Source organism: Tubulanus polymorphus, chromosome 10, assembly GCF_964204645.1.
Source record: "Tubulanus polymorphus chromosome 10, tnTubPoly1.2, whole genome shotgun sequence".
Taxonomy (NCBI): Eukaryota; Metazoa; Nemertea; class Palaeonemertea; order Tubulaniformes; family Tubulanidae; genus Tubulanus; species Tubulanus polymorphus.
The window spans coordinates 11,135,792-11,277,960 of record NC_134034.1 but is presented as its reverse complement, the minus strand read 5'-3'; the positions used below and the strand labels follow the sequence as shown (position 1 = coordinate 11,277,960).

Below are 142,169 nucleotides of genomic sequence, written 5' to 3'. Positions count from 1 at the left end.
CTTAAATCAAGATAGTGATAATGTTAGAACCTTCATTACAGCGAGAATCATGAGAAAACTGACAGAACTTTTCCAAACAATTTTCTCCAGGTAAAATGAATGCGTTCGATACATGCGCGCTTAAAACCTCTGAATCGTGATATGACTATTAGTTATCTGTACAGTGTTCTATTATTAATGGGAAGTTGAGGTTTGAGCAGGCTCCGGGGCGGAGATTGAACTGTGAAACAGACGCGTTAATCTTTAAAACGCCGTCGCTGCCGCGAAAATAAAGTTAATCACCTGCCATTAGACTATAGAGGTAAAACCGTTATTTTCAAATATTTAAACCACAGCGCACAATCGTATGCGATTAATACGAACAAGGCCGGTAGAACTCGGTGGTTTCAAATTCTCACGGGAAATTAGTTATTTTTTCTTTCAAACAAGACGTTTCTAGCCAGTAGAAGGCTGAACTTTGCTATATTCGCCATATTTTTCCACTAATTCCTATCGATTTGAACTGGATGGAGATGGAGAGAAAATGCATTTTATTAAGTGCCCGCACAGACTGTGTCTGGTATACTTGAGATTGAGTTTATACCGAACCATCCCTTTTGATTTGTTTACTGCGTCTGAAAACCGATCTGCGAGTTGGTTTTTTTTTTAAACTTATGATTTCAACACTTGAAATCAGGGGCTGCAGTTGCTCAAAAGTTGGTTAAAGTCAACCAGTGGATAGTCGACAAAGTGACAATTAAAAGTTCATCGGTACTAAATCCTTTTTTACCTGCTGGTTATCTTTAACCAACTTTTGAGCAACAGGTCCGAATCTCTGGCTTTGTTAGACTAGCGGAAATTTCAAATTCGAAATGTTTTGTGAGGCAAGCAAAAGTTTGAACTTTTCGATCGAACTGATTGCGAACTTTCAATGTTTTCTATACGTCACTGCGACGAACATTTTTAACGTTTCTTTTTCTAATATTGACTCGCGCACAATTCAAACGAGCCGTTTAAATAAAGGAGGCCGTTTATTTTCGAATATCGATCGGTTATTTGGAGAGCGGTTTTATTTGATTGGCGAATTAGTATCAGCTGCAGTTTCCCACAAAGCGTCCTCCCCAGCGAAATTTAAAAAGACCACGAGCACATTCCGACGAACGTTTCTCGTATAAACGCCCACGTCACAGGGAAACGCTCGTAAAACATCTTTCTGTTTCACGTTTCCGTGTTTCCTAGCGTTTCATGTCTGTTGAGCTTTAGTTGACCGCGTTCTGTTTCAAGTCCGACCAGTGACCCTTATGAATAGAATATAAACGGGTTGACCTACCTGCGCCGGGATACGGTGTCGAATAGAACCGTTTCAAACACTCCAACGCCCGGTCTCCTTCCATCGAATCGGTGTACTTGTAACGTGTCACGTGACTGCGCGCCGTCTGCAATTCGAATTTCACAGTAAAATCCCCGTATGTCCCATCGTTCACTGCGGCAGTGCCGTGGTGATCGTGCACCTGTCAACAAACAAGAAAATAATCTGACTTACAAACATTCTTAAAATTTGTCTAACCCTCTAGATCCTTAACTGTAAAAGCTTACAATACTACGATTAAAAAAACCGCCATTTTGTTTTGTTCAGGTACTACTTCCGGTATCCGGTAAAATCGTATACCTTTCAAAATACACCTCGGCCATCTCGGATTTTGCCAATATGACCGCAATAGAGTGCGAATTAACAAACTTTTGTCCATCCCCCACCACGAAATCCCTATTTCATTTCAATCTTACAAACTTAGATATAATATGGGTTATAATCTTTGGTGGATGAAATAACAAAAATGTGCCCCCCCCCCCCTCCACAGCCCCAACTGCCCCCGCCCTGCCCCAATCGCTCCCGCCCCCGCTCGGTGGGATTCGAAGCCGACGTCAATAGTTTCCAAGAATCGAACAAAAAAAGTCCGGTTGCGTAAGAACCTAATTCTGACGACTTCCGTGCGCGCAGCGTGGAGGACACTCGTCTCTGCGTGCTGTTATACTTATGTTTCAAGCCGCGCTCGGGGGCTCGAGAACATTGACGCTATTAGAAAAAAAGAACACTCGTTCTATATCTAAAACGTATCAACGGACGGAGTCGGACGAGACTATGATAGCTGCGGGACACAGCGCGTTACGCGGAAGCTTTTCTTAATGACACGGGGCGAAAAAGAGTTCAAAGATAATAATACCAGCGTCCAGTAACGTAAAACTCATGTTGAAGCGTGTTTTTGCTAAAAGCGCCATCGATCAAGTCTGGCTTTAGTAGGGATTTGGTTGCTTCGGGCACTTTGTATAATGTCACGGTCACCATTTCTTCCTCGAGATTTCAGTACATATCTCTTGAGCGAAGCTCCGTCAATTCAAATCATCTACATTTCTTTTCTTTGTAAGCGGGATAAGTTCCGGGGTCATTTTTGCTCGATGTTGGTTTAGGTTATAGTAAACTCTTAGAAAAATGGGGCTCTTCGGTTTTCCCGCTGAGGGAGGACCCAGGTTCTTCGAAGAACCGTTTTAGCCTGGTTCTACACCCTTACGATTGTTCCTTGAGGAACCTTTCGACTAATGAAAAGGAACCATCTCGTGAGGTTCTTAGGAGAAGCTTTATGGAGAACTCTTACACCTGATAAAGTTCTTCGGAGAACCGACCTCTCGGAAGGTTTGGAGAACCTTTACACCTAATAAAGTTTTTGGAGAACCATTTTTCGCCATGAATGGTTCCTGATCAAAGAAGTGGATAACTGACTGTAATAACTGTATCGTTTCAGTGTTAATAACCCGATGTTATACTTTACCCACGCAGAAAGCGCAACCCGGCCTAACGGAGACTACGAAGACCAGGACCCAGTTCCACAGTCGTGAGTAAGAGTTAACTCTGAGTTAAAGTTAGTTCATTTTCAATGAGTTAACTCTGAGACAAATCTTAACTCACGACTGTGGAACTGGACCCAGAAAATTATCTCGGTATGCATTTTTTTCGTCATCACTTTCTATCGCAAGTGTCGAAAGTTTGAAATAGAATCGAATTAACCTACACGAAATGACTACCTTTCTTCGTGTGTACGCTCCTTTCTGAAATGTACGCCCTCTAACGGCCGTTGTTCATTGTCCTGAATGCGTTAATGATGTATTTTTTTCGCCACAAATTCGTTTACACACGAAAACAAGAGAAAACAAGCGATGAAAAGCGCGAACAGGGCGTTAGGAACCGAAACTATCAATGTTTAATTTACTTACCGACGAAAATTCGATTAAATAAATATTAGATGTTGAATGAAGAAAAGCAAAAAGGCTGATTGCCGTGACACAGCAATCGGGCTGTTGTGCATATTAGATAGAGAGGGAGGGAGAGACGGAGGGGGAGAGGAAAAGGGGAAAGCGAAACAGATAGAGAAGGAGACAGGGAGCGAGAGATGGAGAAAAGATGGAGGGTAGGAGAAAGGGGATTGAGGGGATGAGCGAGAGATGGAGAGAGGATGGGAGGGGAGAGAGGAGATGGAGAGGGGAGAGACTGGAAGGAAGGGAAAGAAGAAAGAGGAGAGAGGTAGAGAGAGAGAGAGGGGAAGAGGATGTAGGAGGTAGAGAGGAGAGAGGTATGCATTAAGAGAAGTAGTAGAGACAGAGAGTGAGACGGGAAGGGTGGGGGAGGAGAAAGGTAGAGGTTAAGAGAGTGAGACGGGAAGGGTGGGATAGGAAGAGGTAGAGGAGAGACGGGAAGGGTGGGGGAGGAGAAAGGTAGAGGTTAAGAGAGAGAGACGGGAAGGGTGGGATAGGAAGAGGTAGAGGAGAGACGGGAAGGGTGGGGGAGGAGAAAGGTAGAGGTTAAGAGAGAGAGAGAGAGACGGGAAGGGAGGGAGAGGCGGGAAGGGAGGGAGAGGCGGGAAGGGAGGGAGAGACGGGAAGGGAGGGAGAGGCGGGAAGGGAGGGAGAGGCGGGAAGGGAGGGAGAGACGGGAAGGGAGGGAGAGACGGGAAGGGAGGGAGAGGCGGGAAGGGAGGGAGAGGCGGGAAGGGAGGGAGAGGCGGGAAGGGAGGGAGAGACGGGAAGGGAGGGAGAGGCGGGAAGGGAGGGAGAGACGGGAAGGGAGGGAGAGGCGGGAAGGGAGGGAGAGGCGGGAAGGGAGGGAGAGACGGGAAGGGAGGGAGAGACGGGAAGGGAGGGAGAGGCGGGAAGGGAGGGAGAGGCGGGAAGGGAGGGAGAGGCGGGAAGGGAGGGAGAGACGGGAAGGGAGGGAGAGGCGGGAAGGGAGGGAGAGGCGGGAAGGGAGGGAGAGACGGGAAGGGAGGGAGAGACGGGAAGGGAGGGAGAGGCGGGAAGGGAGGGAGAGGCGGGAAGGGAGGGAGAGACGGGAAGGGAGGGAGAGGCGGGAAGGGAGGGAGAGACGGGAAGGGAGGGAGAGGCGGGAAGGGAGGGAGAGGCGGGAAGGGAGGGAGAGACGGGAAGGGAGGGAGAGACGGGAAGGGAGGGAGAGGCGGGAAGGGAGGGAGAGGCGGGAAGGGAGGGAGAGACGGGAAGGGAGGGAGAGGCGGGAAGGGAGGGAGAGACGGGAAGGGAGGGAGAGGCGGGAAGGGAGGGAGAGGCGGGAAGGGAGGGAGAGACGGGAAGGGAGGGAGAGACGGGAAGGGAGGGAGAGGCGGGAAGGGAGGGAGAGGCGGGAAGGGAGGGAGAGGCGGGAAGGGAGGGAGAGACGGGAAGGGAGGGAGAGGCGGGAAGGGAGGGAGAGACGGGAAGGGAGGGAGAGGCGGGAAGGGAGGGAGAGGCGGGAAGGGAGGGAGAGACGGGAAGGGAGGGAGAGGCGGGAAGGGAGGGAGAGACGGGAAGGGAGGGAGAGGCGGGAAGGGAGGGAGAGGCGGGAAGGGAGGGAGAGGAGAGAGCGCCGGATCGACAAAGTATTCCAAACACAATCGTGAAAGAGAGAACATACACGCACACACGTCAAACTGAGGGAGAATTCAAATAGAATACAACCGACACAAGTCGTTGAAATCCGATCTTAAGCTAACATCAAATAAATGTAAATTACACACGCGAGGCACACGAAGAAAAAATCAATGTCACCAAGCAGGGAGGGAGAGGGAGATAGAAAGAGGGGAGGAAACACGGCATCTCCTGCGTTTTTGAATCCAGTTACAAGTAAAATAAGCCGATAATTTCAAAACAAATGAGATATTACAAAGCAACGTTTCGTACAAAATGGCAACAGTTGCCGCGCAAAAGGTGAACATTATTTAACCAAAATGCCCCCTGCTGAATACTAACCCTATCCTTACACTATGCGGACTCGAACCCAGGATCGACAGCACGCCAGGTAAGCATACTAACCATTACAGTACGGCCGAGCTGTCAGTAACGGATCTAGTTTGGAAGTTTGCGTGGTCAACGTGGCCAGTTCTGTGGTGATCAGTCGTGAGTAGGAATCGGTTGTTACTATGCAGAGGAGAGGGCGGGAGAGAGATGGAGAAACGTTTGGAAGTTTGTCCGGTCAACGTCGTGATCAACGGTCACTGGTTGTTACTAATCACTTAACTACCCGCATTCTTTGGCCACGACTTTTTTAAACATCCAAAAGACTTAACGTTAGTTCTCCCTGCATTCAAGATAGAGAAACAGGTCGCGATGAAAAGAGGCGAAATATCGTGTAATCTCATTAAAAACTGCATAGAGACGATGAACGCCGTTTGAAGAATCTCACTTCAAACGACTAAAGGTCAAAACATCGTTAGGCAATTTATAAATATAGACAACAAAAATGTACAAGGAACAACAACAAACAGAGAATCACAGATATCCAGCTCAAAGCGACTTCATATAGATCGGCTGTGGCTGCAAACTAATCACAAAAGCTTTTTTATTTGGACTGACTTTAGACCCCCGAGACCACGGATTAATTATCTAAACTATCTTCCATAAAAAGAATGCCTCCCTTTCATAAAATCCCCATATGACATCACTATTCGATAGCTCATCAGGATAAGGCGTGATGTGCTATTGCATTCATCAGTGCTGAGTGAGATTTTTCAAACATTTTTCCAGTAAAGCATGGCTGCCTCGATAGATCCCCTTATGACGTCGGTCACCATTTTGTAGAATTAGCAAATTTAACATTCTCATCGTTCATAGTTGGTTTCATCGAGTCTTTTTACGTTATGACGTCATTATAGGTGATTAACGGAAATGGCCATATCGCATACCTCCCTAACTGCGTGTATATACAAATAGGAAACTTGTCATTAAGTAAGATGGCCGACACCATCAGTATTTACAGGAAATTGACTTAATTCTATTTCCCTTCGCTTTTATCCAATTAGTTAAGACAAACTGAGTTACAGTACGGTAGTTGTTTTTTCAAGGCTCGTTGATTGCTCCGAGGCACACACTATTGAATGAGTACTGGTTGTATACGCGCGAACTGAAATTACATTCCGAAATAGTTCGTAGAAGTTTAATTCGATATAGATTTTCGGATATCAGCAGGCGCGAGGTTTGTCGCGATGGTTGACGTTTAAAAAAAGTGAAAGTTTTATTGCAGTTATTTTGCCGAACATCAACGACATATCTCTATATTTAAACTCTTATAATTGTTTTCCAAAAACAACTAATTGTGTCCGTGTACATCTCGTATTTAAGTTTAGAAAATGTGAATTTCGGATTACAAACTCTCTACCTATTCTGGTAGAAACAAGCACGCAAGAAGAGAATTCCAGAATTTGACGTTGAATTCGATTCAAGCAGAATCCAGTTCCACAGTTCCGAGTTAGTTCAAACCAGTTCATTTCCAGTGAATTGACTCAGAGTCTCTGAAATGTAACTCTGGATTCAGCAGGGGCAGATTTCCTAAAACTGAAGCCCGCAATATGCGTTTTAGACGCATCTTGAAGTCGTGATCCTTAATAAACAACCGTCCACTCTCTCGGGCAAAACAGCAGAAGACCAATTTTCAAAATCTGAAATAGTTTCAAATAACTGGATCTTTCGATAATTACATATCTACATTTGCACCAAAAAATAAAAACATCAGCTAGCCGAAATCAATGTTCCTAGAATTTTGGGTGTTTGTCGCATTCTCACGGCTCACTCAAAATAGTTTTGGGGAGTACTGAATTCTATGTCAAAACATTAATTTTCAATGGAGATCAAAAAAGATAATTCAAGACACAATGCGCCGAAAGGTTGGTCCAAGATTTATCCGGACACTTTTTGGGGGCTAGCAAGTGGCCCATTGCCCTCACCCAAATGCGCCACTGTCCAGTTCATCTAAGTCCAGCGTCGTGAGTCAGAATATAGACCGTGCACGTGGCCTCATAGTTTGCCGGTTTGCCGGATTGCCGGTTTGCCCGTCAGTTTTGGAGACTTACCGTACATGACAACCAAAGTTAATATGATCTTACAAATTTCGGGGATCTGTCATGTCAATCTCACAATCTCACAATCTACAGAACTCACAATCACGAATCTTTTATCTCACGATCTATAAAGCTGTGTCGCAAAAGTTAAAAGGTAAAATTGATGATTTCAAAAGATTTATCTAGAGACAAACCACGTGACCTCGTTTATCACTTACCGTTTTGTCGCCGAAGCCGACTCACCGCCGACTAATCGTTCACACCTTCCGCGACGAGAGATTACTACACTCGACACGCGACAAATTAATCCCGATAAACGTGTTAGTTTGAAAGAGAGGAATGAGAGAGGGCTTTATTCCTGAGAAGTATTCACCGTCCGCCAGTAACTGGTGCGGATTGTGGCGCTCCAGTACACCGGGGAATAATCCAAACAACCGTCCGCGGGAACAACCACGAAGAAGAGGAGCGCGCACACTGGTACACTGGCACACTGACTGACTGACTGACTAAAGACGCGTTACCGGTGCTATAATCCGCGATAGGCTCCTCTCCGCCCGATACATAAGCGCATTACCGGCGGGAACGATATAAAATTGACCCGACAGCCGATCTACGCGGTTATAAGCCAATTACAACAACCGCACAAGAAACGCTTAGTACATAATCCGTATAATCCAAAGAACCATCGGTTAAGAGGTGTTTGATGTATATGTATCTATTGCAATGCGCTGAATCGGCAAAAATTGAGCTAAAAGATCCCGAAGTAGGCTACATAGTGTCTGAAGCATGGGAGGGGTGAGTTCGTAGCGTCGAACCCCGAGCTCTACTCACAAACCCGCAGCCTCTATAACCGTCCAGCAGCTGGTCGCCAGTTTATCCTAACTCGCAGAGCCGACACGCTTCTAAACGATCCACGCAAAGATAATCCGTGTTAATCTTTGATAAACCAGGATTATCCCTCGCAAAGCGCGACGGTGACTGCGTGTTCACGCGCTAATCCTTAGAAAGAACTTGAAGTAGAAAAAAACACGATCCTATATCAACCGATCAAGGATATTATAAGGTCATACAGTTTATCTGATGATCCGGTTATCACTCAGTAGCCTGTTGTGAAGTAGATAAACTCTGTTTCGGTGAAGAGTCAGAGAGATAGGGAGAGTAAGGGGGGTATAGATGATGACGCTGTGTCGCGGGATGATGATAATCCTAGATGACAATAATCCTCTAATTTAGTGCGTCATACACGTGTGGAAATTAACAGAGATGGCAACTTCCTGGTGCTGTCTGATCGGTGTCAGTTGGTGCTGTCTGATCCGTACCGAAGCTGTCTGATCGGTACTTATGCTGCCTGATCGGACCTAGGCAGCCGAATGTGACAGAGATGTGGTCTATTCAGACACAAGCGCCGGTGAAATAAGCGCAGGTGTTCCCGGTATTCGAGTTTCGTCTGGTTCGATATTGCGCACGCCACGCGTCGCGCTTGGATTTCATTCGAATGAAAAAGCCTTCAGCGAAAATCAAATTACACACAATATGCTGTATTAATATCCTATAGAGCTTTAGCCTTTTTTTGTTCTACCAGTACCACATCTAATACTTGTCTAGAAACAGACGCCCGTTGAATAGAAAACCACGCGCGCCGCAAGTCCTGAATTATAGCTGCCGTGAAATAGTATTAACCGGATAAGTGCGAGCAACGTTCGATCTTTTAGATCTCCACAGCCCGACCCACAAATTTAAATCGATTCTAATCGGCGAATTTAAGACAATAGCTGCTGAATTAAAAGTCTTTTGTGATTCTGTACATTAACATAGATGTATATTTTGAATATCGGAATACAGTGGCTAAAAATCGAAGCCTCCGGATCTGACACGAGGGTAACTGATAAGCTTATACTGTTTTGGGTTTATTTTCACGGCTTGGACTGTGGCCAGGATCCCAGATGGAGTAAATTAGCGGTAAAACATTTGATATTGATTATTTGAGTCAACTATCTTTGAACTGTTGAATTGGGTCCACATTTTTTTTTCAAATATCAAATCAAACCTTTATCAGATAAGAAAGATTACAAACATATAGGGCTAAACATGACATACCAAGTGCAGCATGGCGCAAATTATCGCTAAGCAGCCTGCTATGATGATGATGATGATATCGTTTTGACGTGCAATTAGAAAACCTTTTTTAATGATGTTGAAATGAAAACAATGCTCTTCTAAAGTTCACTAACCGGCTATACCCTGACATCGTTACTAAACCCAGATCTAGAACGGCGAGGATGCGTTTTTCTGAGAAGCTTCAACAACTTATTTTCAGCCTCGGCGTGAACGGAATTAGATCCACAACAATCTGAAATAGTTTCGCGCGAGTCTGCCTTTTACAAAATACTTTCGATCGTTTATATCTACAGCAGCTGATGTACACCGCTACATAATCCGTCCGTACAGATGCAGCTGCCGTTAAGAGTTTCGGAAATTTTTCCATCAATTCGCTAGAAAAACCGACAAAACATTTTTCTAGCTTCGTTTCACTAACTTAAGTTTGTTCGATTGTCTTATTCGGCCGAGGAAAAATCTTTGAAATATGCATGCCTTAAAACCTACAGGAAACATTTGGGAAATTTCGGATGTACGAACAAAGATATCGAATAAGGTTTTCAAAGAATTAGAATGTCGAAAAATTGAATTAGGATTCGACAAAAAAGATTTCCGAAAAAAAACATGCTTTGAATATGTCACGAAAAACTATGGTTTCACCAGGGATTCGAAGCGGCAAAGTCAAAACCAAACCACGAGACAGAAAGGGCCAATAAAACCCCGTGCGAATTACTTTCCTTAAAAGTACAAGGCTCGAGGTTTATGCTCGTTGTTTTTTCTATGCTGTAAACTGTCAAAAGAACCTAAGAATGGGATACCCACAAAACCAGCTTTTCCGTTAGATGGCGTGACGAGCAGTAGGTTGCTCGTTTTCAAAATTAGTTCATTTTCAATGAACTTTGAGCTGGATTTTTAGACTCCAGGGACCGGTTGCATAGTCATGGCTTAGACTTAAGACCAGTCTAAGACCAACTTAGTTCTATAGCCAATCTTACAACTTAAGACCAGTCTACGACCAACTTAGTTCTATAGCCAATCTAACAACTTAAGACCAGTCTTAAGATTTGAGACCACTTTTGGACTTAAGTCACGACTGTGCAACGGGGCCCTGATTCCATATAGGCCTACTATCACAGGACTCACCAACAAATACTTTCATTCTTCTAATCAGATATCGATATATTTTTCATAGATAATTGATTCATTTAAGAGAAAAGTTCGTTCAGATCTAATTGAAATGTCGAAGGAAATCGAACGCGGTCGACCAACTATCTACTAGCGAACCTGGCGGATCCTCGACTGCCATGAGTCGAATCCTCGATTGCCACGGTAGCACTGCGGGTACCCCATTAGATATGATATTGTAAATTTAAACCTAGACTTTTAAACCTTTAGAATTTTCTTTAAAATCGCGATATATTACATTTATATATCACGTGCTTGTAAATATATCTCTCTTCGCTTGATTGTTTTAGTCCCGCTTTCTATTTTTTTGTTTTTTTGTTTTTGATTTTGTTTTTACCTTTTTCTCCATTCACAATCATGAACCTTGATTTATGAGGAATAAATGAATTTGATTTCTTTTTTGTGTGTAATGTACAGCAGAATTATTCATGATTATCACGTTCAAATATTTGTTCCATAAACTACTTCATAGATACAAAAGCGAAATGACAGAAAAACGACAGTTAGGCAACCAGCCGCCGCCCCACCTCTATACAAACCTCTTGTGCTGCAATTACATGTATCATACATCTACATGTATGGCCTATTACTAATGCGAGCTAGAAAGCTTGTTTCTAAAATTGACGTTCAGTCACTCAAAAAAAAGGAAAAGAAATCAAATTCCCTTTCGCTGCCAGAAGCGAATAGAATATACGCATTGATGATGTGTTTTACGAGTAATTTGCACATTATATACGGCACGTACAACGAGATGACACGACCGTAACAAAATGTCGCCACGGGGAAATCAGATGATATTCGGGTATATATAGATATTCATGCAGAAAACGACGACTCCATCAATATCTCATATAATAATAATAATAATAATGATAATGATAATGATAATGATAATGATAATGATAATGATAATGATAATGATAATGATAATGATAATGATAATGATAATGATAATGATAATGATAATGATAATGATAATGATAATGATAATGATAATGATAATGATAATGATAATGATAATGATAATGATAATGATAATGATAATGATAATGATAATGATAATGATAATAATAATAATAATAAAATAATAATAATAATAATAATAATAATAATAATAATAATAATAATAATAATAATAATAATAATAATAATAATAATAATAATAATAATAATAATAATAATAATAATAATAATAATAATATTAATAATAATAATGATAATAATAATTATAATTATAATAATAATAATATTGTAATTAATGTGTACAAGGCTAGAGTAAAAAAAATTGATACCTCGTTTCTCAAATCTGCCGAGCTTAGAAATTTGACCCGGTCAGCCACCCTATAATTTACATTACTTTTTCTTTGAAATGATGATCAAGCTAGCCACATTACAGACCGAGGCAGCTAGTGAGATATGAACTGAATACGAATTGTTTCGGAGTTAACACAGATGCGACCCGGCCTAATAGGCACAAACAAGGTATCATTTTTAGCCTAAAGATCCGACTCATCGTAAAGCGCTAAATCGATGAAAATCAACACACGAAACGACGACGCAGTTTATTATATATGTACGATATACCCGCGGATGATGTAACTCCCGAGGGTGTGGCGCACGGTCGTCTATTACTACATTTCATTTTCTCGAACTAAATTAACTTATCACATACCATCGTTATTTGTTTTTCTTCTTGGCGCACGTTATGATTTCGGTATGAAGTCATGTTGATCAGGCCTACGAGCAATTATCTCAACTATATTAACTATATCAACAATATTATATCAGCAATCATCTTGAGATGATTGCTCGTAGATCAGGCTGAACCCAATAAACAACGCATACTTTAAGGTATCGATGTATATAAACATTATTTCAACCGTTTTCACGCCGTCAAAAATTTAAAGGCGGCCTTTTCCCATCACAACAAGTTTATAACCGATATCGTTGAACGCGAGCGAGTAGAAATACGCCGTTATTTCTCAGATCCTCTAACTCAAACGAAATTCGACTCTTAAACAACATGTCTTCGAGCGTGTTCTATCCAATCGAGGGCGCGTCATTTTTATGATGATATTTACAGATCTTTGATTCTAGCAATTCCTAGTGAACTATTCAACCAAATGAAATGTCAGTGTTTATCAGCGCGTCCTGTCGCCGCCTCAATTGCATAACGATATTGTTTACTGGTTATCTCTATTTTCTTCAAGCGTATAACAATTTTCATATGTTTTTTTAAACTGTGCTTTGTGTGGGAGACAGACTGTCGCCTTGTGAAACACCAGAGCCAACACGAAGGTGGTGGGCTTTTTCAAAACGTTCAGGCTGATGCAGAGGCGGATCCAGGGACACACTTCGACGATTATTAGTTGGAAAACGTTTCTTGCAGTTGATGACTTATCAATATTGCCAGCATTTCGGGAATTTACAGGTGGGAAACAGATATATTTACTCTTTCAACCAGCCAGTCAGTCACTAGTCAGTCAGCCAGCCAGTCAGTCAGTCAGTCAGTCAGTCAGTCAGTCAGTCAGTCAGTCAGACGGACAGACAGACAGTCAGTCAGTCAGTCAGTCAGTCAGTCAGTCAGTCAGACAGACAGACAGACAGTCAGTCAGTCAACCAGCCAGTCCATCGGGGGATCGAATGGAGCTAACGATGTTTACAAAAAAAACGTCTAGCAATAAATCCAATTATTCAGACAATTATTGCAAACAGATACTAGAAATGCTTATTTTGTAAGCTGAAACTAATTCATTAATATGTGAGCGCTTAAGAGAGAGCTGAGAGAGCGAGAGAGAGAGAGAGGGGGGATTGAGTTTCAGAGATTGAGCGAGAAAATGATGGGGCCAAATAGATTACGAACCTTACGCGAACGCTCGAGTTTACTACGATCATCGCTCGGTTTATACATCTTTGCCTCTGGATAATGAATGATGATATAATCATCTTTTCGTGGTTCACATTCCACCGACAGCGACCGTGGCGTTTATTGATCCTAACTACTTTCAACCGCACTCACTTCACTTCGGGGCAGGTTTACATGTTATACGATAGATACAGATAGATAAATGATGACCTATCAGATTGCCTCGCAAGATACGTCACGACGGACGGGAGTGTATACTGTTCTGACAATAGACAAGGCAGGGAATGTCAACGTAAAAACGTCCATCATCTATCTGCCTGAGTGACTGTACTGCTATCGGTATGAATTCCTCTGACCAAATCGTACCGAAAAATGTGTGCCGTATCCGAAAACTGGGTCGCGCTGTATTTTCCAGAACCATGTATTTAATTTGACTCTGCAACCGGCTTCACAGTGGGGTTTCATTTGACTCTGGATCCAGTTCCACAGTTGTGTGGGTTTAATTTGACGATAAATCCAATTCCACAGTAAAGTGGGTTTGATTTGACTCTGGATCCAGTTCCACAGTTGTGTCGTTTTAATTTGACTATGAACCCAATTCCACATTGTGGGCTTAATCTAGCTCCGGATCCACTTCCACAGTTGTGTGGGTTTAATTTGACTCTGAACCAAGTTCCACAGGTGTGTGGGTTTTAATTTGACAATGAACCCAATTCCACATTGTGGGCTTAGTCTAGCTCCGGATCCACTTCCACGGTTGTGTGGGTTTAATTTGACTCTGGATTCAGTTCCACAGTTGCGTGAGTTTAATTTGACTCTGAACACAGATCCACAATTGAATTCTAACCCGTTCCGAGCTAAATTTGAAAACTGTTAATTTTTCTCAATCCAAATGCATTCCCCAATTACCGACGAAACACTTATACTCAGTTCCCAAAAGACGGCATCAGTCATATCACGCTACACTTCCATTAGCCAACGTAATTTCAAGTGTAGCACTTTTGAGTTCCGAATGTACTTTTTGCTGTTTAAGAATAAATCTACCGCAAAAAAAAAACGATTAGTTTTTTTTTGCGGTTGATTGATTCTTAAACAGAAAAAAGTACATTCGGCTAAATAAAATGTATAACTTGTTTCTCCTAATCGGCGCTGGGTTACATTTGTAAATTGCTATGAAATTTGTTATCAGTCCATTTCTATAATGCTGGGTCTGTTATTGTTAGCCTGATCATGGTTTGAAAAAAGTAATGTACAGGGTAGATAGGCGGCCGGCCGGGGTCTACTTTACAGCTCATCAGAAAAGAGACCAAGGTATCAATTTGTTAGCCTTGTTTCTAAGCGATGTTTAACAAAGAGGCAGTCAGTGCAGGAGTCGTAGAATCTTGTGTATCTAGTTTCTCGGATCGAATCTGTCGCTAACTTCTGATCGTCCTCGGATGAAAAGAATCATTTCAATTTCATCTTTTTAATTTTCTAAATCGAAAAATTATTCAATTGAAGAATTTGAATTTCATGAGGTTTTTTTTTAAATCTAATGTTCGCTGATAGCGCGCGACTGTGTGAGTGTGTAATTGGTCTCTGATAACATCAATGAACCATCGCCAGATATCGGCTGGTAATTATTCTAATTGGGTTCATTTTAATTTAATTGACATCAGAGACTCGATCTGACACGTGAACACGCGAAATATCATAGGGCGAGTCACGTGTCTTCAAAATATCAAACATCGCAATTCACAAAACGCGATCTCAGCCCCAAGGACCCGAGGACCAGTCATCGCCTACATTCAAGCTCATTTGGCTCTATAACCAATCTGGCAACTCAAAACCAGGTCTAAGCTTTCTAGGTTTTAAAGCCAATCTAACAACTTAAGACCAGTCTAAACTCATTTTGGTTCTATAGCCAATCTAACAACTTAAGACCAGTCTTAGTTCATTATGGTCCTATAACTAATCTTACAACTTGAGACCAGTCCTTAATAATTTTTTGTTTGTCCAATCGTGGAGTAATCAGTCTGATTACTCTAAGGTCCGAGTAAGGTAAACGTCCGCGTAAGGCGAAGTTTACTGTATTTATCGAGTCCAGCTTATTCCACTGCGAGTGAAGAGTTCGATCGAGCTGTTCGTCTGCCATCTATGAGAAACACGTCACACTGCAGCTGCAGCTGTTCGTTTTCAGAAAAGAACTCCCGCTCCTGCTCCTGCTCCTGCTCCTGCTCCTGCTCCTGCTCCTGCTCCTGTTCCTGCTCCTGTTCCTGCTCCTGTTCCTGCTCCTGCTCCTGAGTGGATCTTTATAGGAGCGTAAGGAGCATAATGTGCTCTAATCGCAATTTTTCCGATTTTGATAAACAAATAAATTGTCATAGTTTTAGAAACAATTTATTTAGCTATTAATTTAGTTCTCTTTATTCTCCAATCTAGTGGCTGTAAATTGCATTAAGATGTACCGAAATTTGCAAACTGTCTAGACTCCGTTGCCCGTTTTAACAGTTTGCCCTTTTATATTCCTTTGCGCCGCTGTCAAAGCAGTCTACATCCTGGATCCGCCGAACCGATCTTCGTTCGATCGATTTTCATTTTTTTCTCATTCGAAAAAAAATTGACGCCTTTTTTAAACGAGAAACTAAGAATGATAGATGGCAACGGATTACGAACAGACTATCGGTAATGATGGCGCGGTATAAGGGATGACATCACCTTCATTTTCTCGTTGAAATATATACGGGTTGGTTGTCGTGTTTCTACAAACCGCTGAAGGGGGTTTTATCTGTTGACTTGATAGTTGACCCCGGGGGTAAAGTATATATCAGTTTATGAAAACAAGTCCTGGATTACTACGGGCTACATTTGACATTTGCCATTTCGTATGGTGATTAATGACTCGTATGATATACGAGATCTCGCTAGTTCTCGCGAGAACGAACTTCGGCACAATTTAATTCTTGTTCATCCCTCCGTTATTAGATAGTGTCACAGTTGTCATATTTTGATCCGCAAACGAACCTGTCAGGCATTCGACATCTCTCATCTGATGCCGTTCCAATTCTAGAAATTTGAATATTTTAAGCAATGCTAGACCTGAAAAAAATATGAAGAAAATACCCACAGGATATGCGACGCGAGTAGTGGCTCAATTCTGAGCCATTTTCAAAACTTAGAGAGTAGTGACGTTTAGACTCAATTCTATGAGACATTTTCAAAACAAAGAGAGTTGTGACGTTTAGACTCAATTCTATGAGCCATTTTCAAAACAAAGAGAGTTGTGACGTTTAGACTCAATTCTATGAGCCGTTCTCAAAACTAAGAGAGTAGTGACGTTTAGACTCAATTCTATGAGCCGTTCTCAAAACTAAGAGAGTAGTGACGTTTAGACTCAATTCTATGAGCTATTTTCAAAACTAAGAGAGTAGTGACGTTTAGACTCAATTCTATGAGCCGTTCTCAAAACTAAGAGAGTAGTGACGTTTAGACTCAATTCTATGAGCTATTTTCAAAACTAAGAGAGTAGTGGCGTTTAGACTCAATTCTATGAGCCGTTTTCAAAACTTAGAGAGTAGTGACGTTTAGACTCAATTCTATGAGCCGTTCTCAAAAACTTAGAGAGTCGTGACGTTTAGACTCAATTCTATGAGCCATTTTTAAAACTGAGACAGTAGTGATGTTTAGACTCAATTCTATGAGCCGTTCTCAAAACTAAGAGAGTAGTGACGTTTAGGCTCAATTAATCTGAGCCATTTTCAAAACTAAGAGGGTAGTGACGTTTAGACTCAATTCTATGAGACATTAACAAAAACTAAGTGACGTTTAGACTCAATTCTATGAGCCATTTTCAAAACTAAGAGAGTAGTGACGTTTAGACTCAATTCTATGAGCCGTTCTCAAAAACTTAGAGAGTCGTGACGTTTAGACTCAATTCTATGAGCCATTTTTAAAACAAAGAGAGTTGTGACGTTTAGACTCAATTCTATGAGCCATTTTCAAAACAAAGAGAGTTGTGACGTTTAGACTCAATACTATGAGCCGTTCTCAAAACTAAGAGAGTTGTGACGTTTAGACTCAATTCTATGAACGGTTCTCAAAAACTTAGAGAGTCGTGACGTTTAGACTCAATTCTATGAGCCTTTTTCAAAAACTAAGAGAGTAGTGACGTTTAGACTCAATTCTATGAGCCGTTCTCAAAAACTTAGAGAGTCGTGACGTTTAGACTCAATTCTATGAGCCATTTTTAAAACTGAGACAGTAGTGATGTTTAGACTCAATTCTATGAGCCATTTTCAAAACTTAGAGAGTAGTGACGTTTAGACTCAATTCTATGAGCCGTTCTCAAAAACTTAGAGAGTCGTGACGTTTAGACTCAATTCTATGAGCCATTTTTAAAACTAAGACAGTAGTGATGTTTAGACTCAATTCTATGAGCCATTTTCAAAACTAAGAGAGTAGTGACGTTTAGACTCAATTCTATGAGCCGTTCTCAAAAACTTAGAGAGTCGTGACGTTTAGACTCAATTCTATGAGCCATTTTTAAAACTGAGACAGTAGTGATGTTTAGACTCAATTCTATGAGCCGTTCTCAAAACTAAGAGAGTAATGACGTTTAGGCTCAATTAATCTGAGCCATTTTCAGAACTAAGAGGGTAGTGACGTTTAGACTCAATTCTATGAGACATTTACAAAAACTAAGTGACGTTTAGACTCAATTCTATCGAAGAGTCGAAACGTTTTTCTTCAACGTATACTGTTTGTATATGAAAACCTACCATATTCCATATACACCCCATTCAGAAATGATATGAATCATTGATTAGCTTATTTTCACACCAGATATGTTAATATATTTGCGATCCTCGGAAAAACATCTTCGCAACGTTCCTTGCTGATTCGCAGAATCGTCAAATGTCACCGACACAAGATAACTATGAGTTTGCATCAAGTAGGCCATAATGAGATACGATATATACATGTGTGTTTAAGATGGCGGTCGAAATGATTCGGTTTTGTTGGTCGTAATAACCTCGATGACCGAGGAAGTATGCCCGTCACGCTGCCAGATATCAATTTGGTAGAGAGTGGCGTGAGAGAGTAGGGGACTGGTAGCGTGCATGACAACAGCAATCTTAATCAGACGCCGATCTCGAGCAACTACGTACAGTAAGCACTTCGGTCAAAATTGCTGGTCAGAATGATGAAAGTGGCCGCATATAGATATCTACGCGCGCGCACGGATGTGACGCGCCATATCGGTAAAATGACCGATCACGTGGTGTTGCAGTGGTATAGCTAACTACGCGCGCACGACTGGTTCGTGACTACACCGGCTTGATTGAGGTCGGGGTCGTGCAAAACAGCAAATCGCAGGTTCCACCACGATATCACAGACAAAAACACGAACATCATTTTTTCGATACTTTAAATATTGTGACTTAAAAGTCACGCAAATTTGGATACTCAAGTCTGTCTGTCTGGGTGGGAACACAAGGGCCGTAGAGCGACGGAGATCTGACGGCGGATGTACCATACTTAGGGGCCTAGAGGTGTGGTTTTCTTTTCACACAGACCCCCTGTGTCACCCCCCCCCCTCCTAAATCCGCCACTGACAGTATCCGCGGTGACGACTGTTTGATTCTGCCGCCGCCATTCGGACACCACGTGGACCTCGTGACAGTGAGTGGTGTTAAGTACTAAGTCTGCGGTACTGAATAATTAACCAGTGTCTCGATTAGTTTATCTGGCATTCAATCTCTCGATAATGACGCGCAGCTCAGCCAGAAGCCGATGCTATAATGGACTAGTCTTCTGGCTGCTAGAAACAGTCTCTCTGTCCTCGAAAACTGCGGCAACTGATTACGGCCCACGGATGTTTACCTCAGCTGTATTTGTCGAAACTGCGTCTGGCAATGGCGAATCCAAATCCGATTACTTTTTCCAGATTCGTTTTAAAAAGATTTTGAAATGGAGTGAAAAATTGTAGGCCTCAATAATGACTTATTTTTATTTTGCGGGTCCCCCGCAGTTTCACGGAAGGTTTATTAAATCGATAAATGCCATCTGTTATCATAAGATCTATTGGTTCTTTATGGTTCATTCTTTCTTTTGGCGCCTTAAAAACCGTTAAAAATGTTCGATCGATACCTAGTATGTTGTGTGTGAGTCGATGTGCACCACGTCATCGATATTGGCGTTAACAAAATAACAATTTGAATTTTGGCGTTTATTTTGTGATTGAATATATTTCATAACCCTTAATTCATTTTTGAGAGGATGTGCACTACGTCATCAAATTTTGGCTGGACTGGTTGCCGGTCAATTCAATTCAATTATCGATATATTCAAATCCATATGTTTCGTTTTCAAGGCGTCAATAAGATTTCAAGTTAGTTTTCTTATTCCACGGCGTTCTCCGATTTTATTCGACTCTGACTCAGCCTTACTCATCGAAAACGAACTGATTTTAAGAACGATATATTGGAACAATGCTCTTGTTGTCAGAGAGAGTCACCGGGGAGCGGTTGGCTCTCGCGCAGGGGGCGGGTGGTTCTCGATCACGCTGTTTTCAGGCGGAAGGTCGTGAAATGCCGGAAATCGTTCGATCATTCTCCGGTGCTGTATCATTCGTTCAGGTGCCGTTTCAGCTGCGTTCAGTCAGGACTCTAGTAATTATGATAACTCGATTACAGTTTGAAATACCCGAGGCGCGCGTCGATTTCTAAACGGCGCTGAATTCAGTTTTCAACGATTTCAGATTCCGAAGACGAGTTGCCAGAAACATTTACGCGAAGTGTCACGTGACAGACCGAAATAAATTCAATTCAAATTAACGAATATTGAACGATATTGTGTCTTTTATCCATGTTATGTTCCAACACCATTTCCACGACTTCCAATCGCGAAATGAGACACCGATCAGGCCAGGACTCGAGGTACAGTAGCTTGCAATTCGATCGAACGGCGGTTCTATTAAGGATTACGGTAGTCAAACAGTGCCGGAGACAAAAGAGGATTTTTACCGCCTTCGAGATGTCATTTTGTGTAAATCCTCTTAAATCCTCGGGGACACGCGGAAATCACGGCAACCAGAAGGGGGCTCAATCAATTCTCTGAAATCTTGAAAATTGCTTTTTACCGACGATATAAACGCTCGGCGAAAATTAGCTGGCCCCGAATTCCTGGTATCGCCGGTATTCTTTCGTCCAATTCTTTAACAATTGAGGCTTTAGTATGGTGAAACAAGGCGTGAAATCTATCGAAATATACAAGCCCACAGAATCATCTCAAGACTGAATTTCGTGATCTAAGCTCGGCATCATTTCTCAGTCGTGTATTTTTTCTCTTTAATATCGGGATCCGATTTTGCCAGTATCCCGGTGGATAACTGTCACTATGCCGTTATCCATGAGGGTTTGTCGGGATACTAGGAACAAAATGAAACTATCCCGAGAGTATTCCAGAAATTTCCGCATTTCAATAAATCGATTTTTAATCTACATACTTTCTAGATTTCTAGATTAGAAAATTGAATCTTGGATACTTTAGACGTATTTTGACGAATTAAACTTGGTGTCGCTTAAAGTCTTGTCACGCTGTTCGATATTTCGGCTGTCAGTCACAATATCCCTAGTGAACTATAGATTTTGTTGTTGGGACACTAGAAACGAGTAGAAACTGATCCCGACAGAAATTTCACCATTTAGAATTGAAAATATTTCCTGCGTTTTCCTCTTGATTAGGAACTTGAATCAAAGACAAACTGTGGGATACAGTTAGCACCGCCAAACTTTGACGTGACGGAATGATACTGAATATGGAAATTCTCGTGTCTCGAGAAGATGCTTATGTCGATATATTGCAAATCGAATGAGCCGTTATCGAGAAAATAGCGCCCCGTTACAATAAAATGGTCTGATCTTAAGTCTTATATCTTATGTCTTCTTAGATCTTAGATCTTATATCGCACATCTAATGGTTATAAGTTGGCCTATGAAAACTAACATGAAATTTCATCGACGCCTTGAAAAATAACACAGATATTGTTTCGAATTGTCGACAATAAATGATCTGATGTAAATTATATAATATTAGAGATCAATGAAGTCATTTTGGATTTGAATACATCGATGATTGAATTGAATCGACCGGCAACCAGTCTAGTTTCATGTCTTGATGACGTAGTGCACATCCTCTCAAAATGATTATCGAAAGTCATCAAATATTAAGTGAGGGTTATGAAATATAGGCTATTCAACTACGTACAAATTAAACTGCAAAATTCACTTTTGTATATAATTATCGTTATTTTAAAACGCAAGTATTGATGACGTAGTGCACATCGACTTACGTAGAACCCGATGCACTTACGCGTACTAGATATCAATAAAAATAAACATTATTGTAACGGTTTTTACGGCGTCAAAATAGCACTATATAAAAAACTTGTGAAGTAAAAATAAGCTGTACTGATCTCAAGTCTTATGTCGCATCGAAATTATGTGTCGAAGAAGAATAGCATCATCATGTAATAGGTGAACTAACTTGAACTTGTCTTATATCTTATCTCTTATGTCGCAGGTCTCATATCGATTCATAACGCGTGAAATGAGCCGTTTATAACGTATGAAATCTAACATCATTTAGTAACGGTGTGTGTTTCTGCTTGATTTCCTGTCCGCTGGTAATTCCAATTTTCCGCCGAATCGCTCGTCGAGTCCGCACAGGCGTGAAAGGGAAACGAATCCGACGAGGTTTTTTTTGAAAGCTCGCCCGTGCCGCCGAGTCGTCCCCATTTCAATGTTCGATTTAATTGAAGTGTCTAATGCGCGATCTTCAACATCAAATAAACTGAAACCGTTTAATTTCAATACGTAGTTAATTCTAACCCGGCGGCCCTGTAGCTCTGTTGTGACATCACTCACCCTGTTACGTTCGAAGAAGCAGCAAGAGAGTAGTGACGTTTAGACTCAATTCTTATGAGCCATTTTCAAAACTAAGAGAGTAGTGACGTTTAGACTCAATACTATGAGCCATCTTTAAAACTAAGAGAGTAGTGACGTTTATACTCAATTCTATGAGCCATCTTTAAAACTAAGAGAGTAGTGACGTTTAGACTCAATTCTTATGAGCCATTTTCAAAACTAAGAGAGTAGTGACGTTTAGACTCAATTCTACGAGTCATTTTCAAAACTAAGAGAGTAGTGACGTTTAGACTCAATTCTACGAGTCATTTTCAAAACTAAGAGAGTAGTGACGTTTAGACTCAATTCTATGAGCCATCTTTAAAACTATGAGAGTCGTGACGTTTAGACTCAATTCTATGAGCCAATTTCCTAAACTAAACTATCTCCATCCTAGTTACGTGATATCTAATCACTCTTAATTAACTGTTTAGAATTTTGGAGTTTCGACGATACCCCTAGTTGTTTTTATTTTTATTGCTTGTTCTATTGACCTTCAGTTCTGACAAATTTCTGATAAATTTCATCATCCAGAAATCATATTATCATGAGACCATTTCATTCGCGAGAATAAAAGTTTCGAAGCGATAAGAAATAGAAAACGATAAGTAGACTTACCTTACTTCTGATAACAGATACCATCTTATCTTTCCGTTGAAGCTTCGCAACCGAAACTGATGAAATTATGGAGCCGCAACTGGCGCTGTTACGAAGTATCTTCAATCAAAGTATCTTCTATTGTCATAGGCAGCCGATGAAATCCACTTTAAACAGAATTTTCCTAATTAACAATTAATTACTAATTAAACCAACAAGTTTTTATCCTAATCGATGACAGCTATCGTTACCCGCTGACCCGGTTACAACGCATACGCTCGCGTATCCGCACTCAGCGACACCTAACCGACTGTGGAGCCTGTCGAGCGATGCCGTCGTCGATGTCTAAATGCTATTTCTCGATTTCGCTTCACGCAGGAAATTGTAACTTATCGAAACAGCGCGCGCGCGTCGTTAGCACACGGGGCGCTAATTTACGTTCGAAATGCAAATCGACAATCTCTGAACACTGATCACTGGCCGCGAACGAGAACACGGCGCCTAAAATTCTGACGGGCGCGCGCGGTACCGAAACAAGAATCCAGCCGCGTTTCTTGCACCGAGATTCGTCAGCGAATCTATATGACGTATTTCATATATAAACTAATGAATTTATTTGCACCCTAGATTTTCCAGGCGTCGCCGACGAAGTCAACATTTCGATGTATTCCGCACATCACGTTAATTCGCGTCGCGTGCGTTCGTCGTTTCGATAATCCTCTCGTTCGATCGTAATCGTTACGTGTTACTATATATTGTTTCGATCGTATCAACGCCGGTTACTTTTTACGGTGTAGTTTACGTCACGACGTTACGTTTGCGGTACACTCGCCTCAAGCGTCAAACGCACGCGAAAATGACGTCATTACTTACCGTGCGATTCGATTTTCTCATCATAAACGGTCGCGATATTAAACGGCTATATTGATGAAATGACAAATCATTCCATTTTACAATTGATTTTCGAGTGAATCTGTTTGTTGCTGTTGCTGTTGAATAAACGCTAAAAAGAGAAAAGAAACAACCATATTGAAGGGGTCCAGGATGGTTTCTATAGACACAGTGACTATCTGTGATTCAATTTTGAAGAAAACTAAGAGAGTAGTGACGTTTAGAATCAATTCTATGAGCCATTTTAAAAACTAAGAGAGTAGTGACGTTTAGACTTAATTCTATGAGCCATTTTCAAAAACCAAGACAGTAGTGACGTTTAGACTCAATTCTATGAGACATTTTCAAAAACTAAGAGAGTAGTGACCTTTAGACTCAATTCTATGAGCTTTTTTCAAAACTAAGAGAGTAGTGACGTTTAGACTCAATTCTTATGAGCCATTTTTAAAACTAAGAGAGTAGTGACGTTTAGACACAATTCTATGAGCTTTTTTCAAAACTTAGAGAGTAGTGACGTTTAGACTGAATTCTATGAGCTTTTTTCAAAACTAAGAGAGTAGTGACGTTTAGACTCAATTCTATGAGACATTTTCAAAAACTAAGAGAGTAGTGACCTTTAGACTCAATTCTATGAGCTTTTTTCAAAACTAAGAGAGTAGTGACGTTTAGACTCAATTCTTATGAGCCATTTTTAAAACTAAGAGAGTAGTGACGTTTAGACACAATTCTATGAGCTTTTTTCAAAACTTAGAGAGTAGTGACGTTTAGACTCAATTCTATGAGCCATTTACAAATCTAAGGGAGTAGTGACGTTTAGACTCAATTCTAAGAGCCATTTTCAAAACTAAGAGAGTAGTGACGTTTAGACTCGATTCTATGAGACATTTTCAAATCTAAGGGAGTAGTGACGTTTAGACTCAATTCTATGAGACATTTTCAAAACTAAGAGAGTTGTGACGTTTAGACTCAATTCTATGAGCCATTTTTAAAACTAAGAGATTAGTGACGTTTAGACTCAATTCTATGAGCCATTTTTAAAACTAAGAGAGTAGTGACGTTTAGACTCGATTCTATGAGACATTTTCAAATCTAAGGGAGTAGTGACGTTTAGACTCAATTCTATGAGACATTTTCAAAACTAAGAGAGTTGTGACGTTTAGACTCAATTCTATGAGCCATTTTTAAAACTAAGAGATTAGTGACGTTTAGACTCAATTCTATGAGCCATTTTTAAAACTAAGAGAGTAGTGACGTTTAGACTCGATTCTATGAGACATTTTCAAATCTAAGGGAGTAGTGACGTTTAGACTCAATTCTATGAGACATTTTCAAAACTAAGAGAGTTGTGACGTTTAGACTCAATTCTATGAGCCATTTTTAAAACTAAGAGAGTAGTGACGTTTAGACTCAATTCTATGAGCCATTTTTAAAACTAAGAGATTAGTGACGTTTAGACTCAATTCTATGAGCCATTTTTAAAACTAAGAGAGTAGTGACGTTTAGACTCGATTCTATGAGACATTTTCAAATCTAAGGGAGTAGTGACGTTTAGACTCAATTCTATGAGACATTTTCAAAATCTAAGGGAGTAGTGACGTTTCGATTCACCACTTTCAATACTGGATCTAGGATATCCAGATTATCGGTAAATGTTTCTAAGAAACCTGAGCCGAGAAGTGTGTGGAACCACCGAGTGTAAATAGTTCCAGTCCTGATGAATATCATTGTAATAAACTCACAATATCAATTTAAACAACTGTTATTGTTTTTTTTTTCGTACGTTCCAGGTGGAAATCTTCCACCATCTTCAGACCGTATTCGAAAATATAAACAGTTGAGACTTTTTCCATCGAGAGAAACCCACAACATCAATTTGAACAACTATCTTCGTCCCTTTTCTTGCGTTTCGGGTGGAATCCTTCATAGTTTATTTCAAAATGACGGATATAGTTCAGTAGGGGGTCGTTTTAGAAGCCCCATCAGGACTGAACGACATATCCTGAAATAATAGTTGCTTGAACGGATATCGTATAAGTTTCTCTTGGTAATAACCACCACCGGTCTAGTCAACGTCACGTATCACGTGTTTATAAACGCATGTTTTTGTATGAATGTCATGTGATGTTTTTTTTACATGAAGTTACCGTTCACATACTAAAGGGCGCGGTTTCGCAATGAAAGATTATCATTTTGCAGGAGCATGTTGCCAATAACGACGATCTCATCCGTCTGTTTTAATAGTTAAACGGCTTCGTCTGCTGCAGAATGAAAACAGGATATGAATCGGGTGATGTATGTCGTTTTCTGAGCGAATAAGATCGGATTGTACGACCTACGTCAATCAAAAAATCAAACGAAATTTACCAACCAAATAAATAACATGGACAATCCCTATTTTAAGATTAAAAAAAAATCCCCATAACGTCTACACGTTAGGCGCCATCATCTATATCAATTATATTCTATCCATTTTTGGTTTTGTAATAAGAGCCGTCGTTTTGTAGTGAGACCCGTGCCACCAGCGGATATCCCGCCAGATGGCGTGCACAACAATTGGCCAATTCGATCAAATTTTTCTTCATTTTCAATGGAAATTCATCACATAGTGAATGGTGCATGTCACTTTGATGAACTCAGATTGATCTTCTCAGTTCATATAATGGGGGCAATCCGTATTCATCATTCATCATAGCATTTGAACAAATGAAGGATAGATTTCAATCGACTTTGTGGCGCATCAATGCCCTACTGCACACTAGCACACCTGGCGGCTTCTCGCTTGCCACAAGTGGAAACTCCTTGGCCGCACTAGTCGATGTCGTACTGCGCACTAGCACACCTGGTGGATCCTCGCTTGCCACAAGTGGAATACTCTTTTTCCGCAGTCGTCGATGCCCTACTGCAAACTAGTGCCACCTGGTAGATCTCCATTTGCCACAAATGGAATCCTGTTGGTCTAGTGCACACAAGCGACGCCTGTTGATGCTCACTTGCCACAAGTAATTTATGTATCCTCTATCGCCACTGTGGAGTCCTCTGGGATGCGACGATGTTGTTCTCGATCTAATATTTGCCGGTGCAATTATCCGTCGTGTTCCGCGAACAAGACATCGAAAAAAAAACTTATACGTCGCGTACAGGATCGCTTCTCAATCTTTCATAACGTCAATAATATTTCATCGTAAACAACCAAAAAAAAGAACATCCGTGAAGTCCTCATTTCGTTTCGTATCTATTTTCTGAATCGATTGTGCGAAATCGGATCATTTGACAAATCTGTCCGCACGCACGATTCGGTCTCGCCGGGAAGTGTGGGGGCAAAATATAGAAAATGACATTTTAATGACGTTTTCCTGACATTGAATTATTTATCAGACTCCTGTCGTGTCTGGACTTTTTTATAGTATAGATAACGACGATACGCAAGTACGACTTTGACAAATTGACTGACCGCTCTCTCCATTTCTCCTCTCTCTCTCCTCTCACTCACTCTGTCTCTCCTCTCTCTTCTCTCACTCTATCTTATCTCACTCCTCTCTCACCCTCTCTTTATCACCCTCTCTCTCTCTCTCTCTGCCCCTCTCTCTCTTTCCTCTCTCTTCCTCTCTCACTCAATTCTTCCCTCTACCTCTTTTACTCCCCTCCCTCTGCCATCTCTCCCCTCTCTCTAACACTCCCTCTCCATCTCCCCTATCTCTTCCCTCTCCCTCTGCCGCCCATCTCTCTCTACCCCTCCCTCTCTCCTCTCTCTTCCTCCCTCACTCCACTCTTTCCTCTACCTCTTTTACTCCCCTTCCTCCGCCATCTCTCCCCTCTCTCTAACACTCTCTCTCCATCTCCTCTATCTCTTCCCTCTCCCTCTGCCGCCCATCTCTCTCTACCCCTCCCTCTCTCCTCTCTCTTCCTCTCTCACTCAACTCTTCCCTCTACCTCTTTTACTCCCCTCCCTCTGCCATCTCTCCCCTCTCTCTAACACTCCCTCTCCATCTCCCCTATCTCTTCCCTCTCCCTCTGCCGCCCATCTCTCTCTACCCCTCCCTCTCTCCTCTCTCTTCCTCCCTCACTCCACTCTTCCATCTACCTCTTTTACTCCCCTTCCTCTGCCATCTCTCCCCTCTCTCTAACACTCCCTCTCCATCTCCTCTATCTCTTCCCTCTCCCTCTGCCGCCCATCTCCCCGCTCGTGCCAGATGACACAACCGCAGCTTATCCGTGATTGTGAGGCGAGTTCCGTCGCGCTGATAAGCCTTTAGTTGTCCGTTGAACCGTGCGAAATCGGATTTGTAATTTACGCAGAGGGTTAGAGTGTAGTGATGTATCGAGGGTCATCAGTAATATAGTGCTGTCCATTGTCGTATTTACCGCAGACGCGCCATTACTCAACGATCAAAATGTCACAAAATGAAAGAGTCGACCCTGACCACAGTTGATATGTTATACACCACTTAAGCCAGGGCAAATGACCGCATGGAACCAAGTTGATAAGAGACTTATCACATCGGTCATCGCGTCCGGTATTTGAAATTAATCCGCCGATATTGGACTGATTAAATCTTACCGTTTGTCAGTCTGTCGGTCTGTCGTTCTGTCGGTCTGTCGGTCCGTCGTTCTGTCGGTCCGTCGGTCCGTCGGTCTGTCGGTCTGTCGGTAGGAAAACTAATTGTGCGTACCCGAATAGCTCCACATGTAACTTTGAGCGGGGCGCTATTCCGCGCTTTGGACCACCAAGTTCCGCAACTATATCATCCTCGCTTGCCAGGGGTCCGGTATCACACCCGAACTCGCTTCCACCAGCCCCCTGGCCTCACGAAGCGTGATTTCATTACTGGTGCTGTTGCGCATGAGGCGCATATATCGATTTGCGAAATACTTCCTTGTTCGGTAAAACGTTCGCTGATTGGTCAATTTAACGGGAAAGCCAACAAAAGTCTACTGACGGTTTGTTACAAGCGCTGTGATTGGTACGACCGGATTATGGTCGGCTAGTAACGACTCCAACGACTGTCGATTTCAAAGGCCTACGATTTGTTAACATATCGGGGCTAGACTGGTTGCCGGTCAATTCAATTCAATCATTCAACATTTATCGACCATTACTATTGTATAGTTGCATTCTATATCATTCCTTGTCGGCAATATCAAGCAATATGTGCGTTATTTATCAAGGCGTCGAGAAACTTTCTGGTTAGTTTACTTGTTACGTTTCCCTCGGGCCAGAAAAACCTGTCCAATCAGGGCCTTATTTACGAGCCAAAAAACCGTTAAGAACAGGAATGTTCGGCGCATTAACCGACGCATTATTACATGTTTGTTTATGAACGCTATGGCTCTATATGACCAGCAGTCTATTACGTCTAGACCGATACGCGTGTGTGTATCTTTTATTAACGGGCGCCAAATAAATAAAGACGGCGTTTGATTTGTGTGACTCTCATTGGTGGTCAATAGCTATGATTAGGTACGCATTAGGTTCGCCAGTTTTTACGGTCGTTTTCAACTGGTTATGGGCTCTCGTTATCGCGCCGAGCCGTTATATAGTCTCCACCGATGAACAGTAATTCAAGGGTGCTTGTCTTTTACACAACATGCTGGTGGTACTGGTCTTGAGTTTGTTATAGTGTAGTCGCAAATGAATCGCGTTATGGTAGTGTACGGGTCTCTGTGCCATCAGTCCCGACAGCGGGGTCTGGTGGAACTGGACTCAGAATCGAACTGTGGAACTGGATCCAGGGACTGATTAAACCCACACAACTGTGGAACTGCGGATACAAAAACGGATTAAACCCACACAACTGTGGAACTGGGTCCAGTCCAACCCACACATTTGTGGAACTGAGTTCAGAGTCAAAACCCACAATGTGGAACTGGATCCACCGTCAAATTAAACGGTTTCACAAAAAAGGTTAACTCAAATTTTTGGTTTAATTTCCATTGGTTACTTCATGTTTTCAATGAGGACAATAATTCAACCTTAACCGTTTTAGGCTTAAACTGGGCCCATGGCGTACTCTTTTATCAGATCGGAGAATCCGTTTGCCTCCAATCGTGCTCTATTATTGGTCACGTGACTTTTTGGAGTCCCCGAAACCTCCTTTCTGTCAAGGTGCTGTGATTCTCGGATTTTGTGTGGAGCAAGCCGGAGATTTCGGACGGAGACTTCGGAGGTCATAAAAGAGTACGCCCCCAGGAGATGCACTCGAGTGTTGTATGCCGAGTGACATTTTAAAGTTGAATTAAAATGTAATGTCGCATTTTCCAATTTCAATCTCTTTCTCGATAACGTTCATCAATAATCGAAATTCGATCACGAAATCTCATCGTCGAAATCTATCATTTTCATCGATTTAAAATGATATGTCGAATATCGAATAATGAACGTCGAATGTCGTGATCCCCGCACAGACGTCAAATCGCTATTCTATCGCAATAAAGCTATTCATTTTCCGCCGAGGAAGCAATAAGTTCTAAATAATTGCCGATTCGCTGTTTCAAGAAGTTCGATGAAGTGATCGGGTGCAAAGTTCGTACCGCTGTACCACCGTGCACACGTCTGCGCGCGCACTAGAATCGCGAGAATAAAAATAACATCCTCGCATGCCAGGGTATGGTCAAGACTGGTTGCCGATCTACGTTAAGTTAGATTCTGACTATTCTGACCGCGATGCAGGTGGCGCAGACTTGGACAGGCAACCAGTCTCGGGTTTGGTCAAAACAACGCATCTGATTGGCTAGATATATTGACTGGTGGTCGCTGAGCGGCTACCTGTCCACCCAGAAAACCTACGGCGATGTAATAGGCCAATGAATGGGTTTAGGGCCAGGGTTTGTGTCGGCGTGGGTTTCGGCGAGCGGCAACAAACCCAGGCAAGCGAGGATGAAAAAATGACGGCTTTATCCGTCGGTTTCAAGCTCGCAAATAATTCCAGGGATGCGGTGTGAAGACAAAACATGAATTCGAGCTTCCTTCGAAATTAAACACAATAGATCTCGATTCGATTCAGGAATTGAATCTGGAGTTAGGAAACATTTTCAATATTTTTGTTGTACTATTCGTCAGATTAATAGTTAATTTTCCAGATCGTATTTCGAATTGGCGACAACAGGAAAATGAGACGTGAGATGATATCTTATTCCTTTCAGACGCGAGTTCATCCCTTGCGAAACAAAAAAAATCTTTACAGTCGGTTTTTAGAAGAGAGCGCTTGATTTTTATCGATCGACTCCTCGAGTTCTATGGAAATTATCGGATTTTGTTCCAATTTCAATTTTAAGCCCCCCAAAAACCGGGAGTCAGAGCACGAATTTGCCGACGGTTACAATTTTTGAATTAACGTTTTGGGCTGAACTGATAAGTGGTGTGTTCGAGTGTTCCCGCTGATAGAGAGAGTTTCAAATGGCACGGGGGTGGGGGGATGGGACGAGGCCGGTGGTGGAGGAGGTGCCCGTGATCGTCCGATCAACCCCTAGAATTTGAGGTCCCTCAAAACTTCTATCCTCAAAAAATGCCGGACTGAATATTTTCTGAAGAATAGTTGACGTTGAACAACTAATTAATATCAACAGAATCGAAAAAGGTCCTACTTTTTTGAAGTGGGCACCTCCTTTCCGGTATCCCTGGATACGCCTCTGGAGACGAAGGTACAACCCAGGACGCTCCTTACTGCTGGAGCCAAAGTTGGCCCACTGGTCGCAGGTGTTGCGTGTGCCTGACCCCAGATGACCGCTTGAATACATATATTCCTCGATAAATTTAAGTCGTTTGTTAAGCAGTATGTAATATATTTAAATCAGAGGGATAAAGTGGCCTGGTCGTGAATATTTAGACTACTAAATCAGGCAGACGTCGCGCGCATCTGCACGGCACCTTGTGCGGCGGTGCGTCCGGTTCGTCGTTTCGTATCGGTTCCGTTCCGAGCGCCTAAATTAGCAATTTATATCGCGTCGCCCGGTTTGTTCCGCAATAAATAAACATGAGATTCTGAGACTGCTGCATAACCATTCAACACAGAGACAAATATTAGGAGTGGAGAGTGGACGGACTGGGAGCAGTGGAGAGTGGACGGACTGGAGAGTGGACGGACTGGGAGGAGTGGAGAGTGGACGGACTGGGAGGAGTGGAGAGTGGACGGACTGGGAGGAGTGGAGAGTGGACGGACTGGGAGATGGGGCGTGAGGGGAGAATCCTTGAAAATTTAGGAGATCATTCCCTGTTGAATATGGCAAGTATGAGGACGAGGGGGAGAAAAGAAGAGGGTAGGGATGCGAGAGAACACTAAAGAGAGGAGGGGGAGAGAAGACAGGTGGAGTGGGGAGGCATGGAGATGAGGTCGAATGGAGCGAGGAGAGAAAAAGGGTAACGCTTGCAACGACTTCAAACGACAATCAGTACAGCTTATACGTAGCTGAAATAAAGCTGAGGTATTTAATATCGCACTGTTGATGACACCTCGAAACAAACGATTTTCGTTCCCGCGACGACACACGCACACGGCGACAGCGGGGGAGGGGAGGAGGGCGCCGCGGCGGTGGGGGTTAAACGCTGTGCTTCATCGACGGAAAATTAATTACTGACGCTTATGAACACAACTCATCATAGTCTCTACAGAAAACAGAGAGACAGATAGTGGGAGAGAGAGAGAGAGCGAGGAATGAGATTTAAATCGATCCATTTTCAGAAACCGTAACTACGGCTCCGTATTGTCGCGACGAAGCATGAGTTGTTATTATTAATATCATTAATATTTTTTTTTCATTCAGATGAATTCCTTTATCCTCCACAGCGGCAGCTGTCGTCTGTTCTTTCATTCGATGTCATTTTGCGCAGTAGAGATTGAATTAGAACTGTTTCTTAATAATTTTGACGCAGGATCGAGGTAACCGTTTCGCTGGATGGGTCGGACCTATATATAAACGTTGTACTTTATCGTTAAGCATACACCGACACAAATCGACTACACTATCGATCGAGAAAATATTGTTCCCGTGTCTGTGTCCCATGGTAACATCTGTGAACCGCATACCCCCGAACAAGTTAAGAAAAACGCCCGCGTGTTTCCAACTCTTTCGATAGGATTTTTATCTTAATATTCGTACATCGCCTCATTTTGTGTTCCTCCTTTGTAGCGATCGATTTGTCTCTGGGAAAATTGACACGAAAATTGCCGCCTCTCTCTGACGATCGCAGCGCCAGCCTATCTATCTGCGTGACTGACGAGTGAAAGAAGGCACTGCGTGACTGACGAGTGAAAGAAAGCACTGCTATAAATCTCAACAATACGACGGGTTTTTATCAGTTTTCGTTTATTTCAAAAATCCCAGTATCGACATCATTTTTTCGCCCCGCGGGGAGAAGGCAATTTCTGCGAAATGAGCAATTTCTTTTCTATCATTTGAGATATCACCCGTCTAAATGACAAGGTATATAATATGTGATGTACATGAACTCTGTTTCAGAAAATACATGTTCCTTATACAAGAAAATATATAAATTCGCTGTCGGAATGTCTTTTGATTTCGTTATATATTAGGCCTATCTATTCGAAGTACTAAATTTCGATGAACTTGTATCAAGAATATATGCCGAAATCGAATTTCTTTATATCTATTTTCTTAGTTCCATAACCCGGTTTTTCTGCCAACGTTTTTGTCCACCAGTACAGCAGGATTAAGCGAGAAATGTAAATATGGCAAATCCAGATATTTTTGTTTCTTTTCAATTGAAAATATCCGAGATTTCATAACACTCTTGCTATTTCGGTCGAATATCAAAATATCAATATATATATATATATATATATATATATATATATATATATATATATATATATATATATATATATATATATATATATATATATATATATATATATATATATATATATATATATATATATATATATATATATATATATATATATATATATATATATATATATATATATATATATATATATATATATATATATATATATATATATATATATATATATAAATTGAACTGGAAATACTAGAACTAGACGAAATAGAACTTCGGTAATGTGACGACTTATATCTGATGACGGTTTCAACTGTAAATCTACGGTTTTCGTCATCTATTGTCAAGTGCAAATGTCTCTTCCTAGGCACCAAGACGAGTACATAATTGATATACAGATAAACGAATCGTAATGCGCGTGCGCGCGAGCCGCGTATATAGTCAGTATTTCGTCTTTATTTCTCATATTTATCGATTGAACTTCACTAATACTAAAAACACGTTTAAAGGTTATCGTATGACAGTAATGACAGTAATATTGTATATATGTACGGGTACGCCGTGTACGCACATGTATGATGTATACGACGTACGATGTATTCCACACGGTTATATAAAACGACAACTATTTTCAGTATTTTGCCGTCGGCAATACGGCGATGGGCGCCATTTCTTTTGAAATCGAGACCCTTGTTGTTTTTACTGATGGTTTTATGCGCTTTGATTATCAAAGACGTACAAATTCGATTTATATGAGTTTTATATATACATCACGTAAAATCGCTGCCGGGCCGGCATGCGCATTGAGACGCGCGCGTGGGATTTTCCCTTTATTTCGCGACTGGCCTCGTGTGATTTCTACTAAACACGACTTCATGATCGTGTTTAGATATATTAAAAGTCCATCGTATAAGGGAGCATCTCAAAACTTGTATAGTTCCGTCAATTAGAATAACTGTCTAATTGGTTTCAACCACAGCATCAAGAAGAGAGACGGTTAAATCTACTGCTTGTAATATATATATTTGAAACTGCAATTCAATTCAATGTTATTTTGCACCGCAATAAATCGATAGTTCGGCAGTCGATCGTGATGAATCCGCGGGAGCCCTACACCCCCTCCCCTCACCCCCTTCCGCGAATTATTCTAATTGAAGAAACTATCGAAATTTTGAGATGCTCCCTAAGAGTTTGTTGATTTTCAACGAGTTAATTCTGAGTCAACTCTCACGCAACTGGCCGTGGAACTGCATCCGGATGGTACCGGTTTATACTTCAAAACGTTTCGTAATATCGGTTTCTTGTCGTACGCAAAAAATTCAAATTTCTTTGATAAAAACTACGTAATTACGTCGTGTACTCGTGATATTCCGGGATGGGCTCGCCGATATCTACGCGCGTGCCGGTGCATTCGACACGGTGAGATGACGTTCATGAGTAGCAGCAAGTTCTGTAAAATCTGACATGTATAATTTCCAGTCATTTCGTACGAACGCGCACTCCCCTAACGAGTGAACTTATTCAACTGTGGTTAAAACGCTGTACGCCGTAATTAGGTACCGTCTGTTCCGGCGGTGTGTCGGAGTGAGAGAGGTATTCTAATATATTTCTCGTCACGCGGGAGGAAATAGGTATATATATATATAGATATAATGTGAATCTGTCTTTACCCCGAGCACTGGAGCGGCCATTATCGTAACCTTTATCAGCGGAATCGAGTAAATATTGCTCGTGGACATTCTAGCTAATTTAGCAGCAAATGATGATCGTACCCGTACGGATTGTACCCGTATGCCACCAGATGGCGCGACTAGCACCACGGCGAATAGAACAGATTCTCCGTGACCAAAACCTTCCAAATAATGTTTCCACAAATAGATGCTAATCCGAGTTATATACATTGAATATGGGGCAATACAAAAAAGAAATGTTTCTAAAGTTTTAAAGGCAGCTCAAAAAATTTAGGGTGGGACTAGTCCTTGGACCCACTTCAGCAGTTCTGAGTTAGAGCATGGACTCTAAAACGAATAGAGTCCATGGTTACAGTAAACTCTTGAGTTAGTTAGTTCATTTTCAATGAGTTTACTCAGAGTTAAATCTCAACTCGGAACTGTGGAACTGGACCCCGGTCGCCCCAGACCGCTCTTGCTTGTGTGCTGTATAAATGATACTGAATTGTAGATAAAACATGTTTGTTAATAACGTGAATTGTTATGTTTCAAAATGCTTTTATTTTTTGTTTCTTTTTTCGTAATTGACTGCAAATTCTCTATTTTGCTCTGAAATGGACGGAACGTTGATAATATCTGTTGAATTCGTTTCAATTCGATGGAATATGCGAACAAAATTGGTCCGTTATAATATCGATCAGAAAATTGATTATTCTAAGCTCCGCGTATGATTGATCCTTAGCGATCGAGATCGCGCTTTCATTCTCTTACGTTAGGTTATCGACGGTGATTGAAAAATCTACGGGGCGCCTACCGAACTACAAGCGCAGCCTGGCGGACGAACGAACCTCATTCATTGTCCGCGATCGGAAATCAATAAAACTATTAACCCAAAGACGACCGCTCTGTCGTACATCAAAACATTTCCGTTTCCGGTCCGCCGTAGCTGGCACACCGAGCTACGAGTGCGTGTTTTATTTGAGTATATTCAAGGAAGGAAAAGATTGTGATGAAAGAGGGGCGAGGGTGAGAGGGGGCGTAAACGACTTAGAGATAATGGGATGAAGGGGAGAGTGGAGAAGGGAGGAGGGAAGGGAGAGAAAAGACGAGGGGAGGGGAGGTGGGAGGCGGAATAGAAAAGATGGGAAACTAGATGAGAAGAGGAAGAGGGGAGAAAAAAGGAGAGAGATGGAGAGAGGGGTGAGGAGAGAGGAAGGGGAGGAGAGAGGGGGATGGTGTAGGCGTTTAGAATCGAAAGAGATTTTATGTCCGCTTTCGGGACAATATTGGACATCGACGTGTTCCCTACATGCCGCAGTGGACCCCAAAACATCGTCATTGTATGAATTAAATGTCAATGACGACCATAAAATTGAAGAAGCAAGCGTTTTTAATTACTGTGGGCGAAACAATCCTCGATTCAGATAGTAAACCCTAAACCCAGCCAGTGGGTTGAAGCGTAGACGTCGTCTTCCTAAAACCAGCGCTCAAAACGGGGGCCAGTTTTTCAGGATATTTCACTTGAAACCGGGTCAAAATTCCATCGAACTATCATCGATATATTGTACTCAACGTCATTTTAAAGCCTATATGACAATGAAACGGGTTTCCCTGGTCTACAGAATGAGTATAAATAGTTCATTTTAAAAGTGAATAAATTCTGGTGCGGAGTCGTGTCGGGTCGTCAAGATTACTCAATAGGAACCTTGATTTATGTATTCGAATAAAAGAATAAAAAACCGATGAATACAAATACCACGGCTATTAGAATACGCGCAAGAATTCCGATTTAATTTCAGGGAAGGTAACAATAAGGAGGAATGTTTGAAGAAAAAGTGAGCATTTAAAGAGGAGGTTTACCTAGAAATGTGTACAGTAGGCCAATCTACGATACTTAGAGTACTAAGACATCTTGAAACATGAGTTCAAACAAATCGACTCACCTTGTCTGTAATCTCTGACGAGGACAGTTCTATCCTCGCTTAGAAGACACTCTGTCTCCTCTCTTTTTTTCTCTCTCTCTCGCCACTTATCACGAGTTTGCGTTGATCCTCTTACTATTTTTCTTACTGCTGTCTCTGTCCCTCTCTTGTCGAATGCATCCGTCGTAATTTTCGCGTATCAAATGTTAGATCACGAGAGAGCGCCGTATCGTTCGCGCTATCCGCTGCCGTCGGCACCTGCATCAACTACCACTGCGATCCGCTGCCGCAGCTACCATTAGAATAAACCTACCAACAATGACTGTTTTGTTTCCTTTGTATATTGTACTATGTTATTTTACTCATTGGTCGCTACTCTATACCAATCGCGACGTCCACCATCCTTCGTTCCGCATCGCTTGGGGTGTTTATCAGATCAATTAAAAAACTGTCAATCATCGCGACACGCCACGCGCACGTGATCACGTGGGGCGCGATATCGTCGTTTAACGGATTTTAAATGTATTGAAATGTCAAATTTGCAACGATTTTATTTTGCTTGAAGCGATGCTTACGATGATATTACATGTTTTCGGTATTTGCGTAACATGATGTAGTATTGTTAAAAGTGGAGGGATCGGCATAAAATGAATCGGCATCGGCTACGGAAAATATTGGAATTTTCTGACTGAGGAGGCACGGTGGAACCTTAAAATGCGACCGCCCGTAGTCCCGGGGGGAGGTCATCCCCGTCCCCCTCAGAGCCCCTTAAAGTCGTAATTCGAAATTAAATCGAATTGAAATATTTATTTATTTCTAAAAAATCATTGCACTTTCAGGCGATGTTGAATTAAAAAAGGCAGTTTGCATTGCAAATACACTTAATTCGTAGTATCATCAGTAGAAAATCCGGTAGAGCAAAGTGTCTCTAATCTCTTTAAAGGCGTCACACGAAATTCATCAATTTCACATTCATCACGTTTCCTTCCCTGGCGATGATGTAACGACTATAACTGCTGAATCGGTAAAATAGAAGATAGCGTTCTCGGCCCCGGTCCGATTTATGCAATGTGAATTTGCTAGAACTCTACTATAAAGATCCACTTGTGAGGGTGTTAGTAGTGAATAGTCACCACACCTATATGACTGCCGGTCACCACACTGACCAGACAAACTCCGTCTGTCGCTATCTCGGTATCCGAGTGGTTTGGGCGCTCTGATCGGCTTGAATACTCATGGGTCGAGAACGGGACTGCAGTTGCTGAAAGCTTGGTTACGCGGATGATTACCATAGTTACAATGAAATTCTAATTGTCACTATATCAACTATCCACTTGTATGAACCAACTTTTCAGCAACTGCAACCCCGGGTTCAGGCAATTTAAAAAGAAATGAATTTTTTTGGTAGAAAAGCACATATTCAACGACTCAACAGGAGATTGGTTCAGATATTTTGTAAAAAAATGTGTTTTTTCTCCAGAAATTTCTCTGAGGCCGGTTGCTCAAAGGTTGGTTAAGATAATCGGTAAGGTAACCAACTTATCCACCGGTTAGTTAACCACTATAGTCAATTAGATTTTCGAGCAACCCAGCCTAACGAACGGCTAAGAGTCTAAACAACCTTTGAGCAACCATTCCCTGCATTGTCAGTTAGGTGAAATATCAACGGTGAAATATCAACCCGTTTTCTCCACGAAACAACGAGTTCTCGGAGATCTGAGACAATAAGATCTTGGTTTTGATGGACGGTCGGAAATTCACCGACGCCGCCGACGCCGAGTCACACACTGTGACAGTTCAAATCCAAATCGATCAATCACAAGAAAAGTCTTCAGATAAGAAAATATCAATCCATCACTAAAACCCCGACTCACATATTTACATATGTTAGTTTTCTACTCCATCAAACTTCGGATTCTACTAAAATAGACTAAAAAGTTGTATCTTTCGCGACGCTTATAAAGGCAGCGGTAACTTTCTGTCCCACCTTTTGCTCATGTATCTTAAATAGTTAGTCTATAGACTGATCACCTGATAGTTCTTGTCCAAATCTTTAGAAAGAGGCAAAATATGTATACGCAGTTTAAGATAAGGCACAAAAGTACATGTAATATATATCGGTTCCATGGTGTAGTGGTTATCACATCTGCTTAACACGCAGAAGGTCTCGGGTTCGAAACCCGATGGAACCTTGTTTTATTTTATTCTTTTATGAAACTGATGATGAATAAACTTGCAAATGCCCTTTTGCCACGGTACTCCTGGGCGAAATTTTGTTATCGCCAGTTTGTGATTATAGTCGAACTTTAAGCGACCATGGATTTGAGCGCGGTCGCTGTAGTTCGGACCCATTTCCGTGATGGCCGAGACTGTGAAATACGTTATTAGTTAACGTATAGTATACTTTATTGTAAGTTATTAGCTCCGAGGCTCTAACCACGAAACCGAAGTCGCCCTGGGCCAAATTCGGTTTTCGTATCTAGTCGACTAGTGGTCGGAACTAATAACCGAATGCGCTTGATTTTCGAACTATTTCCGGAAAATAGTTCCGACTATCGGATATTCGGTTTCGTTTAGTTCGACTATACTCGACTAACTCAGATAACCGAAGGTAGCCCTGGCTGTTGCACTATTCGATCACGTGTCCGTCCACCTGAGGTGGCTATACTGTCTGATACATTATGTCTGTCCGGTTGGCCACTGGGAGTATTAGCTTCAATAACTTTTGTGACTGTCATTTCTGGATGTGGGACAAATCATTACTAGCATAAAAAAACCTCGTAGGCCAGCGGAGATGTGGAATAGATTTAAGCTGATTGGAGTAAATTTCTACATATATCAATCATTTTTATCTTCATTGTCGAAATTTCAGCCGTCGATATCTTATCATCGGGCTAAATAAATGGAGGTTCGAATCTCAATTCCGATATAGATCCGTCCACGACCTGCTGTGCTGTTCACAAACTTACCGCGTAACAAACCGAGTTGAACACTTTAGATTGAACGATGTTCGTGAAATCGTTGATTTTCGTTTGCTCCGTCGCTGCTCTGTTCGGCGCTGGTGCAGAGGGGTTGTTTTTCGGCAAGTTTGGAATGCCATTGCACGCGTCTTGTAAAATAGCCTGGTAAGCAGCAGAATTTTTTATGAACATTTTGAAAGAAAAAGCAGGAATTCATCAATATTCGCCTTGTCTCCATCGTTCAGGGCTTCCACAGTTCTGAGTATAAAAAAGTATATTTGTAAATATTTGGTTTTTTTTCACCTATGATAATCTGTATTGGTGACAGGGAACTGCAGAACACGGGTTCCTTGCTCAGTTAAAACTCACGAGTTTGAATGAGTTTATTTCACGCTATATCAGTAACTAACGGGACATGGACGCGTCACTAAGAATGGACTATTGATATTTCCATTATTATTCAATTATTCCATACTTTATTATCAATATAATTATTACTAAAACTAGCATTATATTTTTGTAATTATCGTGTTATTTTCGTGTTCAGTGCAATGTTATCATAACTTCGGAGTAAATAATCTAAACTGAAACTGAGTTCAGAGGAGTTTACAAGATCAATAACTCAGATCTGCGGGACGTTGGTTCCGTAGTCAGTAAAACTTATGAGTTTAAATGAGTTTATAATCAGGCTACTGATCACTCGGAACGCAGACTCATCTGTACCTCTATATCATATTTGAAATTTTCCACTTATCTGTTTTGTAGGACGTTCGGTGAAAATTGCGGCGTTATTCACGGCAAAATTCTCGCTCAAATCGACGCGTGGAAAACGGCCGATAACTGCGCTAATGGTGGAGAAAAGTGCTTATATATCGTAAATATTTCACGCGACCCGTCACACCATCTCCTCCAATTGCCTCGAAGAAAAAAAAACTCAATGAAGAACAACTTAACCGAATAAAATTAAGAAAAACTTTACTAGTGACATTCCGACTCGATATGACGCCATTTTCAAACCTATTTTGCCATATACAAGCTTAGTATTTCTTCGGACATATTATACTAGCTATTTCTTAAGACCATTCCTATGAATCAAGACCAACTGGACCCAGTTCCGCAATAATGTCCCTGAGTAACTGGGCCTGCAGTTTTAGTTTTTTATTACATTCCCTCCCCCTGATCCCCGCCATCCATTCTGTTCCGCGAGATACGTCCAATTTGGTCGTACATTTCCAGTTTAAGCGCTCATTGACATCGCAACAACATCCATTTGAAATCGCTATAATTCTTGCATTGAAATTACTATCATTTCTTTCAGTTGAAAATTGCGTCGGACTCTGAAATTAAAGCCAGCCATTTGACCCCGGTAGCGAAATATTCCGACAGTTTATCTTTCAAATTTCAAGCAAGCGAGGACGGAAAATCGTGCTCGGTCGAGGTAGGTGTTTGTCATATGGTCGTCAAACGCACGAACCGTGTATGAACGTCGCAGTTGACGGCCAATTGACGGCCAATATAGCGCGAGTGAACCTTCCCGTATAAAAGGACCTTCAGGGTAGGAAAAACCCTCACTTATAAACATTAAATCATTGAATACAATAAACCTCACATAACTCGGGCATTGTCAACTCAAAATTCTGATTAACTCGGACAAAACAAAATCAATTTCTTATTTTTCTTTTAACTCGGAGACTTTTTGTGACACTGATTTTACCTGCGACGCGTCACTGTACTCTTGCACGAGTAACTGGACCTACACAGACCCGAGGACGCCTTTCACCTGAACAAAATATCTTATATATTCACTTTCTAAAAGTGCATTTGTTTCCTAAGATTCACCCTGTAGGAAATTTGAATTAGAAAAGGGGTAGATTTTGCGTCGCCGTTCACATAAAAAAAGGTCAAGGCTTTGATGAATGCATATAGACCACTCCATTGTTAATATAGCGTAAATGTGGTATGAAATGTATTGTTAATAACTTTGTTATCAAGACGGGTTTATATTTTCTGTTGTTTTGTAAATATTGTTTATAATATATTCTTTAGTCTACCTCCATACCGTGGAAATGGTTGGAGTGTAAATACTTTCTTGGAAATTGAAATATTTCTAAAAGAATTTCCCAATGCCCTAAAAAAAACCTAGATTCCAAAGTAAGTAATTCAGGCAATTTCTAGCCAACTCGGATGTACGGGGTAATCTCTGGGGTCTGAAACCCTGCCTTCCCAATGGGGTTGACCTTTTCGTCAAGACAGAGATCAAATCTCATTTCCTGCTACAGAGATAATCACTTTTGCAACGATCCAACCTTTTATAATTGCAGAAATACGCAATAAATATAGCATATCTTTCAATCCATTTTCATCTCATGGGTGCTCGCTTCAGCGGCATTCTATAAAGGCTTTGCTTGGAAATGTAACGTAACCCAATGATCTTTGTACAGCACATTTTCCATACATTCATTAAAACATCAAACTTTTCTCAATCCTATAATTGTAAATATTACGATGTATCGATGTACATGTTCTTTTCTATGAAATGAATGAAAATGAACGTGAACCGGTTGAATTCATCTTTCAGGCTTACTCGTCGTCAGATGTGTGGTACGCCGTCTTGGACAAAGGGACGAATTACTGTAACCTACGTAACTTAATCGATGGTAAATATCATAATCTATCATCGGTAACCTAAGCCCACGAGGGACAAGGGCCTATATCTAAAATCATTTGTAAGACCAACTGATTGCTAAAAGCCAATCCAACAACTTAAGACCAATAAAACCATTTCGGCTCGTTAACCGATCTAAAAACTGAAGACCAGTCAAGACCATTTGGTTGTATTTGAGTTGTAACAAATTAAGACCAGTCTAAGTTCATTTTGGTTCTATAATCCATCTAACAGCTTAAAACAATTTCAATTCATAGCCAAATTTAATTTAAGACCAGTCTAAGACCATGGATTTCAGTATAGCCAATCTAACAACTTAAGGCCGGTCTGAGCCCATTTTGGTACTAAAACCAATCTAAAACCTTACGACCAGTATTTGAGTTTAAAGCCACATTTGGAAGTAAGTCACGACACTTCAACTGGGTCAAGGACCCGGTTCCACTGTAAAGTTTGAGTCTAAAGGCAATTCTTTGATTTCTCGAATCAATTTTTCAGGTGCCGGATTGGATAAAACTAATGGCTTCAAAGAAGAGACCAGCAACAGTAAATGCACCCAGTTCACGTCCGCTAATTGCGAAAAATACTAATTCAGACTAAACTATCATTTATAAATTCATGTTTGATATCAGTTGAATAAATAGTAGCTTTCATCTGGAAATTTCTTTTTCAAAAACATTCGCTACTACATGAGGTATGCGTAGACACCACTAATACTACTAGCAAGAAGGAAAAGTAGACTCCTCTCAAGTCTGATCTTTTGACTTGAGAGTGATATCTGAGTTGGATAGTACAGTAGACGCCGCTCAAGTCGGATCTTTTGACTTGACAGTGATAATATGAGTTGGATGGTACAGTAGACTCCGCTCAAGTCCGATCTTTTGACTTGAGAGTGATATCTGCGTTGGATAGTACAGTAGACGCCGCTCAAGTCGGATCTTTTGACTTGAGAGTGATATCTGAGTTGGATAGTACAGTAGACGCCGCTCAAGTCGGATCTTTTGACTTGACAGTGATAATATGAGTTGGATGATACAGTAGACTCCGCTCAAGTCAGATCTTTTGACTTGAGAGTGATATCTGAGTTGGATAGTACAGTAGACTCCTCTCAAGTCTGATCTTTTGACTTGAGAGTGATATCTGAGTTGGATGATACAGTAGACGCCGCTCAAGTCGGATCTTTTGACTTGAGAATGAGAAGGGGTATAACTATCGGAGTTCCCCAAGGTTCTATTCTCGGTCCTCTTTTATATCTATTATTCATAAATGATTGTGTCAATGCTTCAAAAATTCTTGACTTCACCCTTTTTGCAGATGACACAACATGCTTCGCTTATTCAAAAGATCATAAGAAGATATTCCAACTGATAAACAATGAACTCATCAAACTTCGAATGTGGTTTCAAGTTAATAAATTGTCTCTTAACCTTGAAAAATGTTATTTTATGATTTTCGGTAATTTCAAGGGTACCCCTTGTGCCATAAAAATTGGAAATGTCCCAATAAAGCAAGTTCATTCCACAAAATTTCTTGGTTTATATATTGATAGTAAACTGACGTGGTCTGACCACATATCATTTGTCTGTAAAAAGATCTCTCGTAGTATTGGTGTTTTGAATAGAGTTAAAAGACGATTGCCAGTTTTAGTGATGAAAACGCTATACTATAGTTTTGTTTACCCGTATCTCCAATACTGCAATTTTATCTGGGGCAATAACTACGAATCGAGAATCAGGCCAATAATCCTACTTCAAAAGCGTGCGATCAGGGTAATATCGAAGGTTACCTTCTTTGACCATACAGCCCCCATCTTCAAAAACTTAGGTATCCTTACTTTTCGAGCAATGACGAAATTTCAATTGTGCTTTTTCATATTTAAATATAAGAATTCACTACTGCCTAACTCGTTTTCAGATTATTTTTCATTAAATTCCGACTTTCACCATCATCATACTCGAAACCGTCATGCATTCAAAGTAGAACAATTTAGAACCAATCGAAAGAAATTTTCATTAAAAGTATCAGCCCCTTTAACTTGGAATAACTTACCTTACTCACTGAAGATCATTGGATCAGTATCCCCTCCAGTTTTTAAACGTGCTCTCAAACAGTATCTTCTCAATTAATGTTTCGATAACCTTGCCAGTCTCTGCCATCTGGCACTTAGATATTTTCAGTGTGAATGTAGTGTGAAAGAGAGTGTGATTGGGTGTACGAGGGTGGCATGAATATCATATAAACCTTAACAGGTTTCTTCATGTTTCCCTCCATCTTGAATTTTTGTATTTGTATTACTTTGTACGATTATTATAATTCAAAATGGAAAAATAAATAATAATAATAATAATGATATCTGAGTTGGATAGTACAGTAGACGCCGCTCAAGTCGGATCTTTTGACTTGACAGTGATATCTGAGTTGGATGGTACAGTAGACTCCTCTCAAGTCTGATCTTTTGACTTGAGAGTGATATCTGAGTTGGATGATACAGTAGACTCCGCTCAAGTCGGATCTTTTGACTTGACAGTGATAATATGAGTTGGATGGTACAGTAGACTCCGCTCAAGTCGGATCTTTTGACTTGACAGTGATGTATGTATTAACGAAGTTTATGCCGTTAATGGAGTGGGGAACTATCGATGGTAGAACCTTAAAAAGATGAGTTAAATACAAATATAGTTTCGACGTAGAGAGTTGTTTATTTGCTGACGTCCTGAGTCAGAATCTTTGATTAGATATTTAGTACACTTAATTTTAGATATATATATACGTAATAGTTTTGAATAATAGATATAAGGGTAACCGCTAAGATTCAAGACCATTAAGCATTTAGGCCTAAGTATGAAATTACGAGACAGATGAACTTACCTTAAAAAGATGAGTTAAATACAAATATAGTTTTGACGTAGAGAGTTGTTTATTTGCTGACGTCCTGAGTCAGAATGTTTGATTTTCCTTCTCAAGATACTCAGCTGGCCCATCACCAAGGGGCGGGTCAACAAACAAACAAAACTCGTTGATTTGGTCAAAACTAAGTCCAACTTCTCAAAACAATAGATTGATCTGCTAATTGTACATAGTAACCGTCTAGGCAGAAACAGATTGAGCATGCTCAACAGGTGCAAACAAAGCTGGTAGACCTGTGAGATACTAACAATTAGTTGAATAACATGATTTTACTAATTAATGGTGACTGGAGACAGAGCGTTTAAACAAAGGTTTAATTCTCAAACAGGTTGATATGTGAGTTGGATGAAACATTAGACTACGCTCATGTCAGATCTTTGCAAAATTTAAAAAGAGTTTCATTACAAACCCGGGGAATAATCGTGATATATATATATATATATATATATATATATATATATATATATATATATATATATATATATATATATATATATATATATATATATATATATATATATATACAATCATCAGCTGTCACGAACGTCTGTTACCAGAAAGGAAACAGGTTTTTCTTATTGCCAGCGTAAAGTGAGCATCGACGGATTCTTATTGGACATTACATTCAAAAGCGGATTTTTCTCTTTGTTGGTTCGTTTTCATTTCTGCGAAAAATATGCACGCGATATATTATAGAAAGGGGAATTATTTATATCTATTCCTTCGAATTCGTATATTAATTCTAGCGGTTTATATATGCACCACGTGACCGTGTGAAGGCCGCACCGGAAATTCGCCTACATGCAGAAATAAAATCATCGATGCGCAATTGGGCCACGTGCTCTGTCGTTCATTTGGCATTGTGTCCGTCGTACTGTATACACGACACCCGGAGCAGACCAGAAACTCAAGCATGTTACTGGACAATAAAATATCGATCGTAGGCGTTCCGTTGAAGGATGGGCAGGTAAGGATTCGTATTCGGAATAAGGAAAAGATGACATCGAATCGTTTAGAAAAAAAACCGGTATCTTTTCTTTCGACATAAAAAGTGTATATATCAATTTCTTTGATTTTCGATTTTTATTTATAAGTCGATCTTTTTGTTAAGCATAAACAATTTGTAATAAGATGGCTTTAAAGATATGTTAAAATCTTTGGATCTCCTCTCCCTATCTCCTCTCTTTTTCTTACCCTCTTCTTTCTTTCCCCTCTCTCTCTTCCTACTAATATATACTTATCATTTCGATGGACTTTTTCACCAACGCATTTCGCCTTACGTTCGGTCAACACGTTTCGCTTCAGAGTAAAGATGGCGTTGACCAGGGTCCAGCGGCTATCAGGCAGGCCGGCCTTATTGATGAACTGAAGAAAATGAAATTATCCGTTTTCGACTACGGAGATGTGGAGGTGTCAGTGACGAATGACGACGATAGTAAACCACACGGTATAAACAGAGTGAAATCAGTGGGAGCCACGTTAAATAAGGTAACAAAAAACAAATATATATATATATATATATATATATATATATATATATATATATATATATATATATATATATATATATATATATATATATATATATATATATATATATATATATATATATATATATATATATATATATATATATATATATATATATACATATATATATATATATATATATATATATATATATATATATATATAGAGGACCGTACATAGCCGTACAAAATGTTTCCTTATAAGTCACATATAAGTCACAAGCTCAAGGAATCATTTTCGGACTTTATACCAGTTTTTCGTGATTATTGTTGGATTCTCTATATGGCTAAGATTATATCGCCACAACACGGACGTTTTAACGATATCGTGATCCGTGAAGTTTTACGCATGGAATATATATAAATTCATAGGTAGTTCTACTGTTGATGCGTTCATTTCAAATAAATCTCTGAAGATCTGAAGATGAATTCGGGGAATTTCATCCAAAACGTCATTTAAACTAATTTTTTCGATTTCTAATTATCAACATTGTTGGTATTTGTATCGACGGCATGTGTGCGTACAATATGTTTCGCCGTTATCGTCTAATATACACATTGTCATTAACAATAGGGGTTTGAAGTCAATGCGTGGTCAGCTAGACCAGCTGCTGCAGCTGCACAGGGTTCACCGGCAAACCATGGATTAGTTTCGCCTTAATCTCTTCGAATCCTACCGCAGCTTGGGTTACAAAGTTCACCGTCATATTTTAATTCGCAATTAGAATAACATTCGAATTATCATTGTGTGAATAATATTTAAAAGTCACTGTATGTATATATATATGAAAGTTATTGTACGTTATAATGATATTTTGATAGTGTTACCATTAGCGATTAGATACCACGATAACATCAGTAAAAGCAAAAATACATGTATTTTTGGTAAAAGCGAAAACGACAACTAGTACCTCGTAGGTTAACTAGATTTTATTATAAGTACGAGCTTCCGCTATTAGCGTATTAAGGCATCTTCATTAGATGAACGATGACTTTCTAACTAATACTTTTTATAAAATCCAGCTAACCTACAAAGTACTATTTGACTTGATGTTTACTGATTTGACAGCATAACCGGCCGGTCCCACAGTTGGGAGTTTAGTTTGACTCGATATGATAACTCTAATTCAGGGATTACATCTGTTGGGCCTGTGACAGGTTATTAACGCAGTTCCTCCACGACTTCCTACCAGATGATATCCCATTTATGTACTGCATTCAGTGAAATCAACCTAGCCTCAATACTTAAGTCTTTTTTCGATTTTAAGGGATATTTTGAAGGGATTTTAAGTTTATTGGTCCATGGTAAAGATGTACAATATGCATTTGTATATAATAGCATATCAAGCCTACTGATGATTTTAAAAGTTACAGGCCTGTGAGAAACAATTTTTTATTGTCGTGGCTAAATGCCGATTTTTGATAGGTTCTAATATTGCCGCGGCGATTACCGAGATTTCGAAAATTGGCCTCTGCCCAAATTATGTAAATCATGATAGTACATCATGTTACTGTCGCATGTTACAAAGGCGTGCTCACAAATAGTCCCAAAACTAGAATTAAAGAAAAAGAAAATCATCGTTGCCTTCATTTGAAGTTCTCGATGAATAGTAACGAATACGACATGTTTTTTTTCCACAGCTTTCTGACGTCGTCAACAAATTGTCCGCGGAAAGCGATTTGACGGTTGTTTTGGGAGGTACGTTATCGGGCGGTTCCGCTAAATAGCTCTTAAATTGAAATTTTTATTCTAACCGAAGATGAATTTGGGAATAAGGGAATTTGGACCATTTATCCTTGCTATTTGTTTCGTCCACACTTGTGCTCAGTGCTTTACCTGAGACATTTTTAATTGAAAAAGAACTACAAACACCAGACATTAGACATTTTATCAGCACACTTTCAAAAACTGATCGTCCACACTTCACATGTGTTCAGTGCTTCTGAGACATTTCTAATTGAAAAAGAACTACAAACACCAGGCAAGCTCACCACTACTGGTGAATGTCCAATATCAAAAAGGTCTGGTTCCAGGCTGCAGATTTATAACTAAAATATGCTTGTTTTTGCGCAGGAGACCACAGTATGGCTTTAGGATCGATGCACGGTCACTTACTGACGTCATCAGACATGTGTGTTATCTGGATCGACGCACACAGCGATATAAACACGCCGGAAACGTCACCCAGCGGAAACCTACACGGAATGCCGGTGGCTTTCTTCCTTCGCGAACTGCAACGACACGTACCGGACATCCCAGAATTGAAATGGCGTAAATCCTCGTAAGCCAATACGTAGCTAGAACCTTCGTAAAAATAAACACCCAAATCTCCTTAAAGCCCATATGACGTCATCAAATTATCTTCTAGTTATCGGATGTTGTCAGAAAGAAAGCTTTGATCCAATTTCGAGTATATGTAGGTAAATTTGATGATGTCATAGGGGGAACAAAGTTCCATGTTCTTTCATTTATCTATTTTACTTTCGTTTATTTCATGTTTCCAAATCAAACTTAACCGAAACTGCACCGAAGCGTTTAACTAGTATTTTTTGACGTATCATCTTTACTCCATATTCTTGTTCTACTATTTTTTTTTGGTTTTATTCTATTATCTATAGTTTACAAGCGAAGAATTTGGTATATATCGGTTTGAGGGAAGTTGACCCTGGCGAGCGAAGTTTCATTGACAATCTCGGAATTCCGAATTTCGGCATGGACGACATCGACAAATACGGAATCAATAACGTGCTAGAAATGGCGCTGAAAGCCGTGAATCCAAAGTGAGTTGTTTCACTATGAAATCGAGAGTCCGTTCACTGATAATGTGACCGCTTCAATAAGAATAAAAAAGAAATTCCATTCAAAGAAAACATTTTCAAAACTGAAAAAAGGGAGTAGGCTAGTGACGTTTCGATTCAATTCTATAAGCAATTTTCAAAACTAAGAGAGTAGTGATGTTTAGACTCAATTCTATCAGCCATTTTCAAAACTAAGAGAGTAGTGACGTTGAGACTCGATTCTATCAGCCATTTTCAAAAACTAAGAGAGTAGTGACGTTTAGACTCAATTTTTAATTTATGAGCCATTTTCAAAACTAAACGTCTCTACTCCCTCAGTTTTTTTTTCATAATTGTGGTTTTTTTATTTAATTGTATCGTAGACAGTCACGTGTCTGTGGAATCCAATGAATTTCTATATTTTTCAATTCTATGAGCCATTTTCAAAACTAAGAGAGTAGTGACGTTTAGACTCAATTCTAAGAGCCATTTTTAAAACTAAGAGAGTAGTGACGTTTAGATTCAATTCTATCAGCCATTTTCAAAACTAAGAGAGTAGTGACGTTTAGACTCAATTCTATGAGCTATTTTCAAAACTAAGAGAGTAGTGACGTTTAGACTCAATTCTAAGAGCCATTTTTAAAACTAAGAGAGTAGTGACGTTTAGACTCAATTCTATGAGCCATTTTCAAAACTAAGAGAGTAGTGACGTTTAGACTCAATTCTATGAGACATTTTCAAAACTAAGAGAGTAGCGACGTTTCGATTCAATTTTATGAGCCATTTTCAAAATCTAAGATCGTAGTGACGTTTAGATTCAATTAAGCCATTTTCAAAAACTAAGAGAGTAATGACGTTTAAACTCAATTGTTAATTTATGAGCCATTTTCAAACGTAAACGTCTCTACTCCCTTAGTTTTTTTTTTCATAATATTGTGGTTTTTTATGTAATTGTATCGTAGACAGTCACGTGTCTGTGGAAACGAATGAATTTCTATATTTTTATTCTCGCAGTAATGATCGCGCAATTCACTTGAGTTTCGACATCGACGCTTTGGACCCGCTGGAGACCCCGAGCACTGGTACCCCCGCACTCGGAGGTCTATCATATCGCGAAGCACTATGCATAGCCGAACGTCTATCAAAAACAGGTATATATATATATTTAAAAAAAAAAAACACGCTCGAACGAGCTGCGCTATATGGAGCTTTATCCAAAAACCCGAATTGTTTTTTTAAATCTGTGTCAACGAGCCTTAAAGCGAACTACGGGTTACGATGATTTATCGTACGAATCTAACTTAGGTTGTCACAGTAGAGCATATCCGTAACCCAACACACCGCTACTGTGGCAAGCGAGTGGCAACCTATAGTACTAACTCGAAGTTTATGGGCATAATAATAATGATAATTCTATTTTCCTTGCGTGTCATACAAGATTAGTATTTACATTATAAGAACTCGCGCAGTTTGTACACTTACATAGGATGAGGGACACAGGGTGAGTCTATAAGGGCTGTACTTATAATTATTAAGGCACTGTGCCCCACGTGCATTCTGGCATTTGGGAAGATAATCACCATCGAATTGGTTTTGAGTGAATGTTGAATCCGATGTTTTGATTCTCATTGTACAGGTCAAGTGAAAGTAATGGATATCGCGGAAGTGAATCCGAAAATCGGCTCGTCACAAGACCGTGAAAAAACTGTTAACATCGCCGTCGAGTTGGTGAAATCCGTCTGCGGGATGCTCAGAACTGAACACTAAAACCAGCAACGAAAAGAAAGTCCAGTTTTTATAGGAACATAAAATTAATGTCGGTTTTTAGGCATTTTCTCGGGTGAAGCATGAACCATCCGGTGACGTCCGGCGTTTGGAACTCAAAACTAACTTCAACTTGACTGTGATTGGTTCTTACTTTAAACAAAATACGTTACGATCCGTTGTGTGATAGGGGCTACACCTAGATATTGTCTGTAATGGAAATGAGTTTGACAGGATAAATTTCACCTACGTATTTTTTTCGTTTTATCTATTTACTCATTTTCCATCGTTTATTCATGTATTTACTTTGTCTATTTTTAACTCATTTCTCAATGTGCGACTTTCAAATCTCATTTTAACCCAAATGCACTAGGCTAATGTCGTTTTAACAGGCGAATGTTGAGTATTTCAGAAGGGGACGCGTCGGTACTCCTCAAATTTTACTTTTATGGAAATTAAAAAAGAATATATTTCGTTGAATTCATATCTGATTGTTCTTCGATTTAGGAGGAAAACGCGATCTACGCAGTTAGGGGCGGATCTAGGGGCGAACTATAAGACAGGAGCGCGGAAAAATCGTATCCTGATGTATCCTGAAAAGGGCCAGTGAAGTGTCCAAGCGGCCAAATTCAAGGAATTTTGGAAGATTTGAAATTTCAGCACATTTTCATACAATTTCTCGGACACTTGAAGCGCTAAATCAGCAAAAAGCTGTTCTTTAAGTTACGAGTGGAAAAGCAGCCCTGAAGAGATGCCATTGTATCTCAGTACAGGCGAGCACGAGAAAATAGCGACGGGAACGTGCGCTCCCTGTGCACCAGTCAGGGTCGGCCCTTGACGGTTTCGTGCTTCCAACCTCCCGATGACGTGATCACTATACAGCTAGCCCCACTAGATTCGAGCTCCAATCTCCTCATACGGCTACCATTCGAATAGAGATTACCACGACGCTCAGCCTGGGAAAACACGTCATTCTTGCGCTCCTAGCGACCGGTTAGCGAACTAGACGATGACGTTGTCTGATAGTCGATGTTTATTTAGCGACAGGTCCGACTTAAAAAAGAAGCGACAGGTTTCGAAATAAGGTCCGTGCACAATAACGGTTGGGCCTGCTTGTAGTTTAATCGGAATGCAAGTATCACATCTTTTGATATTGTCCGCCTCCGCCTCGGATTTTTCCGATGACCCATTTGCACCCATCCTTAAAAAGAGAAAAAAATGAATTGACTCTTTAAGATTCATTAGGATTCTCTGTTTTCTTCTTAATTATTGTATTTAGATACGTACAATAATGAGACCAGGAATCGCCATCCAGAACGTTCTGTTGGGCACCATTTCCGCTCCAGTGGCGCCACGTGCGGTGTGGAGAAACACTACACCGCCGACTACGTACACGACTAACACGACCAGTAATCTAAAATGTTTTAAATCATGTCTTCATTTATTACGTACGCATTAGGGGTGGGGGGGGGGCTAAGTGAAATTGCGTACTGTAATGCTAAATGTTTATATGTAAAATGGCCGATTGTTACGTACAGGGAGCAGGGTCAAAAGAAGTCAAATTCTATGCGTACGTAATAAATGAATGATCCCTAATTCTAATCGTCGTTGGGGAAAAAATACTGGTTTTCCGAAATCATCGGCTGATAGTCCAACTGTGAAAGAGATATTCAAATTCAACGGTTGCGGTAAGACTAAAATACGTACATGATACACATCACTGATCCAGGACTGAGTCCGCCATCACTGGTTCCACCACCACCACTACTAGATGGACACGCTTTATCACTTGTCAATGTATATGCCTGACAGAACACAAGATGTCTTACAATTAATGAAACGTAACGTTAGATAAGATAACACTGCTGATTTTTTACAAGCCCAGTTCCACGTTTAGGAAATGAACCGTGCGACTTTACTTAAGAAACAATTAAATTCATGATGTTTTTTCACAAATTACATCTTTTGCGAATGTATTTCTTCGAGAATTTCTTACGCGGATATCAGGATCCGCTACTTCCTGTAGTGCGACTACTTCATCCAAGAAATGTCCAACAAGACTTGATGGACCTTCCTCGACACGCGCCTGGCATTTGGCTCGTTGCCAGAAGTTCGAACTATGTCCTGCGAGCACCTGTGAAACGTTTTTACTTACGTATGCGTCTTGGCCCGTCATTCCTAGTATCTCCAACCGAGGAGTCGTCGCCGACGCGTCGCATTTCAGTGAAACTATAGTCTTACTGGAATTTCAGAGAATATCGAGCATAAAGTAAACAAAGCTTATATACAACGGCACAACTGGAATAAGGTAATGGACAATCCCGGTTAAGTGTCGCTAGTGTGAAGTTGGTCTTTTTACGGGGTTCGTCAAGTAGGTAAGTAAAGTTTATTGTGACCGTGAATTGGTACAAGAATGCTATAAAGATACGTTCATGCAGCATACACACTTTTTACATAGTAATTTCTACAGTGAAGTGGCGCCGGGAATTGCTGCAACTTGCAACTTCGATTGTTGGTAACATACTTACTAAAAACTATCTGTGTAGGTGATGGTTACCATATTACTGGTGGAATCGTAACCCCAAACCGCAGGGTCACGGCCTAAACTGTAAAAATAGTTATCGTTGCCAACTATAGTTTCACACGACTGAAATTGAATACGTGCATATTTATGACATAATTCATATTTACAGCGGCCATCTTTGATTTGCCGAGGAAATGCAAATTTATGGTAAAATCCAAACTCAAGCCATTCTACGTCCAATATTACGTCAGGTACGTGTGACGATGGCCGTGCAGTGATTATCTAACATTCGAAAACTGATAAATACAAACCGCTACTCCTTGACAGGAACCTACAGTTCCTCCTAGTGTGAATGGCGCGCATGGGTTGTAGTTGTATCTATACCAAGCTGAAGGAGGGTTCTCTGCCATATCTTTGAATCTGTAATTCGAAGACATTTTCGAAAATAGAATCCAGTTAAGCAGCTTTTGTGACCCTTAAACCAATTTTTCAATCTCGTTCACTTCAGTGGTGATCCGTGAACTGAATTCAAACGACTTTGTCACTACAGAGGCATGGAATTACAGCGTTTTGTGAATCGTATTATTATCATCATCATCATTGAGAATTGCTATCATTATTTATTATTTATTATTCTTATCATTTTCATCATTTATATTATTATTATAGTTATTATTAATATTGTTAATATCATTACGATTTGAGTGTTTTGAAAGGGGAGTTTCCGATACGCGAATATTTTCGACCTATTTTCTTTCAATGCTTACCGGGGTACTCCGTCTGTTCGTCCTATCGATGTGATATCGATCCGTCCGCTGCCATCGTCCATGTCACAGATACAACTACTAACACCGATACAATTCTTCATCGTAACACGTGGTATAAAAACCATCGCTAAAAACAACCACCGGCAAAAACTTGTTTGCGTCACCGTCATCGTTAGCATTGTTTGAGTTTTATCGTGAACGCGCGCAATAAACAAAACGTCTTATTTGATTGACGCGGTCTTCGGGAAACTCCTGAAATACGATTTCGTACCGAAAATTATAAATACGAGACGAGAGCTTCCCCGTAAAGGACCTGCCCGATAGACTGGGGCCAATTACACAGTCCAGACTTAAAGACTTCAAACCAGTCTTAAGATCTGATACCACTTGTTGATTTACGTGTATATACAAGTTAATTGTTCTACTTTTTGCTCATAGATTCGGCGGTCATTGTTCAAAAAAAATTGTATCTAATATCAAAGCAAGACATTGTTAGCCTTCATGATAAACGAAGGCATCACGATCTGTTTACGATTTTTTGCTGACGATTCAGTTCTTTTTTTTTTACTTACAGAAACCACGTCTGCGAAATTGAAAACTTTTACCTTATTCCTGAACCTGCTCCCTGATGCTACCAAGATTCTAATATAACGTTACTCCTGACGTGCGTCTCTTCCACAGTACACTCACTCAGCTTGTGTCCCCTCTCTCTGATCGTCCTGTATATGAACTGCGGAATTTTTTTTCGTATTAATTTGATCATGTGTATATTGATTAAGGTATATACCTAGAAATTATCGAGGTTATCTCAAGCAGTGTTATCTGTGTATCGGGGAATTCGATGTTTTGTGTTGATAGAAAACCTCTTACTTTTGGAAGCATAAAACCTACATTTATATGAATATAAACTAACTTTAGAGAGAATTTGAAAATGTATCTATATATATTTGAATATTTGAAATACGACGGCCGTTATTTGACCGTTATATTCGTTATTCATTTACATTCGTTAGTAAAGTCGTCTGCAGTAAAAAGCCCACCAGCAGTATATGGTCCATCGTACGGACAGGTTTTCTTTCACGAAGCGACATGATAACCAACTTCCGTTTCGTCCGAATTAGACTCTTAGCATCGTCAAAGCAGAGCATGACCATGACCTCACACACCACTACTGTGGCAAGCGAGGTTTCCACGAGCATCCTCCAGGATCGCTAGTAGTAATTCGAGTTTTCGTCGAGTTAGTGAAATCCGTCTGCGATATGCTGAGATCTGAACACTACAACCAGTAACGAAGAGAAAGTCCAGTTTTCTAGGAACGAAATTGTGTGTGTTATTACGTTGAATGTATTACGCACGTTTGGGATAGAGGCAATGTTGTAATAATACTTGAGAGATGACTAACAATGGTTTGGGGTTATAATACCAAGAATATAATTTAGATTTCTAGAAATACTATAAATACTTATTTGGAAATTATTGTCAAATGGGTCCGAGTTGACAAGTTAAGTATCAAATATGCAGTCTAAACAGTAATCTGAATATCCAGCAAAAATTACCACGACACGCCTTGTTGCTCTCCTAGCGACCAGTTAGCGAACTAGACGATGACGTTGTCTAACATGCATTGTTTATATAGCGACATGTTCGACTTAAAAAGAAGCGACAGGTTTCGATCTCTGCGCACGAAAACGTTGGAGCGTTTGAAGCTGCTTGCAGTTTAATCGGAATGCAATTATCACATCTTTTGGTATTGTCCCCCCTTACAACGGATTATTCCGATGACCCATTTGCACCCATCCTTAAAAAGAGAGAAAAAAAGAATTGAGTCTTTAAGATTCATAAGGATTCTTTATTTTCGTCTTAATTGTTGTATTTAGATACGTACAATAATGAGGCCAGGAATCGCCATCCAGAACGTTCTGTTGGGTACCATTTCCGCTCCGGTGGCGCCACGTGCGGCGCGGAGAAACACTACACCGCCGACTATGTACACGACCAGCACGACCAGTAATCTAAATTATTTCAAAACAATAAAATCTGAAATTTCCCTAGAAACACTTTTATACAACTATGAAGCAGTAGGTCTTGGTAATATTTAACGGTTGTGGTAAGACTAAAATACGTACATGATACAAATCACTGATCCAGGACTGAGTCCATCACCGGCTGGACACGCTTTATCACTTGTCAATGTGTACGGCTAACAGAACATAAGATATATTACAATAAATGAAACAGACTAACGTTAGATTAGAAAACAGTATTTTCTTTTTTTCTAAATTCCTAAACTAAGCTGTACGAAGAGTGTCCTATACTACACCCTCATAGACCTTCCTACATCCGCCCCTCACTCTTCAACCGAGCACCAGTGCAATGCTTTTCGTTTACTTACGTATGTGTCTAGTTGTGTCATTCCCGGTGTCTCCAACCGAGGAGTCGTCGCCGACGCGTCGCATTTCAGTGAAACTATAGTTTTACTAGAAATTCAAAGAATATCGAACATAAAGTAAACAAAGCTGTAATGCCACTATCGATATTCCGTTAGGTGTCGCTAATGTGAAGTCGGTCTTCTGGCGTCAGTCCTTCGCAAAATTCAATTCAAAAATTCTATCCGCCTCACAGTGAAAAGGTGACCTAAACTGCAGTTAGACCCGAAATCATCTTACATGAACCACTTGGAAAACATCACGAAATACCAAGCTATACGTAGGTTTATCCCATTCGAACGAACTTTCAAGGTGGCGCCATCTACCGGGAATTGCTGCAACTTACAAGCCGATTGACGTGTCGGTAACATACTTACTAACGACCATCTTTATAGGTAATGGTTGCCAAACCACTGGTGGAATCGTAACCCCAAACCGCAGGGTCACGGCCCAAACTGTAAGATTAGGATGGCAAGTCGGCCCTAGTTTCACAAGACTGAAATTAGATAAATATTGCAATAATGCATGTTCGTATGATATAGCCAAATAAATTACTACGTACTTGACATTCGGCCATCTTGGATTTATCCGATTTCCGCGCAGTAATTATTTCTCTTGTCCAGTAGGACTAACAGAAATACATCTTAATTTTCACAGTTTCAATCGAAAAAACTGATAAATACAAACCGCAACTCCTTGACATCTTTCTCCTAAACTGAATGGCGCGCATGGATTGTAGTTGTATCTATAAATTGAAGCCGGTTCCGGGACTATATCTTTGAACCTGTAAACAAATCACATGAATCCATGCAGTCTGCTGTACGCGGCTACTGCAAATGACATCGTTCACGACGGTGGTCCATTCATCCGCTAAATTGGTATCAATCAAATAAATATCTATCGGGAAAATCCTGCAGTGCTCACGCTTATATTTACATGGCAAATAGCTTAACGGCTTCGAACCCCCAGTCGTAAAAACACCGGCATAAACTGTTCGAATTAAGTCTGTTTTGCAGGGGGGGGGGTAATTTCGAATTTTATTGTTAGGTCTGTATACGTTCAAAGCTTACCGGGGTACTCCGTCTGTTCGTCCTATCGATGTGATATCGATCCGTCCGCTGCCATCGTCCATGTCACAGATACAACTAGTAACACCGATACAATTCTTCATCGTAACACGTGGTATAAAAACCATCGCTAAAAACAACCACCGGCAAAAACTTTTTAGCGTCACCGTCGTCGTTGGCATTGTTTGAGTTTTATCGTGAACGCGCGCAATAAACAAAACGTCTTTTTTGATTGACAGCGGTCTTCGGGAAACTCCTGAAATACGATTACGTATAGAAAATCAGTTATGATTCCAGCTCTTATTGTGTAGAGAACTGCCCAATTACACAATCCAGACTTAGTCTTCCAACCACGCAGTCTTTATGATACCGAGACCAGAGTAAGTCAAGACTTAGAGACTTTGAGGCAGTCTGCTTGTGATCACGACTGTTGCTGGCACAAGATGATTGACCCGAGCGCATAAGATTCACCGGTCATTGTACTACGGTACATTGTACAGATGTATGACGATTCTACATCAGAAAATATATCAGAAACTACATCAGAAAATATATATTTACGTTAATTCTACTTAGGGAATGCTCCCTGATCCTACCCAAGTATCAAAGATGTCCGGTTAACTCCTGTGATGCTCCACGCAGCTGGTGTCTCTCCGGTTGTCCTGTATAATGAATTGCTTTTTCGTATCAATGCTATCATGTATTGATTCAGGTATAAACCTAGAAATTATCGAGGTTATCTCAATCAGTGTTATCTGTGTCTGTCTTTATTTGTATCGGGGAATTCGAACGAAGTTTTGGGTTCAAGAGAAGACTTTCACTTTGTAAATATACGATAGACATTTTTCGGAAGAAAAGATGTTTTATCCGTCGAAATGAATGTATTTTAAAATGAATACACGCTCTAGGTTCAAAAAGGATATTATCTTTATTATTATTATTAGTATCTAAAATACAGAAGAACTTAATCCTGATCCTTAAATCTGATTTTCAAGTGCCTCCACAACTTGGCACCCGCTTACCTCTCCAGCCTGTTAACAGTTTACAGACCAGTCCGAACACTTCGTTCCGGGTCGCAGAACCTTCTGTTAGTCAGATCATGTCGTCTTAAGTCATTCGGCGGACGTGCATTTGAGACATTTGCACCTACAGTGTGGAACTCCCTTCCGCAACCTCTCCGTGATATTGACTCTCTGCCAGCATTCAAAGCACAGCTCAAGACATTTCTGTTCAAGTCATCATCTTCGTCTGGAGAGCGCCTTTGATAATAGTCCTGCTATTTACAAGGCGCTATAGAAATTTACAATCCTATCCTATCCTAAATCGTATATTTGAATATTTGAAATACGGCGGCCGTTATTTAACCGTTATAGTCGTTGTAGTATTTACATTCGTTACTAAAGTCGTCTGCGGTAAAAGCCTAAAGTCAATAATTAACCGTTGATTAAATTCGAATTGACGAGAACTCGACGAAAACCGTCTACAACAAACTAAACAACTTAACACCATAGTACAGGGCCCTCTTTAGGAATGCCTTATTATATTTCATCAGAATTGTGTCGTCATTTAACTTTTGGTAAGTCAGTATAGGCGCAAACTTGTTGAGTCGTTCTATTCTGAAGCCTTGTTGGTTGAGATTTTTCAATTCGTTTTCTTTTCAAAGAAGTTACAACTATAAACAACGATTTCATTGAAACTTAAATATTCCGCAACGGTTCTGATCACCATGGTTCACAAATGCATCTGGCTATGGATAATCGAAATGATATTGATAGGAATTGAATTGTCCATTCGCGTCAAAGGTATGTTGTCTTTTTTTATTTTATTTTCGAGAGATCCGTTTAATTTTTCTTTCGTATTTCTATAAAATCCAAAATCAATTCTGACTTGTTTAAACTTGGACCCAGTCCGACTCGGTTCCTTAGTCACAGTGGAACCTGGTCAAAAAAATCTGCGGCACCGAATATGTAGTTGGGAATTTCCACTGTTTTGATTCGATCCAGTAACTGTGCAAACAGGTTAACAGGATTGTAGCACTGGATCCAAATTTGGAATTGGGTACAGTGTTGATAGAGTCAATATCATCACCACAACGATTCCGAATTCTTGAAATTGTAGCTCGCATTTTGATCGGAGTAGCGAGGAGCGATAATGACGACCAAGTATCATTGAGTATACAGGATATCGATAGAGATGTCCAATTGTCAATGGCTCTTCAATTCGACGGTGGCGCCCCAAATTCCTACCCGGCAATTACAATAACTGGCTGGGTACGTATTCAACGACAGAAAGATACATCCGTTACGAACCTTTTTCATGATATTTGACCAAAACAAAAACTTTCCTTTTCGTCCTTAAAGAACCCGGCCATATTGAATTTGGAAGAAGTTATCGGTATTGCGGCAGGGGGCGCTGTTGCTGTGATGGTCATGACAACAATTGTTGTCGTCTGCTGTTTCAAGATACCGTGTAGATGTCGCTGCGGTAAGTGTCACGTGACAGTTATTTGATTTTCTAATCGGCTTCCAGGTGAGATTCATCGACGGTTCTTTTCAGCAAAGAGGCGAAGTAATGTGGCCCGGATAACGAAGAACGGAAGTAAAGTGTCATCGGTACCGGAAGTACCACAGCAGACGAACATCGAAATCTACAGTTTACAAAAAGACGACACCTATCGTACGTCATCAAGGTCACGGATCAAACCGACCAATGACAGGCCGCCGACGAAGTCACGTGCGCTACTCAACGAACCGATCGATTTTAGTCAAGGTTACCCGTGGAATCGTGACGAGCACGCGAACCCGCCTAAATCTCTTTATACAGGGGGCGCTTCACTCAATCTGTTCGTCAATTCAAGGCCGAATTCGGCGACAGACACGAAATTTAATGACAGTAAAATCGTCGAAATTTAACAACCGTAAAAATACTATTTGAATTGAAGAATAGGAGGCCTTTGTGTATTGAGACATCGTTCCTGGTGTAATGTAGCCCGCCAATTGTTCACCATGCGTCATATTGGCCTTCAACTCCGTGTATTCTTGATGGCCAATGTGACGTCACTTTTAAGCTATGTATGTATATGTCAAAGCTCACCAAATCGTAACGTCTCTTGTGCAACGGTCGAGGTTGATTGAAATTTCACGGCAAATGATGCCAAATACAAAATAAACTTAATGCGCCAGTGAAATATCTCGTCTAATCAGCTTGCCATTTTCTATAGCATTAGATTCATTTTCTAGATAAAATGATCCGCTTGAATCGTTCGGTTTTATGGCACATGTGTTGGAGCCCGATTTTCAATGCCGAAAATTAAAAAGCGTGAAGTGATTATCATTACTTTGATGACTTATCATCACAAGCGGTCTAGAGTGAGCGGTGTGGGCTAATGGTTAGAGCGCCCGACTCCGGGAAGCCAGCTCGTGGGTTCGAATCCCGTAATGACACTTATCCTCGTTGCCTCCATCCACCCTGGAGTTGAAAGTGGGTACATGGCCTGATAAATGATTCCTAACCGACTTTCACTACCAGGGTACGTAAATTGATTAGGAACATTACAAATTGGGACTTAAAAATAGATTAATTCCCGAGTCTGACAGTCTACAGAAAAGAAATAGACAGAATCTTCTGAAAAAGTAAAGTTTTATTCATTATTCATATCTCATAGATACGAAGATTGCTTGACTTGTAAGCGGACTTAAAATACAGAATCACACGAATAATCGAAACATCCGACAAAGAGATGCTTAGAAATAAAGCCTATTGAATCTGGATACAGGATACACGATCTGGATACAGATCACGAGTCAACAGTGCTATTTGACTCATTTGACTCAAAATTAAAACATAGCAAAAAACCAATTTCAATTTTTTTGAGTCAAACTGAACTAAGATCTGTAGAACTTGGGCTATTTGCACAATGATTTAAGATCATTTTCATGGATTAAAAGCCACGATCACACGGAGACGATTTGGCCCCGGCCAAATTGGCACGGATCAGGCCCCGAGTCAAATTTGGCCTGCGCCTTATAAGAGAGTGCATTCGCACATAAACCACTCACTCGATACTAAACAATGCTTAAACAAAGCTAAGTGAGTCACCAGGATCAAATTGGCACCCGCGTGTAGTGGCTCCGGGCCAAATTTGTGTGATCGCGACTTAAGTCTCGACTATGGAACTGGCTAATGAGTCTAATATTTCTTTGGGGATCATTCATTTATTACGTACGCATAAAATTTGAATTTTTCAACCCCCCTCCCCCTCTGTACGCAAAATCGGTCATTTTTTCATATACATTAAGCATTACAGTACGCAATTGCACTGACCCCTCCCCCTCCCCTAATGCGTACGTAATAAATGAATGACCCCTTAAGTAGAAATCATTTGTAATTTGTAATCCGTATTTTCAAAACCTGAGACCGATGGAGTTAAAATCAGTTCATTTCAAATGAATTAACTTTCTTCAAATCTGAACTCCTAACCGTGGAACCAGGTCTTGAAGTCTAAGCTTCACGGTTGTCGTAATATTTTGACAGTTGAATCCGACCGACAACAATGGAATTGATATTCTAAATAAATATATACCCGATATACATTGAACATGATAGTGCGCATCGTTTTAAATGCGATAGTAAACAAAATATGAAAGAAACAAATACTGGTTAATCCGAGTCTAAAAAATTCATCATGATCTGCTTCGACCCCCCCCTTACCCTCCCTCCAAGAGTAAGACATTAAAATCACAATATATCTTCAATTGCAAACAGGCCACATAATACGTCAAACCATCCGAAATCAAGGCTTAATTCAGTTTTTTTAAGTACATTTTGCAAATAAAATGGTTTCATTAAATGTACGAAGCTCACAGTTGATGAAGATCTCAGAAGTCATTCTCAGCTGAGAGGTGTCGAACTGTAGGGGTCAAGAAATGAAACCATATTATGAGAGAATTAACTATATAACAATTCACTCCGACAGTTTTGAAGTTTTGACAAGATTTCGTCGTCAGAAAAACAAAATTCGAAAATCTAAAATGGAAAATCTTTTCTCCGATGATGAAGTTTAGTCGAAATTTCAAAACTGTCGGAATAAATAGTTATATCATCGACTGTCGGGTTTTCTGATAAAATGGTTTCATTTCTTGCCGTTGTTCTACAGTTCCAGCTGAGAATGACTTCACAGAAATTAGTTCTCATCATCCAACATTTAAACCGTAAGAGTTTATAAATTTCCACCGAGAACTATTGAGAACCGCGCGGACACCCTGAACGACGTTTTAATAATACTATATGAATTCCGATCACTCAAATTTGACTAGCATCGAAATATAACCTCAGGGGTGGCGCAGTCGTTAAAACTTAGTTAACACAGAATCTGTGGATAACACTGACATAGTGACAACGAAACCTTGCCCGACTCGGAGACACGACCAACGCGGAATTTCAACTTACTCTGAAAAAAAAATATTTTTCTGACTTGCTACCGTATTTTTCCGATCCTTAGCTCCAGTTTAGCCGAGCGAGGCAAGGTTTACTGTGTTTCCACAATCGGATCCAAATTCTGAACTGTGGAACTGAATTCTGAGGAACTGGATCCGGTACTGTGGAACTGGATAGTGAACAGTGGAACAGGAACCTGAATTGTGGAACTCAATCGTAAACTGTGGAACAGGACCTGAATTGTGGAACTCAATCCTGAACTGTGGAACAGGAACCTGAATTGTGGAATTATTTCTCGGGCGTTGTCTCAGTTTGTACTATGTCTGCTGGCCCTGTTGTACCCGTTGCCCCCACTAGGTGGCTCTCATGTTCGTGAACTATTTCCAATGTCGGAATCGCCGTTTTATCACCACCGACGGTGCTGCCACCTGCATCGGCGATAACGCCGCTGTCCTGCGAATACTGCGATATCGAATCGCAGCCTGTCGTCAATTGTAACTGATCGATCGCTTGAAGAATGGAACTCGCACCGGCCGCTCCTCCGTTACCGTCGCAATCGGGTTTCGAACCGCCCCCAGACGGACTCTCCAGGTCAAGGTCGGATTGCCACGATTGCATAGAGATCGAGTCAGAACGCGACGTACACGTAGAACCGCTTCCGATCGATAAACCTGAAAAACAGTCGAGAAATATTCGTTCTAATTTATGCAATGAAAGTTAAACGCAAACAGTTACTTTTAACCCTTTCAGAGACAGAGAATCACGGCGTCATCAGATTCAAAGGGTAAAAGTTGGTCCCTAAATTGCTGATCCATAGAAAGCCTATTGCCGATACTATTGATTCTTTCAGTGCATCTACACCACAATGCGGTGTATACCATGGTGATGAAATTTATTAGTACACCGCACCGCGGTGTATTGATGTCATTAGTAATTTTTTATTGCATATTACTCAAAATTGAAAGAGTTTTTTAAAGGAGATTAAGGAATTTGTTTCGAATTAAAGGAGTTTCAAGCACCTTTCAAAGCATTTTCTGTTTAGGAGTTTGACTAAAGAATCAAACCAGGAGTCCTATGGACCGTGATATACGCAGTCAAACTGTTACATCGGGCGTATCCTGGATTGAATCGAATCAGGTCAATCAGAAATCGGTATCTGTAAACTTACGTAAAATAGCATCCAGTGAATCGTGACTGTCGCCGTCGCTGACGAGGTCGTATTTGAAGTTGTTCAAGTTTTTCTGCAGATGGCGCTGTTCGGATATTCGTTCGAGATTCAGCAGCGATTTGCGGTAGCGAGTTTTCGCCGACGCGATCGACGTCTGCAACTCTTCGATCGTGCGTTTCATTTTGAGCAAGTTTTCCTCGTACATCGCCTTCGTTTCAAAGTATATTCTGTGTTCGGCAAAAAAAAAAAGAAAAAACATTTCGAATCGAACCGTGAAAAAAGTGCGAAAATATAACGGATAATTTTGAAGTTTTGAAGCCGTCATTCTATTTGTATGGAACCACGCCTGGTCAGCCTGGAACCCCTCTCTCAGACTCCCTCAGACATAATGTGAGTTGTGGATGATCAGTTTTTGGAAGTTTGTTGATAAAATGTCTAATATCTGGTGTTTGTAGTTCATTTTCAATTGAAAATGTCTCAGGTTCTGAACACATGTGAAGTGTGGAGGATCAGTTGTTGAAAGTATCCTGATAACTTGTCTGATGTCTGATGTTTGTAGTTCATTTTCAATTGAAAATGTCTCAGGTGAAGTTCTGAACACATGTGAAGTGTGGAGGATCAGCTGTTGAAAGTATCCTGATAACTGATCTGATGTTTGGTGTTTGTAGTTCATTTTCGATTGAAAATGTCTCGGGTGAAGTACTGAACACATGTGAAGTGTAGATGACAAAATTTGGAATAATAAATATCTGAGGGGGTGCAGGGTTCCGGTTACCTCATCCGGGAAAGGAGACAATCACAAGTTTACCTGGCTTTGGCGATATTTTTAGTTTCTTGTTTTTGTAATAAATTCACTTTGATTTCCACTTCAGCTAATCGACCCATCTGATGTCGATGTTCTTCTTCGCTCCAAGATTTCTCACATTCAGCTTCAAAAAGCTACGACGAAACAAAAACAGGTTTTAAAGATCATTTTGAAAAGAGCGCAAAACTGTGGAACTGAGTCCTGAACTGTGGAACTGAGTGGTGAATTGTGGAACTTGATCAAGTACTATGGAACGGAGTCCAAAACTGTGGAACTGAGTCCTGAAATGTGGAACTGAGCTGAGAACTGTCGAACTCTTTAAGTCAAACATTTGCCATGTCAATTATTCAAATTTTCAACCCACTGTTTCAAACCCACAATAGCTCCACAGAAATCCCTCATTATATCCCGATCACTCAGATGCACGATTCTCCTCGATTCCGCTCAATATCTAATCTTACCCGAACGGTAGCGTTGCTGAGCGCTTGTTGCCAGGCCGAGTCGAATTCGCGCGTGTCGACGCTCTGAAATCGATCCTCGGCGAGACTGATCGTTTCCTTCGCCGCGTCGTACAAACTGATCGCTCGACGGAACTTACGAGCGGCTTCTTGAGTCGCCTGCTGAGCCTGTTTAAACACAACAACAACAACAACATTCATTTCATAAACATTGATTCATGAACATTGATCTGCTAAGAATTCAATCAATTAACACAGTCAAATACGTAAGCAGAAACTGATTGATTTCATGCAGAATCTATCGATCTTGACAAAATTTCCGAACTTTTCCCTGATGTTTTTTTGCTTCTTCCTTTCTTTTACAAAATTCCCGGCTATTCCCTTACTTTTTTCGAAAGATGGAAATTCCCCGACTTTTCCCCGGTCTCCCTGGTAAGTGGCGCCACCCTGATCGAAATGACGATGGCTATATTTTACCTGTTTAGCCTCGCTCTTAGCCTCGTAAAACGGACGCGCTTTTCCGACGCAACGCCCGAGTTTCGCTTTCAACTGGCGAATCGCCAACGTGGCTTCTTCGTGCAGCTTCTGAAAATGTCCTCGCGCTCCCTGAGAGAGAAGAGAAAATATACGTATACCATTTCTTTTGGTAGAGAGAACCGAATCTCAACTGGAACAAAATTCAAGATGCATTTTTTATCATAGTTGTGATTCTTTTGTGGCTTTATCGATATTCCATTTTATCGGGATTACAGAGTTCTGCGTTAGATTTGACTTTGAGTGTTATTTGACTCATCGAAAATCAACTAATTACAACCTAAGTCAATGAACTAGGTCCAGGGTCCGGTTTCATGAAAAAGTTTAACTCAAATTTTTGGTTTTAAGTTTACTAAGTAACAATTCAAACATGATCATTTTAAGTAGAAGACTTTTCATAAACCAGGACCTAGTTCCCAGTTCGGATTTAATCCATTCATAGTTAACTCATCGAAAATGAATCAATTTTAACTTCAGTCAAAGGACTAAAGAAGTTAAAGTGAACTCACATCCAATTTCAACTCTAATGAGTTTATTTCGGTGGCGGCGCTGTTTAGAATTTCCAGTTCAGTCTACAACGAAAAAAAGAGAAAAATTATCGCTTTAGATCTACTCTGATCGGAGCCTGATTAGATCTACCTCCAGAATCTGATCAGAGCCTGATTAGATCTACCTCCAGAATCTGATCAGACCCTTATTGGATCTACCTACAGAATCTGAACAGATCCCAGCTTAAATCTGACTCCAGAATCTGATCACACCCTTATTGGATCTACCTCCAGAATCTGAACAGATCCCAGCTTAGATCTGCCTCCAGAATCTGATCACACCCTGATTGGATCTGCCTCCAGAATCTGATCACACCTTTATTGGATCTACCTCCAGAATCTGAACAGATCCCAGCTTAGATCTGACTCCAGAATCTGATCACACCCTGATTGGATCTGCCTCCAGGATCTGATCACACCCCAATCGGATCTGCCTCCAGAATCTGATCACACCTTTATTGGATCTACCTCCAGAATCTGAACAGATCCCAGCTTAGATCTGACTCCAGAATCTGATCACACCCTGATTGGATCTGCCTCCAGAATATGATCACACCCCAATCGGATCTACCTCCAGAAACTGATCACACCCTGATTGGATCTACCTCCAGAATCTGAACAGATCCCAGATTAGATCTGCCATTACATCCTCCTCGCACGACCTTTACGAACTCACCTCAACTTCAGGGTCCGCTTCCGGTGGTGGACAGTCGTTCTCATCGCCGTTATAGATTTCCTCATCATTTTCATCGTTCAAATCATCATCGTCAAACGCGACGCGATCGCCATCCGCGTCGGTCATCAACGGATGACGAGTCACCGGCAACAATATCGGTCGTTTCAAAGTCGTTTCCGAGCAACCGCCGACCGGCGACGACGATAAACATCGATTGTTGTCCGAGTCGTTTGATGTGGTCGATTTCTGGCAAGAAATCTTATAAGAAAAAACAGAAAAACAAAAAATGAAAAACAATAATCGGCGGGTTCGAAAAATTGGTGTTCCCTCTGGCGCTGAGCCAAGAATGACTGTTAATTCTATCCCTAACAGAATTTGGTTTTTGAAATAGCCTACGTTTGTAGTTTTAAAAAAAATTGCACTAAACTTGAATTAGTGTCCTCTTTTGAATATCTGTCATATTCCACTTAATATTGATTTTTAGAAGAGATTTCTGCCAGCGACATTTTGACAGTCTATGTATGTATTACACAACATTTCGGGGCCATGCAACAAGAGGACCTGTTCGTTAATTTGTCAGTGCCAGTCGTGGTAAAAAGGTGCTCCTACATACAAATTATTATGGCCAAAAATTTCAGTTTAACTTATTTGTGAATTTACTGGACCCTCCTACAATTTTGGCAATCGTTAAACGAAAAATTACAGTTTAACTTGTTCGTGAATTTACTGGACCCTAGATATGCTGGACTCGACTGACCCAAAGACGCAAAGTAAAGTCCCACCCAAAATTTTAGGGCAGAACAGAACACACCTGTTGTTCAGGCTTCTGTTTAGTTTTTAAAGTCGATTCGTCTGATAAATTCCGCTCAAATTCCGCCATTTCTTCCTTTTTACTCGAATCACTTTTCCTAACTACATAATGTCTTCGTTTGTTACTTCGATAGTCGACAAAACAAACTTTATTCAAGCCCTAAAATTGGTGTAAAATTCTCAAACCCGGAAATAACTAGTGCGCCGTGACGTTGCCAGAGCCGTCCAAAGCACGGTAAGATACAGCCGCGAGGTTCCCAGAGCCGCTTCGAGCTAGAAACAATCCGGATGCACGCATGGCTCGAAAAATGGATCACTAAATGACGGATCCGAACTCGACTGGACTTCGCGGCCGCCTACTTAATTATACCCGCACAACTGTGTAACAGGATTCAGAGCCAAATCAAACCCTGTGGAACTTGGTCTAGAGTCGAATTAAACTCACAGAGCTGTGGTTCACGATCCACTAATCAAATTAAACTCACAGACCTCTCTTCGAACGATTCAGAGTCAAATTAAGCCCACACAAGTCCCGTGGAACTTGGGTTCAGGGTCAAATTAAACCCACGCAACTGTGAAACTGGGTTCAGAGCCAAATTAAACCCGACAACTGTGGAACTGGGTCAAAACTTCTTCGAAAAGAAACAACACTAAAAGGGTTTCAATTCGAATAGAAGTTCAACAGGGCGATCTTCTCAAGGGTAACTTAATTCGCTGACAAGCTGCTGTGATAATGTCATTCATTAGTTCCGTATCAGTGATGATCGCCTATAACGTGTCCATTGTTTCCAGCCAGTCGGGTCAAGATGTCGAATCTTACATCTGCGAGTGACGTGTATTCGATGATTCCTATTGTATATAATCAACGAGCAGGACGGCCGAAAGAAGACACATCTGACTTGCTTGCAGCATTGACGGTCATTCGAGAGGTCTGATTTCATCATGAACGGGTAAGCTCCAATCATTTTTCAACTATGTCTTTCTGATACACACAATAAACTTGTGTCCAGTTCCGTGAACAAAGATTTAACTCAAATTTGCGGTTCTAATTGCGCTGTTGTGGTTGTGCTTCGCGCTTTTTCATTGAGGACAACGATTCTACTTTTGAGCATTTTGAGCTTATAAACTTTTCCGTGAAACTGAACCAATGGATCGTGTGGTTTTAATGTTTTAAGTTAAAGTAATTTGTTCTTGTGTATTGAGGGGGCGATTTTACCGTATATCAGCGTTACAACACGGACAACATGTTACATTCAAGATTAAGTTATGAAAATTTATTCTGGTTTTTTTTGCAAAAGGCTGGTCGAGAGCATTGACACCGATACGTTTCAAATTGAATCTTCAACGTTGTTGCTGTAAACGCGATAACGTCCCCCTTCTAGATCCACCCCTATCGCATCGCGCAGAACTTTCCCTACCCCTCCTAACACTGGAGCTATAAATTGGAAGCGTTGGATATCATCATTGATAAAACAATATATTTTGGGGATAGTTTTGTTTGAAATATTTGCGATGGGAGCGAGATTGGAGGTAGGAGGTTGTTTTTTTTAAGCATTAGCCACTTACGGATTTTAGATTTTTCGTTCCGATCTCATTACAGGTTCAAATTGTTCGTTTTCGTCGCTGCGCTGCTCATAGGTTTGAGCGCCGTCTGCGAGGCAAAGAAAAAGAAAAAGAACAAGAATAAGAATAAGAAGAGCGATACAATAGTTACGGTATGTACAATAGTTACGATTTCTTAACGTTTTTCGAATAAAAAGATCCTTAACAGTAGTTCTTTTTTTCAACTGAACATTCTTTCGTTGAAACTTTTTCAAACGAAACCATTTTGGCGTTCTCCGATATAGGCCTTACAATCCTTTATGTTTTGACGTGCGCGGTGATGTGGCGACATTTTGTACGGGAATTTTATTCACGATATGACCTTGAAACGTTGTACAGTCAAGGTCTTATAGACATAAGCTAAAGAATAGATTTATGAAAAACACATTTCTAAACATATTCTTTTAACTATGGAAACATTTGACAAAAATTGCCACGAAAATCAATAGTTAAAGAAGTAATTGATGGATATTCGCGAAAACTGTATAATAACATAGTGTTTAACTTAATATTCTTTGAAGGTGCTCAAAATGAATATGGATACGATGAAACAACAAGTGGACGGTTTGGATCACGAATTGCAGAACGAAGTGGAACCGAAAGTGGAAAATAACGAGTTGAGGCAAAAGAACCTCGAAGAGGAGTACGAAGAAGTAGAAGATAAGTTAGCGGAAATACCTGAAATGAAAGAAGATCTGGATACGGCGAAGGAACTGGTCGTCGACGAGTTGAAGGCAGCGTCTGAACGAGTGGACAAGGCTGAGGAGCGACTCGGTGCTAATTTGTCTGATATCGGCGAAGGAAATGGTTTTAACGTAGAATAGAATTGTCTACGATTGTTTTTGAAATAGAATAATAGTTCATTTGCAGAATCGGAATAACAACGATTTTAGTTTTTCTAATATTTTGTGGGAAATCGATGTATCCGTTGAAATGGAAACACGGGTTTAATTCGTCTCTTGATCAGGTTCCACAGTTGTGTGGGTTTAATTTGGCTCTGATGGATCCAGTTCCACAGTTGTGTGGGTTCAATTTGACTCTAGAACCATTTCCACTGTTGTCTGGGTTTGACTCTGGATCCGTTCCACTGCTGTGTTGGTCTAATTTTCATACGTGGCTGGTCAACGTAGAACTCCCGCAAATCTCGCAGTGAAGACCACAACCAATCAAGATTGAGGAAAAAACGAAGCAAAACAGAATTCTTGTTGACCCTCTACTTATTTACAGTTTATTACCAAAGAAACGTTCAATCATGATTTTAAGTTTAACCAAAAAATTCGCAAAAATTACATTTTACAAAACAGAATACATATGTATTATTCTTTAAACTATCATTAACTATTAACAACAGCAGAAACGATTAAAACACGCGTCAAAACACAACGAATATATATATCATAAAATATGATTCGACAAATCAATAATTGCACACGAACTCAGCAGTAACAGTCCCACGATTTATCAGAAAACTGAACAAATATTTCAGACTTTTATATCAACAAATATAAAATCCCGATTCCGGTTCCAAATCTAAATTTGACCCCAGAGTGAAAACATTGGAAATGAATCAATTCAATCAACTCAGAGTTGAATCTAACTCACAATTACTGGATTCAATGTGGAACTGGATCCGAGGCCGATTTCATAGTCATGGCTTAGACTAAGAATATTCTAAGACTTTTTGGTTCTATAGCCAAATCTAACAACTCAAGACCGCACTTAGATTTAAGGCCGCTTTTGGATCTTTTTAGTTCTATAGCCAAATCTAACAACTTAAGACCAAAGATTTATTACCACTTTTGGACTAAGGAGTAGGCCTCAGGTGCAGTTTCTTAGTCGTGAAGTAAGATTTCACGATTTCGACTTCTCGACCGAAATAACGATGTCTTCAACGATTCAGTATGAAATGTTTTTTTTTTTTTTAGAAACTTGTGAAATTAATACTGAAGTCGTTTTCCAGCGGTTGTCAATCAATTAACAAGCACCTCCTCTTTTTCGATCTTGTTGAACGGATTGCACGGCGGAACTAACGTCACCATTTTCGACATCTTACCCTCGCGATGATGTTCTTTGTTGTTCATTACGGCGGGGAGCGACCTGAAATTTGATTGAAAAAAAGAAAACGGAATTTTAAGATGGTTGTCGATTTGGATTTAAAATCAAGCGCTCAGTCGCGTAAAAAGATAAATTACGGTTAAAGTTTCTTTTTAAATCTTAAAATAGGGATCGACAGAGCAACCTAAAGCCGCGATCACAAGAACATTTTGGCCCGGTCCAAATTTGGCCCGAGCCAAATTTTAGCACCAGACGAATGATTGCGTTTGAATTGCAACTAGCACCGGAAATGATCCACTTCGCTTTGTTTGAGCATTGTTTAGTATCGAGTGAATGGTTTGCGTGTGAACGCGCTCTCTAATTAGGCACGGGCCAAATTTGGCCAGAGCCTGATCCGTGTCAATTTGGCCCGGGCCAAATCGTCTCCGCGTGATCGCGGCTTAATATTTACTTGTAAATAGTTCCAGTAACCGGTTGGAACGGTGGCGCTGGATGCGTCATCGAAGATACGGGCATTGTATTACTGCGGTAAAGCGTACATCCAGCGAACCCTGGTATGTGAGGACGACTGCAAAATATGATTATATAAATGATTATTTTTCACAGCAGAAATGGTCTCCACACTGACTCAAACTCAGAATAGTTCAAACTCGGATAAGTCGTCTTCTGATAAGTCGTCGCTGACATTACCGAAGTCATCTCTATTTTTGAGTCTCAATTCGTATTTCTAATACAGTCTATCATCTGATATAAGTCGTCACATTCTTAATTATCTCAATAATTGCTCGTAGGTACAACGAGACTTAAACAAGTTCGAATGTAATATCTGATTATTTCGTATTTATACGTACTGTCCAGTTTCGCAGTATTTCGGCTGCTCGTTGCGTTTGACCGTGTGCGGCTGGAAGCGTTCTGTCGCGTTGTCAATCGCGTCCTTGTCGTTGGAACCTATGAAACCGCTGTGTGACGAATTTCAAGAGAAAAAGGCAAACATCTTTTAAACTATAAATGTAATTTTGCTCGATGTTCATAAGGACCGGCGGTGCAGTAAGAGTCCACAGGCTACGTACACTGATACAGTACAGTGGAACCTCGTTAAACGAACCCAAAAACAACGATTCATCGGATATAACAAATATAGAATTTCGTCCCGAGCACGAAAAGTTAATCAATTTCATACCGGATAAAACGTACTATCGGTTATAACCAACAGATTTTCTGGTCTCCTAAAGTTCGCTGTAACGAGGTTCAACTGTATATAGAACTATCGGTTATAACCAACAGATTTTCTGGTCTGGTAAAGTTCGTTGTAGCGAGGTTTCACTGTAGGGGCGAATACAGGGGCTTGACTCGGGGAGGGATCGGGATCGGGGTCACGATGAACAAAGTAATTTTTTTTAAATATAAATTGATAAATTGGATTAAGAAAATGTGTAATTTACTATTTTGTAAATATAATGACCCGAAAGGGTGTATTGAGTGCAAGGAGATTATTGAATTTAATTTAATTTTGTCCGGGCGGGCACTGGGTTATCAGAGGCAATCAACGGAAGTCTAACGTAGCGGTGATATTGATAAAAAATTCTTTTTTTAATTTTTTTTTTTTTCGTTGACTCAATAAGTTGTTGTTACCTGTAACCGGGGATCTGCTGCGCTCTGACCAGCGGTTCACAACTGCGAAAAGAAGATATTAGAAAAAAAAACCCTGAATAACGACTTTCGTTTTCGCACAAAAAAGACATTTGAACTGTAGCGCAGCGTGACTTGCTTTTTCCCTATTTCCTGACTTCGTCTGCTAAGAATTCAATCAATAAACACAGTCAAATATGTCAGACATAGATGGAAACTATTTGACTTTACGTGCGATCTAGCCTGACTTTTCCTGATATTAAGGTATTTTACAAAATTTCACGGTTTAAAAAAAAATAAAATTTTCCTGACATTTCCCTGACTTTGTCTGCTACAGAAATCAATCAATAAACACAGTCAAATATAAGTCAAATAGTTTCCATCTACGTCAGACATAGATGGAAACTATTTGACTTTACGTGCGATCTAGCGATCTCAACAAATTATCCTGACTTTTCCTGATATATTAATAAGCTATTTTACAAAATTCTCCGGTTTAAAAAAAAAAGAAAAATTTCCTGACATTTCCCCGATTTCCAGTTAAGAGGTGCCACCCTGTATAGTTATGTAAAATACTTACAACGTCACCGGTCGATTTTCGTAATGTCCTTCGCGTGTTTGGTATTGATCCCATTCTTTGCCGGCGAGCTTCAAACAAACGAAAAAAAAAGTGTTCTTTAAACACATTCGAATGAAACAAAAAATCTGATTTTCAACAAAATGCGGAGAATTGGTGACGAAAAAGGGAAAATAAATCAAGAACTGTGTAAAACAAATGAACAGAATAACTTCGAACTTGGGTCAAGATTGTTTTTAATGGCGACCCTCGAATTTACCTGAAATACTGGTGTAGAGAAGTGATTGAGTCTCCTTAGAGAGAGAGAGAGAGAGAGAGAGAGAGAGGGAGGGAGGGAGGGAGGGAGGGAGGGAGGGAGGGAGGGAGGGAGGGAGGGAGGGAGGGAGGGAGGGAGGGAGGGAGGGAGGGAGGGAGGGAGGGAGGGAGGGAGGGAGGGAGGGAGGGAGGGAGGGAGGGAGGGAGAGAGAGAGAGAGAGAGAGAGAGAGAGAGAGAGAGAGAGAGAGAGAGCGGGGAAGAGCAGAGACGGAGAAGAGAAGAAAAGGGGAATGAGAGTCAGTAAGAAGAGAAAGAAAGAGGAGAATCAGTGCGAGGAGAGAGGGAGAGGGGAGGCAGTGAGAGGAGAAAGAGGAAGAGAGAAAGAGCTAGAGATTAAAAAGAGAGATAGTATTGAGAGAAACTAAAATAAAAAGATGACGTCAGAATTTTATTTATGAAGATGCATTAGAACAGTAGATAGGATACACATCAAGATGATAAAGGTGAGTTGTTAGATGAGGGTAGCGTCGAGGGGGGTCACACCTGCCAGTCTTTCGCCGCTGAATCGTAACGTTTATTCCTCCATCGTTGTGATATCATATCGGGTTTATCCTCCAGTGTATGTGTGTACGGCCATTTCCTCGGGTGTAACATACCGTCCCACGGTATCTCTTCGTATGCCCTGAAAAATGACGAGGTCTTGGATAGAATATAGGGACAATGACGGGGTAGGGTTGGTCATTCTTCAGTGGGGTAGGAGAAAAAGATGTCATGAATCGAATTTTTCCGACGAAAAAGTGAGTCAAACTGGCTTTAGTTGTCGCTGGATTCATCTTTATTTTTGAGTCTCAAATTGTATTTCTAATTCAATTTAGGGCTATAGTCTAAATGTAAGTCGTCAGTTGGATAAGTCGTCAACAACTATTGATCCTCACAGCTACAACGACTCACTTCACACTGTTTAGACAAAACATCAGTGTTTCCTTTTTTATGCTGGCATTTTTTTAAGGGCTGCATTCATTTTTAAGTGTATGACATCATTGCTGCTGATGTAGCAAGGCTGTCCCCCAAACAAATACAGAAAATAAACCTTAATTTCCGTGTAATCTTCTATTTTTCACATTAGCTCGATATATTTCAAAGCAATTATCAGCATTGATAGAATATTGACATCTACTCAGGTAGGGGCAGCAGATGTTTTATAAGGGGTGGCTGATTTTCAGAGGGGTGGATGTGAAAATGAAAAAGGGGTGGCCACCGCTCTAAAACCTGTCATGGAGGACACTGAAACATGGGTCAAACGTCCGAGTTTAGTAAAGGAAGAAAGATATCAGGCGGCGCCGCCTACCGGTGTTAGGCCTTACCTCTGAGTGGATGACGTGTACACGTATTTCAACGCTAAACGATCTCGTTTATCCCGAGCTAATTCATCGGACGTTTTCGGTTCGAATCGACTCTGCAATTCAAAAACAATAAGTCTCAATATTGAAAAGAAAAAAAAACGATGAAAATTCTCGCAATCGAATCAAACTCGACGCGTACGGTAGGAACTTACCCGGGCACCTCTTAGTTTTTGTTCTTCCACTTTTCGAGGGTCTACTTTACTCGTCCAGCCTAACGAATTACAAGAAAACATTCACGATAAAAGAAAGTACAGTAGACTCCGCTCGAGTCGGTTCCGATCAACTCGGATTACTGTTCAACTCCGGATGTTTGTTGAAATATTTTTTGTGGCACTATGTATGAAATACATGTACATAACCATCCGACTCGGATATCACTCTCAAGTCGGGCATATTTTTACAGATCCGACTTGAGCGAAGTCTACCGTATGCGCAACACCCATAGGGAGAGGATCAGAAATGTTCAGTTCACTGGGGTAACGACATCGAATCAGTTATTGTTCACTCGATGCACGGCCACTTGACGGGGCGGATTTAGGGGATGGTCTCGTGGGTGTTTGCCAGGTTGCCCTTTTCGCCAAATATCGTTGGAAATTCGACCCTTTCGTAAATCGAATATTTCCGGATGTATTTCTTCAAAAACATCTAAAATAACGAGGTTGGACCTAGTAACTTGTCAAAATGGCTCTTTCTTTTCTTCTGGATAACTGACAAAAATTTTCCCCTTAAAGGTTTGGCCCTAAAACGTATATACAATAAAGATGGGCCATTTCAAAATTGGAAAATGTTTTCATTTTACAATGACATCTCGAAGACCACAAGAATTCCTGGTTAGTTTCATTAAATTTTCGTCACTTAAAACAACTTATAGCGAGGCGATATTTCGTTCATGAGAAAAAAAAGACGAGGAAAATCTAAATCCCACGATACAGAAACAAGCGACATGATTTTGGCCTTTGTAAGAAAAAAAACAGGTTGAATTATCTATGACAGGTTGAATGCCCCGAGAGCGGGAAGTGATTCGATTAAAAACAGGTACCTCGACAATCAGTCTGAATAAAAACATTCATCGAAAGGTACAAGAATTTTTCGTTTTTGTGGCGGTTCAATTTCGTCGGAACAAAAGCCTCCATTGACGCTCTATTCATATCCTATAATTCAAACTTTACAGCAGGAATCGAGGCGGAAATTAATGTTCGTTCACTCAGGTCTTGTAGGCAACGACGGCGTTTAAGAAAACAATTTTTGTCATTCCAGTTTTACTAAAGGTTGGAAAACCACACTTTCTGAACTCAGCAATTTCAAAAATCATTTCACAAGACAGACCATTTGACACATAAAGAAATGGAGTGATTGAAAATGAACTTAAGAAGTTTACAGTATTTTGATATTTTCAGGAGTAGTTGAGCCCTTGATTAATTTACTAACATCTCAACAGAAGTGTGAGGCGGGTCTGCTAGAGGAGCACATTTGATTCCAAATTTCTATATCTATGTAGAAATAAAACGTCAGATAAAGATAACTGTTTCAGAAGCAAAATATTTGAACACCAGAATCCGGCTAGGATCCAGTTCCACAGTTTTGAGTTTAGATCAGAGTTAAATATTTCAAATTGGACTAATCGAACTTTAGAGTTGTCGAGAACTGTGGAGTCGGGTCCCAATTCCTCTATTCTCAGTAGGCTTCTAAAATCTTCAATTTACATTGTAAACAAATATCATTAGAAATATTGACATGTATTAAATATTTACCGTCAATAGTGAAGGGTTTGAGCAATTATTGCTTTTATCAATTAGTATTTGAATATTATTATGTTTAAAGTTAAATTCAGCCAGAAGCAAATTATGTTGACAATGCAAACATTTCACACTGTTCATTGCATTTGATGTTTTAGTCAGGCCCTATCCATTTTGATTTCGGTAAATTTGCTAAATCCGATGACTCGTTTTATCTAAATTCTTTTGATAAGCTATATTTCTAAGATATTTCTAAAGCACATTGTAGAGTCAGAAAATGGCAGGTTCTCCAATTTCAATCATAATTATGAGGAAAGTGATATACAGAGTTAGATGGTAGGGCGACATAGACTCCATTAGATCTTGGTTTCCATAGACAAGTGGCTGTCCGATATCAATTAGTCGACAAAAACCCACAATAAAAAAGAAAAATTATCTGATAGTTTGGCAATGCGGTGTACTTGCAAAATCCATCACTGTTTCATACACCGCATTGTGGTGTAGACACACTGAAAGGATTAACCAACTGCAGCCCCTGATTTTTTACTAGTAGGCCTACCAAAAATGTAAGTTTTTTCAAATCTCTCACCTCCTAAAGCTGCGCGGATGGCCTCGTCCGAAACGGCTCGACTGTTCCACAAATACGGAGCCGGCGGGTCCCATTCTCGTTCTCGATTCGTCTCGGGCGGCGCGGACGGCATCGATTTCCGAATCGAGTGAATCTCGCGAGGCACGACGTTCTGAGGCGTACGATTCAACTGGACGAGCGATTTAATCCGCCGGACGCCCGTGTCACGGTCCACGTCGCCGCCGATACTCACGAATCCCGATACCGGATCGACAATATTATCGAACGACCGAAACGGCGCCGGAACGCGGTGGTCGCCGTCGTCGTTGAATTTTTTAAACGCCGGCGTCGACGTCTTCGCGTGCTGGAACGAATCGACGTCGCGTTTCCCGGATAACGTCGGGAATTTCATGTGTCGTCGTTGGCGATTGGATTCGATTTGTTGCATGGCGTTACCGCCGGAGTTCGTGTCGGTCAGGAAATAGATTTTACAGTCCGGACGCGTTCGGAATGTGGAATCCGAAAGCACCGGTCCTGGAGCGATCACTTCAGTCATTTCGATCAATTATTTGAATTATTTGTGAGTAAATTCCCGTGTGATTTATCGTCTGTGAAACTTGTTTGAAGTGTTTTTAAAGTAAACGCAGCTTTTGTTCAGATGATTGGTTTATTCCGGGTCCGCCATATGTAAACAATAATGGGTCGCTTAGCTACGTCAAAATATACCGACATTCTACACTTTCAATACGTTTCAACCGACATTCTACATCAATTCAAGTCAATACAATATAACATCAAACCTTGGCATGCGAGGATTCGGACCCCGGCATGCGAGGATTATCAATTCAATTCAATCACTAGTCTAACTCTGGCACGCGACGTTTTTGACGCCGGCAAGCGAGGATTATCAATTCAATTCAATCGTTCGTCTAACTCTGGCACGCGAGGTTTCTGACGCCGGCAAGCGAGGATTTTATCAATTCAATTCAATCACTAGTCTAACTCTGGCACGCGAGGTGTCTGACGCCGGCAAGCGAGGACTTATCAATTCAATTCAATCACTAGTCTAACTCTGGCACGCGAGGTTTCTGACGCCGGCAAGCGAGGATTTATCAATTCAATTCAATCACTAGTCTAACCCTGGCACGCGAGGTTTCGACATTGCCCACATTGTTGTGTCAAGATGGCGGCCACGAAGAAAAGCCGGCAACAAAATCAAAACCAATCGAAAACTGGAGCAAATAAAAATGGCCGAGTGGTGACAAGAACGAGGGACAACCGGAAAAACCAGCAGCAGCAGGGTGATAAATCAGTTTGGGGGTCGCTGTTCGGAGGGTCAGGCCTGACCCCTGGATATCTCGTATTGATTGCCGCTATCGGTAAGTGACTTAAATTCAATTTCTCTTTATTGAACAAACTTTGAAATTCTTTGTGAATTCGTAGTCACTAACATGTAGCATGCTGGCGGGGCATAGCAGAGGACCAAAACTTAGGAGTCCAATTTCACCCTAAATAGAGCCTGTGTGAAGTCCTTTGGCGTTAGGGCCAACCAACAAAATTCAGTGGTCCTGGGACCTGGTCCTGGGCCTTGATCCTTGAATTATGAATGCAGATTGTGGCCAATGAATCAAATATGTCCTATTGGGCTGGAGTAAATCTAGAGGACAGTGGTAGATTGCTTCAGGAATTTATTAGGCCTATGAAAGAAAGGACGCAAAATGTATTTGCATTTCAAATTAGAGCTAATTTCAAGATTTTAGAAACCACTTTTGGACCAAAATCTTTATTGTGGAACAGAGCCGGTATCAGTCTGTGAGATGTGAATACTGATTTATATGTCTATTTGCAAATTATCAAGAAATGTTTTTGAAAAGTTGTGATACGATGCATTTTATGGGTATAGAAGAGGAAATTTTTCCCAACAAGGCAGCTCTCAATCGGGAATCTGCTCTGCAGCAATCTTGTAATTGAAGGTTTTTTAACGCTACTGTTAGATTGACGCGATGTTGATTTGAAAAGTGAAAGAAAAGAAATTGAGAATTTTTGTAGTTTGAAAAATTGTTAGAAATTAACTAAGAAATGACTATGACATGGAAGATATGAAAATCTTCATTTATTTAGTGAAAATCTTACTCTGTATTGATATTAAGTATAACTGCTGTGATGGAGAAAGCTGGATTTTTATGTATCTATTGTGAAGTAGTGATTTGAGACCCACATGTGTTTCATGGTACAAACACCGAGAGAGTTGACAGCTGTTCTCATTGTGCAGCTGTCAGTCTCATCTACCACAGTCTATAGATACCATATATAATACATGTACGTTTCAACTTTTGCTCGATAAACTACGATTTTGGAAAGATGGAAGACCGGGCCCAGTTTCATGAAAAATTTTAATTCCCTAAGACCGGGCCCAATTTTGTGAAAAGTTTAATTCCCTAAGACCGGGCCCAGTTTCATGAAAAAGTTTAATTCCTTTAGACTGGGCCCAGTTTCATGAAAAAGTTTAATTTCTTTAGACCGGGCCCAGTTTCATGAAAAAGTGTAATTCCTTTAGACTGGGCCCAGTTTCATGAAAAGGTTTAATTCCCTAAGACCGGGCCCAGTTTCATGAAAAAGTGTAATTCCTTTAGACTGGGCCCAGTTTCATGAAAAAGTTTAATTCCCTAAGACCTGGCCCAGTTTCATCAAAAAGTCCACTAAAAATTTGAGTTAAACATTTTCATGAAACTCAACTCGCTTTGTGTCTATTTCAATGAAACACGCCCTCAAAAACTTCAACAATGAATAATTACAAATTTATTCATGTTTTTTTTTCAGCCGTGCTCTGCGGTTTCTTCCACTAGTAAGTTTTTATTTTCTCACATTTCTCGCACGTTATTAGAAAGTGGCATCATGTCCTTACAGTTTTGTGCTATTAAGATATCACTCCATAAACGCTTGTACTGATTGAAATTCATTGAATTGATCTGATACAACTCATTAATTGATTAGCAAAAACTCGCAGTCTTTGAACCATTTATTCTGACGGTTTTTTTTTTCTTGAAGTTTCGACTTTTTTTCTTGAAGTTTTGACTAAACTTCAACATCAGGGAACAAACAAGATCGCGTTAGTTTCCATAGACAAGTGGCGGTCCAATATCAATAGTAGATAAAACCCACAATAAAAAGAAAAAACTATCTTGTAGCTTAACGTTTCAACTGAATTCTATGAGCCATTTGCAAAAACAGTTTTTGAAAATGGCTCAACTCAATTCTATGAGCCATTTTCAAAAACAGTTTTTGAAAATGGCTCATAGTTATGAGTTAAAACGTTAAGTTACAAGATTTGTTTTTTCTTTTTATTGTGGGTTTTATCTACTAAGATCGTGTTATTCTCATTTCTCTGATGATGAGGTCTAAACAAAATTTTGAAACTGTCAGATTAGAATAAATCAATACCCAGTAAGTCATACTGTTACTAGTCGACTTTAAACCACAGTAACTGGATGGCGTTTAATTATTTTGAGTGATTATTGGATTCGAACTGGAGATACGAACTGCAATTACTAGTTTATTTGATTCAAAATGTGCACCTGCGATGATATTCAGCCAGCTGCGATGATATTTAACCAGCTGCGATATACTCAAAACCTAATCGAACCGACTATTGATTCACGGTTAACTGATACAATATTGTTGTAAACGCTGACGATGTTTACGAAATGAAAATGAAAACCTATTGAATCGCATTGAGTTGATAGTTAATGTAGACAAACAATACAATTCAACAACCCATCGCTTGATAACATATACCAATTCAAGGCGTGCTCACGCGTCACCCCCAGTTGCAATAATTAACCCCGTGCTAAAAATTGGCTTTGGTCTGGACCAAATTTGGCCCAACCCATTTGGCACCCGTGTGAATAGTTGTTCCGGGCCAAGAAACGCTCGTGTGATCGCGGCTTAAAACTCTCACTTCAGACCAGAGACCAATTAAAACTCTCACTTTTTTCAATCCGTAGTTGTTTTTTAATTGTTTTTTTTTTTATAAAATAATTGTTGTTTTTGCGCGTAATTTTTCAGTCAACACATTTCCTACATGTTTGAAAGCGATCGGCATTTTTCACATTTGTCTAGTCTCGAGCGTGAGTTCACGTTTAGAACTGAAATGGTACGTCATTTATTAATATAGTCTTAAAAACCAGGGGAATATTCGTCATTTTCTCTGACTGGGTGGAAGGAAACTGGTAATTTTGAAACGCTGATGTTTATTCTATTTTCAGGGATTATATTACTCGTATTATAAAACTATTATCGAAGCCGAGTCATTATTTGAAGGATTGCATTCAGTGATGAGAGACAACATCACTGAATATCCGGCTGTTATAAATACTTTAAAACGATTCAACTTATACCCGGAGGTAAGACTGGGTTTATAGAAACCCCTGAGGTAAGCCTGGGTTACTAAAAACCCCCGAGGTAAACCCTGGTTTGTAGAACCATCCGAGGTAAGCCCGGGTTTGTCAAACCTCTTGAGGTAAGCCTGGGTTTATAGAACCCCCTGTGAGGTAAGCCTGGGTTTGTAGAACCCCCTGTGAGGTAAGCCTGGGTTTGTAGAACCCCCTGTGAGGTAAGCCCGGATTTGTGGTACCTCCTGAGGTAAGCCCGGGTTTGTAGAATCCCCGAGGTAAGCCTGGGTTCAAAGAACTGAGAACCACTCATGTAAGCCCGGGTTCTAAGAACCATTCTTGTAAGTCGGGTTCAAAGAACCATTCTTGTAAGTCGGGTTCAAAGAACCATTCTTGTAAGCCCGGGTTCAAAGAACCATTCTTGTAAGCCTGGGTTCAAAGAGCCACTGCGGTAAAACTGGCTCCGATATTCTTTCAGTACTTCTGACTGAAAATGTTTATGATTCTATTTTTTTTCTTTTTTTAGGTCGTTCTCGGGATTGGTTTTCGTATTTATGATTCGATCACCGGTTCGCTGGGAATCAAAACGAAAGAATGTTTCACGGTGAATCGAGGAGGGAATCTACCACCGGTTCAAAGTTGCGAGGGTTCGTACTTTTCAAAAAGTTTTTCTATTTAGAAAAAATGAACACAGTTACAAATTCCTCATTTGTTTCACCTTGATTATGTTGCTAACAGATACATGATTTTTCAAAAAGTCCCAAATTTGTTACGTCGACACCCCCCCCCCTGATTCTTAGACCCTGGATCCGCCGCTTGTTTTTACCGCGGTAATTAAAAGATTTGAATTGACTTTTTTTTAAACTGCAGGTTTCGGTGATCCGGCGTATTTTTACGTGGATAACGTATTTTTCGTAAACGGCGTTGGAGTCTCCGTTTTATTCCTGTTAGCCGTGCATATAAGGTAAAAAAAACAAAAACAAAAAACGAAGACTCAACAATTGTCGGCAGTTTTTGCGCAATTCGCAACCTGTTTTTTCTCATTTCAGCGGAAGTTTATTCGGGGGTCTGTTGTCCGTTGTCTGTTTTTTCTACAATCACGGAGAAGTGAGTACCGATGGCCACCTCCGTAAATCACCCTATGACGTCATCAAATTACCTACCAGCGTTTCGATCTATAGACGCTTCCATTAAAGATGCGTGGTGCCATAAATCCCCCTATGACATCATCAATTTGATCTATAATGCTTCCAGAAAAGATCTCCATACATCCCCTTTTGACGTCATCAAATTGAGCTAAAGAACCTTCCAGAAAAGATGGTTGCCTCCATAAATCCCCCCCATGACATCACTTAGAACCTCTATAGACTATCACAGAAGTTAACGATGGCTGTCTCCATACGTCCCCCTATGAGATCATCAAATTAACCTACCATTGTCCCGAACAAGATGGCTGCCACCATAAATCCCCGTATGACATCAGTTACTGATAACGCAAGTTGAATGAATTTTCCAGGCTACCCGCGTCCAGTGGACACCGCCGCTGCGAGAGAGTTTCGCCTACCCATTCCTACTCATACAGTTATTAGTAGTTACTCATGTTTTAAAGTAAGTTTCGCTGAAATCCACTTCATTTTCACCGTGCAGTAAAACGCTTCATTCGTATACGGAAATCTGTTCTGTTTTTTCTCGTAGAATTTCCCGTCCGAATTACAAGCACAGCGTCCTAATAGCGATAGCGACAGTTTCATTCATGTTGCCCTGGCAGGTGAGTATTCGATACCTACTCTCCTCATCTTCACCCGTCAAGGAATTCGAACCCATTATGCTTAAGCTGTTCGCCGAACCCCTTGACCTCACGAGTCGTTGGAGTCGTTACTAGCCGACCAGAATCCGGTCGTACCAATCACAGCGCTTGTAACAAACGACTTTAGGCTTCTATTGGTTTTCCCGTTAAATGGACCAATCAGCGAACGTTTTACTGAACAAGGAAGTATTTCGCAAATCGATATATGACGTCATGCGCAACAGCGCCAGTAATGAAATCACGCTTCGTGAGGCCAGGGGGCTGGTGGAAAAGATTTCGGGAGTGATACCAGACCCCTGGCAAGCGAGGATGACCTTCCTCAGTGGTGTCATCTATTTTCTTTTTAATTCTCCATCCGTCTGCTGTTGCGATATTTTCAGTTTGCTCAGTTCGCGTTGTTGACTCAGAGTTTGGCCGTGTTCGCCGTTTACGCCTTGCGTTTCATAGGATCGCGTAAAATTAAGATCATCCTGATCGGTCAATCTGTGAGTACAAACTCGTTTCGATCGTAAAATCGATAAATTCCGAGAGTTTCTCTGAGTCTGATAAATGGTTTCTGAATTTCAGATGGGTTTAGTCGTGAGTTATTTGTTGCTGTTCGGTAATGAGATGCTTCTCACCTCATTTTTCTTCTCGGCTCTAGTCACTATTCACGTAAGTTCTGAATAATTACGCAATAATCGTCAGGCTCCAGGCCGTATTTCATGTAGTCCGGAATACATTAGTGAGATTGAAAACAGCTCTACGATGACGTGCTATCGTCGCGCAGTTCTCTTGTGCCGTTTTGAAAGATACGATGGCGATTTTTTTCATGTCACTTTTTCCACCGACGACTAATCAGACACCAGTCTGCAACGCAGGATCAACTTTACTTATATACTCGTTAATATCGTTCAAATGCCTGGAAATTGTATGAAAATGCGCAGCGATTTCTAAATTTTCCAGACCCTTGATTTGACTTGACGCTCGCTCTGCGTGGATTCTTGCCCCTTTTAATTGTACGCCCTTTTCAACTGTACGCCCTTTACATTTCTTTGTGCTCCCGTCGAAGTCAGCCCCTGGATCCGCCTGTTGCTTGCTCTAGACTACGTTCACTATTAATACCTAATTTGTGTCTATTTCAGTTGATTGTTTACTTGGAACCATTCATAGAAAAACTCAAACACATTCTCTTAATTTGGGTTCGTACGGAAAACTTGTACCGCGAAACTGTCCATATTTTCAAATACACGTGGAAGTATGTGGCGTTGTATTCTGAAACTCTATTCTAGGTTGCTCAAGGTGTTCTGCTACTTACCGGTTTAGTGGGAGTCAAATTCTTGATATCGAAATTACTTCGCGTTGCTGATGACGTAAGTTGAAGAAGATAAAAACGCAGAGCTGCTGCAAACTGTTCCTGATTTTCAGTATTTGTTACAACTATTATGTAGAGAAATACTGATTTGATTCGTTTGATACATACAGAAATATGAAACATGTTACTGAGGGGGTTACTGTTGATTACTGATAAATTTGAACAGAAATATGAAAGATGTTAGCGAGGGTCTTACTGTTGATTAATGATTACTTTGCACAGAAATATGAAACATGTTACTGAGGGTGTTACTGTTGATTACTGATTAATTTGAACAGAAATATGAAAGATGTTACTGAGGGTCTTACTGTTGATTAATGATTACTTTGCACAGAAATATGAAACATGTTACTGAGGGTGTTACTGTTGATTACTGATAAATTTGAACAGAAATATGAAAGATGTTACTGAGGGTCTTACTGTTGATTAATGATTACTTTGCACAGAAATATGAAACATGTTACTGAGGGTGTTACTGTTGATTACTGATTAATTTGAACAGAAATATGAAAGATGTTACTGAGGGTCTTACTGTTGATTAATGATTACTTTGCACAGAAATATGAAACATGTTACTGAGGGTGTTACTGTTGATTACTGATTAATTTGAACAGAAATATGAAAGATGTTACTGAGGATCTTACTGTTGATTACTGATTAATTTGAAAAGAAATATGAAAGATGTTACTGAGGGTCTTACTGTTGATTACTGATTAATTTGAACAGAAATATGAAAGATGTTACTGAGGGTCTTACTGTTGATTACTGATTAATTTGAACAGAAATATGAAAGATGTTACTGAGGGTCTTACTGTTGATTACTAATTAATTTGAACAGAAATATGAAAGATGTTACTGAGGGTCTTACTGTTGATTAACTGATTAATTTGAACAGAAATATGAAACATGTTACTGAGGGTCTTACTGTTGATTACTGATTAATTTGAACATTTTCATATTTCATTGAAATGTTTCGAAAGAATTTGGTGTCACTGATGGCACTTTTCAGAGGTTGGCACCCTGACATATCGAAAAGCGGAATTTCTTTGTTTCACGACCAATATATCTATATTCTAGGCTCATATCGCTGATATTTTGCGCAGTAAATTCTCGACGTATAAAAACTTCCACACGATGTTGTACACGTGCGCCGTTGAATTCGACTTTCTAGGAAAAGAACCGTTCGTCAAACTGAGTCAGACATTGGTGCTACCGGCCTGCGTTGTCGGGGTGTTAGCCGCTTTATTCACTGTAAGTACCGATACGGGTATACGTCGGCCCTGAATATCCATTGAGCCGGTTTTATGGACTGGTATTGACTTTAACTCTGGGGGGCTGACTAACCTTCCTGCTTAATATCAATGCCAGTTTATAAAACTGGACCCCGAAGTTTGTTCTCTTATTTATTCTGCTTTGAATCGGTTTGACCTCGATGAGAAGTGTCTCTGAAAATGGTTTTTGAATTTTTTTGGCTTTAGATGTTGATGAATGAATATCGAAAATCTGCAGCTGAACAAGCTACTGATAGTCATAAAACAACGAATAATAACATCGAAAGGTAAATTTGTGTGAAGTTGTTTGTTGACTCAGTTCCACAGTCCAGGAGCTGTTTCCACAGTTCAGGATCCAGTTCCGCAGATCAGGAGCCAGTTCCACAGTTCGGAATTTAGGTCCACAATTCTGGATTCAGTTCCGCAGTTCTGAACCTAGTTCTATTGTTCAGGAGCTAGTTCAACAGTTCTGAACCCAGTTCCGCATTTATAGACTCAGTTCCACAGTTCTGGAGCTAGTTTCAAGTTTTGAAACCAGTTCCACAGTTCTGAACCTAGTTCTACTGTTCTGAACCCAGTTCCGCATTTATAGACTCAGTTCCACAGTTCTGGAGCTAGTTTCAAGTTTTGAAACCAGTTCCACAGTTCTGAACCTAGTTCTACTGTTTTGAACCCAGTTCCGCATTTATAGACTCAGTTCCACAGTTCTGGAGCTAGTTTCACGTTTTGAAACCAGTTCCACAGTTCTGAACCTAGTTCTACTGTTCTGAACGCAGTTCCACGGTTCAAGACCCAGTCCCCTGTTCTGCAGTTGTCATTTGAGTTTAATTTCCAATATTTAATGCTAGATTCAACTCGACTGTAAAACCAGGACCAGAAACTTGAGTCTAATTCGGTATTATGGGTTAAAAGTGGCGTGAAATTGATTTTCCTAATCGCATATACTTTCAGTGAGTATCGATCTAAACAGCACAGTGAAGTTCTATACCATATAATCCAGTTAGCTGCCTACTCAATCATGGCTGTGTTAATCATGCGTTTGAAACTGTTTTGGACGCCACATTTATGTTTATTAGCGTCGTTGCTCGCGTCGGACAAGGTACGGGATAAATTTTCATTCCATTTCTTAGAATTATTCGGTCGTTTCAACTAGAATAGGCGTCTACCTATTCCGGAATAGTATAAACTGTAAACCCGATAGAAGCCGCCGGTAGAGTTTGGCAGGTTTCGATTGGTTTCTACCAATTCTGGAATTCTGGCGCATATAGACCAGAATACGCTCTACCTATTCCTGAATAGTATAATCTGTAAACCTGATAGAAGCGGCTGGTAGAGAGTTTGTAATCTGTGACCTGATAGAAGCGGCCGGTAGAGAGTTTGTATTCTGTAAAGCCGATAGAAGCGGCCGGTAGAGAGTTTGTAATCAGTAAACCTGATAGAAGCGGCCGGTAGAGAGTTTGTAATCTGTAAACCTGATAGAAGCGTCCGGTAGAGAGTTTGTAATCTGTAAACCTGATAGAAGCGGCCGGTAGAGAGTTTGTAATCTGTAAACCCGATAGAAGCGGCTGGTAGAGAGTTTGTAATCTGTAAACCTGATAGAAGCGGCCGGTAGAGAGTTTGTAATCTGTAAACCTGATAGAAGCGGCCGGTAGAGAGATTGTAATCTGTAAACCTGATAGAAGCGGCCGGTAGAGAGTTTGTAATCTGTTAACCTGATAGAAGCGGCCGGTAGAGAGTTTGTAATCTGTAAACCTGATAGAAGCGGCCGGTAGAGAGTTTGTAATCTGTAAACCTGATAGAAGCGGCCGGTAGAGAGTTTGTAATCTGTAAACCTGATAGAAGCGGCCGGTAGAGAGTTTGTAATCTATAAACCTGATAGAAGCGGCCGGTAGAGAGTTTGTAATCTATAAACCTGATAGAAGCGGCCGGTAGAGAGTTTGTAATCTGTAAACCTGATAGAAGCGGCCGGTAGAGAGTTTGTAATCTGTAAACCTGATAGAAGCGGCCGGTAGAGAGTTTGTAATCTGTAAACCTGATAGAAGCGGCCGGTAGAGAGTTTGTAATCTGTAAACCTGATAGAAGCGGCCGGTAGAGAGTTTGTAATCTGTAAACCTGATAGAAGCGGCCGGTAGAGAGTTTGTAATCTATAAACCTGATAGAAGCGGCCGGTAGAGAGTTTGTAATCTGTAAACCTGATAGAAGCGGCCGGTAGAGAGTTTGTAATCTGTAAACCTGATAGAAGCGGCCGGTAGAGAGTTTGTCATTTGGAATTAATATTCCTAAACTGAAATACATTCAATCGTGACCTATCCTGCATTATCATAATAAATTTATAATGTTTGTTTTACAGTTTTTCCCTTATAAGGAACGCGTTCACCATCTGGGCGTGTTAGGATTACTGTTAGCGGGGATGAGTGTAATCGGCTACAGTAATCTGAAACATGAATGGAGCATACAAGGTGAATTCAGCAACGCCGCGATGGAAGAGATGATCGAATGGGTCAATTCATCAACTCATAAAAGTACGTGTGCGCTTCATAGATGTCTTACTATCTGAAAATCTTTCAGAAAGAAACTTCTGACATCATCGATTGTGAGATTGTTTGTGACGATTCTTCAGAATTGCTGAGCTCTCGACCCCCCATGATTGATAGTTTGAATCCTGAAAGTGTCAGAGGTTCTTTCTGTGGTTCTTCTCAGAGCTCTACACCCCCGACAATTGATAGTTTGAATCCTGACGGTGACAGAGTTTCTTTCTGTAGTTCTTCTCTGAGCTCTCCAACTCCAACAATTGGTAGTTTGAATCCTGAAAGTGTCAGAGGTTCTTTCTGTGGTTCTTCTCAGAGCTCTACACCCCTGACAATTGATAGTTTGAATCCTGACGGTGACAGAGTTTCTTTCTGTAGTTCTTCTCTGAGCTCTCCAACCCAGACAATAGGTAGTTTGAATCCTGACGTTGATACTTTCTATAGTTGAGTTACTTTCTATAGTTCTCCGAGCTCTCCATCCCCATAATTGACAGTTTGAATCCAGATAGTGACAGAGTTACTTTCTGCAGTTCTTTTTAGACAAAGTTTTTCAGCAGTATGTGTGTACACAATGTATTTGATGTATTTTAGATGCTGTATTTGGCGGCCCGATGCCGACGATGGCGACGATCAAACTATGCACGGGACGTCCTATAGTAAATCACCCGCATTATGAAGACGTTGGACTCAGGTATTAACTCCATTTACAAACGGCATTCGCTTAGACTTTAGAACCAGCTGATACCATGATTATTATCATTATTATCATAAACGTTTTCATCTTAAATTCTTCGCAAAACGGGCCATTTTTTCAGAGCGAGGACGAAAAAGGTTTATTCGATGTACAGTCGTAAACCGCGGAGGGAAGTTTGGCAGAATTATCGAGATTTACAAGTCGATTACGTCATCTTAGAGAACAGTTGGTGTTACAGATCATCGGGGTGAGTGTTGTTCGAAATCTGGGGGTCCTCGAGATCTTATACTTCAACAGTTGATCAGCTCCGGCCTCGATTGTCTTCATCTTTTACACTCTACAACTTGGAAACTGCTTATATCTGGGAATCACCCGTGAGAATATGCTAGGAGCCATTTTCAAAAAAAAGTTTTTTTAAAATACGTCTGCTGAAACGTCAAAACCTGACTTAGTTTTACTTCGAGTTGTGAGTTTTACTGAATTCTTAACCGAGTTAATGTTGTTTGTGTTTGTTCGCGTTTGCAGGGCCGGTTGCGCAATGCCCGAAATCTGGGACATCGAGGACGAGGAAAATCGCGGGAATCGCGCCGTCTGCAAAGATTTAAACAACAAACCGTCGCCGGAATTCAAATCAGTTTTCAAAAATAACGTCTATCACATCATGCAAGTAGAAGCGAACGCGCATTGATTGACAGACGGCAGAAGGATCAGTGTGGAAGAGTGTCGGATCTGATTGTTAACGAGGTTTGGCAGATGAGACTTGTTTAACTCTAGATGAGTTGATGTCAAATACAGAGTTTGTAAAATAGTAGACTTGTGTCTTACTGCGAAACGGTGTCGAATACTGAGTGAAATACTGTACGTCCTGTCTGTTACTGCAGTCAAATTGAGACAGTTGAAATTGCTAGTAAGTTGGTAGAATTCTTCCCCGAGTGACAGTAAACTCGGGTTTACCAGATGTTTGCAGAAATCTATGATGATCTTATTAAACTAATGCTGCTGAGGGAGTGCCCTGCCGCCTGGGGTCAGTTAACAGGTCCTAATCTATGGGTCTTTGTAGTTTTAACCCTTTCAGTGCTGACTTATTAATACCCTATAGTGCTGGAGATAATTTGAATATTTCTAAAAATTCCACCCTAGTGTGTTGAATAACGGGAATACCACTATAGTGCGTCTACACCGCGGCGCGGTGTATCGTTAGTGGTTTGCCATCTTTCAATAGAGATGATTAGTAATTACTAATTAAATCAATACACCGCAGTGCGGTGTACTAGCAAAATCAATCACTGATTCGTACACCGCACTGCAGTGTAGACGCACTGAAAGGGTTAACTGGGTCTTGAGCTGTTTAGAAGTTGATGTACTTAAATATGGTGGAGGGTGCGATCTTTTTTGTGGTTGATTCGCAGAATCTGCTGTTCTGGAATCCGTTTGATGGTTTGAACTTTTATGTATTGATGAATGTTTATGTATTGATGATTACAAAAGAATTATTTACAAGTTTAACAATTAATTTGTTGGTGTTTCTGTTTATTGTCTTGTGGAAGTTGTTGTTTCAGAACGGATGGAGTGAGTAAATTTGGCCCAGTTTCACACAGTTGTAACGTCCAAAAGTGTCTTCAAGTAGTTTTGGCTATAGAACTAAGATCGGGTCTTGGACTAGTGGTCTTGCTAACCCCACATGCCACAGGGACTTGTCACAATTGATAGTGAATGAATAAAACCAATATCAATGACCAGGTCCACTATCCCTGTATAATATAAAAAACAAGGGTGGCAACAAATTTTCAATCTGACAATGACTTCTCCACTTCAATCGACTGTAATTCCAAAAATTCTCAACCGATTCACATGAAATAAGCTTTAATACAACCTAGAAGACTTTCTGCTTCCAACGAGCCTTTAACCACCACTCTAGGACAATTATCTCACAACGAAATCACCGTTTTTTGACGAGAGATAGCTCAAATTGGAGGTGTACCGATTCTATGGTGGACAGCAAAATGGTCGTATTTTTCACTTCAAACGATGATTTCTATGTGAAATCTTAGAGATAACCCCAACAAACCATACATTTTTTAAAACTACGCGGTCATACCTGTACGCTTATCTCATTTATTTGTATAATCCACGCGATGGGTGAGCTCGCAAGCTCAAAATCGAACAAATATACGAAAAAGTCACCTCGCACTATCGCGCTGGCGGCCATTAATCACGTGACGTGCAGGTTCGGGCTATGTTAATAAAACCGCGACAAGTCTACGTCTGTAGACTTGAAAAAAGGAAATGTTTGCTAATAATACCACCCCTCAGACGAATGTTGCACTATATTTTCATAATACGGATATTTTATTAATTAACAGAACTTTTGATAAATTTTGTAATGTTTTTCGAAATCTCTAAGCCAATCAATGCGCGTGAAATATTTAGCCCGTTACTACGATATCACGTGATTAATGGCCGCCCAGTTGATGACAAGTTGAACGCCGTGTTCGTCCTCATTTTCGATTTTGAGCTTGTGAGCTCACCCATCGCGTGGATTATACAAATAAATGAGATAAGCGTACAGGTATGACCGCGTAGTTTTAAAAAATGTATGGTTTGTTGGGGTTTTCTCTAAGATCTCACATAGAAATCATCGTTTGAATTGAAAAAAACGACCATTTTGCTGTCCACCATAGAATCGGTACACCTCCATTTTGAGCTATCTCTCGTCAAAAAAAGGTGATTTCGTTGTGAGATAATTGTCGGAGAGTGGTGGTTGTAGGCTCGTTCGAAGCAGAAAGTCTTCTAGGTTGTATTAAAGCTTATTTCATGTGAATCGGTTGAGAATTTTTGGAATTACAGTCGATTGAAGTGGATAAGTCATTGTCAGATTGAAAATTTGTTGCCACCCTTGTTATTTTATTATACAGTTGCAGGGATACTGGTACCCCCATCATTGGTCTCATCCATTATCAGTCGTGACAAGTCCCTGTGCCACATGCAGCTATGGTTAAGTTTGAATTACTCAATGGCAAAGTTTTATCTCAAAAGAGTTAAATTCCGACGGGGCCACGGTTGATTGTGGGTATTGAATATAATATTGGTTCAATCAACCACTCGTTCGGGCAGTGTGGTTTTATCGGGGCTCGAACCCGATGAACAATTCAACGGCGGTAGTTTCTCGTCGGTATTTAGCGCGATGCTGACAGGTGGCAGCACCGGTCGACTGTAATGGTGATTTGTGGAGAACAAAAAGATGTGTAAAAAATTTCCGTCTCGACGTTAAAAATTCAGCTGTACGAATTGTAAAATGTGGCCGACTGGTTGTAATTGAATTGACGACGAGGAAAGCTACAACTCAGATGGATATGGAGGTAATTCATTCCTTTCTTCTCGAATCAACGCTAAATTTCAAGCCAAAAAACCACTAAATAAAAAACCACTCACACTCCGCCACACGACGAGAAGTCCACGGAAGAAAATAGCCAAAATGAAAGGAAGCCAACATTTTTATTAAAGTCAACACACACAAGAAGGTCCCATTCTGCCATTTGATTATGTCTTCATTTAGATAAAAAATCCTGGTCACTTTTTGACTGAGTTTGACAGCATCATCATCATCACCCAGGCCATACTCAAGTCTGCTCAAAAGAGTTATAGCCTCTAAGAGTTAGGCCAAAGAGATGAGTTAGTTAGGCCGCTTTTTAGCCGTAGACAAGTTTGAAGCATTGCCAGTTTATCAATATGAAACAGACAACATTGATGGAGCTGTAAATGATGTTATTCCATTCTGATTGGCTGATGATCGCACTGATTACGTATGCATATTATAAAAGGATGCAGAAGAGAGTTTGGTAGAGGGTTTGAGAAACGGAGCTGAAAATTCGGGCGTTTTATTTGGCGGTTGTACTCACCCTACTCGCTTACATTATTACTACCAACATTATGAACTCAACTCTTCATCTCTTACCCTACCTATACCCCTGCCGGAAAATAGCTGGTGGTATCGCTCATCCCTCCACCCCCGGCGTACAATATGTTCAACTTGCCTCTGAATTTCATCGCAAAAATATTTTAGACGATTTTCAAATAATTTTTCAGAATCCCGTTATTAGCCTCGATCCGAAGCTCGTCGCTAAGAAACGTCGCCATAGCAACGATGAAGTATCAGTGATACTATCCGGTGATGTTCAGTCTCCGAAAGCATCGGTTGTTATCAACCCGGCTTCCACTGTCGCCATGGAGATAGACGGCCAGAAATCTAGTTCAAACGGCGCTGAATACGTAATCGTGACTTCACAGGTACGAGTATCGCCCCCAGGTGGCGATAGCTGAATCATAGATTGAAAATTAGCATCTTCTTATTCAAATTGAAATCTATTTTGTATTTTTCAGATGGTTCCGGATTGTGTCTCATCGCCTTCAATTCAAAACTCGATCAACCAATCAGAAGTGCTAAAAATACCAGGTAATTATAGCGACGCCTGGTGGGTCCTCACTTGCCACAAGTGGAATTCTCTATTGCTGCAGAAGTTGAGGCGAATTTATCACGTCAAATCAAATTTGATTTAAGTAAAATCGTTATTATCTTGTCATAATTAAATTTGATCTAATTTTTTAATTTAACATGGTATCAAATTCAAATCTATTTGTCAAATCATCTAATCACCCCCGTAGGTGATTTGATACAATTTGAAGATGTTAGACTCACAAATTGTTTTCGAAAAACAGTGATATAAATGTCAAAACTGAAAAAGAAACCTGAAACTCATTATTAGGAAAAAATATTTTAAAAAGTGGGACAGTATTTTCTTGTCAGCCGTTTGGAACAAGGCGTCAAATTCATCCTGTTGTGCAAATCTTATTTGATTAGATTACAGGCGACTAGCAAATTATGATTAGGAAAATCGAATCTGATTTGACAAGATAAATTCGCCTTTGATTTCACTCTGCTCACTAGCGACACCTGGTGGATCCTCACTAGTAGTTGATGTCCTACTGCATCACCTGGTGGATCCTCACTTGCCATAAGTGGAATCTATTGCTGCAGTAGTTGATTTGCTACAGCACACTAGCGACACCTGGTGGATCCTCACTACCCATAAGTGGAATCTATTGCTGCAGTAGTTGATTTGCTACAGCACACTAGCGACACCTGGTGGATCCTCACTACCCATAAGTGGAATCTATTGCTGCAGTAGTTGATTTGCTACAGCACACTAGCGACACCCGGTGGATCCTCACTACATGCCATAGTTACCTCTAGGAATATCAGTGGTTAATTGAGATCTCTAAATTGATTTCGCTATTTTTCAGATTCGAATGATCTAGATAAATACATCCCGGTCGAGGAACCCGGCAAACCGGTTCAGTGCAGTTTCTGCAACCGCGAGTTCACGAAGGTCAAGTTCCTGAAATTGCACATCAAAACGCACGCGTCCGACCGCTACACGTGTCAATACTGCGGTCGTGTATTCACCCACAACGGCGGCTATCAGCGCCACCTATTGACGCACACCGCGCGTAAATCGTTTGAGTGTTCGTCGTGCGGCGCTTCGTTCAGCGACAACGAGGGTCTGCAGAAGCATTTATTCGAGAAACATTGCTGCGGCGTCGCCGTGACAACGGCGACGTCGACGATGCCGTCGAAGACTCCGACGCAGTCGCCGCCGGCGAGATTCCGCTGCGGGGTTTGCGCGACGGAGTTCGCGTCGCGCGTCGACCTGCACCGACACGTGAAATCGAGTCACGATACGTCGACGGTGTCGGCGCGTCCGCACCAGTGTAACGTCTGCTCGTCGACGTTCATCAACCGCGGCAACCTGACCGCGCACATGAAAGTACACGGCGGCGAGCGTCCGTACGTGTGCGGTTGCGGCAAGGGATTCGGGAATCTCGGATTGTTGAAGATTCACGCGAAGACTCACCGAGGTGATTCGTCTGTTGACGTGCAGACAGGCGGAGTATCCGTGGCGACGACGTGTAGTTTCAGTTGTTTGTATTGTAAGACGGTTTTCGCGAGCGAGGACCTGCTTCACGAGCATGTCAAAACGCATCACGTCGCCGAACAGAAGGCCATCACCGCGGCGACGACGGCGGCCATGTTGAACGCGGAATTCCCGTCCGACGGCGATCTGACCGTTCCGGTGGCGCCGCCTACGACCTCCACGCAACGACCGATCAGTATTGTGCTTCCGCCCGGTTCCCACGGTAACCCGGACGCGATGCACCTCGTTGTCAGCGGTAGTGAGGTACTGAGCACGTGCGGAGGAGGAGGAAACGAGGGTCTGGTCGTCATGAGCGGAGCCGGGGGGAGCTCGGCGACGTTTCACGACGGAAAACTCGTCATCGTCGCGTCGGCCGCCGGTCACGGTACAGCGCCCCCTGGTGTCAACGATAATCGTAACCACGAGACTCTGCAACACGTTGAATCGGTGATCAATTCGGTAATCGAGGCTGATCGCCATGGCGACGATGACGACAGCAGGAATATCGGTACGGACGTGGCGCTGCAGTCGGAGTTCACGGCATCGCCGATCATGTTAGATGTATCACCGGTAGGTGGCGCCACCACGTCTGTCTCGGAATCGTTCTCGACCGCGACGGCCGGAGATATCCCATCGTTAGTTCATGTTCTGTCCGTCGACGAGGATGCGTCGCTGCCACCTGGTGGCGGTAATGCTGCACTGCTGTTGCCACCTGGCAGTGGCGGTAAAGAGGAGGAAGAAAACGATGAAATTCGCGGAGCCGTTTCGGCGCTGATTTCGCAACAGGACGACGACATCGCGAATAACGGTGAATCGGTAGCTACCATGGTTCCTATAGGGGGCGTTATTGTTAACGACGCCGAAACACGATCTATGACGATATCGCCGCAGACAATAGATGGCACCACGGGTCCGGGCAATGGTGATCAGACGATTAACGCGTCTGCTGCTACGTCGAATTCCGGCGATTGTGAATTCATTCCGCAACCGCAAATAATGGGTGGCTCTGTCGAGCGATACGGAGACGAGGATAATGAACTAACCCCTGCCGCCTCTGAGGAACAGTTGTTGATCACGGCTGTTTGTTCCGTAACGGAGTCCGGTAACTGAAGTTTAGTTATTCCGCTCGTTGAACGGCTGAATATTGAGTTGATTTCGGCTCCAAAAACGCGGAAAAAAATGATCCAACGAAAATGTCTGAGATTGCAATTTGATTGCAATGTGATTTGTTCTTAACCCTTTCAGTGCTGACTAATCAATACCATATAGTGCTGGAGATAATTTGAAAATTTTAAAAAATTCCACCCCAGTGTGTTGAATAACGGGCATACCGCTATAGTGCGTCTACACCGCGGCGCGGTGTATCGTTAGTTACTAATATTTCACCATGATCATAAGTTACTGCCATCTTTCAAAAGAGATAAAAACTAATAACATCAATACGCCGCGATGTTGTGTACTGGCAAAGTTCATCACTAATTTATACACCGCACTGCGGTGCAGACGCGCCTAAAAGGTTACCGGTGACTTTGTTTCGTGAATGTCTATTATCTCGCTTATGTCTATTGATACTTAACAATGTAGGAAAGCTTCAGCCCCTTACATAATCGGTTGCCTTCCTGAAAAAAAAATCATTGCAATATAACGTTTATTTCTTTGTTTTGTTTGCCTGCATTTTCATGTTGAATTTCACCCGGTGTCTGGTATCGGATTAAAACGATATTTGAAATGGATACGAATCTAGCCGCTGGTTTTATCGCCCCGGTTTTTTTTTGGTGGATGGGTTGTTATGAATGAATGAATGAATTTATTTTCTCAAGTATGTGAACATGGGTATAAAAATTTTCTTCGATTACTACATGTTAATTGAAAATTTACATATTTGAGGAGGACATCCCCGAGCCGTAAGAGCCGTAAGAGCTCTGTACCCGACGGGGGGATGCCCTCGGAGTAGACTTCGTTAAAAGTTGTTAAGTTGCTTTGAAAAGTTGTTAAAGTAGACTTAAAGTAAGTAGACAAGTCATTGTATAACTTGATACAAAAGTCTAAAATCCACCAATCGAAAGAGAAAAGGGGAAACTAGAAACCTTCTTTCAAAACTTTTAAAAGAAGTACATAGTTATTAGCAATGTTAGGTTTATCATTGAGAAAAACCCACAATATCAATTTAAGCAACTGTTATTGGTTTTTTTTCCTTTTTGAAAATGATTTTTTTTTTTTTCAAATAAACTCGGAAGATGGGTGGAAAAATCCGAAATAATAACAGTTGCTCGAATTGATATCGTGGGTTTCTCTCAATACGGTATTCATCACGACTGGAAACAACTCAACTATTTACAACGGTGTTTAAGTGAAATTTACTCTGATGATGCAGTTTAGAAACTGAAATCCTGAAACTGTTAGACGATTAACTAATAGGTTGAATATTTCGTCAATTGCAGAATTGGGCTACATCGAAAAACTTTGGGATCCGATTCCACAGTTTGAGTTAAAATTAGTTCATTTTAGTCGTGGGTTTTGGAACTTGTGAATTTCTTTTTCCAGGCCCTTGAAAAGTGATGGAAATTTTGTTTGTTTTTTTTTCACTCTCTATGGGTATGGAAAATCAGAAAATGGTCTCAAAATAAATTTGTCCATCTTATTTTAGGCTATATGCCTAAATGTCTTGCTATACAATTCATATAACAAACTTTATGAAAACACATTGTCAATAGTATCACTATTGGCACTTGCAGTGTTTGCTTTGACTGGGCCTTTATTGCCTGTTTTAAGCCTAGCACACATCGACACTGCGATTGGAGACAACTAGTTGCAAGGCAGTTTTCGGCGCATGAGAGGAACTGGCTGGATACGATCAGTTGCTTGAATGTGTCGATGTGAGCGAGCTTACGATTGGTAAGCGTCGATCTATCTCCAGTTCCAGCCAGTTGCCCATGTTCTACTTTTGAGCAATTGGTTGTACTCAATCGCAGTCATATCCGTCGATGTGCGCGCTCTGGATCTCGACGATCGACACGCGCCATGCAGTTGCTGCAACTGACCGGTTGTAACTAGATTTCGATGTGCGCGGGGTAATCGTTAGGTAGCAACTAGTTGTCTCCAATCGCAGTGTCGATGTGCGCTAGGCTTTAGGTTAGGGATGTGTAACTTAGGGTAAAGAAATTTTATTGTCTGGGTACAGACAAGTTATGGAAATGAAATTGGAATACCCGCAACAACCCTGTTTTGAATGAGTCAAATCTTAACTCACAACTATGAACTGGATCCTGGGTGTTAGAAATCATATCTGCAAAAATCTTCGTTCAGAGTCGGATCGACCGAGTCGAATACAACCCTTCCATGACCGTGTTCTATAAGTCAGGATCCAGTTCCACGGGGTTATCAGTTTACTCGATGTTACAAAGATTCATAGCTAGTCTCCCATAAGTGCTTAAAAGTGCTTTCGAAAAAAAAAATATTTAGAAAGGGCTTTAGAAAGTGTACTTAATTTTCACACAAATTTCAAAATGCTTCCAAAGCGCTTACTTTTGACTTTCGGTATCCCAAATTTTTTTCCGACCATAGATTCAAAGATTCACATTGTAGATAAGAACGCTGGCTTTCTCGCGAGTGTCTCTGCTGGCTGTCTTGCAAAAGTGCTTAAAAAGTGCTTACTTGGTACATTTCCTATCGAAAAAGTGCCTTTATGACTTATCCCACAGCCTCAACTCAACACTTTGAACCTGTTGTATTAAGTTTAAACTGATTTCAACTCGGTAAACTAAAACTATCTCGCAAAACTGTGGAACTGGATCCGGCGTATCTTGTGACGGGGATTTCGTCACCTGTATTTTGTGTAAATATGTTTAATGACATTTTATTTCGGCATTTACTTCATACATTATCGCAATAATCAATAATAATAATCAATAATCGTCGAATCGTGCATGAGCTGCCACCTAGTGGCGAATATTTACGTGATTATACTCGTACGTAGCGAAACGCGTAAATAGTAGAATTCGTCGACGTTTTTATATCCGATTTTTAGAAAAATATCAATTGTTGAAAATGTGGCGTTATCGTTGCCAAGCAACACTATTGTTTTTACGATCATGACATGTTGTGAAGATGTAATAAATTTTTTTCCGGTTTTTTTTTTCTTCTAATTATTGGGAGCGGTTTTTCATTCTCTGAATGAATGTGTAAGATATATGTGCATGTTATTTTACTGGGGTAATGATATTGAAAATGATCCTCCTCGGGCTGGTTGTACAGTCATGACTAAGATGATTGATTGGTTGTAGAACCGAAGTGAGCTTAGAATGTTCATAAGATCTTAGATTGGCTACAGAACCAAAATTAGCCTAGACTGGTCATAAGTTGTTAGATTGACCGTAGAGCCAAAAATGAGTTTAGACTGGTCTTAAGTTGTTAGATTGGCTACAGAACCAAAATGAGCTAAGACTGGTCATAAGTTGTTAGATTGACCGTAGAGCCAAAAATGAGTTTAGACTGGTCTTAAGTTGTTAGATTGGATATAGAACTAAAGTTGGATTGGCTATAGTACTAAGTTGGTCTTTGACTGGTGTTAAGTTGTTAGATTGGCTATAGAACTAAAATGAGCTAAGACTGGTCATAAGTTGTTAGAATGACCGTAGAGCCAAAATAAGCTTAGACTGGTCTTAAGTTGTTAGATTGACCGTAGCGCCAAAAATGAGTTTAGACTGGTCTTACGTTGTTAGATTGGATATAGAACTAAATTTGGCTTGGCTATAGTACTAAGTTGGTCTTGGACTGGTGTTAAGTTGTTAGATTGGCTGTAGAACTAAAATGATCTTAGACTGGTCTTAAGTCTGAGCCCTGATTATGCAACTAGCCTCGGGTTCTCGGATCCATGGTTCTCAGTTGAGATTTGACACTGGGTCATTCTGACGTAGAGTTAGTTCATTTTCAATGAGTTAAATGTAAACTCTGGAACTGAGTCCTGGATCAGGGGTCTTCAAATGCTGATGGATCATTGGAGGCAAACAGTCATTTATTTGCGCATCCTCGCTTGCCAGGGTTTGATCGCCTCTCGCCGAAGGTAAAGCCCGTCTGCCGCGGCCAGGGTTTTCGCGTCTGGCGAGAGGCAATCAAACCCTGGCAAGCGAGGATGCTATTTGCCACAAAGCAATAAGTTTAGTTTTAGGAATACAAACGGTTTTAATTGTTGTAATTGCTAATAATCAACGACGTATTTACATTTAATGTGCTTATGCTGCTGCAGTTTTAGGAGGATGTGACTTCATCATCAATTTCTGTTTGTGCATGTTTTCATATCAATTCTATTTTGAAATCGACTTTTCGTTTTCTTCTTCTGAAATTTCGTTTTAAAAAAACAAGAGAGAGAGAGAGAGAGAGATTTTTTATCATCATTGGATGAAGGTTTTTAATACAAAAAAAGATTTATGGGACATGAAAAATATAAATTGCTGATAATATAATATATGCATCTGAATATATATATAGATATATATATACAATGCTAATACGAAATTTTAGTGTTGTTTTCGTTTTATTTTTGAGGGGTTTTGATTATTTTCGAGAGGTTTTGATTTGATCATTGCAAGCAGAGGCAAATCCAGAAGCCCAAGGACGGTTTATCACAATACATCATGAAGGGGTCGCTCTGCACTGAAATCCACCAATTATCCTCGTTGACAAAATGAAAAATGGCACTCAGAAAATTTTATATCCTTCTGGCTACGCCCCTGGCAAGGAGAAAACGGATTTGTTGAGACGTTTGAAATTTGAGTCTTCGACCAGGGAAGTGTGATGAGATCATCACACTTCCCTGCTTCGACGAAACACCGCCCGGTGTCGGATGTGCGCGGCTCGTCGCCGAGCGTGAGAAGAAATGTGGGTTTCGACCCTCGCTCCATAAGTTGCGACCGGCCGAACCCGTCCGTGAACGAATACGCATCACAATGGCGTCCCTAACGACCATCGCAAAAGCGTTGAATTAGTGGCAAATTCCACCAGTTTTGACGCCTTTAAAAACTGTAATCATCCATATATGGGGGTTCGTTTAAAAGACGGGTTGAAGGTGAATTGTTAAAATGTCGAAGCAGTCGAAAACGTCGACGTATACGGGTCGGGGAGGGCCGCGGAAAATAGCGGCGGCCGATCGCGGCGGAGTCGTCAGATTCAAATGCGGTTTTACGAACACGATATTGGACGTGTTGCGCGGTCGCGGTTGGCAGGAAGTTCCCAGCGACAGCAGCGGCGGCGGCAGCGACTGGGATATCTACTGGTGCGATGTCATCTGGATGAAAGAATACTTCGACCATTCGTACTTGGAAGAGCACATGAAACTTTGCCACTTTCGCAATCACTACGAATTGACGCGTAAAAATCTGATGGTGAAAAACCTGAAGCGAATGCGCAAACAAATCGAACGCGAGCACGGAAAGGTCGAGGCGCAGAAATGCGATTTTTTCCCGACGACATTCGAAGTTCCGTCCGAATATCATATTTTCGTCGAAGAATTCAAAAAGAAGCCCGGACAAATTTGGATTATGAAACCGGTCGCCAAGGCGCAGGGTAAAGGGATATTCTTGTTCCGCAAATTGAAGGATATAATCGACTGGAAGAAAGGCGAGACGTTCAGTCAGCCGAGCGATCCGAATAACCCGGGTCCGGAGACGTACGTCGTACAGCGTTATATCGACGATCCGTATCTGATCGGCGGTCGAAAATTCGACCTTCGCGTTTACGTCCTGGTTACGTCGTACGTACCGCTTCGCGCGTGGCTTTACCGCGGCGGATTCGCGCGATTCTCCAACACGCGATTCTCGCTCGATTCGATCGACGACAACTACGTGCACTTGACGAACGTCGCCATTCAGAAAACGGCGCCCGACTACGATCCGGAGAAAGGTTGTAAGTGGTCGGTGCGACAACTACGCGGTTACCTCACGGCGCATCACGGCGTCGAAGCCGTCGAACGGTGTTTCCGCGCGATCGACGATATATTCGTCAAAAGTCTGCAAAGCGTTCAAAAAACGATGATCAACGACAAGCATTGTTTCGAGCTCTACGGTTACGATATTCTGCTCAATCGCGGTTTGAAGCCGTGGTTGATCGAGGTTAATGCGTCGCCGTCGCTGACCGCCAGCAGCAAGGAGGACTACGACCTGAAATACGGTCTCCTAGACGACGTGATGAACGTCATCGACATGGAAGGTCGATTGACGGGTAAAGAGAGACGCGTCGGTGGGTTCGATATGATTTGGGACGACGGCCCGGTGATGTTTAACGAAGGGGGCATCGACACGTTGAGTAACCCGGCGTTTTTGACGAATTCGTTCCTCGGTTGTTGGAACGATCGTAAATTACAGTTGAAACGTTTGTATAAAAGTTTGCAGCTGCAAGCGACGAAAAAAGCGGCAGCGGCTGCAGCAGTTACCGCGGCGACAGCAGCTGCTGGATCTTAACACCCGGACAGAGAGCGAATTTGCAGGGGTGGATCCGAGGGGAGGGTGCAGGGGAAGCACCCCCTAAAAATGTCAAGTTACCCTGAAATTATGCGGGAAAACGAAAAACATTAAATTGATTCCAAAAAAGTTCAGATTCATTTAAGCTTCTCTCCGTAATTCAAAAAAAAAAACCTGAAAATGCTTTCTGATGAAATTTCTTTGGGGTGCCCATTTAATTTATACGCCCTATTAAGGGGTGCACTCCTCTCTGAATCAGACCCTGGATCCACCCCATATTCGGGAGGTGTAGGCTGCGTTAATTGTTATAGCGTGTAATTTGAAATTTGAAAGATTATATATTTCATTTTAATCATAAAGCACCTTGTTATTTCATCTGAAGTTCAAACCATTGATTTACCATGATTAAATTATTTATTTATTAATAAAATTATATTGAGTAATTTTTTGTTGTTTTTTTTTTCTTTTATCCCTGGTACCTACAATAGCACCAGGAGGAGGAGAGGAATTTTGTGTTTTAATGAACACTTGATTAGGCAGGTTTCTTCCGGTTTAGGAACTCTCTGCCACTTCTTTATTAGGTTCATAGATAGACTACCGGTAAATGCATTCTGGAATAAGTAGAGCATAGTCTGTTGAAACAAATGCGCCAGAAGAGAATTACAATTCCATCTTACACAGTTTAGACTATTCCGGAATAAGGAAAGAGTGTTTTCTGGTCAAAAACAACACCAGAGATCGATTCACTTCAGTGATTCTAAATCAAAACCTGCCTAAGGCAAAAGAAGTCTTAGCAAGGCAGTTTATTTCGTTAGCAGTATTATTTATGGAATTAGGAGTCATCGATTTGGACCACAAAAGAAATCGTTTTTGTATTTCGTAAACAAAAGCACGTGGGCTTTATTTACAAATACCTACTTCCTAGAAGGTCAAAGGTCATCATCGACCCAGGAAAATGTGGGAGGAACTTCCCGGCTGCAACAGCGCGCAGCAACTGGGACGGAACAGCGAGAACCGACCCATTGACCCATTGAAAATATCTTAGTAAAAAATCGGGATGAAATTCGTTAGAATTATTGAACAAAGGTAGATAAGTTAATTTGGAGGGCGGGACCATCCGGAGACGCACCTGCCAATCACTCCAATGATTCAACCCACTGACCTAGTAAAAAATCACGGGAATTTTTTTAGCCTTCTCGAATTTTAATATCTAAAGATTAATTAACAACAATTAAACAATTCGTTTAATTACTGGGCCGTGCCCGACCGGCGGCGAGCACCTGTCAATCAAAATCGTCACCGCGCGCTCGTGACGTCACTAAAGAAACAGGGACACAACCACAGTTTTTCCAGCGAATTCGTCACTCGAATCAAGCTCGATTTCTGATTGAAAAAGCGGCCAGGAAAATCCCGGACACATGGGATCGTTAGTAAGACTCTTCATCTCCGTATTCGGGCTGGTAGAATGTAGTTCGGTGGCGCGGGATTGGAATTATTAGCGTTTAAACGAGCCTCCTCGGGTCACGATCAGGAGAGTGGCCATATTGGATTAGAGAGAATCCCCGACCTGACGGGGAAAGGTGGGTTGGAAATCCCCATCCCAGATATTGCGAATATATAATCAGGCCTAATAGATACCATCAACAGACTCTAAATATAAGCTTTTGGTGTATTTTATGAATTTATTCACCAGAATATTTGTTAATGCAAACAAAAACATGCTCTGTGTATAACCTACACACCCCTATTTGTCGTGAATGGAATGGTCGAATAAAGGTGGTGATTGTGACTGATGCTGGGGAAAGAATCTGCTGCATCCAACAACATGTAAAAATGATGCCCGAATCCTAGATCAGTGGGTAAACGAATTAAACCACCCTTACATCATTTTCGAGTCAAGTTTGACTCCAGAGTCATCATCAGTTCAGTTCTTATAATATGACCTATGATTAGGAAGTCAAAATGTAGTTAATTTTTGATGGGTCTCCCTTAGTCTGGAGTCCAATCCAAGATGTCCAGTTTTTATGGACAAAGCTTGCTGAGAGCTGGGCATGATTAAGGTTGTTACCATTCAGTTTGATATTCAGCTAGTCCTCGGGGTTTCGCAGTTGAAATATTTGGGCTAAGTTGCAGTCGTGACTTCAAGTCGAAAGTGGTCTTCGAAGTCATAAATTCATGTAAATTTAGATTGGCTGTTAGATTGGCTCTCTAGACTGATCTTAAATCTCAGTCTAGGCTATGCTGCTGGTTTCAATCTAGTGTTTGGGCCTTTTTGAGTTGCTTGAGCCGAGAAATTGAGTCTTAAGGATTGAGAAACTGAAATTGATTTGAAACCGGACTTATAAACGGCGCGTGGGGTTGGTTTTACTTGACTAGGCCTACTGACTTAAATTTGGCTGTAGTGTTAACTTAACCAGGGGCCAGTTGCATAGTCGAGACCAAAGTGGTCTTAAATCTTAAGTTGTTGAATTGGCTATAGAACTAAGACTGGTCTTAATTTTTTTGGAAAATTGACGATTTGAAAATTTGACAATCTCATCGGCTGTAGGCCTACTTGACGCCACGTCAAGCGCAAAGCTCCAAGTTAAAGCCTTCGGTACTCAACAGTGGACAAGGGGCTGTTTGGAAAATACGAAGATTTTAGGCCTATCATCTGTTTTATTCCTTGACCTTAACGATGGCCAATGTGGTGCTCCTCTTTACCTTGACCCCTTCTCATCACAATAGGCCTACCATTTTTAGAAATGAACGATTAAAAATAAGGTCATTATATCTGTATTTCAGTTTTAACGTACCAGAATAGATTTCTTCGATATTATTGCTGATAACATAGTTAGCGCCTATAGCTGGTTACTAGTGGTGTAGTTGCCGATTTAACTAAAGTAGGCCTACGAGTTAGGCCTACTCAGATTGAATGGAAAATTCCCAAATGATTGAGTTTACTATCTTCTAGCCCAAATATCTAATCCCAATTAGTCCAATTTGAAATCGGGAATGTCAACGGAGCTGTTGTTAATCTTTGAGAGGCACTGTCAGGTTTTCGGGTCAACAGAAACCTATCGAGGACTTCCGTATATCGTAGGCCTATGCAGATTGAGAATTGTGATATAGGGCAGTGTGGACTAGAGCTAAACATGATGTGCGTGGGCAGGTAGTTGTGATAAGGGGGGGGGGCTAGAACTTCCTTTTATGTAATTTTGTAAAATTGTGTGTACATTCAACCCCCGATATACCGCCCTCCCATTTACCGCCACCCCCGCCTACCGCCAGGTTTTCTCAATGTACATCTCTATACAAATACATAGTAAAACACCCCCGATTTACCACCCTGCCATATACCGCCACCCCCGCCTACCACCAGGTTTTCTCAATGTATGTCTCTATACAAATACATAGTAAAACACCCCCGATATACCATCCTGCCATATACCACCACCCCCGATATACCACCCTGCCATATACCACCACCCCCGCCTACCACCAGGTTTTTCAATGTACATCTCTATACAAATACATAGTAAAACACCTCCAATATACCGCCATACTCTCTACACCGCCAAAATCGTTCTGCACCAATGTGGGCGGTATATCGGGAGTTGACTGTATGATCGTTTAAAATCAGCTACATTTGCAGCCCTAGGGCTGTGGGGCGGACTGATGGGTATGCCAGGGTCTGCTGATAGGGCTGATATAGTTGGGTTTCGGCAGTGTCCTGATTGGTACTAGATTTTATCGGGAGAATACTAAAGATTGAAACAAAGATGTTCTACTAATTTAATTCTTTCCTGCGTTTTCTCGATTAGAAACATAAATCGAAGTCAAACAGGGAGCACCTTCAAACTTCGAGTCGGTATACTGTGATATTGCAATATCTGGTATCCCGAAAGATACTAGTTAGTTACCTAATCGTTGGTGGTAAGCTTTTTATAATCGGATGAGCTTAAATGAAAAAATCCGATCGTGAAACTAACGCACAGTCAGGTTACTGACTAGAAAGATACAATCTAGAATTGTATGAATCGATCTTTTTAGATAGGTTAGGCCTGATTTAGCTGGGTTAGGTCTGATTTAGATCTGTTAGGCCTGTTTAGCTGGGTGAGGCCTGATTTAGGCCTACATGGGTTAGGCTTGATTTAGCTGGGTTAGGTCTGATTTAGATCTGTTCGGCCTGTTTAGCTGGGTGAGGCCTGATTTAGGCCTACATGGGTTAGGCCTGATTTAGCTGGGTTAGGTCTGATTTAGATCTGTTAGGCCTGTTTAGCTGGTTGAGGCCTGATTTACATAGGTTAGGCCTGATTTAGATGAGTAAGGTCTGATTTAAATGGGTTTGACCTGATTTCGATTGGTAGGTCTGATTTAGATAGGTAAGCCTGGTTTGATGGGTTAGGTCTGTTTAAGATGAATCTGAGGTCTGATTTTGATAGGTTAAGGCCTGATTCGGATGAATTTGATCTGAATGTAGATAGGTTAGGCCTGATTTTCGTAGATGGGTTGGATCTGTTGGTTAGGCCTGATTTATATGGGATAGGACTTGTTAGATGGGTTAAGGCACGCCTTGAACAGATAGATTTCCCGGGGATTACATTAATTAGGATTACATGTAATCTGATAATAGCCGATGACTGTAGTAGTGTCTGTAGTGTGTGTGTATATGGTGCGTTTAGTACTAATAGTATATTATCGTATGGCATTGTCACAGACGTACATTTATATATATATATATATTATATATATATTATATGTGTTTCCTCTAGTCTTCGCAGGCAGGCAATGATACTTATTGATTAGCGTTTTTACACGTTGTACTATTGAATATAGGTAGAACGTAGGTTACGAGTACGAGGGTCCGACCGGTACTAGAGAGAGATAGAGAGAGCATTGTTTCACTAACGCATGCACTCATCCGCATAAATTACTAAGTAGTACAATTGAAACTTCTGTTTAATAACCAAATGGGCGTCAGTTTTTAACTATGTGCATTGCAAAGCTAACTGTGGCCTCCAGTATTGTCTTCGTAAGAAATTGAAAAAGCGGTTTTTAGGATCTTCGTTTTTGACCTCTATGCCAGCCCTATCATTTGAAAGGGTCTGCTGGCAGATTAATGATGTCATAGGGAGATTCATCTCTTAAAACCTTATTTTGATAATCTGATGATGTCATAGAGGGATTTATGGAGGTAGCCATCTATTCTTAATGCTTATAAACAATTTATGATGTCGTAGGGGAATCTATACTTTGAAATAGCCATCTTTGCGAAACAATTCGATTATGTCATAGGGGGATTTATATTTGAAGTAGCCATCTTTTCAACACGGTTTGGTGATGTCATAGGGGGATGAAAGGCTGAATCGGTGTCGATTGTATTTTTCAGGTTCGATAATGGAGAATCTGCATGCGATTCAAGTTGATCCTCGTAAACAAGAGTTGCTCGAAGCGCGTCTGTTCGGCGGCAAGTTACAGACTACGACGCCAGGTGGCATCGCCGTAGCCGCCGCGCCGCCGGTCGTAGTGGCGAATATGATGAATCATCACCAGGATAATTCGAACACGAGCGTGACTAGTGTTGATTCTCATCCCGGTAGCGATCAGGACAAAGACGAACAGGCTAATGTAAGTATTCAACACCTCAGTAAAAGGGTGCATTCATTACTTCTGAGTGTCAACAGGGGCAGATCTAGAGCCCAATTTAGGGGGGGACCACCTAATAAATGTAGCTATGATGATACTGTATTGACACCGAGCGGCGTAGGCCCTGCCCCAGAAAATTTTTGAAACTCTGTTTTGGGGCCATTTCCTGCATTCTGAGGCAAGAATTCATGACAAATACTTTCCCCTTTCCTGCTGCTGATAAACTAAAGCATAAAAAAAACGATCTTCACTTAAAGGACCCGGGCCCCCTCCGTAGATCCGCGCCTGGTCAAGTGGGTTCGAGTCCTGCTGGCTGCTTGCAGTTTGCGGGCAAAACTTAATGGTCGTCCTGCATGAACAACCCAATGGGGGTTAGTTTTCGGGAAACCAAGATCATCGTCGAGGGGTGACAAGTGGGTTCGAGTCCTGCTGTCTGCTCGCAGTGTGCGGGCAACACTTCAAAGGTCGTGGCCCGGTCTTGAGGTTAAATGAACAATCCAATAAGGGTTCGTCTTGGGAAGCCAAGATCAAATGTTTGTAAAAGCTCAGAGCGGCCTCGGGTCAGTAGCTCACAGTGGGATAACGAGTGACAAAAGCAGGTTGGAGTCCTGCTGGCTGCTTACATCGTGCGTGCGGCTAAAATCCAACTAGATCCATCACTAGACTAGATAATCATTGCCGGGGTTTGCAAAGATAGCTGCTAACACACTGCAACTCGGTATAATCATTTAACACTAGATAATTAGGTTTTTTAGCTGTACTACACCATCTCCCCCTCCCCCCTCGACCTCATTCACAGACGACGCACAACAGACGGACAGACAACAGACGTATGTGTTGTGTAACCTGTAAGTCTGTTACCGTGGCAACCGGCTTTATTCGCGCGCGACACATTTTTGTGTCTGATTAACGAAAAACGCACGACGACGGCTGCTACGAGAAAAAGACGGAGAAAAGAAATAATAATCAACAGTTACCGGTTACCGACGGCAACTATTGATGGAGTCGTGCACCGTTCACTCTGGGCGTAGCAGCGTGCTCGTCTCACGTCTACGTTACAGTAATATCTCGGTGATTTCTGATTCCACCAGTATTTGATTGAGGAACAGCCATCTCGGTCTTCCTACCCCTCTCCTTCACTCCCCTCCTCGGCGTATATATTTCGTTATGATGTTCTTGACATCTCTTTCGCGCAGACTCCCGAAAAGAATCGTACTCCGAGTGGAAGCGAGCGAAAACGTAAACGAACGAAGGCGCCGGACGAAGGAAGCGGTGGTAAGTTAATAAGCATTGTCAACCGGTTCCACACCTGGTTCCACACCAGGGCCCAGTTCCACAAAAAGGTTTAACTCTTAAATCGATTTAATTTCTTCATTAATTCAGTTTATCTTAGATCGATTTAGGCCTTAATCCCTTTTGTGAAACTGGGCCCCGGTTCCACACCTGGGGCCGGTTGCATAGTCATGACTTAGACTTAAGACCAATCTAAGACCAAGTTAGTTCTATAGCCAATCTAACGACTTAATACCAGTCATAAAGTTTAAGTCCACGTTTGGACTTAAGTCACGACTGTGCAATTGGCCCCTGGTTCCACAGTTCTCTCTGTGGAACTTTGACTTTACTGTTGAAATAACGAAATTGAACTTCTTATTTTAACTGCAAAGTCAAATTTAACTGGTGGAACTGGGTCCACATAGGACCTGGTTTTACGACTGTTCCACTGTTGGGTCCACTCCTACGTCAGAAACGACCTAATTTAACGCATGGAATTGGGTCGAGAATCATCGAGATATTTGTAACTATGGTTTCTAACGTTGCGTTGTTTGTTTATTGTTGCCGCAGGTAAACGAGCAGACGGAGGAAGTAGTAAAAAAATTAGCGAATATTTTAAGGTAAATATTCGAATGTAAAACTGGCTCTGATTGGACGATCTACTAATTTATTAGGTTAAAGGGCCAATCGGAAATGAGAAGACAAAATCAGTTTGGTTTCGTTGATATTTATGGATGGTTTGATGATGAAATTTTTTTTCACGTTGCAGCATCCTGCGTCTCCTCAACAGCAGCAGCATAGCTCGGTGTTCAACACGCTGAATCAAAATCATTCTAATATGACGATGTTTGGAAACATGGACGGACGCGGAAATCTATTCCCGACGTCGAAAACCGCTCATGTTCAGGTAATAAAGAATCCTTCAGGGTCCCTACAACTTCTAATCTCCTTAAAAACTTCTTCTAAATTGTAAATGCTTTTGAAGGTGCTTGAAACTCTTGATGCAAAATGGGCAAAGCTCCTTTAAAGCTCCTTCAGTTATTAGAAATAGGTCATTAGAAATGTTTTTCTGTAGTTGTACGGTTAACTACTCCTAAATCAGTACAGTTGGAACTGGGATTGTTTTTACCCTATTAGGCGGTTACCGAATTAGAAAAGTTTAGTCATGTAAAGGATAAAAATTTGCTAATACGAAACGACTGAATAAACACTTTACCGAGATCGGTACAAATTCAGGAGTCTACAGTAATTGGGATATAGAAGCAATATGCAGACACTTCCCCAGAATATTTACCGGACGATAGTCGGGATTGAGTTAATATTTCAGTGAATTTTTCTCTATTTTTTCAAGACGGATCTCACAAGTGGTCATTTACAACAACTCGAAGCCAAATCGCAACAAGTTCTCGAGAAGAAAGATAGCACGATAGACGAACTACACAGGGTAAGCCTCGAAAAGCTATTTTCATGAAACATAATCCCTCAGAAATATTATTAATAAGAATCGATATTAGTTAGCATGTGATTAATTGTACACAAATCAATTAATATTTTTAGGCTAACGACGAATTAAGACGTCAATTAACGGCTCAACAAAAACTAATCGACAAACAGAAAGAGACGATAGATAAATGTGTCTCGATGACCAAACAATTACTTGTCGAAAAGGTATGTACCGCATATTTTCGACACAAGTTTTAGAGAGCCGGGAACAAGATGGATTTTGATCGAGTTTGTCAGCTCATGTCTGTTCACGTCTGCTCATGTTCCGTCTGCTCCTGTTCCGTCTGTTCATGTTGCATCTGCTCATGTTGCATCTGTTCATGTTGCATCTGCTCATGTTGCGTCTGCTCATGTTGCGTCTGCTCATGTTGCGTCTGTTCATGTTGCATCTGCTCATATTGCGTCTGCTCATGTTGCATTTGTTCGTGTTGCGTCCGTTCATGTTCTGTCTGCTCATACATTATTTATCCCGATTCAGAGTAAACTGGAGAAGAAAACGACCCGTGAGAAGAGTATGGAAAATCGTCTGAGATTGGGTCAATTTACAACTATACGACAAGGAGCGACGTTCGTAGAAAACTGGGTCGACGGTTATGCATTTACAGATCTGATGAGGTACGTCTTATATTCCCTCCCTTCGCTGCCCTTCAGGCACCCTACTCTCCCTCAACTGCCTCCCTCTTCCCTCCAGGCTCATACTTTCCCTCACCTCCCTCCCCCTTCCTCTACCCTTCAGGCTCCCTGCTCTCATCTCCCTTCCTCTTCACTCTCTCTACCCTTCAAACTACCTCCATTTGACTTCAAATCTTCCTACTCTGCTCCTCTACCTCCTCCCAGATTAAACAAGTATATTGATTTCTGATTTCTCCCTCATTTCCCTCTCTGTGCCACCTCCAGGTTGCTTCCTCTCCCTCTTGCGCCCTCTTTGCCTTCTAACCTCCCTCCTCCTCTATTGAATTCGGATTTTCGATTTTGTTTCAGGGAACAAGAACGAATCGCTTCTGAACGCGAGGAAATCGATCGTCAACGCAAACTGCTGATGAAACGTAAACCGAGTTTATCGAACTCCAGCGGCGGGAAGGGAAGCCGTAACGCGAATAGGGACAACGACGGATTCCTCAAACCCGGAGCCGATCCGAAGTAAGTGCAAATCCAGCGGTTGAGATTTGATTTTCTCGTTGAAAATCGGAAATTAACTGTTTTCTGATTTGAATCGATTAGAGAGTTTTACTTTCTTTCGCGGCAAGCATATTCAGGGAAAGTCAGGAAAATTCATTTCATTAAAAAGTCGAGGAATGTTGTAGAAATGCTACAAATCAGGGAAAAGTCAGTGAAATTTGTTGATATTGCTAGATGCATAAAATCAAAACAGTTTCCGTCTATGTCTTACATATTTGACTGTGTTAATTGTTTGATCTGATTCTTAGCAGATCAAGTCAGGGAAAACAACGCGTATTTCGGGGAAAAGTCAAAAGAAAGCAACTGAAATAAAAGTGACTGCTCTCAATTAGTTCACTGTAATAACGTATTATTATGAATATATTCGTATTTGGGAAAACAACGCGCGTGTCAGGAAATAGGGAAAAAAGCACACCAAAATAAAAGTGGATTCGGTTGAACTGATGAAATTATCGATGATTTATAAGTGTACATATTTTCTCCGTTAGGGCGATGTCGTTGTCGGTCGTGGAATATTACGAACAGGACGATATCCTGAAACTGCGGCAGGCGTCGTTGAAAAAGGAAGACGCCGACCTCCAACTGGAGTTAGAAAAACTAGAACGAGAACGAAACTTACACATTAGGGAATTAAAACGTATCACTAACGAGGATAACAGTCGGTAAGTGTAAAACTGTGATGTCATAGGGGGATTTGGAGCGGTGTGGCTGAGTAGTGGTTAGAGCGTTCGGCTCTGGGAAGCCAGGTCGTGGGTCCAGCTTCGCTGGATGTAGCGCTTTATAAGACACATATTATTATTATTATTATTATTATTTTTATTATTATTATTATTATTATTATTATTATTATTTATGGATTCGAACATCTTTACTTGTAGAAGCGTTTATAGATTATATTCACTGGTAGACAATTGATAATGTCAAAGGGGGAATTAAGGAGGCAGACATCTTTTTTGAAGCATCTATAGATTCGCTAGTAGATAATTTGATGATGTCATAGGGGGATTTATGGAGTCTGACATCTTTACTAGTAGAAGCGTCTTTAAATAATATTCACTCGTAGATAATTTGATGATGTCATAGGGGGATTGAGGAAGGCAACCATCTTTTCTGGAAGACTTATCGATACTAACGTTCATTAGTCGACTATTTCGATGATGTCATAGGGGGATTTTTACGGAACCGACCATCGTTTCGGAAACACGAAGAAATTAACGGATTTGTTTGTTGAATTCCAGGTTTAAATCTCATCCGATTTTAAACGAACGTTATCTTCTACTGAATCTATTAGGAAAAGGTGGATTTAGCGAAGTACATAAGGTGAGAAAATCAGCTTCGAAAACCGTCCAGAAATTTTCGAGTTTCATCGCAATCGCCTGAAATCCTAAATATTACTGCGTGGCCACTTAATTGGAAAGCAAGGAAAGTCGGGGAATTTTCTTTTCTTGAAAAAAGTCGAGGAATTTTGTAAGAAAGCTTCTAGATCGTGCATAAAATCAAACAGTTTCCGTCAATGTTTTACATATTTGACTGCGTTAATTGATCGGATTCTTAGCAGATCAAGTCAGGGAAAACAACGCGCATGTCGGGGAATAGTCGGGGGAAAAGTGAGTCTAATAAAAGTCGGGAAATGTAGAAAAGCTCAAAATCAGGGAAAAGTCAGTGAAATTTGTTGATATTGCTAGATAAAATCAGAACAGTTTCCGTCAATGTCTACATATTTGACTGTGTTAATTGTTCGATCGGATTCTTATCAGATCGAGTCGGGGAAAACAACGCGCGTATCGGGGGAAAGTTAGCGAGAATGCGAGTCAAATTAAGGTGGCGCCACCCTGTTAATTGATTGGTTCGCATATCGCGTATTATCATCGGCGTACTGATTTATCGTTTGTAGGCATTTGATCTGAAAGACCAAAGTTACGTGGCATGTAAAATTCACCAATTAAACAATTCGTGGAACGACGAAAAGAAGGCGAACTATATAAAGTACGTATAGCCCCGCCCACCGCGCGTACGCGCCTGTCAATCATACTATTAACCGATTTGTTCTGTTTGTTTTGCAGACACGCCGTACGGGAATGTAACATACACAAACAACTAGACCACGCTAGAATAGTTAAACTACGCGACGTATTCGAAATAGATAATAATTGGTAAGCCCCCTAGTGGTTCGTTCGAAAACTGATTCGATCATTTGTGTCAAAATCTCGAAATGTGTGTTGTATTATCAAAACTACTACATAACATCATTTAGTGGCTAGTACAACAGTAGAGAGAGGAAGAGGGGTAGAGAGGGAGTAGGGAGAGGAAGAGGGGTAGAGAGGGAGTAGAGAGAGGAAGAGGGGTAGAGAGGGAGTAGGGAGAGGAAGAGTGGTAGAGAGGGAGTAGGGAGAGGAAGAGGGGTAGAGAGGGAGTAGGGAGAGAGGGAGTAGGGAGAGGGGTAGAGAGGGAGTAGGGGGAGGAAGAGGGGTAGAGAGGGAGTAGGGAGAGGAAGAGGGGTAGAGAGGGAGTAGGGAGAGGAAGAGTGGTAGAAAGGGAGTAGGGAGAGGAAGAGGGGTAGAGAGGGAGTAGGGAGAGAGGGAGTAGGGAGAGGGGTAGAGAGGGAGTAGAAAGAGGAAGAGGGGTAGAAAGGGAGTAGGGAGAGGAAGAGGGGTAGAGAGGGAGTAGGGAGAGAGGGAGTAGGGAGAGGGGTAGAGAGGGAGTAGAAAGAGGAAGAGGGGTAGAGAGGGAGTAGGGAGAGAGGGAGTAGGGAGAGGGGTAGAGAGGGAGTAGAAAGAGGAAGAGGGGTAGAAAGGGAGTAGGGAGAGGAAGAGGGGTAGAGAGGGAGTAGGGAGAGAGGGAGTAGGGAGAGGGGTAGAGAGGGAGTAGAAAGAGGAAGAGGGGTAGAGAGGGAGTAGGGAGAGAGGGAGTAGGGAGAGGGGTAGAGAGGGAGTAGAAAGAGGAAGAGGGGTAGAGAGGGAGTAGGGAGAGGAAGAGGGGTAGAGAGGGAGTAGGGAGAGAGGGAGTAGGGAGAGGAAGAGGGGTAGAGAGGGAGTAGGGAGAGGAAGAGGGGTAGAGAGGGAGTAGGGAGAGGAAGAGGGGTAGAGAGGGAATAGGGAGAGGAAGAGGGGTAGAGAGGGAGTAGGGAGAGGAAGAGTGGTAGAAAGGGAGTAGGGAGAGGAAGAGGGGTAGAGAGGGAGTAGGGAGAGGAAGAGGGGTAGAGAGGGAGTAGAAAGAGGAAGAGGGGTAGAGAGGGAGTAGGGAGAGGAAGAGGGGTAGAGAGGGAATAGGGAGAGGAAGAGGGGTAGAGAGGGAGTAGGGAGAGGAAGAGTGGTAGAGAGGGAGTAGGGAGAGGAAGAGGGGTAGAGAGGGAGTAGGGAGAGGAAGAGGGGTAGAGAGGGAGTAGGGAGAGAGGGAGTAGGGAGAGAGGGAGTAGGGAGAGGGGTAGAGAGGGAGTAGAAAGAGGAAGAGGGGTAGAGAGGGAGTAGGGAGAGGAAGAGGGGTAGAGAGGGAGTAGGGAGAGAGGGAGTAGGGAGAGTGGTAGAGAGGGAGTAGGGAGAGGAAGAGGGGTAGAGAGGGAGTAGGGAGAGGAAGAGGGGTAGAGAGGGAGTAGGGAGAGGAAGAGTGGTAGAAAGGGAGTAGGGAGAGGGGTAGAGAGGGAGTAGGGAGAGGAAGAGTGGTAGAGAGGGAGTAGGGAGAGAGGGAGTAGGGAGAGGGGTAGAGAGGGAGTAGGGAGAGTGGTAGAGAGGGAGAGAGGGAGAGAGGGAGTAGGGAGAGAGGGAGTAGGGAGAGGGGTAGAGAGGGAGTAGGGAGAGGAAGAGGGGTAGAGAGGGAGAGGAAGAGGGGTAGAGAGGGAGTAGGGAGAGAGGGAGTAGGGAGAGTGGTAGAGAGGGAGTAGGGAGAGGAAGAGGGGTAGAGAGGGAGAGGAAGAGGGGTAGAGAGGGAGTAGGGAGAGTGGTAGAGAGGGAGTAGGGAGAGTGGTAGAGAGGGAGTAGGGAGAGTGGTAGAGAGGAGTAGGGAGAGGAAGAGGGGTAGAGAGGGAGAGGAAGAGGGGTAGAGAGGGAGTAGGGAGAGAGGGAGTAGGGAGAGTGGTAGAGAGGGAGTAGGGAGAGGAAGAGGGGTAGAGAGGGAGTAGGGAGAGTGGTAGAGAGGGAGTAGGGAGAGTGGTAGAGAGGGAGTAGGGAGAGTGGTAGAGAGGGAGTAGGGAGAGGAAGAGGGGTAGAGAGGGAGAGGAAGAGGGGTAGAGAGGGAGAGGAAGAGTGGTAGAGAGGGAGTAGGGAGAGTGGTAGAGAGGGAGTAGGGAGAGTGGTAGAGAGGGAGTAGGGTAGTAAATTTTATAATTCGAAGCACTATCTCAAAATATAATCTATCATTATCATCATGATTATTATTGAAATGATTATAATTATAATTTTCAGTTTTTGTACAGTGTTAGAGTATTGTAACGGGAACGACCTGGATTTCTATCTGAAACAGAATAAGATTATTCCCGAACGAGAGGCTCGTTCAATCATGGTTCAAACGATTAACGCGTTGAAATATCTCAACGAAATCAAGCCTCCCGTCATACATTACGATCTTAAACCCGGTAAGCTATGTTTGTAATCTCTTGTCCTTTTCGGTCCCGATGGTTCATTCGTTGGTTCTTTGTCACAGTTACGAGTTCCGGATTCTCGTACCCAGTTAGTCGTAAGCGTTTTCTAGTCGACTGTATCCAGTGGGTCCCCTCTAGTCTACAGCCCTGTGGATCTATCTATACAAGGGGGGATCTAGAGGTGCCCTCAAAATTTTTAGGAAAAAATTGGTTTTTTTTTTCTTCATTTTACAAAGAAATATGAATGACAGCCATTAGAAATTCAAGATTTCACAATTTTCTGGGGGAAGAACCAGACCCCCATTGATGGCTTCAGCGCTTGCCACGTCAGGCTGCCCTTCGCGATTACTTTTGTGCCCTTCAGTACCCTGATACCCTGCCTTACAGAAATCATGGCCCCGCCCTTGCTACAGTATTGCATACGTTGTACGTTGTAGGTAACATTCTTCTCGGTTCTGGGAACGCGAGCGGTGAAATCAAAATCACCGACTTCGGTCTCAGTAAAATCATGGAAGAAGATAAATATAATCCTGATAGTGGTATGGATTTAACGTCTCAAGGTGCTGGAACATACTGGTATGTATAGTTACAACGAGGTCTTGGGGGGGGGGGGCGGCGATCATAGGTGAGGGGTGAACAGTGGGCAATTTGTTACTCAAATACTGCAAAACCTCGTCATTACACAATTAAACTTTGGGGCGCCGGAAAATCTGTTCGTCATAACTGATAGTAAATAAACCATTGCTTAAGTTAGAACTGATGATGAAACATGTATATCGTGTTCTGTTGACAGGTACCTTCCGCCCGAGTGCTTTCATATTGGAAAATCGCCACCTAAGATTTCTTCAAAAGTCGACGTGTGGTCGGTGGGAGTGATATTTTATCAATGTCTCTACGGCAGAAAGGTCTGTATATTTGTGTCATCGATATTTCTAAAACTAGCCAAATCAGTTTTTTGAGAAAACTACTCCCATGAAATGTAGACACTTCTGCTGAAATCATTCTTTCAAACAAACACTTCCCTTAGAATCATCCTTGAATCGATTTACAATTTATCTGTTGAATTCCTTTTCCAGCCTTTTGGCCATGACAAATCACAAGCTGAGATATTAGAACAGAATTTAATTGTGAATGGGCCAGCCGCTCCCGAGTTCCCGGCTAAACCGGTAGTCACGCAGGAGGCCAAGGTAAGACACTCGTCAAGCGTCAATCGGCAGAATAAACCAAAAAAACCATCGAAATATCAAAAATGTTCGTTTTGTTGTTTTTTTCGTCCTCGTAGAATTTTATCCGAAGGTGTCTTCAAAAGTCAAAGGACGCGCGACCCGACGTGCTCGCTCTGTCGCAAGACGATTATTTGAAACCGTCGGTTTTAAAATCCAAGTAAGTATCCGTCTCGCTCCATTAGCAGACGCGCCGTCGATAATGCTACTGTTGTTAATTCGTTGCCATGATACTATATACTACAACAGGTTGGCCTCTTACCTGGAAATCAAGGAAAGTCTTGGGAATTTTGTAACAAAGCTAAAAGTCGGGGAAATTTGTCGAGATTGCGAGATCGTGTGTAAAAATCAAACAGTTTTCGTTTACGTCTTGCGTATTGAGTACGTTAATTGGATTCTTAGCAAATCAAGTCAGGGAAAACAATGTACATGTCTGGGAATAGTCGGGGGGGGAAGCAAGTCAGATAAAAGTGGCCACCCTGTACAGCCACTGGAATTTAGGAGAAATTGCCTGGTTGTTATTTTTCGATTAATTTTTGTTGCGTGCGTTTCCTGCTTGTCGCAGCTCGCAACCGTCTGCTTACGTCGTCTGCTTACGTCGTCTGCTCGTTGTTGCTATTGTAACTGTTGTTTGCACTGTTGTCGCTTTTTTTTCAGTCCCCAATTGAAGATGACCTCGGCACCTTCCTCCCCTACGACAAAGTAAAACAATCCAAATCATTAATTAGGTATTTAACTCGGCTAAATAAGAGAAATCTAAATTTTCTGAGTGAAAATTTTTTGTCAAATTTTTCCTCGAAAAACCAATGATCTGGAGATGGGCGAAATTTAAAATAAAAATCTTTTTCGTTTTATATTTCCAGGCAATTACACGATACCTCGTCGTCGTCATCTTCGCCGAATCATTATTCATCGTCATCTCATCATCACCATCATCATTCTCTAACGCCGTCGTGATAACAACGGTCGCCGTTAGCGACAATTGCAACTAGTCATTATTACAACACGACGACAGACGACGAAAGAAGAATCCGGATTTTAGAATCACTCGACTTCGGAAAACGACTGGATGGTGTGCTGACTCGTCGCGTGCCGTTGCTGATTAATGCGGGATTAACGTGTGCCAGTTGACAGTCCGGAGCACTGCTGACTACCGTGTGCCAATTATTCCAAGATTGTTGGCTAAAACCATGTGCCAGTTAATCCGATATTACTGGTCACAGTCGTGTGCCAGTTAGTCCGATATTACTGGTCACAGTCGTGTGCCAGTTAGTCCGATATTACTGGTCACAGTCGTGTGCCAGTTAGTCCGATAGTCCTGCGATGTGGCATTATTTTTCACTGATGAAACATTGGCGTTCGTCGACTGCGTTTGATTTGTGACTGATAGCCGAATCCACGTATAGATGGCGCCACTGTTGTGATTTGTTGGCTTAGGCCATTTTCGATTTCTTTCCGTGTGGTATTCGAAATATAGTTTTAATAATGAGGCGTGTGCCGGACGTGTGCGCGCGCGCGAGAGAGAGTGTGAGTTTAATAAGTACACATCATTCTAATCAAATCAATGATGATAAAACGTGTGCCAATTTAAAACCGTGTGCCCGATATAGCGTGTGCCGTGCTCGTATTAAACGTGTGAGTCTGGGATGTTAATGCGAAAATTTACGCTGAAAATAACTCCTAAATTTATAACTAGAGAGGGCGGTTTCAAGATGGCCGCCTCCACTGAACTACCGCGATAAACCATCCTGATCGTCTGAACTTCGATCCAGTTAATTTCCGCGTTTCACAGTTTTGATGATGTCATAGGGAGATTCGCGTGTAGGCGGTAATCTATTGCCAAAAGATTTTTGTTTTTAGATAAAAGCCGACGTTTTTTAAGGGAGTTTCGCGTTTCTACGAATAGAGCTGAAGATTTTCTCGTATAAATGGAATTCCGACGGGAATCTGAAATTCGCGAGTGCGTCGCGTTTACCGTGTGTGGTGTCTTAATCTTCACATATCCTTGCGTGTTATGAAATAGGGGTATTTGTGTGTATGTTGCGTGGGGGGTGGGGGTTCGTGGTGAGACCCGAGGGGATGATAGCGTGAAAGCCTGTGCGATAGAGGGGGCGATATGATAGGGGGGTATTTCGGGGGGGGTCGATATGATTCTGATTTTCTCAGCTATGTAAATAAAATCGGTGTAAATATATTCAGGGTTTGAACGAGACGAACGTGCGTGTAAACATAAAACAAAAAACAGAAATATGATAAATTAGGACGAGATGGAAACTAATTTTACTGCGAAGTATTTTGAAAGTCGTCGCGTGTGAGAAACTGTTTGTTAGTAGAGGTCGGTAATTAAGTTCCTAATTAGTAGATTCGTTAATTAGTAGATCGGTGATGTGTCGCGATAGTTGTCGGTACTTCCTTGGATTCCGCCGATTAAAAAAGGCTATCCAGTAATTAGTCGAGTATTAATGATTATAAAATTTAAAAAAAAAAACAATTCAATCTTGTCAGCAAAATTGAACCCGTGTTTCTGGGTCGGCCCCGGTTTTACGAAGCTGAATAATCAAATATCCCATTTGAGCAAGTTCTATTGTAATTTCCTAATTCTACTGAATCATTGAAGTCATTGATAATGAGAAAGTCATCATCAATCAGTAGCTAATCATAATTTTACTGAATCATTGAAGTCAACGAAAATGAGAGGTTTCCATTAGTAAATGATCATAATTTATTGCTTGCTGAAACCGGTGCCAGGGATCCGTCTATCTCCAGACAGTTAACCCAGCGAGGTAAGACACAGAGTTCGTCGGCTATCTGTATCTATAGGTTGTGTACGTGTATTTGTTGCCCGTGTTTTGTTGAAATAGTTTTGAATCATGAGGATTTTTTTGTACAGTGTTATAGGTTCATTGTTCATTGTATGTTGTTCAAACCAACTCCTCCCATCTCTATATCTCTATGCCTCCCCAATCTCTATCCCCTTCTCCATATCGTAGCTCATCAATCGGGATCACATTTTTTTCTGTAAACTATTTGTTAACGTTTTGAAATTTATCCCTATTTTTAAAAGTGCCATATTCCATCGTAATAAGTTTCTGGGACTCGATCGAGTGAGGTTGTCATTGCAATTGGTATTTTCTCGGTTTTTCCTGACAGTTTGTTCCGGTTGGCCGTGCCCGCTTAACTTCTGTTAATAATGATGATAATTTCTTTTTTATTTAATTAAAACTGTGATAATTGATTAAGTAATATTAATATCAATTTGTACATAAAATGTACAGTTTAATGTGTTATTTGTTTTTTTTTGCATTATTCAATAATAACATGTTCAACAGAGATGACAGTTGAATTGAAATTATGCGTCTGATATTCAGTTGACTGTTAAATTCAAATTATGCATCTGCTGTTCATCAGTTGAATTCAAATCGTACGTCTGCTGTTCAACAGTTGACAGTTGAATTCAAATTTTATGTCTGCCATTAACATTCTGTCTTTGGTTTATGCAAATTTATATGGATGAGCTTGCTTAAGAATATTTCTTGCATTGTGCGAGAATCTTTTTTTTGTAAAATAATTTAATTTTTCTGAGACTACGTACAATGAACAATGAACAAAGGTTTTTATGTTATGGTCTCTTGTTAATGTACGATAAATTGTTGATGAACTCGAGATCCAGTTCCACGGTTGTCGCGGTTTGGATTTCGCAAGATGAACCGATTTAACGTCGATAGAGCGAAATTTTAATGAGTCACAGCTGTGGAACTGGATCGGCAGGGTTTGTGATGCCATTGCGTTTGTGAACTCATTGCAAATGAGATATACTTCCACTGTGGAAGAAGATCTCACTGAAGTTACAGTTACACCGGTACTAAATATTCAAATAAAAACTGAAGAGGGCCTGGTTTCATATTACCGTTAAACCGTGGGCTAATTCAATTCATTTTCAATTGAGTTAGCCCTCGGGTTAAAGGTAATACAGGTCTATAAAACCAGCCCAGGGGTGTTTGGCTTGATACGAGTGAAGAAAATTGCTCGCCTTATTTACCGGTACCAAATTCAAAGCTAACCCCGGATCTAGTTTGTCAGTCTAGTGTGAAGATAAGATTTAAAACCAGTCTAAAGCTTCGTTTTCAGAAGTGTCAGGTTTTATTGTCTATTTACCAACGTTATTAAGACCAGTCTAAAGCCTATTTTTGTTTGGTCTCCGACCAGTGTTAAAGATTCAATTTTGGGTCGGAGAGTCTCAGGACCTTGTTACGAAGTTGTGAGTTAGGATTTAACTCGATTTATGCGAGTGAAACGATTGAGCTCAATTTTAACTCGAGTCGACTCTGAACTGGGTCTATGTAGGTAGAAAAACATTAGACGACGAACAATATAGAGTTTGATAGTTTCCATGTATGTATTGTTTGTGCGCGGACCGAGCGCGAATGTTCTCTCGACGAGACAATAATTATGTGAATAGAAAAACTGATGCGAACGTATGCAAGAAACATGTGAAACAAAAACGTGAAACAAATGTGTGATAAAAAAATGAATGAAATAAAAAATGCATATTGATATAAACACGCACTGTCGGACAGTTATTTACTACCTGTGGAGGACAGGGAGGAGACAGAGGTTCGAACCCATCCCAATCTAAGCTCTGAACGCGGGAATCTTGGCCTAGAAATTTGAAAGTTCAGCAAAATTCCAATAGATGGCGAACATGTACTAATTTAGCCGATGCCAAACAGCGTCTGCACTGCTAACATCGCACTTAAAGAGTTCCTCTGCTTCTCGGCGGTTCACTCAACATTCAACTTCCTCATTAAGCACATTGATTGAATATAAATTACATTTATTGATTAAAACATGATAAGAACAATACATCAAATAGTTTCTTGATTATTCAGAAATACAGACGCTATTCGTAAGAACTGCGGGTATTTTGAACCCCGATAGTTCTTGAATATGGAATAGATTAAGCTGTTATTCTCAAATTGAAGTCAAACGACTAAAGTTTTGAGCTTTTCTCCAAAAACGACATCCATTCGGCATACGGAACATCCTGAGCTGCCAGTTCAACTAGTAGTTCACAGGGTGTCCACTGGAGGGCGTCGGCTACAAATATAGAAAATGAAGACATTTTTTAAACTTGATCAATGGCCAACATGAATTTCTAAATACCCAATTTCCCTACATAATTTACTGACTTACTCAATGAAGTTCGATAATGTTTCATTTTAGCGAGTAGATTGTTAAGACCGGTGCGACTCGCGTAGAACAGCGGACCCCCGGTGGTTTTAGGCCATCCTAACGCCGTCACGCTGCAAAAAACAAAGATATTCGAAATGAGCTTCCTCCACATTAACCGGCAACAACCTGCAAATATCCAAATCGGGGTCAATGAGACATGTTTTTAGGATATAACTATTTCTCAGGAATTCAAAAGAATAGTTTCAGGGACAGTTTCAATAAGGTATTGAATCTTAAGTGGTTTTCAAGCTAAGCCAGGGGACATCGAACCGTTTTCAGAAATGGTCCGAGGACTGCAACTCTGGAAATTGAACACAAATCCGACACAAGGTAAGAGGAGTGTTTCATCTAGCAAAAGAACCACAGAACCCACAATGAAGTCTGCACTTCTGATATTGAAGAAGGTTGAGAAGTCAACTCTTTTTGTAAAAGCCCAGGATCCAGTCCCACAGTTGTGAGTTAGAGTTAAAGTAAGTTCATTTTCAATTTCAATGAGCTAACTCGAGAGTTAAATCTTAACTCGGAATTGTGTAACTGGACCCAGTCGCTGAAAAGTTAGTTAAAGATAACCAGCGGATAAAAAATCATAATAACGATGAAGTTTTTATTGTCGCTATGTCAACTATCCACCGGTTAAATTGAACCAACTATTCAGCAACGACAGCCACCTGAACGTCTGTCGTTATGAGTAGCAGACGTTACCATATGAAATCAATATCGTCCGGACAACTGATGATTCCATCCTGTAAAATACGGAAACATTCGTGAACCATCGACAGCGTGCAACGTTCTATAATCTCCTGAAAATAGATTGAAATCAAGACCGATTGAACGTCTGTAACTGACACTGCTACGCAGTATAGGTGCGATCAGGCACATCAGCCACATCCCACTTAGATCAAGAGTGGATCAAGGATTCTTACATGCGGATGGATTTGAAAATTTGAAAGTGTACTTAATTTGAGAAGGGCAGATTTGGCAATTCAAGTGCAACAAGGGCGAAACAATAATGGGGGTTCTGGTGGCCTTCCACAGAAAAGGACAAAAAGGGGCACTTATCTCCAGCCATTTGGATTTATTTTTCATCGTTTTAAAGCTTTCTGTGCGAATAAAGTTTTTCAAGACATTTAGGAGGGTCCATTGAAATTTAGATGTTAGGTGGACCAGTCCACCTGGTCCAACGACTAATTCCGCCCTTGTTAGATGGCGCGACTAAAACCTCGGACTTTCATCTAGAATTTTAAACCCTGAAAAACAATTGGATACATTTTGATTCCAGCGGCCCCGTCCTCATTAACACTAGCACCACCTGGTGGATGCTCGCTCGCCGCAGTAACCTTGCCAGTAATTGAATCGTCGAGTTTCTTACCAACCTGTTTAGAATGAATTCTAGGTTGAACGTTGTGTTCGGCGCGAAACCGGTCCAAAATCTCTAAAACGTCTTCGTCGATGAATCCATCCCGGGAACCCTTCTCGTATTCGTACCAACCTTTACCTTAACATGAAAACCGAAAATACAAACTTCCCTGACTTTTACCTGATTTTAAACTTTCCTACAAAATTCCCCGACTACTGTATTCCCTAACTTTTCTAAGAAAAGAAAATTTGCCGACTTTTCCCCGATTTCCAGAAGAGCGGAGCCGCCCTGTTTACGACTAACTCACCGACTTTTACTCCGAGTCGACCCGAGTTGAACGTTTCTTTATGAATCGCGGAATACGGCGTATTATTGACGAATCGGCCATTTTCACTGAATCCATATTTCAGAATCGATTCGGTGGTGATTCGATCGAACGTATCGTGACCTTGAGAAAACGAATTAACGAATGCATTAGGTGATCATCCGTTTCATCTGCAGAAAACCAGGAACGAGTCTTGGCTTAGATACGAGACCAGTCTAAGGCCAACTTTAGACTAGTCTTAATTTCTAAGACCACTCTTGGATTTAAGTCACAACTGTGTAACTGGGTCCAGGGTTGACCAGTTGCTGAAAAGTTGGTTAGAGTTAACTGGTGGATAGTTAACATAGTGACAATTAAAAGTTCATCGTAACTACAGTATTTATCCGCCGGTTATCCGAAGGCTCTGATGTTAATGGCAATCAGAGATGAAATTTTCGAGCAAGCAGAAAAACATGGCTGACTACATAAACCCCTTATGACATTAATTATCCGGGGCCAGTTGCTGAACATTTGGTTAGAGTTTATCAGTGGATAGTTAACATAGTGACAATTAGAAGTAAATCTTTTATGGTATTTATCGGCCGGTTATCTTTACGCAACTTTTGAGCAACTACAGCCCCTGAACGGTAGCATCAGTTCTCTCGTTAATTACCGATGATATCGTTTAGTCTGAACGGTCCCATCGGAATTCCGAACTCCTCGACGGCTGTATCGACGGAACTCGGATCGGCGCCTTCCTCCAGCAGTAACGTAGCTTCCCACATGTACTGTATGAGCGCGCGGTTAGCTACGAATAATTCACAATTCTTCATTAACACCGGAAACTACAATAAACATACCGGTATAAATATATACAAGCAGTAATCAAGGGGGGTAAGACCCTCAGTAACAACTCTCATATTTCTGTTCAAATTAATTTCAAGCGAGCAGCCAACTTTCTGAGGGGTAAAATATCGATTCTCATTTACCTTGCCGATCTTCTGCCCGAGTTTCATCACTGTAGCGACAGTTTGCGGCGACGTAGACCGGCCGTAGCTGTTCTCGAGTAGTTTCGATTGGTAAACGGGAATGAAGAAATGTGTGCCCATCACTTTATCTGCGCGATTAGTGGCAGCTGCCAGCTGAAAATCATCGAGTAAGACTATTAGAGGTTTAAAATTGCAATCGGGAGAGGGGCTAGGGGGAGGGGGTGAGCCCTACCTGATCGATGTCTAAAGATGACGTGTTTGATGTTAATATCGTATGAGGTGGACAGATTTTATCCAATTCGTTGAATATTTGTTTCTTCAGCTCCAGATTCTCAAATACAGCTTCGATCACCTGCAAATATAATCAGCAACTGCTAATTAGTGATGTCATAGGGGTTATTTTATCTAGACACCCATCATCTCTAAATCCAGTAAACAGTTCTGACCAAAACGATTAGTGATGTCATAGGGGGATTTTATGGAGGCAACCAACATTTCCACAAGGACCTATGGACTAATTCTATTTTTGATCGTGTCATAGGGTGATTTAACGGAAGATTTCGAACTCGTACTTACGACATCACAGCGTTTTAATTGCGAATATTCAGTAGTTGGAATCATACGCGAGAGATGTTTTTCAGTTTGTTCCGGTGACAATTTCTTCAACTTCACCGCGTTGGAGTAGAGATTCCGCATAGTCTGAACGGCTCGGTCTCTGGACTAGAAAATATATCTATCGACATCGCGCACGTGAGGGGGTTCAAATTGAAGCCGATTCAATTAAGCAAGGTTTAGTGAAGGGGCTAGACTGTAGAGGGGGTAGATTTAAGCAGGATTTAGGTTAAGCAAGGAGGCTTTAGATAAGGTTTAGAGGGAGCTTCAACATCAAAATGTGATGAGGGGGTTTCAAAATTAAGCAAGGTTTAGTGAAGGGGCTAGACTGTAGAGGGGGTAGATTTAAGCAGGATCTAGGTTAAGCAAGGAGGCTTTAGATAAGGTTTAGAGGGAGCTTCAACGTCAAAATGTGATGAGGGGGTTTCAAAATTAAGCAAGGTTTAGTGAAGGGGCTAGACTGTAGAGGGGGTAGATTTAAGCAGGATCTAGGTTAAGCAAGGAGGCTTTAGATAAGGTTTAGAGGGGGCTTCAACATCAAGATGTGATGAGGGGGTTTCAAAATTAAGCAAGGTTTAGTGAAGGGTCTAGACTGTAGAGGGGGTAGATTTAAGCAGGATCTAGGTTAAGCAAGGAGGCTTTAGATAAGGTTTAGAGGGGGCTTCAACATCAAAATGTGATGAGGGGGTTTCAAAATTAAGCGAGGTTTAGCGTTGGGTTCAAATTAAAGCAGATTTAGGTTTTAACTGATACCTCTGTATTTGATTCTACTAGTACGACACGTAATCCGGCGTTGAGTAAAACCATCACGATTCCACTACCCATCGTTCCACCGCCTCCAACCACACCGACGCACTTCACCGGCAAACTATCCGTATTAGACGCATTGAATCCACCGTGGATACTCCACTATCACGATACAATACATACATATATTAGACTTTGAGAGATCTCTATCAATAGGGAACCAGTTTTACGATTATCTTGTTACAATGGCTTGAATCATTGCCTTGTCGCAATAGCTGGGAATCCAATATCAGAGATTCAATGCAGTATCCTATAGGTACTTTTGTGACAAGCCCTAACTGTGGGCTGAATCAGGGCTAGTCCTAGTCAATAAACTGTCCGTGGTTTAGCTTCACGATCAGATATTTTCATAGCGGGTACATAAGCCCATCCGATTCTAACTAAGGAACCAAACCCCACACAAATAAGGAACCAAACCAGTAAATTATCTGGCATTCAGATTAGACGAACTGAGTCATGTTTTATTCTACCTGTTTAATGCGCTGTTGAGCTTGTTGTAAATGTTGTAGTCCGGCCGATTTCTCCATATTCGAAGTCCGACTAAACAGTCGTCGGAGTCTCCTGGTTTGAAAAATCCATCCACTCGCTGCAGCTTGATTCAAACACACCTAGTAATTACAGATGTCAGACTTTATGTTAGACCCAGTTATTCATGTACCCTCGAAACACCAAATTTCAACATATTTCAATTAGGGTTAACAATAAATCATTATTAATTGAATTGGATTGATATTTAAAATACCTTATTCAACGATTTATGACGAAGTTTCAGTAAAACTGGTGCAACTGACTTCAAGAAAGACATAGCATTTTTATCACTGTATTCTGCTTCAGAGCTGTCAAATTCTTTAACGGCGGCAAATGAGAGTTTTTTGTAACCAGGAACAAACTTGACAACTCAATTCAATAATATTGATTCCCGTTACATACAATGCTGCCATCTATCCGAAAACTGCTGAACTGCATGATTAAATCAACACAAACCTTTCACTTTAGAAATATATAGATAAGTTTATTTACGCAATAAAGAAAATAAGTAACATCACTAAGTTCTAAAGACCGCGGAATTTTATGCAGCCGGGGCCGCGAAGTGACTAGACTGGTTACCGGTCTCTATCTCAGGTAACCAGTCTACTCACATCTGACTACTGGCGCGTATTCAACCCGGCGGTGGAACCTTTCATAATGTAAATCCATTCAACAAAAGAGACACAATTGCGGTTTTTCAAAGTTTGTCGATATCATTTACACGCGCTATTGAATACGTCACCGGCTAACCACGGTGTACACAAGCATAGGCCATTCACCTCAGCTTACTTACACTGTGAACATGCCACCGTGGATTCTCCTCCTGGCGATTTTCGCTGCGCTCCCGCTCCTGCTCTTGTTCCTGCTTCCTGAGGAACGACGTCTTTATGTTTTATGTGTTACTGTTCGTATCTGTGCTGTCCTGTATTGTTCCGTGTTTATTAATCCGTTTTATTTTTCAGGGCCGATTTCAACGTTTGCTGGAACAAAACTAATGTCCGAAAGCGTCGGCTCTCCATCGCCGGTCACGTGTCGAGGATGTCAGACAAAGAGTCGGTCAGGAAATGGCTGCCCACTACACGCCCTCATACGGAACACGGAAACCAGGATGACGAGGCCTCACTCTCCCCACCTATCTACAGAGTGTGCTGGGTGACGTCAATGACGGGCAAGTCGGTCCGATTGCACTGGACTGGTTAAAAATGGAGTGGTAAAGCTGGACTGTCTACTAGTATTCATTGATTCCTTTTCAGGAATTGCTTCGGACAAAGATTTAGTCTTGTCTTCCTTTGCGTTCTAGCATTCATTGATTCCTTTTAAGGGATTGCTTCGGGCAGGGATTAATTTCCCTGTCTTCCTTTGCGTGCTAGGATTCATTGATTCACTGCGGGATCGCTTGCGTGCTAGCATTCATTGATTCCTTTTAAGGGATTGCTTCGGGCAGGGATTAATTTCCCTGTCTTCCTTTGCGTGTTAGTATTCATTGATTCCCTGTGGGTTGCTTCGGGCATGGATTAAGTCTTGTCTTCCTTTGAGTGCTAGTGCGGGCAATCCAGTTGCGCTGCCTGATTTTTGGCTTGGGCAATTTGATAGGTTTGTCAGTTACTGACGTCATCCGGCACACCCTGTCGGTAAATGGTGAAAGTAAGGCGTTGTCATCCTGGTTTTCGTGTTCTGTGTGAGGGCGTGTAGAGGGCAGTATATTCCTGGCTGGCTCTTTGTCTGGTGTTCTCGGCATGTGACCGAAGACGGAGAGCTGTAAAGCTTTCTGACATTAGTTTTGTTCCGTACCAGGTTTTCATCGCTCTTCTCTTTTTTTTAATTTCAGGATTCCCAAGATGAAGAAGAAGAAGATGCTGAAGGTGACGACAACGAAGACGATGCCGAAAAAAAAGAACACTGAACTCAGCAATATTGAAAGTTAAGTTGATACACATGTAAATTACGATGTATGATACAGAGAGGATTGTGTAACTACAGGATATCATTCTTTTGCTCATTTCAGCTAAACTTAATCTGGAAAGGCCCAGCGTGATATCAACCTAAAATCTACCCACCAGAAGTGACCACAAAAGACTCCACCTGGCAACCGAACCTGGCAGTCTTGAGCTCATTCTGCATAAGCAACAGGAATGGATACATACCAGGACATAAAGCTTAGTTGATTTTTCATACCTGGAGCAAAATGCATAGGCACTGGAGAGGATAGAGACGCTGGTCAAGCTCGGCATCTCCGCACTACTTTATTGAGGCTCTGTGGCCGGTACATTGTTGATAGTAAAATGAAATGTAACTAGGGCAATGATTGCTTAAATATTTACACTATTAGACAAAATCAATGAGTGAGGTCCCTTATAAATGTAGGCCTACTTTGGCTGATAATTAAAATGTAGATTGGTCAATTATTAATTCAGATTTTTTTAAGTATGTACAATTAAGGTAAATTCAATATCCAATGTGACATTTGTAATTTTTCGAATGTACCGTAGATATTTACTTCGAATACATTCCCTGGGAAAATACACTATAGCCATATTGCTTTTGGCTAGGCAGATAACGCCCGAATTGACTTTTGGAGCGGCACCGTAACATAGCGCCATCTGGCGAGACGCCATCATCTTTTTGCTTGGCGCTATATTTCAGGCCTCATATGACTATTGTTTAACTGACAATCAAGATACAGAGATAGGACAATTTACTAATTAATCGCTTAGATATTAGCAATCATTCAATATCTTATAATGTTTGACGAGAAATTCTTCTGGTGTAGATATTTTAGGGCCCTGTATACATTTAGGCTGGCTTTACTTGTAAAGATATATATCAATTAAACTTCATCGTCGGTTAATAGATTTTTTTACAAATAGTATATTGATACATTTATAAACATTCAGGCACTTTACAGTATATATTATATGCTGCTTTACCCATTGCATTAATGAATTTCTCCGCGGAAAGATGTATAAAAAGTGTCTAGGGCTCTATCGAGGTCTGGTGTAATATACATGGGGGAAAACTATGGACTGTGGATCTTTTAGAAGCTATGATTACGTCTCAGCACTTTGACAAATCTAGAATCAAACAAAGCTTAAATCGATTCAAATCATTCCCCAGAGCCATACCATGTGCCTTGTTTTGCGCTATGATTATTGATTAACTGACAATTATCATACATATAACTAGGACAAATTGCTCATTAACAAATGGCTTAGATATCCACAATTAAGATTCCACAATCAATATTTCATGTTAGATCAAAAACTATATGTAATACAGGTCCATAATATAAATGTTGTTAAACTTACAATTTAAATATAGCTGATATGTATGAGCACATCTGAATCAGTCTCATCGACTGATCAGTACTTGCATCTCAAACTCCTAATTACGGCGACTGGTCATGCTCTTCAATATTGCCAAAATTTACCGAAACCTAACTGATTCAAATAATATCTAAAAGCATAACTGTGTGTCAAGTGACGCATAATAGATATAGTTTAACTGACAATTAGAATATAGCTTGAATTACTCATTAACGTATTACTTAGATATCTACAATTAGGGTTAAATTCAATTGTTATATGAAAATATTTTTAATTTAGGTCCATGGACATTTAAAGCTGATACATGTGTATCTGAGCACATTTATTTATCTGTATCTTAAGTGAACCTATTGTGTCTTCATTCAGCTGTATTAGTTTTGATACATATTGCCAAAATCATTTAACGAAGATTTACTTCCGATCGAAGGGAGATAAAACAAATCTGTGCACAAATACATTCCTGAATTTGGAAGGGGGAATATTTTCAATTTCACTGTGTATATCAGATTGAGAGCCTTATTCTGACAGGATATCCTAAACTTAGGTCTTATCCCTCTTGCTAATAGCTCTCTTTTACTAACCCCTCTCCTTCAATCTATATTCCAGCATCATGACTCGCACCGCACCAGGGAGGTCCAGTCATAACAAGGTCTTTCGGTCTTATACACAGTGTACTGTAAAAGGGAAATAAAGATTAAATAGCAATTCGGCTATAAGGGAATTTCTAATTTACCACTAAAAATGTGCTTGTATCTTAAGTTCTAATGAATTCAAGTAGTGACGAATTTAACTGACATTAAAATGAAGCTAGTATGATTACTAATTAACGGATTGCGTTAGATATCTAGAAGATTAATTAAAATCAATTCAATATAATGAATATAAGTGAAAATTATTCAAAAAATAGCGCAGTGGATGAGACGACTGTATCGTGCAATGTCATCTGCGTCTAACTAGGCCACATGTGTGTGGGATCTGTTGAATCAGTTAGGTTTTGGGGATGTCTGGGTTCGTCAAACTAGATATCGAAAGCTCTGATGCAAAATTAGCAGTTTGAAATAGTGATCAATCCAAATTTGTACCGGATCTGAAATTCTTCTCGTGTAGACATGTCAAGCCCCGCATAAAATATTGTCGGAGAAAATTTTAATCATAGAGGACTTAAGTAGACTGATTAGGTATCTACGATGAAGATTAATTCAGTATCTTCATCTCAAAAGTGCTCGAATCCAAACCATAGGGGTTGATAAGACAATTGTATAATTTAATATCGGTTGATATCAAAAGAATACAGGAACTATAACTCTGGCTCTTGTGCGAAGGATTTATTGAATCTTTAAAAAGACTTTGCTGAATTCTGGATTCTTATGTCTAAATCTCAATGATTTGAAATAGGCGGTAAAAAAGTTAACCTTGTAATATACATATCCAATATCTAGATGTTTTGAAATAGGGGAAAAAAGTTAACCTTGTAATATAGATATCCAAAATCTAGATGTATTCAAATAGGCAGAAAAATAGTTAACCTTGTAATATAGATATCAAAAGTCTTGATATATTGTAATAGGCAGAAAAAATTAACCTTGTAATATAGATATCCAAAATCTGGATGTAATAAATTAGGCAGAAAAAAAATTAACCTTGTAATATAGATATCCAAAATCTAGATGTATTTAAATAGGCAGAAAAAAAATCAATCTTGTAATATATATATATATATATATATATATATATATATATATATATATATATATATATATATATATATATATATATATATATATATATATATATATATATATATATATATATATATATATATATATATATATATGTAAAAAATCTAGATGTTTTAAATAGGAAGAAAAAAAACTAACCTTGTAATATAGATATCCAAAATCTCGATGTAATAAATTAGGCAGAAAAAGAATTAACCTTGTAATATAGATATCCAAAATCTCGATGTAATAAATTAGGCAGAAAAAAGAATTAACCTTGTAATATAGATATCCAAAATCTAGATGTATTTATATAGGCAGAAAAAAAATCAATCTTGTAATATAGATATCCAAAATCTAGATGTTTTGAAATAGGCAGAAAAACAATTAACCTTGTTATATAGATATCCAAAATCTCGATGTAATAAATTAGGCAGAAAAAAGAATTAACCTTGTAATATAGATATCCAAAATCTAGATGTATTGAAATAGGCAGAAAAAAAATTAACCTTGTAATATAGATATCCAAAATCTCGATGTAATAAATTAGGCAGAAAAAAGAATTAACCTTGTAATATAGATATCCAAAATCTAGATGTATTGAAATAGGCAGAAAAAAATCAATCTTGTAATATATGTATATCCAAAATCTAGATGTTTTCAAATAGGAAGAAAAAAAGTTAACCTTGTAATAAAGATATCCAAAATCTTGATGTAATAAATTAGGCAGAAAAAAAATTAACCTTGTAATATAGATATCCAAAATCTAGATGTATTTAAATAGGCAGAAAAAAATCAATCTTGTAATATAGATATCCAAAATCTAGATGTTTTGAAATAGGCAGAAAAAAAAGTTAACCTTGTAATATAGATATCCAAAATCTAGATGTAATAAATTAGGCAGAAAAAAATTAACCTTGTAATATAGATATCCAAAATCTAGATGTATTTAAATAGGCAGAAAAAAATCAATCTTGTAATATATGTATATCCAAAATCTAGATGTTTTGAAATAGGCAGAAAAAAAAGTTAACCTTGTAATATAGATATCCAAAATCTAGATGTAATAAATTAGGCAGAAAAAAAATTAACCTTGTAATATAGATATCCAAAATCTAGATGTATTTAAATAGGCAGAAAAAAATCAATCTTGTAATATATGTATATCCAAAATCTAGATGTTTTCAAATAGGAAGAAAAAAAGTTAATCTTGTAATATAGATATCCAAAATCTTGATGTAATAAATTAGGCAGAAAAAAAATTAACCTTGTTATATAGATATCCAAAATCTAGATGTATTTAAATAGGCAGAAAAAAATCAATCTTGTAATATAGATATCCAAAATCTAGATGTTTTGAAATAGGCTGAAAAAAAATTTATCCTTGTAATATAGATATCCAAAATCTAGATGTAATAAATTAGGCAGAAAAAAAATTAACCTTGTAATATAGATATCCAAAATCTAGATGTAATAAATTAGGCAGAAAAAAAATTAACCTTGTAATATAGATATCCAAAATCTAGATGTATTTAAATAGGCAGAAAAAAATCAATCTTGTAATATATGTATATCCAAAATCTAGATGTTTTGAAATAGGCAGAAAAAAAAGTTAACCTTGTAATATAGATATCCAAAATCTAGATGTAATAAATTAGGCAGAAAAAAAATTAACCTTGTAATATAGATATCCAAAATCTAGATGTATTTAAATAGGCAGAAAAAAATCAATCTTGTAATATATGTATATCCAAAATCTAGATGTTTTGAAATAGGCAGAAAAAAAAGTTAACCTTGTAATATAGATATCAAAAATCTAGATGTATTCAAATAGGCAGAAAAAAGTTAACCTTGTAATATAGATATCCAAAATCTCGATGTAATAAATTAGGCAGAAAAGAGAATTAACCTTGTAATATAGATATCCAAAATCTAGATGTAATAAATTAGGCAGAAAAGAGAGTTAACCTTGTAATATAGATATCCAAAATCTAGATGTATTGAAATAGGCAGAAAAAAATTACCCTTGTAATATAGATATCCAAAATCTCGATGTAATAAATAAGGCAGAAAAAAAATTAACCTTGTAATATAGATATCCAAAATCTAGATGTATTTAAATAGGCAGATGAAAAAAGCTAACCTTATAATATAGATATACCAGATATCCAGATGTATAAACAATTAACCAGGAGCAGCTGAGACAATGCGTATCTTATGAACACCTATTCAGGAGCAGCACAGACAATGCGTATCTTATAAACACTCATTCAGGAGCAGCACAGACAATGCGTATCTTATAAACACTTGTTCAGGAGCAGCACAGACAATGCGTATCTTATAAACACTTATTCAGGAGCAGCACAGACAATGTGTATCTTATACACACTTATTCAGGAGCAGCAGAGACAATGCGTATCTTATAAACACTTATTCAGGAGCAGCACAGACAATGTGTATCTTATAAACACTTATTCAAATAGGCAGAAATAAAGTTAACCGTGTAACATCGATATCTAAAATCTAGATGTATGCAAATAGGCAGAAAAAAAATTAACCTTGTAATATAGATATCCAAAATCGAGATGTATTCAAATAGGCAGAAAAAAAATTAACCTTGTAATATAGATATCCAAAATCTAGATATATTGAAAAAGGCAGAAAAAAAGTTAACCTTGTTATATAGATACCCAAAATCTCGAATTTTTGAAATAGGCAGAAAAAAAGTTAACCATGTAATATAGATATCCAAAATCTCGATATTAGAATAGGCAGAGAAATTTCCAATTATGTGCTTGGATTTAAAGAAAAAATATTCTGTAAACTCGACCGCCGATCACACAACTATATCTGTACTTCGATTTCCGATTTAGAAAAAAACGCCTGTTTCGCTCGCGGCAGGTGTGGTAGGTTTGTAAGGGACACCAACTCAAACAAGAGCTTGAGGTCGACGAATCATCAGAAATCTGCCGATTAGAGAACAGCGCACAGAAGGGGCCGATTCGAATGAAACTCAAGAACTAACCAACTTAGGAGAACTTCGCCGATAATGAACACAGCAATCATAGAAGGTACAACTTGAATTGAACTCATCAACTACCACGGAAGAGTCCAACGAATTTAACTCGAACCAACTAAGACAATCCTAGCCGATACTCAGCAATCTTGACAGGTAAGTTGATTCACATGGAAATTATTATGATTAATGTTATATGAAATATTGTGTGAATACAGGATATTTTCTTTAACTCTTTTCAGCTGAATCACATCTATGAGAAAAAGCCCATACTAAGATCAACTAACCATCTATAATCTACTGATTAAAACAGTCAGCAGAATGAATCCAACTTGAATTTAACTGCTGAAGTCCAGATGAGAAATTCACCCAGCATCGGATGGATTTCTTCTACATTTGGTGGAGCAGAGACATTGCGTATCTTGTAAACAATTATTCAGGAGCAGCAGAGACAATGCGTAGAACACTTATTCAGGAGCAGCACAGACATTGCGTATCTTATAAACACTTATTCAGGAGCAGCACAGACAATGCGTATCTTATAAACACTTATTCAGGAGCAGCACAGACAATGCGTATCTTATAAACACTTATTCAGGAGCAGCACAGACAATGCGTGTCTTATAAACACTTATTCAGGAGCAGCAGAGACAGTAGAATATGTGAAGTATTGATTTATTTTACGTATCACCTTTTTACAAATCAGTCTGATGTGTAACATTAGTTTACAAAATTCACTGTCTATTTGAAGGGGCAGAATAAACTAAAGAAATAGTTGATTAGTTGTTGAAATGTTGATTAATGAAAATTAGGTAATTTGGTCTCTGGGCCTTCTATTCATATTTGAATATTTCAATAAAATGGCATCCTCCTGATTCTTTATATTGATTAGGCAAACTGTTTAGATATGTGAAACAGATGAGTCATTTAAGTCCTTAAAGTTCCTTCTTGGAGTCTCATAAAATTAAGCTCCATTAATTCATGGTATTGATCGCGTTCAGCGTCTCAGTTTGACTTGTAGGTCAGTTGAAATTGAGATATAATATCGACAGGATAGTTCAGATAAGCTTCATACTTTAGTTAAACATAGCTTTGCTTAATTTGTAATAATCAAATAGTTCATAGAATGAATTACTCTCTTAGTCTTTATTCGATAATTGATATTAGAAATAGTGATTCATTTTATATTTTATTGAGTGAAAATGATTTGCATAGCCTAAATGTTCAAAAGGGAGAGCGTAGTCAGTTAAACAGTTGCAACTTTTAAATGCAATAAAGGATGTTGGAACGTTATTAGTCCTGAACTTGATTTTGATCGTTTTAATTTTGTTTATAGCTGTTTTAACTTCTTTCATTGTCATCCATATCAAAAGGTTGAGTGGCTTTCATACTAATCGGGGTGTTTTATAATAAACTATTATTTAGGTGCAGCAGTGAATTTGTAGCACTTTTTTAAGTGAGCCCATAATTTCACCGATAAAAAATTCCTGATGATGTAGATTGTAATAAACAGTACAAAATACATAGAACATGATTAAGAAAAATACATTAAAAAAACAATTAATAAAAAAATACATAACAAAAAAAACTAATTAAATGATAAGTAATAAAAATAAACAAAACCAACAAATAATTAGTAAATACTCTATATAGGGCCTTCATCATCAGGCATTTTTTCTAATCAACTTAATCCAATTATTAAAGGTTCTTCTTTCATAGAACAACCTTCTCCGTGTTTCCCAACCTCTTGAGATCCTTTCTGTTGTTGTTTTAAGCGTTCTATCGGCTCAGTAATAAACAAAACAAATAACCATAAACCTTAACTAAATCAAACACACTAAAAAATATCTGTTTCGATAGAATGCTTCAAATAACTGATGAAAGATCATGCGTCCTTTTACCTATATATCACACCCTGTCACTGCTGTAACTGTTAATTGTTTTAGGGATAATATCTGGGAGATACATTTTACTCTTTTTTAGAAATAATGTTAAACAGCTATAAACGTGATTAGTTATCGATAGTAAAATTTTTGTCATGTTTTCCCTGAAATAACGTATTAAATGAGCGAACTGACAATGTTTGAAAATCTCAGGCAAAGTTAGAAAAACTCTAGTTATCTTGTAAAACTCTAGTTATCTTGGAAAATAATTCAAATGAAAATGAAAATAAAGATTGATTAGCTAATCTCAAGCTTTCCAGAGTTAATCTTTAGGTTTTATCTCTGATTGTAATCCTTTTATGTTGAACTGTTTTTTTGTTTCAAATACAGTTCACCCATTGGTTAACGAAGAACTGATAATTCCTCGAATACAAAGCAAAGTTTGCAAAATTTCAGTTTTCTTGTAAAAATAATGTTAATGAAATGAAATGAGAGATTGATTATTTGAGTGAATTTGTGATCTTATGTCCAGCTTTAATGTTTATATGCTGGAGATATGTTTTTTGTATAAACAGAAATCTTTCTTACATTGTCATTTGCTGTATAGTTGATATGATAGAATGCTTCATATTTCATGAAATAATCAAGTGTCACTCATGCCCGGTGACATCATGAAATGTCAAATTAATAGTCTTAGACATTCAGACTAGTCCCAAATTGTCGGTGTTTTATGGATCAAAGTTTACAATTCTTTGTGTAATTTTGTTATGTGATATTAAAAGCTTGTAATTTTATTAATGAATAATCTGAGTCAAGGCTAAAAATGATACCTTGTTTTTCCTGATCAACCGGGTCATTTCATAAATCAATGAAATTTGTGATCAGTTCATTTCCAGCTGCCCGGTATGCTATGGTTAGCTTGATCATGATTTTAAAGTAATACCTTGGTAGATAGGTGGCCGGCCGGGTCAAATTTTAAAGAGTAAAAATGTAAATCAGATCGATTCATTAAATCTTACGCTTTCCAGAGTATTTATCTCTGGTTTTAGTGCGGGGAGCCGTGGACTCGAGAGTCCATGGTTGTGGGCCATAGACGTTTCTGTTTAAGAGTCTATGGTTGGACCATGGATGTATAAACTATAGTTAATAGTTTATACGTCCATGGTTGGACTGTTTTTGAAATACAGTCAGCGTGTTTGAGGAGCTTACGTTATAATTCCTCGAGCACAGACCTGGCATTTTGTATAATTGTTGTACACTGTATGAGAATAAATATGATTGAAATTCTTTATCTGTTTAGCTACTCTCTCTGAACTTTGTTAGTTCACCAGTCAGTGGTTTTTTGTTATTTTGCAATCCACCTCTTTTTTCAACCCAATATTTCCACCAACATTGTGCGGAGACGAGGATGTCCGGAAAACATGATAATCGAATATTGGCAATACAGCTTACCACTTCAACCCGGACACACTAACGCTTGTTGACTGGTTAGAAGCGAGTGTTGAGCTGCCGAAGAGTAATTACGAAATTTGATTGCCACTATAGCCATCAGGGGCGGATCCAGACCGTATTGCCCAATACATTGTTTGTACGGTCTAAAATCTAAGTGCCCTTCGGCAATATTTTGTGACGGCATATATATTTCACCACCCGCTAATTTGATATTTCCACTGATGATCGGTTTGAATTTTATATACAGAAGCAGAGTCCTGAATAGTTAACTTTGCCTTTAAAAGTGGTACCCAGTTTCCTTCTTTTGGTGTTAACATTACATGATTAATTACGTGAGATTTGTGTTTCTCTTGTAAAAATCATTGTTTTTATTTTCTTCATGCTTTCGGTAAATGTAGCCGATGACCTCCTGATCGTCTCTAAGGTTCGAACCCAGTAATTACTGATACTGGTTCAGAGTGGTCCTGATGCTGAATAAAGGATGTACAGGGGTGTCCCGACCGTACAGTGCTGCCGCTATGCTCGTCGTTAGCGGGATTTTCATACACTAACTTAAGTCAACTCTGGCAATCGACGCGCTGTCCAGTTATAATCCGTGACCTTAGCTTGCCAGAGATGACTAACGTTAGTGTATAAAAATCCCGCTAACGATGAGCATTGAGGCAGCACCGTACGGTAAAAGGTTGATATCTTAACAAAAGTAATTACTGATAACTGATTCAGAGCGGTTCTGATGCTGAATAGAGGATGTACGGGGGTGTCCCGAGTTCGACCCAGTAATTACTGATACTGATTCAGAGTGGTCCTGATGCTGAATAGAGGATGTACGGAGGTGTCTCGGGTTCAAAACCAGTTATTACTGTGATTCAGAGTGGTCCTGATGGATAAAGGATGAACAGGGGTGTACCGACCGTACAGTGCTGCCGCTATGCTCATCGTTAGCGGGATTTTCATACACTAACTAAAGTCAACTCTGGCAATCGACGCGCTGTCCAGTTATACTCCGTGACCTTAGCTTGCCAGAGTTGACTAACGTTAGTGTATAAAAATTCCGCTAACGATGAGCATATAGGCAGCACCGTACGGTAAAATGTTGATATCTTAACGAAAGTAATTACTGATAACTGATTCAGAGCGGTACTGATGCTGAGTAGAGGATGTACGGGGGTGTCCCG

At 40.5% G+C, this 142,169-nt stretch overlaps 10 protein-coding genes, 1 long non-coding RNA gene and 1 other non-coding gene across 15 annotated transcripts; 7 read left to right on the top strand and 5 right to left on the bottom strand.

The window, feature by feature from the left end:
* The first annotated feature begins 39,398 nt into the window (after positions 1–39,398).
* Trnav-aac (transfer RNA valine (anticodon AAC)) lies at positions 39,399–39,471 on the top strand. The gene has a single exon. It is a non-coding gene; the product is annotated as a tRNA-Val (tRNA).
* Positions 39,472–40,218: 747 nt separating this feature from the next.
* LOC141912300 (uncharacterized) lies at positions 40,219–43,562 on the top strand. Its single transcript, XM_074803545.1, has 5 exons — positions 40,219–40,404; positions 41,005–41,113; positions 41,558–41,677; positions 42,818–42,896; positions 43,400–43,562. The coding sequence occupies exons 1-5, from the start codon at positions 40,286–40,288 to the stop codon at positions 43,489–43,491; spliced, it is 519 nt and encodes a 172-aa protein (XP_074659646.1). The 5' UTR covers positions 40,219–40,285; the 3' UTR covers positions 43,492–43,562.
* Positions 43,563–46,539: 2,977 nt separating this feature from the next.
* LOC141912298 (arginase-1-like) lies at positions 46,540–52,353 on the top strand. The gene is made up of 7 exons (XM_074803543.1): positions 46,540–46,775; positions 47,114–47,296; positions 48,979–49,036; positions 49,412–49,619; positions 49,957–50,118; positions 51,130–51,266; positions 51,752–52,353. The coding sequence occupies exons 1-7, from the start codon at positions 46,722–46,724 to the stop codon at positions 51,880–51,882; spliced, it is 933 nt and encodes a 310-aa protein (XP_074659644.1). The 5' UTR covers positions 46,540–46,721; the 3' UTR covers positions 51,883–52,353.
* Positions 52,354–52,721: 368 nt separating this feature from the next.
* LOC141912299 (uncharacterized) lies at positions 52,722–56,090 on the bottom strand. Its single transcript, XM_074803544.1, has 8 exons — positions 55,776–56,090; positions 55,171–55,422; positions 54,715–54,823; positions 54,408–54,526; positions 54,035–54,119; positions 53,587–53,684; positions 53,167–53,293; positions 52,722–53,080 (listed from the first exon to the last, which is right to left on the bottom strand). The coding sequence occupies exons 2-8, from the start codon at positions 55,347–55,349 to the stop codon at positions 53,018–53,020; spliced, it is 780 nt and encodes a 259-aa protein (XP_074659645.1). The 5' UTR covers positions 55,350–55,422; positions 55,776–56,090; the 3' UTR covers positions 52,722–53,017.
* A 412-nt stretch (positions 56,091–56,502) lies between these two features.
* LOC141912301 (uncharacterized) lies at positions 56,503–59,327 on the bottom strand. The gene is made up of 6 exons (XR_012620136.1): positions 59,225–59,327; positions 57,974–58,919; positions 57,563–57,647; positions 57,297–57,370; positions 57,056–57,182; positions 56,503–56,968 (listed from the first exon to the last, which is right to left on the bottom strand). It is a non-coding gene; the product is annotated as an uncharacterized LOC141912301 (long non-coding RNA).
* A 1,062-nt stretch (positions 59,328–60,389) lies between these two features.
* LOC141911605 (uncharacterized) lies at positions 60,390–61,575 on the top strand. The gene is made up of 4 exons (XM_074802591.1): positions 60,390–60,465; positions 60,782–60,933; positions 61,024–61,147; positions 61,220–61,575. The coding sequence occupies exons 1-4, from the start codon at positions 60,390–60,392 to the stop codon at positions 61,573–61,575; spliced, it is 708 nt and encodes a 235-aa protein (XP_074658692.1).
* A 769-nt stretch (positions 61,576–62,344) lies between these two features.
* LOC141912295 (uncharacterized) lies at positions 62,345–69,274 on the bottom strand. Its single transcript, XM_074803539.1, has 8 exons — positions 69,100–69,274; positions 68,289–68,546; positions 67,574–67,636; positions 67,008–67,136; positions 66,534–66,698; positions 66,076–66,206; positions 65,268–65,494; positions 62,345–64,770 (listed from the first exon to the last, which is right to left on the bottom strand). The coding sequence occupies exons 1-8, from the start codon at positions 69,166–69,168 to the stop codon at positions 64,388–64,390; spliced, it is 1,425 nt and encodes a 474-aa protein (XP_074659640.1). The 5' UTR covers positions 69,169–69,274; the 3' UTR covers positions 62,345–64,387.
* A 2,781-nt stretch (positions 69,275–72,055) lies between these two features.
* On the bottom strand, positions 72,056–79,612 carry LOC141912296 (protein SPMIP7-like). The gene is made up of 9 exons (XM_074803540.1): positions 78,946–79,612; positions 76,773–76,831; positions 76,582–76,673; positions 75,761–75,899; positions 74,965–75,032; positions 74,388–74,429; positions 73,607–73,714; positions 73,207–73,323; positions 72,056–72,797 (listed from the first exon to the last, which is right to left on the bottom strand). Exons 1-9 carry the CDS (start codon positions 79,478–79,480, stop codon positions 72,671–72,673), a joined length of 1,287 nt encoding a protein of 428 aa, XP_074659641.1. The 5' UTR covers positions 79,481–79,612; the 3' UTR covers positions 72,056–72,670.
* A 495-nt stretch (positions 79,613–80,107) lies between these two features.
* Positions 80,108–92,462, top strand: LOC141911604 (protein C-mannosyl-transferase DPY19L1-like). Its single transcript, XM_074802590.1, has 20 exons — positions 80,108–80,303; positions 81,745–81,769; positions 82,990–83,077; positions 83,190–83,327; positions 83,842–83,962; positions 84,186–84,279; positions 84,365–84,422; positions 84,832–84,923; positions 85,011–85,083; positions 85,503–85,607; positions 85,690–85,776; positions 86,247–86,303; positions 86,394–86,474; positions 87,554–87,727; positions 87,955–88,034; positions 88,699–88,846; positions 90,098–90,269; positions 90,867–90,966; positions 91,091–91,216; positions 91,495–92,462. The coding sequence occupies exons 1-20, from the start codon at positions 80,108–80,110 to the stop codon at positions 91,655–91,657; spliced, it is 2,178 nt and encodes a 725-aa protein (XP_074658691.1). The 3' UTR covers positions 91,658–92,462.
* Positions 92,463–102,896: 10,434 nt separating this feature from the next.
* Positions 102,897–104,790, top strand: LOC141911941 (putative tubulin polyglutamylase TTLL9). Its single transcript, XM_074803061.1, has one exon. It carries the CDS (start codon positions 103,019–103,021, stop codon positions 104,393–104,395), a length of 1,377 nt encoding a protein of 458 aa, XP_074659162.1. The 5' UTR covers positions 102,897–103,018; the 3' UTR covers positions 104,396–104,790.
* A 943-nt stretch (positions 104,791–105,733) lies between these two features.
* On the top strand, positions 105,734–121,870 carry LOC141911898 (serine/threonine-protein kinase tousled-like 1). Of its 3 annotated transcripts, none has more exons than XM_074802988.1 (20): positions 105,734–105,975; positions 109,767–110,005; positions 111,220–111,298; positions 111,866–111,915; positions 112,065–112,202; positions 112,647–112,739; positions 112,853–112,963; positions 113,277–113,413; positions 113,780–113,938; positions 114,466–114,639; positions 115,216–115,297; positions 115,872–115,963; positions 116,041–116,130; positions 118,375–118,544; positions 118,988–119,126; positions 119,344–119,455; positions 119,627–119,737; positions 119,833–119,933; positions 120,431–120,501; positions 120,637–121,870. In XM_074802988.1, the coding sequence occupies exons 2-19, from the start codon at positions 109,775–109,777 to the stop codon at positions 120,477–120,479; spliced, it is 2,118 nt and encodes a 705-aa protein (XP_074659089.1). In that variant the 5' UTR covers positions 105,734–105,975; positions 109,767–109,774; the 3' UTR covers positions 120,480–120,501; positions 120,637–121,870. The 3 variants fall into 3 exon arrangements, with proteins under 3 accessions (XP_074659089.1, XP_074659091.1, XP_074659090.1); XM_074802990.1 differs by having other exon boundaries at positions 105,806–105,825; XM_074802989.1 differs by lacking the exon at positions 105,734–105,975 and adding an exon at positions 106,161–106,254.
* A 2,750-nt stretch (positions 121,871–124,620) lies between these two features.
* LOC141911868 (peroxisomal bifunctional enzyme-like) lies at positions 124,621–129,990 on the bottom strand. Of its 2 annotated transcripts, XM_074802941.1 has the most exons (12): positions 129,817–129,990; positions 129,545–129,682; positions 129,021–129,176; positions 128,232–128,375; positions 127,888–128,007; positions 127,656–127,808; positions 127,340–127,511; positions 126,670–126,810; positions 126,379–126,500; positions 125,708–125,805; positions 124,967–125,076; positions 124,621–124,870 (listed from the first exon to the last, which is right to left on the bottom strand). In XM_074802941.1, exons 1-12 carry the CDS (start codon positions 129,877–129,879, stop codon positions 124,764–124,766), a joined length of 1,524 nt encoding a protein of 507 aa, XP_074659042.1. In that variant the 5' UTR covers positions 129,880–129,990; the 3' UTR covers positions 124,621–124,763. The 2 variants fall into 2 exon arrangements, with proteins under 2 accessions (XP_074659042.1, XP_074659045.1); XM_074802944.1 differs by lacking the exons at positions 129,545–129,682; positions 129,817–129,990 and having other exon boundaries at positions 128,232–128,388; positions 129,021–129,108.
* Positions 129,991–142,169: the final 12,179 nt, after the last annotated feature.

Bases quoted from the DNA above. Each gene is read 5' to 3' on its own strand.
- LOC141911941 (XM_074803061.1), top strand. From the start codon at position 103,019: ATGTCGAAGCAGTCGAAAACGTCGACGTATACGGGTCGGGGAGGGCCG.
- LOC141912296 (XM_074803540.1), bottom strand. From the start codon at position 79,480: ATGACTGAAGTGATCGCTCCAGGACCGGTGCTTTCGGATTCCACATTC. The intron at 76,674-76,772 runs GTAAGTTCCTAC...TTTGAATTGCAG, and splicing joins AAAAACTAAGAGGTGCCCGG to AGTCGATTCGAACCGAAAAC. The intron at 73,324-73,606 runs GTACGTATAAAT...CATATTTTGCAG, and splicing joins AAATACTGCGAAACTGGACA to TCGTCCTCACATACCAGGGT.
- LOC141912300 (XM_074803545.1), top strand. From the start codon at position 40,286: ATGTTCGTGAAATCGTTGATTTTCGTTTGCTCCGTCGCTGCTCTGTTC. The intron at 40,405-41,004 runs GTAAGCAGCAGA...TCTGTTTTGTAG, and splicing joins GCGTCTTGTAAAATAGCCTG to GACGTTCGGTGAAAATTGCG. The intron at 41,678-42,817 runs GTAGGTGTTTGT...TTCATCTTTCAG, and splicing joins GAAAATCGTGCTCGGTCGAG to GCTTACTCGTCGTCAGATGT.
- LOC141911604 (XM_074802590.1), top strand. From the start codon at position 80,108: ATGGCGGCCACGAAGAAAAGCCGGCAACAAAATCAAAACCAATCGAAA. The intron at 86,475-87,553 runs GTAAGTTGAAGA...TCTATATTCTAG, and splicing joins TACTTCGCGTTGCTGATGAC to GCTCATATCGCTGATATTTT. The intron at 90,967-91,090 runs GTATTAACTCCA...CCATTTTTTCAG, and splicing joins TATGAAGACGTTGGACTCAG to AGCGAGGACGAAAAAGGTTT.
- LOC141912295 (XM_074803539.1), bottom strand. From the start codon at position 69,168: ATGGCGGAATTTGAGCGGAATTTATCAGACGAATCGACTTTAAAAACT. The intron at 66,207-66,533 runs GTAAGATTAGAT...GTTTCGTCGTAG, and splicing joins TCAGCAACGCTACCGTTCGG to CTTTTTGAAGCTGAATGTGA. The intron at 64,771-65,267 runs GTAAGTTTACAG...ACTGTTTTTCAG, and splicing joins TTCACTGGATGCTATTTTAC to GTTTATCGATCGGAAGCGGT.
- LOC141911898 (XM_074802988.1), top strand. From the start codon at position 109,775: ATGGAGAATCTGCATGCGATTCAAGTTGATCCTCGTAAACAAGAGTTG. The intron at 114,640-115,215 runs GTAAGTGTAAAA...GTTGAATTCCAG, and splicing joins ACTAACGAGGATAACAGTCG to GTTTAAATCTCATCCGATTT. The intron at 119,456-119,626 runs GTCTGTATATTT...TTCCTTTTCCAG, and splicing joins AATGTCTCTACGGCAGAAAG to CCTTTTGGCCATGACAAATC.
- LOC141912299 (XM_074803544.1), bottom strand. From the start codon at position 55,349: ATGCTAACGATGACGGTGACGCAAACAAGTTTTTGCCGGTGGTTGTTT. The intron at 54,527-54,714 runs GTTTGTATTTAT...ATTCAATTTCAG, and splicing joins GTTCCTGTCAAGGAGTAGCG to TCGTGTGAAACTATAGTTGG. The intron at 53,685-54,034 runs GTAAGTAAAAAC...GTGTTCTGTCAG, and splicing joins TGACGGGCCAAGACGCATAC to GCATATACATTGACAAGTGA.
- LOC141911868 (XM_074802941.1), bottom strand. From the start codon at position 129,879: ATGTCTTTCTTGAAGTCAGTTGCACCAGTTTTACTGAAACTTCGTCAT. The intron at 127,809-127,887 runs GTAGGGCTCACC...GATGATTTTCAG, and splicing joins CATCTTTAGACATCGATCAG to CTGGCAGCTGCCACTAATCG. The intron at 124,871-124,966 runs GTAAGTCAGTAA...CTATATTTGTAG, and splicing joins ACATTATCGAACTTCATTGA to CCGACGCCCTCCAGTGGACA.
- LOC141911605 (XM_074802591.1), top strand. From the start codon at position 60,390: ATGGTTCACAAATGCATCTGGCTATGGATAATCGAAATGATATTGATA. The intron at 60,466-60,781 runs GTATGTTGTCTT...TTGAAATTGTAG, and splicing joins ATTGTCCATTCGCGTCAAAG to CTCGCATTTTGATCGGAGTA. The intron at 60,934-61,023 runs GTACGTATTCAA...TCGTCCTTAAAG, and splicing joins CAATTACAATAACTGGCTGG to AACCCGGCCATATTGAATTT.
- LOC141912298 (XM_074803543.1), top strand. From the start codon at position 46,722: ATGTTACTGGACAATAAAATATCGATCGTAGGCGTTCCGTTGAAGGAT. The intron at 47,297-48,978 runs GTAACAAAAAAC...TTTTTTCCACAG, and splicing joins TGGGAGCCACGTTAAATAAG to CTTTCTGACGTCGTCAACAA. The intron at 49,620-49,956 runs GTAAGCCAATAC...TATTATCTATAG, and splicing joins TTGAAATGGCGTAAATCCTC to TTTACAAGCGAAGAATTTGG.